This window comes from Hemitrygon akajei, chromosome 24, assembly GCF_048418815.1.
Source record: "Hemitrygon akajei chromosome 24, sHemAka1.3, whole genome shotgun sequence".
NCBI classification, from domain to species: domain Eukaryota; kingdom Metazoa; phylum Chordata; class Chondrichthyes; order Myliobatiformes; family Dasyatidae; genus Hemitrygon; species Hemitrygon akajei.
The window spans coordinates 22,698,436-22,840,432 of NC_133147.1; the positions used below are offsets into that span (position 1 = coordinate 22,698,436).

Consider the following 141,997-nt stretch of genomic DNA (forward strand, 5'->3'; position numbering starts at 1 on the left):
CTTCTTAACCACCTCGTTGACCTTCTGCAGAGATGCCTGGCGTTGTGAACTTCAGTTCTGAACGCTGTTGCTTGCTTTCATTGTTTACACGTCTTGTTTTTTCTCCCCCCTCCAGATCTGCACAGTTTTATTGGGTTCTACTGTGTTTCTTTGTTTCATGGTTACCTGTAAGGAGACAAATCTCAAGGTTGTGTAAACTACACATACTTTGATACTACATGTACTTTGAATTTTGGATCTGGTCCAAGCGTGGGCAAATGGAACTGGCTCAAGGAAGCCTTGGTTGTCACAGACAGATGGGCCGAAGGCGTTTTCGTGCTGCCAGAGTCCACATCACTTAGGATTGTAATGGGGGGGGGCAGTAAAGGGACAAACAGTCCAGGAGGAGACTGTTAGGGAGCAAAACCAATGTGGAAGGCAAACAGAAAAGCAATGGAAGCTCTCGGGAGGTCAGACAGTCTCTGCGGTAAATGACTCGAGTCTGGGACCCTTGGAGAGACCGTGTGTCACATCTCCCCCAGGGTATTCCCAGCCACTTCAGTTTCAACGCCAGGGTTTCTGGGAACGTGAGGGCATCCAGTGCAAAGAGGAAGCAAACGGAATACGAGAGCTGCAGACGTTGAAATTCTGAGGTGAAACCAAAAGTAAAAGTGGGGGAGTGAATAACGGCAGTTGTGTTTCTCGGGCTGCCTTGGAAAGTTAAGAGGAACTGTGTGTGTCGGAAACACTCAGCAAACCAGGCAGCGTCTGTGGTGATGTCCACTGAGATCCTGGCCCCGTAGCAGAACTGGAATAATTATCCTGGTGCAGTGTAGACTGAGCGAAGACCTGATCCAAGTTTATTGTATTCTTATTTACAGATACAGCACGGTCACAGGCCCACAGGGCCCAAGATTATCAGAAGCAAAATCAGGTTTAATATCACTGGTGTGTGTCTTATGGGGTGTCCAGGGAGGGATAGCACCTCTGGCGATGGAGCTTGCCAGGGAAGCTCGATCACCTTTGGTCCCCACCAGACACAGCTCTCTCCTGTGGCTCCAAGTAGCGGTTTAATACTCTCCCTCACAGGTTTGTCGTGTCTATACCGTGAAACCCGTCTTCATATGGCAGCAGTACATTACAATACATAATAAAAACTGTAAATTACAGTAAGAAGCATATAATTAAAATTTATATAAAATACAAAGTCCAAAAAGAGAAAATAATAGTGTTAATGGGCTCAATGTCCATTCAGAAATTGAATGACAGACTAGAAGATGTTGTTTCTGAATTGTTGAGGACCTAGTGGATCCAGTGTGGGTGGTAAAATTGTAGTGGGTGCAGAGTGTGTGGTAGAATTGTAGTGGGTCTGATGGCCTTGTTCTGTCGGTAGGCAGATCATTGAGTGTGTGCCTTTAGGCTCCTGTACCTTCTTCCTGACGGTAGCAATGAAAACGAGGCATATCCAGTGGTTGGGGGTCCGTAATGATGGATCTGCTGTTTTAAGGCATCGCTCCTTGAAGACGTCCTGGATGCTGGGGAGGCTACCCGTGACAGAGGAGACTGAGGGATTTCCTCAGGACCTTGCTTGGTACAGAGCGATTCGGTTACAAGGAGAGACTGGAATGGCTGGCTCTGTTCTCCCTGGCTGAGAGGGGACCTGATGGAGGTGGACAGGGTGCGAGACTAGGAAACACCCCACGCCCATGGGCGTTCTAAACCCAGAGGACATGGGTTCAATGTGAGGAGACGGGAACCATAAATTCTACAAACTCTGACTTCCAGCCACCCGCTCTGCAACTACAGACTAGGAGCAGAATCAGGCTATTTGGCCCATCTGGTTTGATCTGCTATGTCATCATGGCTGATTCATTTCCCTTTCAGCCCCAATTTCCTGCCTTCTCTCTGTAACCCTTCATGCCCTGACTGATTAAGAATCCATCAACCTCTGCCTTAAATATATCCAATGACTTGTCCTCCGCTGCTGCCCGTGGCAATGAGTTCCACAGATTCACATGCTCTTTCTGAAGAAATTCCTCCTCGTCTCCGTTCTAAAGGGACATCCACTCGATCAAGGCACTTCGACATTCGATAGGTTTCAATGAGGTCGCTCTTCGTTCTTCTGAACTTCAGGGCCATCCAAATACTTGTCGTACGACAAGTCATTTTATCAAACCTCCTTTGAACCCTCTCCGATATCTTTCTTCAGATAAGCGGCCCAAAACTGCTCGCAATACTTCGTGAAGCCTCCAAGCACTTTATAAAGCCTCAACATTACATCCTTGCTTTTGTAATAGTAGTAACATTCCAGTCCTCTCAAAATGGATGCTAACATTCCTTGGAACATAGGAGACTGAGAGGGTGCCCTTATAGAAGTGTCTAAAATCGGAGTGATACAGATAGGATGAATGGACAGGGGAGGGCACAGATTTAAGGTGAGAGTGGAAAGGGGAGCTGAGGGGGCGACTTTTCACCCAGAGGGTGGTCTGCATATGGAACGAGCTGAGAGGAAGAGGCTGAGGCAGGTACATGAACAACATTTAAAAGACTCTTGGACAGGTACACAGATAGGAACGGTTTAGAGGATATATGCTAAATGTTGGAAAATGGACGAGATGGGCAACTTGGATGGCATGGATGAGATGGGCTGAAGGGCCTTTTTCTGTGCTGTATGGCTCCGTTCCTTCCGTTCCCTGCTTGTGTCAATGCAATGTTGGCATTCATTTCAAGAGGACCAGAATATGCAAGGATGTAATGCTGAGGCTTTGTAAGGCATTGGTCAGACCACACTTAGAACAGTTTTGGGCCCCTTATTTAAGAAAGGATGTGCTGACATTGGAGAGGGTGCAGAAGAGATTCACGAGAATGATCCTGGGAATGAAAGGGTTAACCTACGAGGAGAATTTGATAGCTCTGGGCTTGTACTCGCTGGAGTTTAGAAGAATGAGAGAGAATCACATTGAAACTTAACCAATGTTGAAAAGCGTAAGTAGAATTGACATGGACAGAGGGCACCGACCCAGAATACAAGGATGTTCCTTTAGAACAGAGATAAGGTGGAATTTCTTTAGCCAGAGAGTGGTGAATCTGTGGAATTCATTGCCACAGGTGGCTTTGGAGGCCGAGTCATTGGGTATACTTGCAGTGCAGGTTTATAGGTTTACAGAGAGAAGGCAGGAGGATGAGGTTGCAAGGGATAATAAATCAGCCATGATGGAATAGGGAGAAGACTTGCTGGACTAAATGGCCTAATTCTGCCCCTATGTCTCATGGTCATGTGGTGTGTATATGTCTAAATGACCCTCTAATTACCTCCAATGTATCTACCTCCACCACCACTCCTAGCAGCACGTTCTGGGCAAAGACCCCCACCACTCTCCATGTGAAAATTAACTTGTCCCTCAGACTTAAGTTAAACTTCCCCTTCTTACCTTAAATGCACACCCTCCGACTCTCTATCCCGGGGCAGGAAAGAGACACCATCTACCTTATCTAAGCCTCCCCAATGATTTGAATCTCGATGCACTGTTGAATTGAAATGTTCTGTGCAGATAGCATGGAGAACAATCGCGGTGCAGTAGATAGTGGTTAGCACCAACACTGCTAAGTGTCTATATATGTACACACACTGCTGAAGTTTCCATCGGTCAGAGTTGCCCAAGGATATTGCATCCTCGCTGTCTAGATACACAAGCCTGGGCAGTACGATATGGAGAGCAAGCTGCTGCCCATGTAGCAAGCTGACCCTCTCCGTGTATCTGATGAACCCAAAGGAATGGCGGAGACCGATACAGTTTGGTACCAGCGGCGTCACAGAAGTTGCCAGTCGAACTCAATGTAGGACTGCCTTAGGGACTACAGCTCCGGATTTTTCCCTCGGGGTTTACTCCCGAAGCCTTGAGTGGGTATAGACGCAAGGCAGTGGAAGATGGACACCAAAGATTTCCTTCTCCTAGATGAGCTGCCAACCATGGCTGATGAGCCCCATCTGCCTGAAGTGACCGCTTTTGACGTGCCAGTAACCCACCTTTGCCCCTTCTCCTCTCAGTAGAAACAGTTCTGCTGGGCTCAGCAGATGAGCCACACGTGAAGGCCAGGAGCTGGACTCGGGTGTCTGAGGCTGTTTGAGGTGCCCACCATTGGGAGCATTAAATAGGTGGTGGAGCTTGTCCCCACTACCAGTTCTGGCTATAACAACCTATAAAAACCTTAAAATCTTTAAATATGTGCTGCAATGACCCACTACTGCAAAACTAGTAATGCTGTACTCTTTCTGCTCCTGTGTTATGTGGCTAGGCACAGCTCAAACACCATCTGTAAATCTGCTGATGACACAACAATTGTTGGCAGAATTCCAGACGATGGCAAGAAGGCGTACAGGAGTGAGATAGATCTGCTGGTTGAGTGGTGTCGCTGAGGCCCTGGGCCCAGCATGTCGATGCAGTTACAGAGAATGCACGATATTTCATTTGGAGTTTGAGGAGATGTGGCATGTCACCGAAGACGCTCGCAATTTTCTCCAGATGTACTGTGGCATTCAGGGCATTCTGACTGTTCGCATCACCATTTGGTATGGGTGGGGGTGGGGGGGGGGGTCATTGCACAGGATCGAAATAAGTTACGGAGAATTGTAAACTTAAGACAGCTCCATCATGGGCACTAGTTCCAGGACATCTTCAAGGAGCGGTGCCTCAACAAGGCAGGATCCATTTTTAAGGTCCCCCATCACCCAGGACATGCACTTCCTTGTTGCTACCATCAGGGAGGAGGTACAAGAGCCTGTCGGCACACTTTCAATGATTCAGGAATAGCTTCGCCCCCTGTGCAGGAGAGTTTTTTAAGTGGAAAAGCCATTTCACTGGGGCAGTTCCACTTTCTTGACCTCAGAAGTCAGGGTCCAGTGGCTTGAACAAACGTCACAAACTGGGGTCTTCCCTGGTTGCAGTGGATGTCCATGACGGCTCCTGTGCCTTGTCAGGCCCTTTGCTCTCCATGCAGCGCTGCAGAACCACCCTCCTGGCCATTGGATCTCACTGTTGATCTCATCCACCCAGTCCGCCGGAGTTGGCTTCGCGGGCCAGGACAGGCGTGTCCCTATCTCACTGGGGTGTGAGGCTGCCGCCTTCCCCCGCCTGTCGAAGTGGTGTACGGGGCTGTGGCCGCTGTCTCAGGCAAACAGCTACCTGGAGCCACAGGTGAGAGTTGCATGTCCAGTGGGGACCAACAGTGAACGAGCTGCCCTGGAATGGACCTGACAAACCCTTCACCAGAGGTGCTGTCCATGCCTGGACACCCTATACACTCCTCAAGACACACACCAGTGATATTAAACTTGATTCTGCTTCTGATAATAGGTTAGTTGGTCACGTGGGTGTACTTGGGCCCTGTGGGCCTGTGACCGTGCTGTATCCGTAAATAAGAATACAATAAACTTGGATCAGGTCTCCGCTCCGCTCAGAGGAAACTATTCCAGTTCTGCTACGGGGCCAGGGTCTCAGTGGACGTCACCAAAGACGCTGCCTGGCTTGCTGAGTGTTTCCTACACCCACAGTTCCTCTTGACTTTCCAAGGCAGCCCGAGAAACACAACTCCCGTTATTCACTCCCCCACTTTTACTTTTGGTTTCACCTCAGAATTTCAACATCTGCGGTTCTCGTATTCTGTTTACTTCCCCTTCACATCGGACACTCTCACATTCCCGGAAATCCTGGTGTTCAAACTGAGATGGCTGGGAATATCCTGGGGGAGATGTGAGAAGCGGTCTCTCCAAGGGGCCCGGACTCGAGCCGTTCACCGCAGAGACTGCCCAACCTCCCGAGAGTTTCCATTGCTTTTCTGTTTGCCTTCCACATTGGTTTTGCTCCCTATCGATGCCTTATTCCTTCACTTTTACATTCCCTCTCCTCCTGGGACTGTTTGTCCCTTTACTAGGAACTAGGAACTAGGTTAAACCAGATGTAATAGTGGCCAAAGGAACTAAAGGATGAACTGAAGGAAATTTGTATTAGGCAAGAAACCGTGTTGGATAGACTGTTGAGTCTGAAGGCTGATAAGTCCCCGGGACCTGATGGTCTGCATCCCAGGGTACTTAAAGAGGTGGCTCTAGAAATCGTGGATGCATTGGTAATCATTTTCCAATGTTCTATAGATTCAGGAACAGTTCCTGCTGATTGGAGGGTGGCTAATGTTGTCCTATTTTTGAAGAAAGGAGGGAGAGAGAAAACAGGAAATTATAGACCGGTTAGCCTGACGTCAGTGGTGGGAAAGATGCTGGAGTCAATTATAAAAGAGGAAATTCCGACACATTTGGATAGCAGTAGAAGGATCAGTCCCAGTCAGCATGGATTTATGAAGGGAAAATCATGCTTGACTAATCTTTTGGAGTTTTTTGAGGATGTAACTATGAAAATGGACAAGGGAGAGCCAGTGGATGTAGTGTACCTGGACTTCCAGAAAGCTTTTGATAAAGTCCCACATAGGAGATTAGTGGGCAAAATTAGGGCACATGGTATTGGGGGCAGAGTACTGACATGGATTGAAAATTGGCTGGCTGACAGGAAACAAAGAGTAGCGATTAACGGGTCCCTTTCGGAATGGCAGGCTGTGACCAGTGGGGTACCACAAGGTTTGGTGCTGGGACCGCAGCTGTTTACAATATACATTAATGATTTAGATGAAGGGATTAAAAGTAACATTAGCAAATTTGCCGATGACACAAAGCTGGGTGGCAGTGTGAAATGTCAGGAGGATGTTATGAGAATGCAGGGTGACTTGGACAGGTTGGGTGAGTGGGCAAATGTATGGCAGATGAAGTTTAATGTGGATAAACGTGAGGTTATCCACTTTGGTGGCAAGAACAGGAAGGCAGATTACTATCTGAATGGAGTCAAGTTAGGAAAAGGGGAAGTACAACGAGATCTAGGTGTTTTTGTACATCAGTCAATGAAAGCAAGCATGCAGGTACAGCAGGCAGTGAAGAAAGCTAATGGCATGCTGGCCTTTATAACAAGAGGAATTGAGTATAGGAGTAAAGAGGTCCTTCTGCAGCCTTGGATAGGCTGGGTGAGTGGGCAGATACTTGGCAGATGACGTTTAATGTGAATAAGTGTAAGTTTATCCACTTTGGGAGTAAGAACAGGAAGGCAGATTATTATCTGAATGGTGTAGAGTTAGGTAAGGGAGAAATACAAAGAGATCTAGGAGTCCTTGTTCATCAGTCACTGAAGGTGAATGAGCAAGTGCAGCAGGCAGTGAAGAGGGCTAATGGAATGTTGGCCTTTATTACAAAGGGAATTGAGTACAAGAGCGAGGAAATCCTCTTGCATTTGTACGGAGCCCTGGTGAGACCACACCTGGAGTATTGTGTACAGTTTTGGTCTCCAGGGTTAAGGAAGGACATCCTGGCTGTAGAGGAAGTGCAGCATAGATTCACAAGGTTAATTCCTGGGATGTCTGGACTGTCTGACGCAGAGAGGTTAGAGAGACTGGGCTTGCACACGCTGGAATTAAGGAGATTGAGAGGGGATCTGATTGAAACTGTTACGCCTGTGGCCCCCTCCTTTTTGAGAATCGCAGGATTGCTATTGATTCGGGTCAGGAGACCCAGGAAATGAGAGAGAGACACGCAGATTCCTCAATGTTTGGAATGTGTCCTGGGCCTCCGAGAGACAAAGCCATGGATAACGGCCATTATCTCTTGGAGACGGAATTGTGTATTGAGTACTGTACGATTCATCGAAGCCCCCAGGCAATGAACAGAGGGGGTTGGTGGAGGGATTGTATGATCCCAACCTGACTGACATCTGAGACCCTGTGAGTCAGGATAAAAGAGGGTCTGGGGAACAACCCCTTTACACGCACCAGGAAAAACGCTAGAAGTTCCGTGACAGCGTTTAATAGCGATAGCCGGTGGAGGGCCCACGTGTGTCCTTTCCCGTTGCCCTGGGATTGAGGCCCTACCACGGAAGGCGGCTTAGCTAAGGGGGAGATCACCACCGACGCCATTTCGAAGGATTGACATCATAAAACAGAAAACCGGGCAAGTTCTAAAAATCCGTCTCTCTCTCCAACCAAAAGCTGCAGCTTGAATGAACTTGAGTGACTTTTATATTTCCATCGGACAATACATTATCCCCTAGACAACGATAGAGCTAATTCTTATTGATTATTATTATACCCGCACTTTTAGATTTAGTATTGATGACGTATATTATCTGTATGTTTGCATTGATATTATTTTTGTGTATTTCATCAATAAATACTGTTAAAAATAGTACCATCAGACTTCAACGGATCTCTCTATCTTTGCTGGTAAGTGACCCAGTTACAGGGTACGTAACAAAACATATAAGATTATTAAGGGATTGGACAAGATAGAGGCAGGAAATATGTTCCAGATGCTGAGAGAGTCCAGTACCAGAGGGCATGGTTTGAGAATAAGGGGTAGGTAATTTAGGACAGAGTTAAGGAAAAACTTCTTCTCCCAGAGAGTTGTGGGGGTCTGGAATGCACTGCCTCGGAAGGTAGTAGAGGCCAATACTCTGGATGCTTTCAAGAAGGAGCTAGATAGGTATCTTATGGATAGGGGAATCAAGGGATATGGGGACAAGGCAGGAACCGGGTATTGATAGTAGTTGATCAGCCATGATCTCAAAATGGCGGTGCAGGCTCGAAGGGCCAAATGGTCTACTTCTGCACCTATTGTCTATTGCAGCTGTACAGGGCCCTGGTGAGACCCCACCTGGAGTATTGTGTGCAGTTTTGGTCTCCAAATTTGAGGAAGGACATTCTTGCTATTGAGGGACTGCAGCGTAGGTTCACAAGGTTAATTCCCAGAATGGCGGGACTGTCATATGTTGAAAGATTGGAGCAACTGGGCTTGTATACACTGGAATTTAGAAGGATGAGAGGGGATCTGATTGAAACATATAAGATTATTAAGGGATTGGATATGCTGGAGGCAGGAAGCATGTTCCCGCTGATGGGTGAGTCTAGAACTAGAGGCCACAGTTTAAGAATAAGGGGTAGGCCATTTAGAACAGAGATGCGGAAAAACTTTTTCACCCAGAGAGTGGTGGATATGTGGAATGCTCTGCCCCAGAAGGCAGTGGAGGCTAAGTCTCTGGATGCATTCAAGAGAGAGTTAGATAGAGCTCTTATAGATAGCGGGGTCAAGGGATATGGGGAGAGGGCAGGAATGGGGTACTGATTGTGTATGATCAGCCATGATCACAGTGAATGGCGGTGCTGGCTAGAAGGGCCGAATGGCCTACTCCTGCACCTACTGTCTATTGTCTATTACTGCCCCCCCACTACAATCCTGAGTGACGTGGACTCTGGCAGCACGAAAACGCCTTTGGTCCATCTGTCTGTGACAACCAAGGTGCCTTCCTTGAGCCAGTTCCATTTGCCCACACTTTGACCAGATCCAAAGTTCAAAGGGCATTTATTATCAAAGTATGTGTACTTTATAGAACCTTGAGATTGATCTTCCACGAAACACAACTGAATCCATTAAAAACAGAATGCGCAGAGAGAAAGAAAACAAATTGTGCAAACAATAAAAGCAAGTATTCAGAACTGAGGTGCACCACGCCAGCCAGGCATCACTGCAGCCCACCCAGAAGATGCGGAAACGCCACGGGGCAGCGAGCCAAACAGGACCGTCCCTCGCCTCCGACCCCGTCACCCTGACCATTTCAACCTGGCCCAGTGCTTACTTCGTCCAGACCTTGGGTCCTTCCTCGGCCTCGGGCTCAGCTACCGGGATTACGCCAGCACCCGACCTTTCCTATTAGGTTCGGCTCTTAAATCGATCAAACCGTATCTTTGCTCCCTTCTAAACCCTTTCCAGCCATGTATTTGTCCAAGTGTCTTTAAACGTGGTTCAGTGACCTGCCTCAACCACTTCTCTGGCACCTCTACCTCTAGGTGAAAAAAGTTGCCCCTTTAAGTCTTTTACTCTCTGACCTGTGCCCTCTAGTTGCAGATTCACCTATTCTGTACTCAGTGCCCCTGCCCAGTGCCTGGGGTCAGGGGAATCAAGAACTGAATGACATAGGGGAGATGGGAGAGGTTTAAAGGGAATCTGAGGGGCAACTTTTTCCAATAGAGATAGGTGCAGGAGTAGGCCATTCAGCCCTTCGAGCCAGCACCGCCATTCAATGTAATCATGGCTGATCATCCACAATCAGTACCCCGTTCCTGCCTTCTCCCCATATCCCTTGACTCCACAACAATGGGTCAGTATACGGAACGAACTGCCAGAGGAAGTGGTTGAGGCAGGTACATGAACGACATTTCAAAGACCCTTGTACAGCTACATGGATCGGAATGGTTTTGTGCAGGGTTTCCAAACTTGGGGTCAATGGGCTCCTGGCCTAATGATATTGGTCCATGGTATAACAAAGGTTGGGAACCCCTGGTTCAGACGGATGTGAGCCAGTAATGGATAAATGGGTGGGAATCTTGGTCAGGTGTTGTTTAACTCTTTGACTCCCCGATCTCTGATCCGAACCATGATTCACCACTCCAGATACCAACCCTAATGCCACCTGGTCTAGAGAGCGTGTCTTCTGAGGAAAGGCTGAGCGAGCTACAGGGCTTTTCTCTTTGGAGTGAAGGAGGTGACTTCATAGAGATGTACAAGACGATAGAGCGGACAGCCAGGGCGGAGGTGGTTTAATAGGAGGGTGCATAATTTTAAGATGATGGGAGGAAAATAAGGGAGGAATGTCAGATGTGTTTTCTGAAACACAGAGGATGGTAGGTGCATGGAACGTCCTAGCTGGGTGGTGGTAGAGGCAAATACATTAGGCGCATTTAAGGGATTGTTAGATAGGCAGATCCATTAACCATCAGGCTCTTGAACCACAGGGGATAACTTCACTTGCCCCATCACTGAAGTGATCCCACAACCTATGGACTCTTCATTTCAAGTTCCCGTTATTTATTCCTTGTTGTTTGTATTGGCACAGTTTGGGCTCTTTTGCACACTGGTTGAATGCCCAATCGATGTCTTTCATTGACTCTATTATGGTTACTATTCTATTATGGACGTGGGTCGAAGGGCATATATTGTGCTGTTTTCTGTTTCTATGGATTTATTGAGTATGCCCACAAGAAAATGAATCCCACTTCTGTAAATGGTGACATATACGTACTTTGATAATAAATTCACTTTGAACTCTGTTAGGGAAATGGATGGTCATGTGGGAGGGAAGGGTTAGATTGATCTTAGAGTAGGTTAAACAATTGGGCCCGGAGTGTGCTGTAATTTTCTGTGTTCTAACTGGTGCCCGACTCTCTGCTTAAACTTACCTATAGACATCCCCTCACCATTTAGCTTTCCAGCCCATCGCGGGCGCTCTGTATTCCCCGTGTGGAGCACCCGCGGGAAACTCTGGGTCACAGGGAGAACACTACCAGCGATGCAGGTTCAGCTCCCGCCGCTGTCTGTAAGGAGTCTGTACGTTCTCCCCGTGAATATGTGGGTTTCTGCCCACGATCCAAAGACACGGCAGTTACTGGGTTAATTGGTCATTGTAAATTGTCCCATGTTTCGGTTAGGGTTAATTTGGGGGATTGCTGGGAGGTGTGGCTGTGTCTATTCTGCGTTGCATCTGTACTCTTCCATAGACGCTGCCTGGCCTGCCGAGTTCCTCCAGCATTTTGCGTGTGTTACTTGAATTTCCAGCATCTGCAGATTTTCTCCCGTTTGTGATTACAGTACAACACTCGACAGGTTATTCGGGCCACAATGTGGTGCTGATCTTGATGAAAATTTGTACTCAACGTCCTCCTCACGACATGGTATGGAGGCTTGTATGCTTCAAGGACTCCATCAGGCGATGGCAACCCAGGGCCACCCACGCTGGAACGGCTGTGGACGAGATGTCAGGCGCAGATCGATACAACCCCGGGACCCGAGCGGACAGACTCGCGTCCGCTCCTCCCAGGCCAAGTTTTTAATCTAGTGCTGGACTAGATGTTCGTACGACTGACTGGAGTGAACCAGTACGTCCTACGAACATCTAGCCTAGCAGCATGTTTCAAAGTCGCCGAATATTGCGCACGCACCAATAAGAGAAGTCCTCACACAATAATCAATACACGGCTCCACACTTCTATAATAATAATCTCAGGAGCTCTAAAATCCACACCTGTCCTTGGCTCCCAATAATGAGCGGAATAACACCTCCAGAGATCTGTAGAACAGCAGCTTCAGCAAAATTCTACAAACGTATCCAAAATATGCCCAACAACATTCCGGTGCGTAAACTCACTGGAAATGCTCCTCCAAGTTCCCGACTCAAATCCCGAAAACCTTTCTACAACTTGACCGACCGGGACTCCTATGATGGACCCACTGAACGGCGCCAACACGCCCCCTGCTGGAGATCTGATCGACGGCCCCACCTCGCTGCTCCTGGGCTTTAATACAGCTACCAGAAAAAAACAAACCGGACAGTTTCAAATAGACTCAGAAGTCGACATGCCAAAACAGCACAAGCACTACACCGATGGGGGTGCCCAACAAACCCCAAGCTTGCCCTTGTGGTGCCCCAACCCAGGACGTCCCCCCCACCTGGTCCAAACATGCCCTCTCACCATGATGCGAGATGGCTTTGCCACGGCCCACAGGTTGGAGGAGTGGCTTGACAAAAACAAATCAGAGCAAAACATCTGCCATACGAAACAAAACTAAATGCCCCCACTGGAGGCTGAAGTGGGACTTGTCCGGGTGCTGTTGTTTTGCCGAGCAATGTGGGCGTGCTCTGCCGGCACCGGAATATGCGGCCACTCTTGTGGGCTGTCCCCCCAGGACATCCTTGGGTGTGTTGGTTGTTAATGCAAATGGTGCATTTCCACGAGACACAGGGACAGAATTCAGGCCATTCAGCCCATTGAGTCTGCTCCACAAATCCCTCTCAATCCCATTCTCCCGTCTTCTCCCCATAACCTTTGATGCCCTTCGAATAGACTAGATTAGAACTTTGTCTTTGCTATGTTTCGATGTACATCTGAATCTTTCATGTGCCTGTTAAACACCTCTATTGTACCTGCCTTCACCACTACCCGTATTCCAGCACCCACCACTCTCTGCCCTGCACACCTTTTGAACTCACTCCCTCTCACATTAAATGTATGTTCTCTGGTGTTGGACATTCTGACCCTGGGGGGGGGAAGCTGTCTGTGAACCTCAATTGGGTCTCCCCTCAATCTCCACTGCTCTGGGGAAAACAACCCAAGTTTGCCCGACCTCTCCTTATCGTTCGTACCCAGCAGCCTCTGTGCATTTTGCTCGGGAAGCACTACGTTGCATTGTGTGAGATTTCTGTTATGCAAGTGCATATAACTTCTCAGACTTAAGTGGCACTGTCGTGCAAATGCATGTATAGTTATCCAGAGCATCGGATACATGGAATAAAGTTGTTTACAACAACTTGCCTTGGAGCATTTTTCGGGGAAGTGTCAAGGTATGCCTTTAGCTCCGATTACACTGGTGCAGCTTATGTGCAATTTGTTATAAAACTGAATGCAACTGCACATGGGAATAACTGGCTCCAAAAACACTGCGTGCCATGAGATGCTGACAATAAAAAGTCACCACTTTGGATTTGTCTGATGGAGTTCATTTGCCAAGACTGCCCCAGGTTTGGCTGCAAACTCTGGAATTTCAATTCTCATAACCATCTCTTCTCTTCCTGTCCAGTTGGCTCCCACACGGACCGAAATTCCCATAGCCGGAGCCAGTGCAGCGCGATGAACAGCACAGGTCGAGGCCCTTCGGCCCATCCTTTCAGTGATGAACACCATGCCGAATTAAACTGAAGACCATATACCCCCAATCCTTGCACACTCGTATGTCTAACATCCTCTGGCAGGGCGTTCTGGACACCTGTCATTCTCTGTGTAAAAAAAAACTTACCCAACACCTCCCGTGATCTATCTCCCTCTCACCTTAAATGAATGCCTCTGGTATTTGACATTGCTACCCGGGGGGAAAGAGTCCATCGACTCAATCTCTGCCTCTCAATCTTATCAGGTCCCCCTTCAGCCTCGGCCAGTCCAGAGAAAACAACCCAAGGCTCAGGCCCTCTAATCCAGGCAGCATCCCGATGAAATGGTGGAGCAGGCTCGACGGGCTGAATTCTGCTCTTCGGTCATAAGCCCCAACGTTTGTTCTGTGGACAGAAACGACCAGAACTGCACACAATATCGGAGTGGGGCCTGACCAGACTGCAGCGCCACCTTCTGGCTCTTGTATTCAGCACCCCGACTGATGGGAGGCCAGTGTGAAGACTGGAGAAGGCTGGGATAGAAACAGATAACTGGGATGGAACAGGTGGTGGCTATGTCTGTAAAGGCACCTCCTCACACTCCCCCATCATAGATGTGGAAACTGGTAATTGCCTGGTTCAAGGGTGGATTCAAGAGAGAGATGCATTGGCACCATGAGACTGCAAGGTCACCTGCATATCTTTAGCAGTGTCAGGTGAGAGAGCTTCACTTTGTCTCTGACTCCTGCGACAGTATGATGGGATGGTGTGGAGGGAGATTCACTCTGTGTCTGACCCCGGGAGTGTGTGATGGGACGGTGTGGAGGGAGATTCACTCTGTGTCTGACCCTGGGAGTGTGTGATGGGACGGTGTGGAGGGAGCTTCACTCTGTATCTGACCCCGGGAGTGTGTGATGGGACAGTGTGGAGGGAGCTTCACTCTGTGTGTGACCCCGGGAGTGTGTGATGGGACGGTGTGGAGAGAGCTTCACTCTGTGTCTGACCCCGGGAGTGTGTGATGGGACGGTGCGGAGGGAGTTTCACTCTGTGTCTGACCATGGGAGTGTGTGATGGGATGGTGTGGAGGGAGATTCACTCTGTGTCTGACCCCGGGAGTGTGTGATGGGGCGGTGCGGACAGAGATTCACACTGTGTCTGACCCCGGGAGTGTGTGATGGGACGGTGTGGAGGGAGCTTCACTCTGTGTCTGACCCCGGGAGTGTGTGATGGGACGGTGTGGAGGGAGATTCACTCTGTGTCTGACCCCGGGAGTGTGTGATGGGACGGTGTGGAGGGAGATTCACTCTGTGTCTGACCCTGGGAGTGTGTGATGGGACGGTGTGGAGGGAGCTTCACTCTGTATCTGACCCCGGGAGTGTGTGATGGGACAGTGTGGAGGGAGCTTCACTCTGTGTGTGACCCCGGGAGTGTGTGATGGGACGGTGCGGAGGGAGTTTCACTCTGTGTCTGACCATGGGAGTGTGTGATGGGATGGTGTGGAGGGAGATTCACTCTGTGTCTGACCCCGGGAGTGTGTGATGGGGCGGTGCGGACAGAGATTCACACTGTGTCTGACCCCGGGAGTGTGTGATGGGACGGTGTGGAGGGAGCTTCACTCTGTGTCTGACCCCGGGAGTGTGTGATGGGACGGTGTGGAGGGAGCCTCACTCTCTGTCTGACCCCGGGAGTGTGTGATGGGACGGTGCGGAGGGAGTTTCACTCTGTGTCTGACCCCGGGAGTGTGTGATGGGATGGTGTGGAGGGAGATTCACTCTGTGTCTGACCCCGGGAGTGTGTGATGGGACGGTGCGGACAGAGATTCACACTGTGTCTGACCCCGGGAGTGTGTGATGGGACGGTGTGGAGGGAGCCTCACTCTCTGTCTGACCCCGGGAGTGTGTGATGGGACGGTGCGGAGGGAGTTTCACTCTGTGTCTGACCCCGGGAGTGTGTGATGGGATGGTGTGGAGGGAGATTCACTCTGTGTCTGACCCCGGGAGTGTGTGATGGGACGGTGCGGACAGAGATTCACAATGTGTCTGACCCCGGGAGTGTGTGATGGGACGGTGTGGAGGGAGCCTCACTCTCTGTCTGACCCCGGGAGTGTGTGATGGGACGGTGCGGAGGGAGATTCACTCTGTGTCTGACCCCGGGAGTGTGTGATGGGACAGTGCGGAGGGAGATTCACTCTGTATCTGACCCAGGGAGTGTGTGATGGGACGGTGTGGAGGGAGCTTTACTGTCTGACCCCGGGAGTGTGTGATGGGACGGTGTGGAGGGAGTTTCACTCTGTGTCTGACCCCGGGAGTGGGTGATGGGGCAGTGCAGAGGAAGTTTCACTCTGTGTCTGACCCCGGGAGTGTGTGATGGGACGGTGTGGAGGGAGCTTCACTCTGTGTCTGACCCCGGGTGTGGGTGATGGGGCAGTGCAGAGGAAGTTTCACTCCGTGTCTGACCCCGGGAGTGTGTGATGGGACAGTGTGGAGGGAGCTTCACTCTGTGTCTGACCCCGGGAGTGTATGATAGGACATTATGCAAGGAGCCTCACTTACAGAGGATAGCTGAGTCACAGACCAGAGTTCAGTGTAAAATTGATTTTAATCCGAGAAGATCAGGAATGTTAAACATTGCATCTGATATTGAGGCACGAGAAGACTGCCTGGGTGGGCCGTGCCAGTGGTCACCGTGAGCCACAGCAGGGCCGCTCCGCTGACCTTGGACAGAGGGTGACCGGGACACCAGCTCCTGGCACACTGGTCCAGGGGTGGTCCCCAGCAATCGGTACAGTGGGACCATCCCGACAGGAGGGGGGAATGGGACAGACTCCGCACTCCACCAGGCAGCTTGAAACTAGTATGTAAGGCCACTGTTGGAGCCCCTTATTAGGGGACAAAGCACCTGAGGATGAGGGCTCCGAGCGGAAGGATCTGGGAGGAGGGCAAGTGGGGCAGAGATTTGAATCTTTGGAAAACGAGGGGTTTGAGAGTCCAGAAGATAAGGAGCCATGGACAAAAGGTTCCAGGAGTTGAGAGGCCAGAGACGAAGGTCTTGGGGAAGTGACGTGAGTCACTATGAAGACCCTAGCAATCACTGCCGCTCTGGACACATATTGGGGGGGGGGGGGGGAACAGGGTGTGGGAGGGGGGAAGAGTCTCCCTCGGGGAGGGCAGGGTCTCCCTCTGGCAGAAATGACCAGGAAGCCAGGGAAGGGCTCTAAGCCGGCACCAGGCGGGAGGTGGTGAGCAGGAAGGGGTTGAAGTCCTCGGCCTGGACCACGCGGTGAAGGGACGGCTCAGAGGTACTGCGCTCGATCTTGGGCAGAGAACGCTGCAACATCTCGATGGAGGCCAGGATCTGCGGGAACGGAGAGGAACATATGCAGGGGTCACATACCACATGCCCACTCCTGTCCTCCCACTCTCTGGTACTGAGAGTTCCTCCCTCCCCAAACCCCTCTGTCATTTCTGTGATACATTCCCTCCCCTACATCCCTCCCTGATACTCACCCCTCTTTCTCATCTCTGTGACCTTTCTCTCCCAGTCTTTGTGACCCTCTCCCTCCCCTACACCCTTCCCCATTCCCATGACCCCCTCCCCCCTTCCTGTCTTTGTGACCCTCTCTCTTCTTTACAACCCTCCCCAGCTCCCTCGTTCCCCTATCTTTTCCCAGTCTTTCTGACCCTGTCAATCTCCTACACCTCCATTTCCATGATCCTCTCTCCCCTGCAACCCTTCCCGTCCCCGTGACGGCTCCCTCCCTATACCCTGGGAGGGAGGACAGTGGGGTGAGATCTCCATACCTGTATGAAGAGGGGCCGCTCCTCACGTTTGAACTTGGTGCAGTCAACGATGAGCCTCCTCATGGCCTTGGGGCAGTTGCTGTGAACCTTGCTGAGGTCGGGACTCAGATACCCACGGCCCACCATGAAGATAATCTGTGACGGGGTGAGCGAGGTGATGGGACAGAGGTCAGCTCCTGCCCTTCCCACATCTCTCCTCGTCTCCTCCACCCTCCCCATACAATCCCCTTCTTCCCCACTCCCTCCGCCGATTCACCCTCCCGTGTCCCACAAACATGCACGTTCTGTGAGTAAATCAAAGACCCCCAACGTGTAGGTGAGGGAGAGGACCTGGGAGGGTGATGGGCGGCATGGTTATGGGGTAGGAGAGTGAAGAGGGAAGGCAAGGGGGCAAGAAAGTGGGGCAGCAAAGGGGAAATGAGACAGATGAGACACTCCAAGAGGCAGCACTGAGTAAGAGGGCTCAGTGGGCATATACCTCAGCCAGTCAGACTCAACAAACTGGGAGAGGGGCTGAGTGGGGGTCCACATTGAGGGAGCATAGCAGGCCCACCATGTTTTGCCTCCCTCGTCCATCCCAGTACCCCCTCCCTCGGTGTGTCCCGACCACATTCCCCCTTTGTAGTCCATCCTCATACATCCTTCCCTGGTGAGTCCCCACCCTGATCCCCATCCCTAGTCTGTCTCAGTACACCCTTCGTCAGTCTGTCCCCACCCTGTTCTGACCCCTAGTCCATCCCAATAAACCCTTCCCCAGTCTGTCCCCACCCTGTTCTGCCCCCTAGTCCGTTCCAATAAACCCTTCCCCAGTCTATCCCCACCCTGTTCTGCCTCCCTAGTCTGTCCCAATATACCCTTCTCCAGCCTGTCCCCACCCTGTTCTGCCTCCCTAGTCCGTCCCAATATACCCTTCTCCAGTCTGTTCCCACCCTGTTCTGCCCACTAGTCCGTCCCAATAAACCCTTCCCCAGTCTGTCCCCACCCTGTTCTGCCTCCCTAGTCCGTCCCAATATACCATTCTCCAGTCTGTTCCCACCCTGTTCTGCTCACTAGTCCGTCCCAATAAACCCTTCCCCAGTCTGTCCCCACCCTGTTCTGCCTCCCCAGTCCGTACCAATACACCCTTCCCCAGTCTGTCCCCACCCTGTTCTGCCCCCTAGTCCGTCCCCACCCTGCTTCCCCCTCCTGAGTCTGCCCCAGTACGCCTGTCTTTGGCCAGTACAGCCTTACCTGGTCTGTCCCAGTGCTGTTCCTCCTCCCTAGACCATCACAGTACACCTTTCCCTAGGGCACTCCCACCCTGTTCCCCCTCCTTAGTTTGTCCCTCCCCTCTCCTGGTACCTGGTCACGGTTGTTGATGTGGGAGTAGGGGAGGGTCCCGCTCATAATCTCGTACAGCACAATCCCGTAGGCATAGACATCCGACTGGAAGCTGTAGGGGTTGTTGTCCTGCATCCGGATCACCTCTGGAGCCTGGAAAGTAATGGAAAATGGAAATGTGGGGGATGAGGGTGGTGATGGGCCGATAGCGTGCGCTCGCAGACTGCACTCAGCAGATGGTGCTGGAGAGACAGAAAACTCCTAAAATCTGCTCTGAGCATCCTGGAATCCCGATGGCTTGGCACCAACTACTCCTGTGAAACACATCACTCCATCCAACCGACAGGAACCCCATTCCCCACTCCCTTTAAACACACCGGGACCCTGCAACCCACTCCCTTTAAACCCACCGGGACCCTGCATCCCACTCCCTTTAAACACACCGGGACCCTGTACCCCGCTCCCTTTAAACCCACCGGGACCCTGTACCCCACTCCCTTCAAACACACCGGGACCCTGTAGCCCACTCCCTTCAAACCCACCGGGACCCTGCACCCCACTCCCTTCAAACCCACCGGGACCCTGTACCCCACTCCCTTTAAACCCACCGGGACCCTGCACCCCACTCCCTTTAAACCCACCGGGACCCCGTCTCCCCCTCCCTTCAAACCCACCGGGACCCTGTACCCCACTCCCTTTAAACCCACCGGGACCCTGTATCCCACTCCCTTTAAACCCACCAGGACCCTGTACCCCACTCCCTTTAAACCCACCGGGACCCTGTATCCCACTCCCTTTAAACCCACCGGGACCCTGTACCCCACTCCCTTTAAACCCACCGGGACCCTGCACCCCACTCCCTTTAAACCCACCGGGACCCCGTCTCCCCCTCCCTTCAAACCCACCGGGACCCTGTACCCCACTCCCTTTAAACCCACCGGGACCCTGTATCCCACTCCCTTTAAACCCACCGGGACCCTGTACCCCACTCCCTTTAAACCCACCGGGACCCTGCATCCCACTCCCTTTAAACACACCGGGACCCTGTACCCCGCTCCCTTTAAACCCACCGGGACCCTGTACCCCACTCCCTTTAAACACACCGGGACCCTGTACCCCGCTCCCTTTAAACCCACCGGGACCCTGTACCCCACTCCCTTTAAACCCACCGGGACCCTGCATCCCACTCCCTTCAAACCCACCGGGACCCTGTACCCCACTCCCTTCAAACCCACCGGGACCCTGTATCCCGCTCCCTTCAAACCCACCGGGACCCTGTATCCCGCTCCCTTTAAACCCACCGGGACCCTGTACACCGCTCCCTTTAAACCCACCGGGACCCTGCACCCCACTCCCTTTAAACACACCGGGACCCTGTACACCGCTCCCTTTAAACACACCGGGACCCTGTACCCCACTCCCTTTAAACCCACCGGGACCCTGCATCCCACTCCCTTTAAACCCACCGGGACCCAGCACCCCACTCCCTTTAAACCCACCGGGACCCTGCACCCCACTCCCTTTAAACCCACTGGGACCCTGTACCCCACTCCCTTTAAACCCACCGGGACCCTGCATCCCGCTCCCTTTAAACCCACCGGGACACTGTACCCCACTCCCTTTAAACCCACCGGGACCCTGCACCCCACTCCCTTTAAACCCACCGGGACCCCGTCTCCCCCTCCCTTCAAACCCACCGGGACCCTGTACCCCACTCCCTTTAAACCCACCGGGACCCTGTATCCCACTCCCTTTAAACCCACCGGGACCCTGTACCCCACTCCCTTTAAACCCACCGGGACCCTGCATCCTGCTCCCTTTAAACCCACCGGGACCCTGCATCCCACTCCCTTTAAACCCACCGGGACCCTGCACCCCACTCCCTTTAAACACAACGGGACCCTGTACCCCACTCCCTTTAAACCCACCGGGACCCTGTACCCCACTCCCTTTAAACCCACCGGGACCCTGTATCCCACTCCCTTTGAACCCACCGGGACCCTGTACCCCACGCCCTTTAAACCCACCGGGACACTGCATCCCGCTCCCTTTAAACCCACCGGGACCCTGTACCCCACTCCCTTTAAACCCACCGGGACCCTGTACCCCCACTCCCTTTAAACCCACCGGGACACTGTACCCCACTCCCTTTAAACCCACCGGGACACTGTACCCCACTCCCTTTAAACCCACCGGGACACTGTACCCCACTCCCTTTAAACCCACCGGGACCCTGCACCCCACTCCCTTTAAACCCACCGGGACCCTGTACCCCACTCCCTTTAAACCCACCGGGACCCTGTACCCCACTCCCTTCAAACCCACCGGGACCCTGTATCCCGCTCCCTTTAAACCCACTGGGACCCTGCACCCCGCTCCCTTTAAACCCACCGGGACCCTGCACCCCGCTCCCTTTAAACACACCGGGACCCTGTACCCCGATCCCTTTAAACACACCGGGACCCTGTACCCCACTCCCTTTAAACCCACCGGGACCCTGCACCCCACTCCCTTTAAACCCACCGGGACCCCGTCTCCCCCTCCCTTCAAACCCACCGGGACCCTGTACCCCACTCCCTTTAAACCCACCGGGACCCTGTATCCCACTCCCTTTAAACCCACCGGGACCCTGTACCCCACTCCCTTTAAACCCACCGGGACCCTGTATCCCACTCCCTTTAAACCCACCGGGACCCTGTATCCCACTCCCTTTAAACCCACCGGGACCCTGTACCCCACTCCCTTTAAACCCACCGGGACCCTGCACCCCACTCCCTTTAAACCCACCGGGACCCCGTCTCCCCCTCCCTTCAAACCCACCGGGACCCTGTACCCCACTCCCATTAAACCCACCGGGACCCTGCACCCCACTCCCTTTAAACCCACCGGGACCCTGTACCCCACTCCCTTTAAACCCACCGGGACCCTGCATCCCGCTCCCTTTAAACCCACCGGGACCCTGTACCCCGCTCCCTTTAAACCCACCGGGACCCTGTACCCCGCTCCCTTTAAACCCACCGGGACCCTGTACCCCGCTCCCTTTAAACCCACCGGGACCCTGTACCCCACTCCCTTTAAACCCACCGGGACCCTGCATCCGACTCCCTTCAAACCCACCGGGACCCTGTACCCCACTCCCTTCAAACCCACCGGGACCCTGTATCCCGCTCCCTTCAAACCCACCGGGACCCTGTATCCCGCTCCCTTCAAACCCACCGGGACCCTGTATCCCGCTCCCTTTAAACACACCGGGACCCTGTACCCCGCTCCCTTTAAACCCACCGGGCCCCTGCACCCCACTCCCTTTAAACACACCGGGACCCTGTACCCCGATCCCTTTAAACCCACCGGGACCCTGCACCCCACTCCCTTTAAACCCACCGGGACCCTGCACCCCACTCCCTTTAAACCCACCGGGACCCTGTACCCCACTCCCTTTAAACCCACCGGGACCCTGCATCCCGCTCCCTTTAAACCCACCGGGACCCTGTACCCCACTCCCTTCAAACACACCGGGACCCTGTACCCCACTCCCTTTAAACCCACCGGGACCCTGCACCCCACTCCCTTTAAACCCACTGGGACCCTGTACCCCACTCCCTTTAAACCCACCGGGACCCTGCACCCCACTCCCTTTAAACCCACCGGGACCCTGTACCCCACTCCCTTTAAACCCACCGGGACCCTGCATCCCGCTCCCTTTAAACCCACCGGGACCCTGTACCCCACTCCCTTCAAACACACCGGGACCCTGTACCCCACTCCCTTTAAACCCACCGGGACCCTGCACCCCACTCCATTTAAACCCACCGGGACCCTGTACCCCACTCCCTTTAAACCCACCGGGACCCTGCCACCCACTCCCTTTAAACCCACCGGGACCCCGTCTCCCCCTCCCTTCAAACCCACCGGGACCCTGCACCCCACTCCCTTTAAACCCACCGGGACCCCGTCTCCCCCTCCCTTCAAACCCACCGGGACCCTGTACCCCACTCCCTTTAAACCCACCGGGACCCTGTATCCCACTCCCTTTAAACCCACCGGGACCCTGTACCCCACTCCCTTTAAACCCACCGGGACCCTGCATCCTGCTCCCTTTAAACCCACCGGGACCCTGCATCCCGCTCCCTTTAAACCCACCGGGACCCTGTACCCCACTCCCTTTAAACCCACCGGGACCCTGCATCCCGCTCCCTTTAAACCCACCGGGACCCTGCATCCCACTCCCTTTAAACCCACCGGGACCCTGCACCACACTCCCTTTAAACACACCGGGACCCTGTACCCCACTCCCTTTAAACCCACCGGGACCCTGCATCCCGCTCCCTTTAAACCCACCGGGACCCTGCACCCCACTCCCTTTAAACCCACCGGGACCCTGTACCCCACTCCCTTTAAACCCACCGGGACCCTGCATCCCGCTCCCTTTAAACCCACCGGGACCCTGTACCCCACTCCCTTCAAACACACCGGGACCCTGTACCCCACTCCCTTTAAACCCACCGGGACCCTGCACCCCACTCCATTTAAACCCACCGGGACCCTGTACCCCACTCCCTTTAAACCCACCGGGACCCTGCAACCCACTCCCTTTAAACCCACCGGGACCCCGTCTCCCCCTCCCTTCAAACCCACCGGGACCCACGTCTCCCCCTCCCTTCAAACCCACCGGGACCCTGCACCCCACTCCCTTTAAACCCACCGGGACCCCATCTCCCCCTCCCTTCAAACCCACCGGGACCCTGTACCCCACTCCCTTTAAACCCACCGGGACCCTGTATCCCACTCCCTTTAAACCCACCGGGACCCTGTACCCCACTCCCTTTAAACCCACCGGGACCCTGCATCCTGCTCCCTTTATACCCACCGGGACCCTGCATCCCGCTCCCTTTAAACCCACCGGGACCCTGTACCCCACTCCCTTTAAACCCACCGGGACCCTGCATCCCGCTCCCTTTAAACCCACCGGGACCCTGCATCCCACTCCCTTTAAACCCACCGGGACCCTGCACCACACTCCCTTTAAACACACCGGGACCCTGTACCCCACTCCCTTTAAACCCACCGGGACACTGTACCCCACTCCCTTAGAACCCACCGGGACCCTGTACCCCACTCCCTTTAAACCCACCGGGACCCTGCATCCCACTCCCTTTAAACCCACCGGGACCCTGCACCCCACTCCCTTTAAACCCACCGGGACCCTGCACCCCACTCCCTTTAAACCCACCGGGACCCTGTACCCCACTCCCTTTAAACCCACCGGGACCCTGCATCCCGCTCCCTTTAAACCCACCGGGACCCTGTACCCCACTCCCTTCAAACACACCGGGACCCTGTACCCCACTCCCTTTAAACCCACCGGGACCCTGCACCCCACTCCATTTAAACCCACCGGGACCCTGTACCCCACTCCCTTTAAACCCACCGGGACCCTGCAACCCACTCCCTTTAAACCCACCGGGACCCTGTCTCCCCCTCCCTTCAAACCCACCGGGACCCTGTACCCCACTCCCTTTAAACCCACCGGGACCCTGTATCCCACTCCCTTTAAACCCACCAGGACCCTGTACCCCACTCCCTTTAAACCCACCGGGACCCTGTATCCCACTCCCTTTAAACCCACCGGGACCCTGTACCCCACTCCCTTTAAACCCACCGGGACCCTGTATCCCACTCCCTTTAAACCCACCGGGACCCTGTACCCCACTCCCTTTAAACCCACCGGGACCCTGCACCCCACTCCCTTTAAACCCACCGGGACCCCGTCTCCCCCTCCCTTTAAACCCACCGGGACCCTGTACCCCACTCCCTTTAAACCCACCGGGACCCTGCACCCCACTCCCTTTAAACCCACCGGGACCCCGTCTCCCCCTCCCTTCAAACCCACCGGGACCCTGTACCCCACTCCCTTTAAACCCACCGGGACCCTGCACCCCACTCCCTTTAAACCCACCGGGACCCTGTACCCCACTCCCTTTAAACCCACCGGGACCCTGCATCCCGCTCCCTTTAAACCCACCGGGACCCTGTACCCCGCTCCCTTTAAACCCACCGGGACCCTGTACCCCGCTCCCTTTAAACCCACCGGGACCCTGTACCCCACTCCCTTTAAACCCACCGGGACCCTGCATCCCACTCCCTTTAAACACACCGGGACCCTGTACCCCGCTCCCTTTAAACCCACCGGGACCCTGTACCCCACTCCCTTTAAAACCCACCGGGACCCTGTACCCCACTCCCTTTAAACCCACCGGGACCCTGCATCCCACTCCCTTCAAACCCACCGGGACCCTGTACCCCACTCCCTTCAAACCCACCGGGACCCTGTATCCCGCTCCCTTCAAACCCACCGGGACCCTGTATCCCGCTCCCTTTAAACACACCGGGACCCTGTACCCCGCTCCCTTTAAACCCACCGGGACCCTGCACCCCACTCCCTTTAAACACACCAGGACCCTGTACCCCGATCCCTTTAAACACACCGGGACCCTGTACCCCACTCCCTTTAAACCCACCGGGACCCTGCATCCCACTCCCTTTAAACCCACCGGGACCCTGCACCCCACTCCCTTTAAACCCACCGGTACCCTGCACCCCACTCCCTTTAAACCCACCGGGACCCTGTACCCCACTCCCTTTAAACCCACCGGGACCCTGCATCCCGCTCCCTTTAAACCCACCGGGACCCTGTACCCCACTCCCTTCAAACACACCGGGACCCTGTACCCCACTCCCTTTAAACCCACCGGGACCCTGCACCCCACTCCCTTTAAACCCACCGGGACCCTGTACCCCACTCCCTTTAAACCCACCGGGACCCTGCACCCCATTCCCTTTAAACCCACCGGGACCCCGTCTCCCCCTCCCTTCAAACCCACCGGGACCCTGTACCCCACTCCCTTTAAACCCACCGGGACCCTGTATCCCACTCCCTTTAAACCCACCGGGACCCTGTACCCCACTCCCTTTAAACCCACCGGGACCCTGCATCCTGCTCCCTTTAAACCCACCGGGACCCTGCATCCCACTCCCTTTAAACCCACCGGGACCCTGTACCCCACTCCCTTTAAACCCACCGGGACCCTGCATCCCGCTCCCTTTAAACCCACCGGGACCCTGCATCCCACTCCCTTTAAACCCACCGGGACCCTGCACCCCACTCCCTTTAAACACACCGGGACCCTGTACCCCACTCCCTTTAAACCCACCGGGACCCTGTACCCCACTCCCTTTAAACCCACCGGGACCCTGTATCCCACTCCCTTTGAACCCACCGGGACCCTGTACCCCACTCCCTTTAAACCCACCGGGACACTGCATCCCGCTCCCTTTAAACCCACCGGGACCCTGTACCCCACTCCCTTTAAACCCACCGGGACCCTGTACCCCACTCCCTTTAAACCCACCGGGACTCTGTACCCCACTCCCTTTAAACCCACCGGGACACTGTACCCCACTCCCTTTAAACCCACCGGGACCCTGCACCCCACTCCCTTTAAACCCACCGGGACCCTGTACCCCACTCCCTTTAAACACACCGGGACCCTGTACCCCACTCCCTTTAAACCCACCGGGACCCTGCATCCCGCTCCCTTTAAACCCACCGGGACCCTGCATCCCAGTCCCTTTAAACCCACCGGGACCCTGCATCCCACTGCCTTTAAACCCACCGGGACCCTGCATCCCACTCCCTTTAAACCCACCGGGACCCCGTTTCCCACTCCCTTTGAACTCACTGGGACCCCCGTTTCCAGCTCCCACTGTGGGCTAGGCACGCATCACAGAGATACACCTGGGCTGTCAGCGTGGAGATGCCGGCTTTGAAACAGTCTGTGATTGGCCTGCAGTGTGATGCGCACACGGGGCAATAAACTGCGATGTAGGCACAAAATTAGGCCATTCAGCCCATTGAATCTACTCCACCATTCCCTCACGGCTGGCTGATTATTCCTCTCAACCCCATTCTCCCTGTAATCCGACCAGTCAAGAACCTATTGACCTCCACTTTAAATATACTTAATGACTTGGCGTCCACAGACTCACCACCCTCCGGCTAAAGCCTCATCTCTGTCCTAAATAGACGCCCTTCTAACCTGGGGCTGTGCCTACCCGATAGGCAACACCCTCTCATCATCCACTCTATCCAGGACTTTCAACGTTTGCTAGGTTTCGATGGGATCCCCTCGTTCTTCTAAACTCTGGCGAGTACAGGCCCAGAGCCATCAAAAGCTTCTCATACATTAACCCTTTCACTCACGATTCCCGGGACCGTTCTTGTGAAGCTCCCAGGACCCTCTCCAATGAGGTCATTACACAGTGCGCTGAGGCTGACCTCCCACTCCCAGGGTCATTCCCGCTTGCATACCCTTTCTGAAAAATAGGGCCCAAAACTGTGCGCAATGGAGTTCATTTTGTTCTTAAGGGATGTCCTCCTAATCTGAGGCTGTGCGCTCAGGTCCCAGACTCTCCCCACTGTTGGAAACACGCTCTTACTTGGGGCGGGCGTGCTGGGACCTTCGCGCTCCCACCGACTCACCATCCAGAGGATCGAGCCACTGGGCTGCTCCACCTGCTGGGAACCGCTCCACCGCGACTTCACCGTCGCCAGGCCGAAATCGCCGATCTTCACCGTCAGACCCTCGTGCAGGAAGATGTCTGAGTGCGGGAGGGAGGGGGCTGTGAAGGAAAATGCACCGGAGAGGGAAGAGCCCAGCCACCTTCCCCCACTCCACCACTGACCTGCTCCCCGCCCCTCCGGCACTCTCTCCCACCCACGGGTGCTCGTCCCTCCTCCTCGGACCTGCCGCTCCTGGCATTCTGGTCACTCCCCACCTCTCTCTCTCTTTCTCAAACTCGGTCATTCAGCCCGTTGAGCCTGTGGCTGTCCTCAGCCACCCATGTACACCGCGGTGGGGGGGTTAATTGTCCCCCCGTGGGTGTAGGTGATAGGCTAAATCTAGAGGGAGCTCCAGCCCGAGTTCCAATCAACCCCTCCCGGACCCTCCCACACACACTGGAGCAACGACTAACCCACCGATCCCGCACGTTCATCGGGACGTGGGAGGGAACTGGATCGGTTGGGGGGGGAGATCACATGGGGTCGCAGGGAGAATGTGCAAACTCTGCAAACTCTAACGCAGACACACACAGTGGCTGGGATCTTGGGGGTTCCTAAAGGAGCGGATCTACCCCGTTCTCTCTCTCGCTCTCCCTCCCCATCGTCTGTACTGCAGGAGAAACCAGTTTAACCACCGAGCGATAGGGAGGGAGGGAGGGGGAGAGGGTGAGGGAGACGGGGGTAGAGAGGAGGAAGGGGGAGGAAGAAAGGGGAGGAGAAGAGGGTGGGTAGTGGGAGGGAAGGAGAGTGGGGAGAGTAGTGAGGGGGAGGTCAAGGGGAAGAAGGAGTGGAGTGAGAGGGAAGAATGGTGAGGAGTGGTGAGGGGAGAGAGGGAGGGGAGGGGAGAGAGGGTGAGAGGGAAAGGGGAGGAGAGGGGGAGAGGGAAAGGGGAGGAGAGAGGAGAGGGGAAGAGGGTGGGGAGGGGTAAAGGGAGGTGAGGGGAGAGGGAAAGGGGAGGAGACGGGGAGAGGGTGGGGAGGGGGAGAGGGAAGGGAGGAGAGGGGAGAGGGAAGGGAGGAAAGGGGAGAGGGAAGGGAGGAAAGGGGAGAGGGAAGAGAGGAAAGGGGAGAGGGAAGGGAGGAAAGGGGAGAGGGAAAGGGGAGGAGGGGGGGAGAGCGAAAGGGGAGGAGAGGGAGGGACAGAGGGAGGGGAGAGATTGGAGGTCGAGGGGGCGAGGGGTGAAGGGGAGGAGGAGAGGAGGAGGGACAGGGGTGTGAGGGGAGTGAGTTTGTGGATGAGAGGCTGGGGTTCCCAGTCGGCAACAGTGTCCCAGTCCAAGGGAAGGGAGGAAGTTGGGGAGACGCGCAGACAGGATACTGTTGGACTTCAGGTCACGGTGGATGATGTTCTTTGCGTGGAGATAACTGGAAGAGATAGAGAGCAGGTTAGAGAGTGGGAACGAGGGGGATGAGGCTGAGCTCAGGGTGAGAGGGTGGGAGACGGGAGACGAGCCTGAAACATCCCATTATCCACTCACCATCACCATGGAAACCGAGGGTAGAGGCGGGAGTGTGAAGCCTCCATCCAAAGCCAAGCCCGAACTCCACTACTGGTCCAATCACACTGCCCGGCCAACTCTCTCACACTCAGAGACACTCAACCCCACCCCTGAATAACCGTTGTTCCTCCCTTCCCCACCCATCCTCCCCTGTTCCACCTCTGCACCCACAGAGTCACCAACCAGCCACATCCCATCCCAGTATTTTCCCCCCTCCCTACGCCATCACACAACCCGCTCAACATGCTGACCAGCCCCTCCCTGCTCCTCCCTCAGTGACCGGTGACCACACAACCTCTCACTGTATTTGGTCTTTCCCCTACCCCGTCAGGCTGACCCCCCTCCCTCCCATGCCCGCGGTGCGTACTCCATGCCCTGTGCGGTCTGCCGGGCGACGTCGATCAGCTGCAACGTGTCGAATCGGGTCTCCAGGACGTGGATGTGTCGATACAGGCTGCTGCCCTCGCACCACTGCGTGACGATCGCCATCCGCGGCTTAGACATGAACCCCATGAAGAGCAGGATGTTCACGTGCCTCGTCTTCCTGTGGGGGCGATGGCAGGAGCAGTCAGTGTGGACACATTCCAATTCCTCAGCATCACCTCTTGGGATCAAACTCCCACAGGAAAAACAGAAACAATAGCCCCCCCCGCCAGAATCAAATCGAACCACCCGCCAGGAACAAAAATCCAACCGAGTCCCAGGTCTGAATCGACTCTCACCGAGTCCCAGGTCTGAATCGACTGTCACCGAGTCCCAGGTCTGAATCGACTGTCACCGAGTCCCAGGTCTGAATCGACTGTCACCGAGTCCCAGGTCTGAATCGACTGTAACCGAGCCCCAGGTCTGAATCGACTCCAACCGAGTCCCGGGTCTGAATCGATTCCAACCGAGTCCCGGGTCTGAATCGATTCCAACCGAGTCCCGGGTCTGAATCGACTCAAAACGAGTCCCGGGTCTGAATCGACTCTCACCGAGTCCCGGGTCTGAATCGACTCTCACCGAGTCCCGGGTCTGAATCGACTCTCACCGAGACCCAGGTCTGAATCGACTCTCACCGAGTCCCGGGTCTGAATCGACTGTAACCGAGTCCCGGGACTGAATCGACTGTCACCGAGTCCCGGGTCTGAATCGACTGTCACCGAGTCCCGGGCCTGAATCGACTCCAACCGAGTCCCGGGTCTGAATCGATTCCAACCGAGTCCCGGGTCTGAATCGATTCCAACCGAGTCCCGGGTCTGAATCGATTCCAACCGAGTCCCGGGTCTGAATCGACTCAAAACGAGTCCCGGGTCTGAATCGACTCTCACCGAGTCCCGGGTCTGAATCGATTCCAACCGAGTCCCGGGTCTGAATCGACAAAAAACGAGTCTCAGGTCTGAATCGACTCTCACCGAGTCCCGGGTCTGAATCGACTCTCACCGAGTCCCAGGTCTGAGTCGACTCTCACCGAGTCTCAGGTCTGAATCGACTCTCACCGAGTCCCGGGTCTGAATCGACTCTCACCGAGTCCCGGGTCTGAATCGACTCTCACCGAGTCCCGGGTCTGAATCGACTCAAAACGAGTCCCGGGTCTGAATCGACTCAAAACGAGTCCCGGGTCTGAATCGACTCTCACCGAGTCCCAGGTCTGAGTCGACTCTCACCGAGTCCCAGGTCTGAGTCGACTCTCACCGAGTCCCAGGTCTGAATCGACTCTCACCGAGTCCCAGGTCTGAATCGACTGTCACCGAGTTCCAGGTCTGAATCTATTGTCACCGATTCCCAGGTCTGAATCGACTCTCACCGAGTCCCAGGTCTGAATCGACTCTCACCGATTCCCAGGTCTGAATCGATTGTCACCGAGTCCCAGGTCTGAATCGACTGTCACCGAGTCCCAGGTCTGAATCGACAGTAACCGAGCCCCAGGTCTGAATTGACTGTCACAGAGTCCCAGGTCTGAATCGACTGTAACCGAGCCCCAGGTCTGAATTGACTGTCACCGAGTCCCAGGTCTGAATCGACTCCAACCGAGTCCCGGGTCTGAATCGACTCTCACCGAGTCCCAGGTCTGAATCGACTGTCACCGAGTACCAGGTCTGAATCGACTCCAAGCAAGTCCCAGGTCTGAATCGACTCGAACCGAGTCCCAGGTCTGAATCGACTCTCACCGAGTCCAAGGTCGGAATCGACTGTCACCGAGTCCCAGGTCTGAATCGACTGTCACCGAGTCCCAGGTCTGAATCGACTGTCACCGAGTCCCAGGTCTGAATCGACTGTCACCGATTCCCAGGTCTGAATCGACTGTCACCGATTCCCAGGTCTGAATCGACTGTCACCGATTCCCAGGTCTGAATCGACTGTCACCGATTCCCAGGTCTGAATCGACTGTCACCGATTCCCAGGGCTGAATCGATTGTCACCGAGTCCCAGGTCTGAATCGATTGTCACCGAGTCCCAGGTCTGAATCGACTGTCACCGAGTCCCAGGTCTGAATCGATTGTCACCGAGTCCCAGGTCTGAATCGACTCTCACCGAGTCCCAGGTCTGAATCGACTCTCACCGAGTCCCAGGTCTGAATCGATTCCAACCGAGTCCCAGGTCTGAATCGACTCCAACCGAGTCCCAGGACTGAATCTACTGTCACCGAGTCCCAGGACTGAATCTACTGTCACCGAGTCCCAGGTCTGAATTGACTCTCACCGAGTCCCAGGTCTGAATCGACTCGAACCGAGTCCCAGGTCTGAATCGACTCGAACCGAGTCCCAGGTCTGAATCGACTCTCACCGAGTCCCAGGTCTGAATCGACTCAAAACGAGTCCCAGGTCTGAATCGACTCAAAACGAGTCCCAGGTCCGAATCGACTCAAAACGAGTCCCAGGTCCGAATCGATTGTCACCGAGTCCCAGGTCCGAATCGATTGTCACCGAGTCCCAGGTCCGAATCGATTGTCACCGAGTCCCAGGTCCGAATCGACTCTCACCGAGTCCCAGGTCTGAATCGACTCTCACCGATTCCCAGGTCTGAATCGATTGTCACCGAGTCCCAGGTCTGAATCGACTGTCACCGAGTCCCAGGTCTGAATCGATTCCAACCGAGTCACGGGTCTGAATCGATTCCAACTGAGTCCCGGGTCTGAATCGACTCAAAACGAGTCCCGGGTCTGAATCGACTCAAAACGAGTCCCGGGTCTGAATCGATTCCCACCGAGTCCCGGGTCTGAATCGATTCCAACCGAGTCCCGGGTCTGAATCGACTCAAAACGAGTCCCGGGTCTGAATCGACTCTCACCGAGTCCCGGGTCTGAATCGACTCTCACCGAGTCCCGGGTCTGAATCGACTCTCACCGAGTCCCGGGTCTGAATCGACTCTCACCGAGTCCCGGGTCTGAATCGACTCTCACCGAGTCCCGGGTCTGAATCGACTCTCACCGAGTCCCGGGTCTGAATCGACTCTCACCGAGTCCCGGGTCTGAATCGACTCTCACCGAGTCCCAGGTCTGAGTCGACTCTCACCGAGTCCCAGGTCTGAGTCGACTCTCACCGAGTCCCAGGTCTGAATCGACTGTCACCGAGTCCCAGGTCTGAATCTAGTGTCACCGATTCCCAGGTCTGAATCGACTCTCACCGAGTCCCAGGTCTGAATCGACTCTCACCGATTCCCAGGTCTGAATCGATTGTCACCGATTCCCAGGTCTGAATCGACTGTCACCGAGTCCCAGGTCTGAATCGACTGTAACCGAGCCCCAGGTCTGAATCGACTGTCACCGAGCCCCAGGTCTGAATCGACTGTCACCGAGTACCAGGTCTGAATCGACTGTCACCGAGTACCAGGTCTGAATCGACTCCAACCGAGTCCCGGGTCTGAATCGACTCTCACCGAGTCCCGGGTCTGAATCGACTGTCACCGAGACCCGGGTCTGAATCGATTGTAACCGAGTCCCGGGTCTGAATCGACTGTCACCGAGTCCCGGGTCTGAATCGACTGTCACCGAGTCCCGGGTCTGAATCGACTCCAACCGAGTCCCGGGTCTGAATCGACTGTCACCGAGTCCCGGGTCTGAATCGACTGTCACCGAGTCCCAGGTCTGAATCGACTGTAACCGAGCCCCAGGTCTGAATCGACTGTCACCGGGTCCCGGGTCTGAATCGACTCCAACCGAGTCCCGGGTCTGAATCGATTCCAACCGAGTCCCGGGTCTGAATCGACGCTCACCGAGTCCCGGGTCTGAGTCGACTCTCACCGAGTCCCGGGTCTGAATCGACTCCAACCGAGTCCCAGGTCTGAATCGACTCTCACCGAGTCCCAGGTCTGAATCGACTCAAACCGAGTCCCAGGTCTGAATCGACTCTCACCGAGTCCCAGGTCTGAATCGACTCAAAACGAGTCCCAGGTCTGAATCGACTGTAACCGAGCCCCAGGTCTGAATCGACTCCAACCGAGTCCCGGGTCTGAATCGATTCCAACCGAGTCCCGGGTCTGAATCGATTCCAACCGAGTCCCGGGTCTGAAACGACTCAAAACGAGTCCCGGGTCTGAATCGACTCTCACCGAGTCCCAGGTCTGAATCGACTCTCACCGAGTCCCGGGTCTGAATCGACTCTCACCGAGACCCAGGTCTGAATCGACTCTCACCGAGCCCCGGGTCTGAATCGACTGTAACCGAGTCCCGGGACTGAATCGACTGTCACCGAGTCCCGGGTCTGAATCGACTGTCACCGAGTCCCGGGCCTGAATCGACTCCAACCGAGTCCCGGGTCTGAATCGATTCCAACCGAGTCCCGGGTCTGAATCGATTCCAACCGAGTCCCGGGTCTGAATCGATTCCAACCGAGTCCCGGGTCTGAATCGACTCAAAACGAGTCCCGGGTCTGAATCGACTCTCACCGAGTCCCGGGTCTGAATCGATTCCAACCGAGTCCCGGGTCTGAATCGACTCAAAACGAGTCTCAGGTCTGAATCGACTCTCACCGAGTCCCGGGTCTGAATCGACTCTCACCGAGTCCCGGGTCTGAATCGACTGTCACCGAGTCCCGGGCCTGAATCGACTCCAACCGAGTCCCGGGTCTGAATCGATTCCAACCGAGTCCCGGGTCTGAATCGATTCCAACCGAGTCCCGGGTCTGAATCGATTCCAACCGAGTCCCGGGTCTGAATCGACTCTCACCGAGTCCCGGGTCTGAATCGATTCCAACCGAGTCCCGGGTCTGAATCGACAAAAAACGAGTCTCAGGTCTGAATCGACTCTCACCGAGTCCCGGGTCTGAATCGACTCTCACCGAGTCCCGGGTCTGAATCGACTCTCACCGAGTCCCGGGTCTGAATCGACTGTCACCGAGTCCCGGGTCTGAATCGACTCCAACCGAGTCCCGGGTCTGAATCGACTCCAACCGAGTCCCAGGTCTGAATGGATTCCAACCGAGTCCCAGGTCCGAATCGACTCTCACCGAGACCCAGGTCCGAATCGACTCTCACCGAGTCCCAGGTCCGAATCGACTCAAAACGAGTCCCAGGTCTGAATCGATTGTCACCGAGTCCGAGGTCTGAATCGATTGTCACCGAGTCACAGGTCTGAACCGACTCCAACCGAGTCACAGGTCCGAATTGACTCTCACCGAGTCCCAGGTCTGAATCGACTCTCACCGAGTCCCAGGTCTGAATCGATTGTCACCGAGTCCCAGGTTTGAATCGATTGTCACCAAGTCACAGGTCTGAATCGACTCCAACCGAGTCACAGGTCTGAATCGACTCCAACCGAGTCCCAGGTCTGAATCGACTCAAAACGAGTCCCAGGTCTGAATCGACTCAAAACGAGCCCCAGGTCTGAATCGACTCTCACCGAGTCCCAGGTCTGAATGGATTCCAACCGAGTCCCAGGTCCGAATCGACTCTCACCGAGACCCAGGTCCGAATCGACTCTCACCGAGTCCCAGGTCCGAATCGACTCTCACCGACTCCCAGGTCTGAATCGATTGTCACCGAGTCCGAGGTCTGAATCGATTGTCACCGAGTCACAGGTCTGAACCGACTCCAACCGAGTCACAGGTCCGAATTGACTCTCACCGAGTCCCAGGTCTGAATCGACTCTCACCGAGTCCCAAGTCTGAATCGATTGTCACCGAGTCCCAGGTTTGAATCGATTGTCACCAAGTCACAGGTCTGAATCGACTCCAACCGAGTCACAGGTCTGAATCGACTCTCACCGTGTCCCAGGTCTGAATCGACTCAAAACGAGTCCCAGGTCTGAATCGACTCAAAACGAGTCCCAGTTCTGAATCGACTCAAAACGAGTCCCAGTTCCGAATCGACTCCAACCGAGTCCCAAGTCCGAATCGACTGTCAACGAGTCCCAGGTCTGAATCGACTCGAACCGAGTCCCAGGTCTGAATCGACTCAAAACGAGTCCCAGGTCTGAATCGACTCTCACCGAGTCCCAGGTCTGCATCGACTCCAACCGAGTCCCAGGTCTGAATCGATTGTCACCGAGTCCCAGGTCTGAATCGATTCCAACCGAGTCCCAGGTCTGAATCGACTCCAACCGAGTCCCAGGTCTGAATCGACTCCAACCGAGTCCCAGGTCTGAATCGACTCCAACCGAGTCCCAGGTCTGAATCGATTGTCACCGAGTCACAGCTCCGAATCGACTCCAACCGAGTCCCAGGTCTGAATCGACTCAAAACGGGTCCCAGGTCTGAATCGACTCAAAACGAGCCCCAGGTCTGAATCGATTGTCACCGAGTCCCAGGTTTGAATCGATTGTCACCAAGTCACAGGTCTGAATCGACTCCAACCGAGTCACAGGTCTGAATCGACTCTCACCGTGTCCCAGGTCTGAATCGACTCAAAACGAGTCCCAGGTCTGAATCGACTCAAAACGAGTCCCAGGTCTGAATCGACTCAAAACGAGTCCCAGGTCTGAATCGACTCAAAACGAGCCCCAGGTCTGAATCGACTCTCACCGAGTCCCAGGTCTGAATGGATTCCAACCGAGTCCCAGGTCCGAATCGACTCTCACCGAGACCCAGGTCCGAATCGACTCTCACCGAGTCCCAGGTCCGAATCGACTCTCACCGACTCCCAGGTCTGAATCGATTGTCACCGAGTCCGAGGTCTGAATCGATTGTCACCGAGTCACAGGTCTGAACCGACTCCAACCGAGTCACAGGTCCGAATTGACTCTCACCGAGTCCCAGGTCTGAATCGACTCTCACCGAGTCCCAGGTCTGAATCGATTGTCACCGAGTCCCAGGTTTGAATCGATTGTCACCAAGTCACAGGTCTGAATCGACTCCAACCGAGTTACAGGTCTGAATCGACTCTCACCGTGTCCCAGGTCTGAATCGACTCAAAACGAGTCCCAGGTCTGAATCGACTCAAAACGAGTCCCAGTTCTGAATCGACTCAAAACGAGTCCCAGTTCCGAATCGACTCCAACCGAGTCCCAAGTCCGAATCGACTGTCAACGAGTCCCAGGTCTGAATCGACTCGAACCGAGTCCCAGGTCTGAATCGACTCAAAACGAGTCCCAGGTCTGAATCGACTCTCACCGAGTCCCAGGTCTGCATCGACTCCAACCGAGTCCCAGGTCTGAATCGACTCTCACCGAGTCCCAGGTCTGAATCGACTCCAACCGAGTCCCAGGTCTGAATCGACTCCAACCGAGTCCCAGGTCTGCATCGACTCCAACCGAGTCCCAGGTCTGAATCGATTGTCACTGAGTCCCAGGTCTGAATCGACTGTCACCGAGTCTCAGGTCTGAATCGATTGTCACCGAGTCACAGCTCCGAATCGACTCCAACCGAGTCCCAGGTCTGAATCGACTCAAAACGGGTCCCAGGTCTGAATCGACTCAAAACGAGCCCCAGGTCTGAATCGATTGTCACCGAGTCCCAGGTTTGAATCGATTGTCACCAAGTCACAGGTCTGAATCGACTCCAACCGAGTCACAGGTCTGAATCGACTCTCACCGTGTCCCAGGTCTGAATCGACTCAAAACGAGTCCCAGGTCTGAATCGACTCAAAACGAGTCCCAGTTCTGAATCGACTCAAAACGAGTCCCAGGTCTGAATCGACTCACACCGAATCCCAGGTCTGAATCGATTCCAACCGAGTCCCAGGTCCGAATCGACCCTCACCGAGTCCCAGGTCCAAATCGACTCTCACCGAGTCCCAGGTCCGAATCGACTCTCACCGAGACCCAGGTCCGAATCGACTCTCACCGAGTCCCAGGTCCGAATCGACTCTCACCGAGTCCCAGGTCTGAATCGACTCAAAACGAGTCCCAGGTCTGAATCGACTCTCACCGAGTCCCAGGTCTGAATCGACTCCAACCGAGTCCCAGGTCTGAATCGACACCAACCGAGTCCCAGGTCTGCATCGACTCCAACCGAGTCCCAGGTCTGAATCGATTGTCACTGAGTCCCAGGTCTGAATCGACTGTCACCGAGTCCCAGGTCTGAATCGACTCAAAACGAGTCCCAGGTCTGAATCGACTCTCACCGAGTCCCAGGTCTGAATCGACTCTCACCGATTCCCAGGTCTGAATCGACTCTCACCGATTCCCAGGTCTGAATCGACTGTCACCGAGTCCCAGGTCTGAATCGATTGTCACCGAGTCCCAGGGCTGAATCGATTGTCACCGAGTCCCAGGTCCGAATCGACTCAAAACGAGTCCCAGGTCCGAATCGACTCTCACCAAGTCCCAAGTCCGAATCGACTCTCAGCGAGCCCCAGGTCCGAATCGACTCTCACCGAGTCCCAGGTCTGAATCGACTCCAACCGAGTCCCAGGTCTGAATCGACTCAAAACGAGTCCCAGGTCTGAATCGACTCAAAACGAGCCCCAGATCTGAATCGACTCAAAACGAGCCCCAGGTCTGAATCGACTCTCACCGAGTCCCAGGTCTGAATCGACTCTCACCGAGCCCCAGGTCTGAATCGACTCTCACCGAGTCCCAGGTCTGAATCGACTCCAACCGAGTCCCAGGTCTGAATCGACTCAAAACGAGTCCCAGGTCTGAATCGACTCAAAACGAGCCCCAGGTCTGAATCGACTCTCACCGATTCCCAGGTCTGAATCGACTCTCACCGATTCCCAGGTCTGAATCGACTCTCACCGATTCCCAGGTCTGAATCGACTCCAACCGAGTCCCAGGTCCGAATCGACTCTCACCGAGTCCCAGGTCCGAATCGACTCTCACCGAGTCCCAGGTCCGAATCGACTCTCACCGAGTCCCAGGTCTGAATCGACTCAAAACGAGTCCCAGGTCTGAATCGACTCAAAACGAGTCCCAGTTCTGAATCAACTCAAAACAAGTCCCAGGTCTGAATCGACTCTCACCGCGTCCCAGGTCCGAATCGACTCTCACCGAGACCCAGGTCCGAATCGACTCTCACCGAGTCCCAGGTCCGAATCGACTCTCACCGAGTCCCAGGTCTGAATCGACTCAAAACGAGTCCCAGGTCTGAATCGACTCACACCGAGCCCCAGGTCTGAATCGACTCCAACCGAGTCCCATGTCTGAATCGACTCCAACCGAGTCCCAGGTCTGAATCGATTGTCACCGAGTCCCAGGTCTGAATCGACTGTCACCGAGTCCCAGGTCTGAATCGACTGTCACCGAGTCCCAGGTCTGAATCGACTGTCACCGAGTCCCAGGTCTGAATCGACTCCAACCGAGTCCCAGGTCTGAATCGACTCAAAACAAGTCCCAGGACTGAATCGACTCAAAACGAGTCCCAGTACTGAATCGACTCAAAACGAGACCCAGGTCTGAATCGACTCTCACCGAGCCCCAGGTCTGAATCGAATCCAACCGAGTCCCAGGTCTGAATCGACTCAAAACGAGTCCCAGGTCTGAATCGACTCAAAACGAGCCCCAGATCTGAATCGACTCAAAACGAGCCCCAGGTCTGAATCGACTCTCACCGAGTCCCAGGTCTGAATCGACTCTCACCGAGCCCCAGGTCTGAATCGACTCTCACCGAGTCCCAGGGCTGAATCGACTGTCACCCAGGTCCGAATCGACTCAAAACGAGTCCCAGGTCCGAATCGACTCTCACCAAGTCCCAAGTCCGAATCGACTCTCAGCGAGCCCCAGGTCCGAATCGACTCTCACCGAGTCCCAGGTCTGAATCGACTCCAACCGAGTCCCAGGTCTGAATCGACTCAAAACGAGTCCCAGGTCTGAATCGACTCAAAACGAGCCCCAGATCTGAATCGACTCAAAACGAGCCCCAGGTCTGAATCGACTCTCACCGAGTCCCAGGTCTGAATCGACTCTCACCGAGCCCCAGGTCTGAATCGACTCTCACCGAGTCCCAGGTCTGAATCGACTCCAACCGAGTCCCAGGTCTGAATCGACTCAAAACGAGTCCCAGGTCTGAATCGACTCAAAACGAGCCCCAGGTCTGAATCGACTCTCACCGATTCCCAGGTCTGAATCGACTCTCACCGATTCCCAGGTCTGAATCGACTCTCACCGATTCCCAGGTCTGAATCGACTCCAACCGAGTCCCAGGTCCGAATCGACTCTCACCGAGTCCCAGGTCCGAATCGACTCTCACCGAGTCCCAGGTCCGAATCGACTCTCACCGAGTCCCAGGTCTGAATCGACTCAAAACGAGTCCCAGGTCTGAATCGACTCAAAACGAGTCCCAGTTCTGAATCGACTCAAAACAAGTCCCAGGTCTGAATCGACTCTCACCGCGTCCCAGGTCCGAATCGACTCTCACCGAGACCCAGGTCCGAATCGACTCTCACCGAGTCCCAGGTCTGAATCGACTCAAAACGAGTCCCAGGTCTGAATCGACTCACACCGAGCCCCAGGTCTGAATCGACTCCAACCGAGTCCCATGTCTGAATCGACTCCAACCGAGTCCCAGGTATGAATCGATTGTCACCGAGTCCCAGGTCTGAATCGACTGTCACCGAGTCCCAGGTCTGAATCGACTGTCACCGAGTCCCAGGTCTGAATCGACTGTCACCGAGTCCCAGGTCTGAATCGACTCCAACCGAGTCCCAGGTCTGAATCGACTCAAAACAAGTCCCAGGACTGAATCGACTCAAAACGAGTCCCAGTACTGAATCGACTCAAAACGAGACCCAGGTCTGAATCGACTCTCACCGAGCCCCAGGTCTGAATCGAATCAAAACGAGTCCCAGGTCTGAATCGACTCAAAACGAGCCCCAGGTCTGAATCGACTCAAAACGAGCCCCAGGTCCGAATGGATTCCAACCGAGTCCCAGGTCCGAATCGACTCTCACCGAGTCCCAGGTCCGAATCGACTCTCACCGAGTCCCAGGTCCGAATCGACTCTCACCGAGTCCCAGGTCTGAATCGATTGTCACCGAGTCCGAGGTCTGAATCGATTGTCACCGAGTTACAGGTCTGAACCGACTCCAACCGAGTCACAGGTCCGAATTGACTCTCACCGAGTCCCAGGTCTGAATCGACTCTCACCGAGTCCCAGGTCTGAATCGATTGTCACCGAGTCCCAGGTTTGAATCGATTGTCACCAAGTCACAGGTCTGAATCGACTCCAACCGAGTCACAGGTCTGAATCGACTCTCACCGTGTCCCAGGTCTGAATCGACTCAAAACGAGTCCCAGGTCTGAATCGACTCAAAACGAGTCCCAGTTCTGAATCGACTCAAAACGAGTCCCAGGTCTGAATCGACTCGCACCGAGTCCCAGGTCTGAATCGATTCCAACCGAGTCCCAGGTCCGAATCGACTCTCACCGAGTCCCAGGTCCGAATCGACTCAAAACGAGTCCCAGGTCCGAATCGACTCTCACCGAGACCCAGGTCCGAATCGACTCTCACCGAGTCCCAGGTCCGAATCGACTCTCACCGAGTCCCAGGTCCGAATCGACTCTCACCGAGTCCCAGGTCTGAATCGACTCAAAACGAGTCCCAGGTCTGAATCGACTCTCACCGAGTCCCAGGTCTGAATCGACTCCAACCGAGTCCCAGGTCTGAATCGACTCTCACCGAGTCCCAGGTCTGAATCGACTCCAACCGAGTCCCAGGTCTGAATCGACTCCAACCGAGTCCCAGGTCTGCATCGACTCCAACCGAGTCCCAGGTCTGAATCGATTGTCACTGAGTCCCAGGTCTGAATCGACTGTCACCGAGTCTCAGGTCTGAATCGATTGTCACCGAGTCACAGCTCCGAATCGACTCCAACCGAGTCCCAGGTCTGAATCGACTCAAAACGGGTCCCAGGTCTGAATCGACTCAAAACGAGCCCCAGGTCTGAATCGATTGTCACCGAGTCCCAGGTTTGAATCGATTGTCACCAAGTCACAGGTCTGAATCGACTCCAACCGAGTCACAGGTCTGAATCGACTCTCACCGTGTCCCAGGTCTGAATCGACTCAAAACGAGTCCCAGGTCTGAATCGACTCAAAACGAGTCCCAGTTCTGAATCGACTCAAAACGAGTCCCAGGTCTGAATCGACTCACACCGAATCCCAGGTCTGAATCGATTCCAACCGAGTCCCAGGTCCGAATCGACCCTCACCGAGTCCCAGGTCCAAATCGACTCTCACCGAGTCCCAGGTCCGAATCGACTCTCACCGAGACCCAGGTCCGAATCGACTCTCACCGAGTCCCAGGTCCGAATCGACTCTCACCGAGTCCCAGGTCTGAATCGACTCAAAACGAGTCCCAGGTCTGAATCGACTCTCACCGAGTCCCAGGTCTGAATCGACTCCAACCGAGTCCCAGGTCTGAATCGACTCCAACCGAGTCCCAGGTCTGCATCGACTCCAACCGAGTCCCAGGTCTGAATCGATTGTCACTGAGTCCCAGGTCTGAATCGACTGTCACCGAGTCCCAGGTCTGAATCGACTCAAAACGAGTCCCAGGTCTGAATCGACTCTCACCGAGTCCCAGGTCTGAATCGACTCTCACCGATTCCCAGGTCTGAATCGACTCTCACCGATTCCCAGGTCTGAATCGACTGTCACCGAGTCCCAGGTCTGAATCGATTGTCACCGAGTCCCAGGGCTGAATCGATTGTCACCGAGTCCCAGGTCCGAATCGACTCAAAACGAGTCCCAGGTCCGAATCGACTCTCACCAAGTCCCAAGTCCGAATCGACTCTCAGCGAGCCCCAGGTCCGAATCGACTCTCACCGAGTCCCAGGTCTGAATCGACTCCAACCGAGTCCCAGGTCTGAATCGACTCAAAACGAGTCCCAGGTCTGAATCGACTCAAAACGAGCCCCAGATCTGAATCGACTCAAAACGAGCCCCAGGTCTGAATCGACTCTCACCGAGTCCCAGGTCTGAATCGACTCTCACCGAGCCCCAGGTCTGAATCGACTCTCACCGAGTCCCAGGTCTGAATCGACTCCAACCGAGTCCCAGGTCTGAATCGACTCAAAACGAGTCCCAGGTCTGAATCGACTCAAAACGAGCCCCAGGTCTGAATCGACTCTCACCGATTCCCAGGTCTGAATCGACTCTCACCGATTCCCAGGTCTGAATCGACTCTCACCGATTCCCAGGTCTGAATCGACTCCAACCGAGTCCCAGGTCCGAATCGACTCTCACCGAGTCCCAGGTCCGAATCGACTCTCACCGAGTCCCAGGTCCGAATCGACTCTCACCGAGTCCCAGGTCTGAATCGACTCAAAACGAGTCCCAGGTCTGAATCGACTCAAAACGAGTCCCAGTTCTGAATCAACTCAAAACAAGTCCCAGGTCTGAATCGACTCTCACCGCGTCCCAGGTCCGAATCGACTCTCACCGAGACCCAGGTCCGAATCGACTCTCACCGAGTCCCAGGTCCGAATCGACTCTCACCGAGTCCCAGGTCTGAATCGACTCAAAACGAGTCCCAGGTCTGAATCGACTCACACCGAGCCCCAGGTCTGAATCGACTCCAACCGAGTCCCATGTCTGAATCGACTCCAACCGAGTCCCAGGTCTGAATCGATTGTCACCGAGTCCCAGGTCTGAATCGACTGTCACCGAGTCCCAGGTCTGAATCGACTGTCACCGAGTCCCAGGTCTGAATCGACTGTCACCGAGTCCCAGGTCTGAATCGACTCCAACCGAGTCCCAGGTCTGAATCGACTCCAACCGAGTCCCAGGTCTGAATCGACTCAAAACAAGTCCCAGGACTGAATCGACTCAAAACGAGTCCCAGTACTGAATCGACTCAAAACGAGACCCAGGTCTGAATCGACTCTCACCGAGCCCCAGGTCTGAATCGAATCCAACCGAGTCCCAGGTCTGAATCGACTCAAAACGAGTCCCAGGTCTGAATCGACTCAAAACGAGCCCCAGATCTGAATCGACTCAAAACGAGCCCCAGGTCTGAATCGACTCTCACCGAGTCCCAGGTCTGAATCGACTCTCACCGAGCCCCAGGTCTGAATCGACTCTCACCGAGTCCCAGGGCTGAATCGACTGTCACCCAGGTCCGAATCGACTCAAAACGAGTCCCAGGTCCGAATCGACTCTCACCAAGTCCCAAGTCCGAATCGACTCTCAGCGAGCCCCAGGTCCGAATCGACTCTCACCGAGTCCCAGGTCTGAATCGACTCCAACCGAGTCCCAGGTCTGAATCGACTCAAAACGAGTCCCAGGTCTGAATCGACTCAAAACGAGCCCCAGATCTGAATCGACTCAAAACGAGCCCCAGGTCTGAATCGACTCTCACCGAGTCCCAGGTCTGAATCGACTCTCACCGAGCCCCAGGTCTGAATCGACTCTCACCGAGTCCCAGGTCTGAATCGACTCCAACCGAGTCCCAGGTCTGAATCGACTCAAAACGAGTCCCAGGTCTGAATCGACTCAAAACGAGCCCCAGGTCTGAATCGACTCTCACCGATTCCCAGGTCTGAATCGACTCTCACCGATTCCCAGGTCTGAATCGACTCTCACCGATTCCCAGGTCTGAATCGACTCCAACCGAGTCCCAGGTCCGAATCGACTCTCACCGAGTCCCAGGTCCGAATCGACTCTCACCGAGTCCCAGGTCCGAATCGACTCTCACCGAGTCCCAGGTCTGAATCGACTCAAAACGAGTCCCAGGTCTGAATCGACTCAAAACGAGTCCCAGTTCTGAATCGACTCAAAACAAGTCCCAGGTCTGAATCGACTCTCACCGCGTCCCAGGTCCGAATCGACTCTCACCGAGACCCAGGTCCGAATCGACTCTCACCGAGTCCCAGGTCTGAATCGACTCAAAACGAGTCCCAGGTCTGAATCGACTCACACCGAGCCCCAGGTCTGAATCGACTCCAACCGAGTCCCATGTCTGAATCGACTCCAACCGAGTCCCAGGTATGAATCGATTGTCACCGAGTCCCAGGTCTGAATCGACTGTCACCGAGTCCCAGGTCTGAATCGACTGTCACCGAGTCCCAGGTCTGAATCGACTGTCACCGAGTCCCAGGTCTGAATCGACTCCAACCGAGTCCCAGGTCTGAATCGACTCAAAACAAGTCCCAGGACTGAATCGACTCAAAACGAGTCCCAGTACTGAATCGACTCAAAACGAGACCCAGGTCTGAATCGACTCTCACCGAGCCCCAGGTCTGAATCGAATCAAAACGAGTCCCAGGTCTGAATCGACTCAAAACGAGCCCCAGGTCTGAATCGACTCAAAACGAGCCCCAGGTCCGAATGGATTCCAACCGAGTCCCAGGTCCGAATCGACTCTCACCGAGTCCCAGGTCCGAATCGACTCTCACCGAGTCCCAGGTCCGAATCGACTCTCACCGAGTCCCAGGTCTGAATCGATTGTCACCGAGTCCGAGGTCTGAATCGATTGTCACCGAGTTACAGGTCTGAACCGACTCCAACCGAGTCACAGGTCCGAATTGACTCTCACCGAGTCCCAGGTCTGAATCGACTCTCACCGAGTCCCAGGTCTGAATCGATTGTCACCGAGTCCCAGGTTTGAATCGATTGTCACCAAGTCACAGGTCTGAATCGACTCCAACCGAGTCACAGGTCTGAATCGACTCTCACCGTGTCCCAGGTCTGAATCGACTCAAAACGAGTCCCAGGTCTGAATCGACTCAAAACGAGTCCCAGTTCTGAATCGACTCAAAACGAGTCCCAGGTCTGAATCGACTCGCACCGAGTCCCAGGTCTGAATCGATTCCAACCGAGTCCCAGGTCCGAATCGACTCTCACCGAGTCCCAGGTCCGAATCGACTCAAAACGAGTCCCAGGTCCGAATCGACTCTCACCGAGACCCAGGTCCGAATCGACTCTCACCGAGTCCCAGGTCTGAATCGACTCAAAACGAGTCCCAGGTCTGAATCGACTCTCACCGAGTCCCAGGTCTGAATCGACTCCAACCGAGTCCCAGGTCTGAATCGACTCCAACCGAGTCCCAGGTCTGCATCGACTCCAACCGAGTCCCAGGTCTGAATCGATTGTCACTGAGTCCCAGGTCTGAATCGACTGTCACCGAGTCTCAGGTCTGAATCGATTGTCACCGAGTCACAGCTCCGAATCGACTCCAACCGAGTCCCAGGTCTGAATCGACTCAAAACGGGTCCCAGGTCTGAATCGACTCAAAACGAGCCCCAGGTCTGAATCGATTGTCACCGAGTCCCAGGTTTGAATCGATTGTCACCAAGTCACAGGTCTGAATCGACTCCAACCGAGTCACAGGTCTGAATCGACTCTCACCGTGTCCCAGGTCTGAATCGACTCAAAACGAGTCCCAGGTCTGAATCGACTCAAAACGAGTCCCAGTTCTGAATCGACTCAAAACGAGTCCCAGGTCTGAATCGACTCGCACCGAATCCCAGGTCTGAATCGATTCCAACCGAGTCCCAGGTCCGAATCGACCCTCACCGAGTCCCAGGTCCAAATCGACTCTCACCGAGTCCCAGGTCCGAATCGACTCTCACCGAGACCCAGGTCCGAATCGACTCTCACCGAGTCCCAGGTCAGAATCGACTCTCACCGAGTCCCAGGTCTGAATCGACTCAAAACGAGTCCCAGGTCTGAATCGACTCTCACCGAGTCCCAGGTCTGAATCGACTCCAACCGAGTCCCAGGTCTGAATCGACTCCAACCGAGTCCCAGGTCTGCATCGACTCCAACCGAGTCCCAGGTCTGAATCGATTGTCACTGAGTCCCAGGTCTGAATCGACTGTCACCGAGTCCCAGGTCTGAATCGACTCAAAACGAGTCCCAGGTCTGAATCGACTCTCACCGAGTCCCAGGTCTGAATCGACTCTCACCGATTCCCAGGTCTGAATCGACTCTCACCGATTCCCAGGTCTGAATCGACTGTCACCGAGTCCCAGGTCTGAATCGATTGTCACCGAGTCCCAGGGCTGAATCGATTGTCACCGAGTCCCAGGTCCGAATCGACTCAAAACGAGTCCCAGGTCCGAATCGACTCTCACCAAGTCCCAAGTCCGAATCGACTCTCAGCGAGCCCCAGGTCCGAATCGACTCTCACCGAGTCCCAGGTCTGAATCGACTCCAACCGAGTCCCAGGTCTGAATCGACTCAAAACGAGTCCCAGGTCTGAATCGACTCAAAACGAGCCCCAGATCTGAATCGACTCAAAACGAGCCCCAGGTCTGAATCGACTCTCACCGAGTCCCAGGTCTGAATCGACTCTCACCGAGCCCCAGGTCTGAATCGACTCTCACCGAGTCCCAGGTCTGAATCGACTCCAACCGAGTCCCAGGTCTGAATCGACTCAAAACGAGTCCCAGGTCTGAATCGACTCAAAACGAGCCCCAGGTCTGAATCGACTCTCACCGATTCCCAGGTCTGAATCGACTCTCACCGATTCCCAGGTCTGAATCGACTCTCACCGATTCCCAGGTCTGAATCGACTCCAACCGAGTCCCAGGTCCGAATCGACTCTCACCGAGTCCCAGGTCCGAATCGACTCTCACCGAGTCCCAGGTCCGAATCGACTCTCACCGAGTCCCAGGTCTGAATCGACTCAAAACGAGTCCCAGGTCTGAATCGACTCAAAACGAGTCCCAGTTCTGAATCGACTCAAAACAAGTCCCAGGTCTGAATCGACTCTCACCGCGTCCCAGGTCCGAATCGACTCTCACCGAGACCCAGGTCCGAATCGACTCTCACCGAGTCCCAGGTCCGAATCGACTCTCACCGAGTCCCAGGTCTGAATCGACTCAAAACGAGTCCCAGGTCTGAATCGACTCACACCGAGCCCCAGGTCTGAATCGACTCCAACCGAGTCCCATGTCTGAATCGACTCCAACCGAGTCCCAGGTCTGAATCGATTGTCACCGAGTCCCAGGTCTGAATCGACTGTCACCGAGTCCCAGGTCTGAATCGACTGTCACCGAGTCCCAGGTCTGAATCGACTGTCACCGAGTCCCAGGTCTGAATCGACTCCAACCGAGTCCCAGGTCTGAATCGACTCAAAACAAGTCCCAGGACTGAATCGACTCAAAACGAGTCCCAGTACTGAATCGACTCAAAACGAGACCCAGGTCTGAATCGACTCTCACCGAGCCCCAGGTCTGAATCGAATCAAAACGAGTCCCAGGTCTGAATCGACTCAAAACGAGCCCCAGGTCTGAATCGACTCAAAACGAGCCCCAGGTCCGAATGGATTCCAACCGAGTCCCAGGTCCGAATCGACTCTCACCGAGTCCCAGGTCCGAATCGACTCTCACCGAGTCCCAGGTCCGAATCGACTCTCACCGAGTCCCAGGTCTGAATCGATTGTCACCGAGTCCGAGGTCTGAATCGATTGTCACCGAGTTACAGGTCTGAACCGACTCCAACCGAGTCACAGGTCCGAATTGACTCTCACCGAGTCCCAGGTCTGAATCGACTCTCACCGAGTCCCAGGTCTGAATCGATTGTCACCGAGTCCCAGGTTTGAATCGATTGTCACCAAGTCACAGGTCTGAATCGACTCCAACCGAGTCACAGGTCTGAATCGACTCTCACCGTGTCCCAGGTCTGAATCGACTCAAAACGAGTCCCAGGTCTGAATCGACTCAAAACGAGTCCCAGTTCTGAATCGACTCAAAACGAGTCCCAGGTCTGAATCGACTCGCACCGAGTCCCAGGTCTGAATCGATTCCAACCGAGTCCCAGGTCCGAATCGACTCTCACCGAGTCCCAGGTCCGAATCGACTCAAAACGAGTCCCAGGTCCGAATCGACTCTCACCGAGACCCAGGTCCGAATCGACTCTCACCGAGTCCCAGGTCCGAATCGACTCTCACCGAGTCCCAGGTCCGAATCGACTCTCACCGAGTCCCAGGTCTGAATCGACTCAAAACGAGTCCCAGGTCTGAATCGACTCTCACCGAGTCCCAGGTCTGAATCGACTCCAACCGAGTCCCAGGTCTGAATCGACTCCAACCGAGTCCCAGGTCTGCATCGACTCCAACCGAGTCCCAGGTCTGAATCGATTGTCACTGAGTCCCAGGTCTGAATCGACTGTCACCGAGTCTCAGGTCTGAATCGACTCAAAACGAGTCCCAGGTCTGAATCGACTCTCACCGAGTCCCAGGTCTGAATCGACTCTCACCGATTCCCAGGTCTGAATCGACTCTCACCGATTCCCAGGTCTGAATCGATTGTCACCGAGTCCCAGGTCTGAATTGATTGTCACCGAGTCCCAGGGCTGAATCGATTGTCACCGATTCCCAGGGCTGAATCGACTGTCACCGAGACCCAGGTCTGAATCGATTGTCACCGAGTCCCAGGTCTGAATCGACTCTCACCGAGTCCCAGCTCTGAATCGATTCCAACCGAGTCCCAGGTCTGAATCGACTCCAACCGAGTCCCAGGACTGAATCTACTGTCACCGAAGTCCCAGGTCTGAATCGACTCCAACCGAGTCCCAGGTCTGAATCGACTCCAACCGAGTCCCAGGTCTGAATCGACTCCAACCGAGTCCCAGGTCTGAATTGACTCCAACCGAGTCCCAGGTCTGAATCGACTCTCACCGAGTCCCAGGTCTGAATCGACTCGAACCGAGTCCCAGGTCTGAATCGACTCTCACCGAGTCCCAGGTCTGAATCGACTCTCACCGAGTCCCAGGTCAGAATCGACTCAAAACGAGTCCCAGGTCTGAATCAACTCAAAACGAGTCCCAGGTCCGAATCGACTCTCACCGAGTCCCGGGTCCGAATCGATTGTCACCGAGTCCCAGGTCCGAATCGATTGTCACCGAGTCCCAGGTCCGAATCGATTGTCACCGAGTCCCAGGTCTGAATCGACTCCAACCGAGTCCCAGGTCTGAATCGACTCTCACCGAGTCCCAGGTCTGAATCGACTCTCACCGAGTCCCAGGTCTGAATCGACTCTCACCGAGTCCCAGGTCTGAATCGACTGTCACCGAGTCCCAGGTCTGAATCGACTCTCACCGAGTCCCAGGTCTGAATCGACTCCAACCGAGTCCCAGGTCTGCATCGACTCCGAGTCCCAGGTCTGTATCGATTGTCACCGAGTCCCAGGTCCGAATCGACTCAAAACGAGTCCCAGGACCGAATCGACTCTCACCGAGTCCCAAGTCCGAATCGACTCTCAGCGAGCCCCAGGTCCGAATCGACTCTCACCGAGTCCCAGGTCCGAATCGACTCTCACCGAGTCCCAGGTCTGAATCGACTCCAACCGAGTCCCAGGTCTGAATCGACTCAAAACGAGTCCCAGGTCTGAATCGATTCAAAACGAACCCCAGGTCTGAATCGACTCTCACCGAGCCCCAGGTCTGAATCGACTCTCACCGAGTCCCAGGTCTGAATCGACTCAAAACGAGTCCCAGGTCTGAATCGACTCAAAACGAGCCCCAGGTCTGAATCGACTCTCACCGAGTCCCAGGTCTGAATTGACTCCAACCGAGTCCCAGGTCCGAATCAACTCTCACCGAGTCCCAGGTCCGAATCGACTCTCACCGAGTCCCAGGTCCGAATCGACTCTCACCGAGTCCCAGGTCTGAATCGATTGTCACAGAATCCCAGGTCTGAATCGACTCAAAACGAGTCCCAGGTCTGAATCGACTCAAAACGAGTCCCACTTCTGGGTCGACTCAAAACGAGTCCCAGGTCTGAATCGACTCTCACCGAGTCCCAGGTCCGAATCGACTCAAAACGAGTCCCAGGTCCGAATCGACTCTCACCGAGACCCAGGTCCGAATCGACTCTCACCGAGTCCCAGGTCCGAATCGACTCTCACCGAGTCCCAGGTCTGAATCGACTCAAAACGAGTCCCAGGTCTGAATCGACTCTCACCGAGACCCAGGTCTGAATCGACTCCAACCGAGTCCCAGGTCTGAATCGACTCCAACCGAGTCCCAGGTCTGAATCGATTGTCACCGAGTCCCAGGTCTGAATCGACTGTCACCGAGTCCCAGGTCTGAATCGACTGTCACCGAGTCCCAGGTCTGAATCGACTGTCACCGAGTCCCAGGTCTGAATTGACTCCAACCGAGTCCCAGGTCTGAATCGACTCAAAACGAGTCCCAGGTCTGAATCGACTCAAAACGAGTCCCAGTACTGAATCGACTCAAAACGAGACCCAGGTCTGAATCGACTCTCACCGAGCCCCAGGTCTGAATCGACTCTCACCGAGTCCCAGGTCTGAATCGACTCCAACCGAGTCCCAGGTCTGAATCGACTCAAAACGAGTCCCAGGTCTGAATCGACTCAAAACGAGCCCCAGGTCTGAATCGATTGTCACCGAGTCCCAGGTTTGAATCGATTGTCACCAAGTCACAGGTCTGAATCGACTCAAAACGAGTCCCAGGTCTGAATCGACTCTCACCGAGTCCCAGGTCTGAATCGACTCTCACCGATTCCCAGGTCTGAATCGACTCTCACCGATTCCCAGGTCTGAATCGATTGTCACCGAGTCCCAGGTCTGAATTGATTGTCACCGAGTCCCAGGGCTGAATCGATTGTCACCGATTCCCAGGGCTGAATCGACTGTCACCGAGACCCAGGTCTGAATCGATTGTCACCGAGTCCCAGGTCTGAATCGACTCTCACCGAGTCCCAGCTCTGAATCGATTCCAACCGAGTCCCAGGTCTGAATCGACTCCAACCGACTCCCAGGACTGAATCTACTGTCACCGAGTCGCAGGTCTGAATCGACTCCAACCGAGTCCCAGGTCTGAATCGACTCCAACCGAGTCCCAGGTCTGAATTGACTCTCACCGAGTCCCAGGTCTGAATCGACTCGAACCGAGTCCCAGGTCTGAATCGACTCGAACCGAGTCCCAGGTCTGAATCGACTCTCACCGAGTCCCAGGTCTGAATCGACTCAAAACGAGTCCCAGGTCTGAATCGACTCAAAACGAGTCCCGGGTCCGAATCGACTCTCACCGAGTCCCGGGTCCGAATCGATTGTCACCGAGTCCCGGGTCCGAATCGATTGTCACCGAGTCCCAGGTCCGAATTGATTGTCACCGAGTCCCAGGTCTGAATCGACTCCAACCGAGTCCCAGGTCTGAATCGACTCTCACCGAGTCCCAGGTCTGAATCGACTCTCACCGAGTCCCAGGTCTGAATCGACTCTCACCGAGTCCCAGGTCTGAATCGACTGTCACCGAGTCCCAGGTCTGAATCGACTCCAACCGAGTCCCAGGTCTGCATCGACTCCGAGTCCCAGGTCTGAATCGATTGTCACCGAGTCCCAGGTCCGAATCGACTCAAAACGAGTCCCAGGTCCGAATCGACTCTCACCGAGTCCCAAGTCCGAATCGACTCTCAGCGAGCCCCAGGTCCGAATCGACTCTCACCGAGTCCCAGGTCTGAATCGACTCCAACCGAGTCCCAGGTCTGAATCGACTCAAAACGAGTCCCAGGTCTGAATCGACTCAAAACGAACCCCAGGTCTGAATCGACTCTCACCGAGCCCCAGGTCTGAATCGACTCTCACCGAGTCCCAGGTCTGAATCGACTCAAAACGAGTCCCAGGTCTGAATCGACTCAAAACGAGCCCCAGGTCTGAATCGACTCTCACCGAGTCCCAGGTCTGAATTGACTCCAACCGAGTCCCAGGTCCGAATCGACTCTCACCGAGTCCCAGGTCCGAATCGACTCTCGCCGAGTCCCAGGTCCGAATCGACTCTCACCGAGTCCCAGGTCTGAATCGATTGTCACCGAGTCCCAGGTCTGAATCGACTCAAAACGAGTCCCAGGTCTGAATCGACTCAAAACGAGTCCCACTTCTGAGTCGACTCAAAACGAGTCCCAGGTCTGAATCGACTCTCACCGAGTCCCAGGTCCGAATCGACTCAAAACGAGTCCCAGGTCCGAATCGACTCTCACCGAGACCCAGGTCCGAATCGACTCTCACCGAGTCCCAGGTCCGAATCGACTCTCACCGAGTCCCAGGTCTGAATCGACACCAACCGAGTCCCAGGTCTGAATCGACTGTCACCGAGTCCCAGGTCTGAATCGACTGTCACCGAGTCCCAGGTCTGAATTGACTCCAACCGAGTCCCAGGTCTGAATCGACTCAAAACGAGTCCCAGGTCTGAATCGACTCAAAACGAGTCCCAGTACTGAATCGACTCAAAACGAGACCCAGGTCTGAATCGACTCTCACCGAGCCCCAGGTCTGAATCGACTCTCACCGAGTCCCAGGTGTGAATCGACTCCAACCGAGTCCCAGGTCTGAATCGACTCAAAACGAGTCCCAGGTCTGAATCGACTCAAAACGAGCCCCAGGTCTGAATCGATTGTCACCGAGTCCCAGGTTTGAATCGATTGTCACCAAGTCACAGGTCTGAATCGACTCCAACCGAGTCACAGGTCTGAATCGACTCTCACCGTGTCCCAGGTCTGAATCGACTCAAAACGAGTCCCAGGTCTGAATCGACTCAAAACGAGTCCCAGTTCTGAATCGACTCAAAACGAGTCCCAGGTCTGAATCGATTTCAACCGAGTCCCAGGTCCGAATCGTCTCTCACCGAGTCCCAGGTCCGAATTGACTCCAACCGAGTCCCAGGTCCGAATCGACTCTCACCGAGTCCCAGGTCTGAATCGACTCAAAACGAGTCCCAGGTCTGAATCGACTCTCACCGAGTCCCAGGTCTGAATCGATTGTCACCGAGTCCCAGGTCTGAATCGACTCAAAACGAGTCCCAGGTCTGAATCGACTCAAAACGAGTCCCACTTCTGAGTCGACTCAAAACGAGTCCCAGGTCTGAATCGACTCTCACCGAGTCCCAGGTCCGAATCGACTCAAAACGAGTCCCAGGTCCGAATCGACTCTCACCGAGACCCAGGTCCGAATCGACTCTCACCGAGTCCCAGGTCTGAATCGACACCAACCGAGTCCCAGGTCTGAATCGATTGTCACCGAGTCCCAGGTCTGAATCGACTGTCACCGAGTCCCAGGTCTGAATCGACTGTCACCGAGTCCCAGGTCTGAATCGACTGTCACCGAGTCCCAGGTCTGAATTGACTCCAACCGAGTCCCAGGTCTGAATCGACTCAAAACGAGTCCCAGGTCTGAATCGACTCAAAACGAGTCCCAGTACTGAATCGACTCAAAACGAGACCCAGGTCTGAATCGACTCTCACCGAGCCCCAGGTCTGAATCGACTCTCACCGAGTCCCAGGTCTGAATCGACTCCAACCGAGTCCCAGGTCTGAATCGACTCAAAACGAGTCCCAGGTCTGAATCGACTCAAAACGAGCCCCAGGTCTGAATCGATTGTCACCGAGTCCCAGGTTTGAATCGATTGTCACCGAGTCACAGGTCTGAATCGACTCCAACCGAGTCACAGGTCTGAATCGACTCTCACCGTGTCCCAGGTCTGAATCGACTCAAAACGAGTCCCAGGTCTGAATCGACTCAAAACGAGTCCCAGTTCTGAATCGACTCAAAACGAGTCCCAGGTCTGAATCGATTTCAACCGAGTCCCAGGTCCGAATCGTCTCTCACCGAGTCCCAGGTCCGAATCGACTCAAAACGAGTCCCAGGTCCGAATCGACTCTCACCGAAACCCAGGTCCGAATCGACTCTCACCGAGTCCCAGTTCCGAATCGACTCTCACCGAGTCCCAGGTCTGAATCGACTCAAAACGAGTCCCAGGTCTGAATCGACTCAAAACGAGTCCCAGGTCTGAATCGACTCTCACCGAGTCCCAGGTCCGAATCGACTCAAAACGAGTCCCAGGTCCGAATCGACTCTCACCGAGACCCAGGTCCGAATCGACTCTCACCGAGTCCCAGGTCTGAATCGACACCAACCGAGTCCCAGGTCTGAATCGATTGTCACCGAGTCCCAGGTCTGAATCGACTGTCACCGAGTCCCAGGTCTGAATCGACTGTCACCGAGTCCCAGGTCTGAATCGACTGTCACCGAGTCCCAGGTCTGAATTGACTCCAACCGAGTCCCAGGTCTGAATCGACTCAAAACGAGTCCCAGGTCTGAATCGACTCAAAACGAGTCCCAGTACTGAATCGACTCAAAACGAGACCCAGGTCTGAATCGACTCTCACCGAGCCCCAGGTCTGAATCGACTCTCACCGAGTCCCAGGTCTGAATCGACTCCAACCGAGTCCCAGGTCTGAATCGACTCAAAACGAGTCCCAGGTCTGAATCGACTCAAAACGAGCCCCAGGTCTGAATCGATTGTCACCGAGTCCCAGGTTTGAATCGATTGTCACCGAGTCACAGGTCTGAATCGACTCCAACCGAGTCACAGGTCTGAATCGACTCTCACCGTGTCCCAGGTCTGAATCGACTCAAAACGAGTCCCAGGTCTGAATCGACTCAAAACGAGTCCCAGTTCTGAATCGACTCAAAACGAGTCCCAGGTCTGAATCGATTTCAACCGAGTCCCAGGTCCGAATCGTCTCTCACCGAGTCCCAGGTCCGAATCGACTCAAAACGAGTCCCAGGTCCGAATCGACTCTCACCGAAACCCAGGTCCGATTCGACTCTCACCGAGTCCCAGTTCCGAATCGACTCTCACCGAGTCCCAGGTCTGAATCGACTCAAAACGAGTCCCAGGTCTGAATCGACTCAAAACGAGTCCCAGGTCTGAATCGACTCTCACCGAGTCCCAGGTCTGAATCGACTCCAACCGAGTCCCAGGTCTGAATCGACTCCAACCGAGTCCCAGGTCTGCATCGACTCCAACCGAGTCCCAGGTCTGAATCGATTGTCACTGAGTCCCAGGTCTGAATCGACTGTCACCGAGTCCCAGGTCTGAATCGACTGACACCGAGTCCCAGGTCTGAATCGACTGACACCGAGTCCCAGGTCTGAATCGACTCAAAACGAGTCCCAGGTCTGAATCGACTCAAAACGAGTCCCAGTTCTGAATCGACTCAAAACGAGTCCCAGGTCTGAATCGATTCCAACCGAGTCCCAGGTCCGAATCGACTCTCACTGAGTCCCAGGTCCGAATCGACTCAAAACGAGTCCCAGGTCCGAATCGACTCTCACCGAGACCCAGGTCTGAATCGACTCAAAACGAGTCCCAGGTCTGAATCGACTGTCACCGAGTCCCAGGTCTGAATCGACTCCAACCGAGTCCCAGGTCTGAATCGACTCAAAACGAGTCCCAGGTCTGAATCGACGCAAAACGAATCCCAGGTCTGAATCGACTCTGACCGAGTCCCAGGTCTGAATGGATTCCAACCGAGTCCCAGGTCCGAGTCGACTCTCACCGAGTCCCAGGTCCGAATCGACTCCAACCGAGTCCCAGGTCTGAATCGACTGTCACCGAGTCCCAGGTCTGAATCGACTCTCACCGTGTCCCAGGTCTGAATCGACTCCAACCGAGTCCCAGGTCTGAATCGACTCTCACCGAGTCCCAGGTCTGAATCGACTCTCACCGAGTCCCAGGTCTGAATCGATTGTCACCGAGTCACAGGAATGAATCGACTCCAACCGAGTCCCAGGTCTGAATCGACTCTCACCGAGTCCCAGGTCTGAATCGACTCTCACCGAGTCCCAGGTCTGAATCGACTGTCACCGAGTCCCAGGTCGGAATCGACTGTCACCGAGTCGCAGGTCGGAATCGACTGTCACCGAGTCCCAGGTCCGAGTCGATTGTCACCGAGTCCCAGGTCGGAATCGACTGTCACCGAGTCCCAGGTCGGAATCGACTGTCACCGAGTCCCAGGTCCGAATCGATTGTCACCGAGTCCCAGGTCCGAATCGATTGTCACCGAGTCCCAGGTCCGAATCGATTGTCACCGAGTCCCAGGTCCGAATCGATTGTCACCGAGTCCCAGGTCCGAATCGACTGTCACCGAGTCTCAGGTCCGAATCGACTGTCACCGAGTCCCAGGTCTGAATCGACTCCAACCGAGTCCCAGGTCTGAATCGATTGTCACCGAGTCCCAGGTCTGAATAGACTCCAATCGAGTCCCAGGTCTGAATCGACTGTCACCGAGTCCCAGGTCTGAATCGAGTGTCACCGAGTCCCAGGTCTGAATCGACTGTCACCGAGTCCCAGGTCTGAATCGACTGTCACCGAGTCCCAGGTCTGAATCAATTGTCACCGAGTCCCAGGTCTGAATCAATTGTCACCGAGTCCCAGGTCTGAATCGACTCTCACCGATTCCCAGGTCTGAGTCGACTCTCACCGAGTCTGAGGTCTGAATCGACTGTAACCGAGCCCCAGGTCTGAATCGACTCTCACCGAGTCCCAGGTCGGAATCGCCTGTCACCGAGTCCCAGGTCGGAATCGCCTGTCACCGAGTCCCAGGTCGGAATCGACTCTCACCGAGTCCCAGGTCTGAATCGATTCCAACTGAGTCCCAGGTCTGAATCGACTGTCACCGAGTCCCAGGTCTGAATCGACTCCAACCGAGTCCCAGGTCTGAATCGACTCTCACCGAGTGCCAGGTCTGAATCGACTCTCACCGAGTCCCAGGTCTGAATCGACTCTCACCGAGTCCCAGGTCCGAATCGACTCCAACCGAGTCCCAGGTCCGAATCGACTGTCACCGAGTCCCAGGTCTGAATCGACTGTCACCGAGTCCCAGGTCTGAATCGACTCTCACCGATTCCCAGGTCTGAATCGACTCTCACCGAGTCCCAGGTCCGAATCGACTCCAACCGAGTCCCAGGTCTGAATCGACTGTCACCGAGTCCCAGGTCTGAATCGATTCTCACCGAGTCCCAGGTCTGAACCGGAATTCTACTTTGTTTCAGAATGAATAAACTCTCTATATGTCCTGGGATCAAATACACTCCAACTGGGAATGAACAAATTCCCAGCGTCCTGGGATCAACAGAATTCTCTCGGTGTCCTGCGCACCTATATTTCCTTACTGGGGAAGCTCCTCACAGTGATGGACATGGGCTACCCCAGGAGAGACTCCATCATGATTGAGTCTCTCCATGTTTAGATGGTACCAACAGACTAAAGCATCAAGTACACTGCAGTTGCTGTGGTCAAATCAAGACGTACAAAAAAGCTGGAAGAACTGATCAGGTCGGGCAGCATTCGCTGAAAGAAGCAGTCAATGTTTCGGGTCGAGACCCTTCGTCAGGAAACCTCCAAGGACTCTGCCTTCTTCTACTACCCATAGTGCTTTCCCCTTAGATTCCTTCTTCACCTCTCCTGCCTATCCCTTCCCTGCCTATCCCCTCGCCCACCCCTTGATTCTTACTCTGATTGGTTTTCCACCCTCCCCCCACCTTCTTTTTACGGCCCCTGCCCCCTCCTTCTTCAGTCATGACAAAGCGTCTCGACCCGAACCATTGACTGCTCATTTCACCGGATGCTGCCCGAACTGCTGAGTTCATCCAGCTGTTTTGTAAGACCTAAAACATGCCCCCTGGACGTACCTCAACACCTGTACCTCATTCTTAAAGGCGTGAAACTGCTCGGGGGTGGCACACGTCACTTTCAGGATCTTGATGGCCACGTCACCTGAGGCAGGGGCACAGAAGCAACATCAGATGGAGGAATGGCAGGGGTCTGGGGGCACGGTGGCTGTTTCGGGGGACAACGGAGGGTTTCATGGGAACGGGGTACAGGAGCATGGTGGGGTGAGGGAAGGGCTTACCGATGGACAGGTGGTTATAGACTGTGAGGGGGTTAGGAGTGGGACAGGTTACAGATGGATAGGGGTTACAGACTGAGAGAGGGTTATGGACAGGGAGGGGCGTTAACGGATGGGGAGAGGGTTACGGTCAGAGAGAGGGTTATGGTTAGAGAGGGGATTACGGATGGGGAGGGATTACTGGTGGGGAGGGGAGGGTGTTACCAGTGGGTGGAAGGAAGTTAAGTTAGGGGGAGAAGGGAATTATGGGTGATGGGGAAGGAGTTACTGATGGGGGGCGTCCATACCGTGCCATTTGGCCTTGAAGACTGTCCCGAAGGAGCCGGAGCCAATTCGTTTTTGGATGTTAATTTCACTGTTGGGAATCTCCCAGTAAAAGCTGGAATCGCGGTGGGCCCGGACCCTCTGTAACCGAGAGAGACACCACGTCAGACCTGGTCACCCCTCATCACAACCCATCAGACACGGTCAGACCTCATTAGCTTGGACCTTCTGAGAGAGTGAGAGTGAGTAAAAGAGAGAGAGAGAGAAAGAGAGAGAGAGAGGGGGGGGGGAGAGTGAGAGAGAGAGTGGGAGAGTGAGAGAGAGAGGGAGGGAGAGAGAGGGAGAGGGGGAGAGAGTGTGAGAGGGTGAGAGAGAGGGAGGGTGAGAGAGGGAGGGGGGAGAGTGAGAGGAAGAGAGGGAGGAGGTGGGAAAGAGGAGGGAAGTGAGGCAGGAGGGGGTATGGGTGGAGGGGGTATGGGGTGGAGGTGAAGGGGAGGCAGAAGGGGAGGAGGGTGGGTGGGGGTAGGAGGGAATGGGAGGAAGGAGTGAATAGACCCTTGTCAACAAGGAGAGGGGTGAGAGAGCCTGCAGCCTGAGCTACCCCACCTTGCACCTGCTGCATGTGTTTACCTGCAGAGGCTGGTACTCTCGGGGTCCGGTTATCCGAGGAGCCGTGGCTGCGCCCAGGCCGCTGACCACTCTCCTCCTTTCCTCCGGGGCAGAGGACTTCCTCTCTCGTCCTGTCGTTGTTGACATCCCCTGGGGGCAGGCTGAGTGCGGAGGGCTGGGCGAGTGTCCTGTGGGGTGGTGAGGAGACTCAGTCAACTCCATGCTGCCCGGTCTGCAGAGATATCTCAAGCAACCCCCTCCCTCCCTCCATAACTCCTGATCGGGCGGTAGGGGTGGTTGGAAGTGAGAAAGAGGTTAAACTCACCCGGACTGGCCTGGGATTTCAATACATCCTGCAAAGGAAGGGGATTAAACTTGTTAGAACAGGAAATAACCCAGATACACGTGGACACTCCCTCCCAGCCCCCTGACCCTCCCTTGACCCCAGTAGTGAACCCCACTCCCACCCTGAACCCCAATACCGACCCAAACCTGCGGTCCCCTCCCTCCGCATCAAACCCCTCCCACCCCCTCCCTATCCTGAAATCCATTCTGGAATAACTGAATCTCTTCCTGCCCTCAGAATGAAGGCATTTCCCCCCCACCTATGTCCCTAATGGTCGATTTGCTCTGCAGACTCCCCAGCTGGAGGGGGGCTTCCCTCCCTCTCAGGAGTCGTTCCAATAAACCTGCCATCCTCTCCCACCGTCCTTCCCGGAGCAGAGGTGCCTGCAATGCTCCAGGTACGCTCTCCCCAGGGATGGGTGATTCGGAGCAAGCCCTCCCAGGGACGGCCGACTCTGTTCCAGCCTTTCTGACATCACCACTGTTCCTCTCCCTCCTCTAAGGCTGCCTGACCCTCTGGGAATTTCATGAACACAAGAGATCTTGCAGATGCAGGAAATCCAGAGCAACACCCACAAAACGCTGGAGGAACTCTGCAGGTCAGACAGCAGGTGACATTTCAGGCTGAGAACCGTCATGAGGACTGGGAAGGAATGGGGCAGAAGCCAGAATAAGGGGGGGGGTGATGGAGTACACACTGACAGGTGATAGGTGAGACCAGGTGAGGGGTAAGGTGGGTCGGTGGTGGTGGCGGGGGGGGGGGGGGTTGAAATGAGAAGCTGGGAGATGATAGGTGGAAGAGGGTGAGAGAGTTTGAGAAATTGATGTGCCTGCAGTCTCGTTGGAGGCTACCCAGATGGTGTATGAGGCGTTGCTCCTCCAGCCTGAGTTTGGCTTCAATGTGGCGGTAGAGGAGGCCGTGGACCAACGTGTCACAATGGGACAGGGGAGTCGAATTGAAATGGTCGGCCAGCCGGAAATCCCGCCTTCTGTGACGGATGGAGCAAAGGTGCTCGAGGAGGCGGTCCCCAAACCCATGTCAGGTCTTGCCGACATAGAGGAGACTGTACTGGCAATGCTGGACACGGTGGACCAGCCTGACAGGCTCGAGGGTGAAGTGTCTCGCCTCACCTGGAAGGACTGTTTGGGGCCCTGAATGGTGGTGAGGGAGGAGGTGCAGCACGTGTTGCACGACCAGGAAAATGCCTCGAGGTATTTTCTGGTTTTATTACAGATGGGTGTCTGCAGCTGTTGTTTTGTGCCCTCACCTGGACCAGTTGTGAACAGCATCAGTCACCTTATTAAAGTGTCGCGGACAGTTCAGAGTTTACTAGACCCATACTTGCCGTCCTATGGAAATACATTCTTGGGGCTCCTTACACCCTGGAGAAATGAATAAACCCAAGAGATTCTCAGATGCTGGAATTCCAGAGCAAGACACAAAATGCTGGAGGAATTCAGCAGGTTCTAGACAGAGATCCTTCTTCAGGAGTGGAAGGGAAGGGGGTAGAAGCCAGAAGTTAATGAGAAATTAATGTCTTCTTCTTTACAGGAAGACGCTGGGAGCGGAATGGAAGTTTACTGAACCGATGGGTGGGTTTCAATAAGGTAGAGGAGCAGAAGCAGGCCATTTGGCCCATTAAGTCTACTCCACCATCCTATCATGGCTGATTTATTATCCCTCTCAAACCCTTTCTCCTGCCTTCTCCCCGTAACCTTTATCCAATGACACTGACTAATCAAGAACATATCAACCTCTGCAATGACTGACTCCACAGCTGTCTTACAATGGATCCCACAGATTCATCAGCCTCAGGCTAAAGAATTCCCTCCTCATCTCTATTCTGAGGGGACATTCCTCTATTCTGTGGCTGTGGTGGGAAGAGAGGGGGGGAGAGGGAATGGGGGAGTGGACCGGTGGAGTGGTGGAGGGAGTGAAGGATGGAAGAGAGAGAGGGAGGGAAGGAGGAAGGGAGAGAAGGAGGAAGGGAGGGAGAGGGGAAGGAGGGAGAGGGAAAGGAGGGAGAGGGAAAGGAGGGAGAGGGGAAAGGCGGGAGGAGAGGGGGAGAGGGAGAAGGGGAGGGGGAGAGGGAGAAGGAGAGGGGGAGAGGAAGGAGAGGGAGAAGGAGAGGGGGCGAGGGAGAGGGGGAGGTAGAAGGGGAGGGAGGGAGGGAGAGGGAGAGAATTAGTGAGGGGGGTGAGAGGTGACCAGGAAGTGACTGAGAATGTGGGAGTGAGATTACAATCAGATTGTATTTCTTTATGAGGCCATTTGCCCTGTTGTAGCCATACTGGCTCACAGAAGTTGACCCATTTCTTGACACTAATTCTATCCCCCCACCCCAACATTTCTCCGCCCCAGAATCTACAGCTCACCCAGACACGGTGGGGGGGGGGGGGTGGATTGGTGGAAGGGTCAACTTAGGTGGCCGCTGAACCTATCATTGGTATGGTGGTGAGAGAGAGAGGGAGAAGAGACTTGCTAGGATGTTGTCTGGAGCGGAGAGCTGTCTTTATAAGGAGAGATTGGATAGGCTGTGTTTATTCTCACTTCATGACACACATGAGTGATGATAAACCTGATTCTGATATGGCTTTCTATTGTGGACTGAGAGTGGGAAGGGGGGCAGGGAGAGGGGGATCGGGGTTGGGATGAGGGGAAGGGAGAGGGGAGGGGAGGGAGCAGGAAGCACCAGAGAGACATTCTGCAATGATCAATAAACCAGTTGTCTGGAATCAAATGACCTTGCCTGGTACCTCAGGGCTGGGTGTGTGTGCACCCGCACCCCTGGCACTCGCTCTCTGCCACCTGTCCCACACCCCTCCCGCGGTGCTCCACCCTCGCCATTCGCAACATCCAGTGCTCCCGCCAGACTTGCAGCCTCGCTCTCTGCTGCAGGTTGACAAGTACAGTACACTACAAAAGCCTCAGGCACCCTAGCTATCTATATCCATCTATATATATCTATCTATATATATATATATATATATTGCACAGTACTGTACAGTGCTGAGATTAATTTTCTCGCAGGTATTCACAGTCAATACAGAAAACCACAACAGAAGCACTGAAAGACCACATCCAACAGGATGGACAAACAACCAATGTGCAAAAGGCAGCAATCTGCGAAATATAAAAATAAACAAATAAATAAACACGAAGTCTCAAGGAAATTAGATAAAAGAATCCATAAGGCTATGAGAACAGTTATGGGGTGAGCGTAGTTATCCCCTCTGGTTCAAGAGCCCGATGGTTGAGGGTTAATAATGTGCAGGAGAGTCTCTTCTATTCTCTCTCCATCACTGGCACATTGGACAGTACAAATGTTTAAGGATAGACAGTCAAGAGTCGTTTCCCCCAGGGCAGAGGGGTCTAAAACTAGAGGGCACAGGTTTCAGGTGAGAGGGGAGAGAATTAAATGTCTTCACACAGAGGGTGGTGGGATGAGCTGCCAGAGGAAGTGGAAGCGGTGGGTACAATGACGACGTTTAAGTGGAAGGGTATTTGCATAGGAAAGGTTTGAGGGATGTGGGCCAAACGGGACAAGCTCAGGCAGGCACGGACGGGTTGGGCCGTGTCCGCACTGTATGACTGTAAGATTTGGTGAACGCTCGTCTGCCCGTGTTTCTCAGGGTCGCTCTGCCCATTTGCCGACATCGTCGTCCACAGTTCCCGTTGGGGAATGTTCACACCCAGCTCTGCTTGCCTCTGCCGCTGCCTATCGGACCCTTATACCCTCAACCAGGAGACACGGTAGCGAAGCAATCACTGTGACACTGCTACAGTGCGGGGAGTCAGAGTTTGGAGCTCAGTTCCAGCGTCCTCTGTAAAAAGTTTGCATGCTCACCCCCGTGATTGCGTGGGCTTCCTCCGGGTGCTCTGGTTTCCTCCCGCAGTCCAGAGAAGTAGCAGTTAGTAAGTTAATTGATCATTGTAAATTGACCCGTGATTAGGCTAAACTGGGTTGCCGAGTGGCGTGACTCGTTGGACCAGAAGGGCCTGTTCTGCATTACATCTTGAAGTAAAATATAAACCTTCAGCACACCACTGAATACAGAACAGCGGAAAGATGTAATGGGAACAGGAGGAGCAACTTTGTTACTCAAAGGGTGGCCCATATGCAGAATGAGCTGCCAGAGGAAGCAGTTGAGGTAGGTACATGAACCACTTTTAAAAGACACTTGGACAGGTACACAGATAGGAAAGGTTCAGTGGGATATATAAAAAACACAAAATGCTGGCAGAACTCAGCAGGCCAGACAGCATCTATGGGAGGAGGTAATAACGACGTTTCGGGCCAAAACCCTTCATCAGGAGTGAAGTAACATGGGATGGTCGAGGGGGGATAAGAAGTGGGGGGAGGGATGAAGTAGAGAGCTGGGGAGTGATAGGCTGGAGGGAAATGGGCTAGGGGGAAGGTGGAGAATTATGGGAAATAAAAGAGAAAGAAAGGTAGGGCTGGGGGGAGAGATTATAGTGAAGGGGGAAAAACAGAGAGAAAGAGAACCAGACTAAAATAATAGATAGGGATGGGGGTAAGGGTGGGGGGGGCAGGGGTATCAATGGAGGTCAGTGAGTTGGATGATCATGCCGGTAGGTAGGAGGCTACCTAGACGGGAGATAAGGTATTGCTCCATCGACCTGCGTGTGGCCTCATCTTGACGGTAGAGGAGGCCATGGACAGTCATGTCGGAGTGGGAGTGGTCTGTGGAATTGAAGTGTGTGGCCACAGGGAGATCCCGCCACTGCTGGAGGACCGAGCGCCGGTGTTCAGCGAAACGGTCTCCCAGTCTGCGGTGGGTCTCAGTGGGATATAGGTCAAATGTGGTCAAAAGGAAAAGTTTGTAAAGCTTTGGAAGTTACGATCAAACGAAGCACCTGAGGAGCATAAAGAAACCAAGAAAGAACTAAAGAAGCTAATTAGGAAAACCAGGAGGGCCATGGAAAGCCCTTGTCAAGCTGGATGAAGGCGAGTCCCAAGGCATTCTATACATCAAGAGGATTATTAGGGAGAAGTGGGACCACTCAAGAATAAAGGGGGGAGGCACCTGCTTTGACGGGGAGAATGTGAGTGAGGTACTTAATGAGTACTTTGCTTCAGTATTTATCAAGGAACAGGGTATGACCAGGAGATCAGTGCTGGATCCATAAATATGTTAGGATGTTTAGGGGTCAAGGAGGAGGAAATGTTATGAGTATTAAGGTGGGTAAGTCCCCAAGGCCTGATAAGATTTACCTCAGATTATTGACGGAGGCAAGAGATGAGACTCCAGACCCTTGACCAGTATTTTCATCTTCTCTCTAGCCACAGGCGAGGTCCCAGAGGGTTGGCGAGTAGCTAATGTTGTACTGCTATTTAAGAAGGGGACAAGGGAACTGTAGATAGCTGAGTTTCCGTCATTTGTAGGGGAATTGCTGGAGAAACGTCTTAGGGATGGGATATATGAGCATCTGAAAACCCATGGCCAAATTACGGAGAGCCAGCATGGGTTTGTGCGGGGCAGGTTGCGTCTTAACAACGATTGAGTGTTTTGATAAGGTGACGAGACAGATTGATAAGGGTGGGCAGTGGATGCTGCATACATGGATTTCAGTGAGGTGACACTTGGAATCCACAATAGAATTGGCCGGTTGGATTCAGAACTGGTCTGCATAGAAGACAGAGGATAGTGGTTGAAGGGTCTTACTCAAGCTGGAGGTTTGTAATCAGTGGTGTTCTGCAGGGATCTATGCTGGGACCTCTGCTGTTTGTGATATATATAAATGACATGGATGTAAATGCAGACGGGTGGGCCGGTAAGTTTATGGATGATACCAAGACTGGTGGAGTTGTGGCTGGCGTAGAAGACAAAGAATACAACACAATGTAGATCAGTTGCAGATATGAGCAGAGAAATAGCAGATGGAGTGTAATGCAGATAAATGTGAGGTGTTACACCTCAGTAGGGCAAAAGCATGCAGACTGTTAACAGCAAGATCCTTAACAGTGTTGCTGAGCAGAGAGATCTAGGCAGCAAAGTTCATACCTCCCTCTAAGTGACTAACAAGTCGACAAGGTGGTTAAGAAGGCTCGAGTTCAAGTTCAGTCGAACCCTTGAGTTCAAGAGTTTATGTTGCAACTTAATAAAACTCCGGTTGGGCCACCACTGGAGTACTACATACAGTTCTGGTCACCCCACTATAGGAAAAAGACTATAGTTGAGGCTTTGGAGAGGGTGCAGAAGAGGTTTACCAGGATGCTGCCTAGTTTAGAAGAAATGTTAGACACTGGATAAACTTGGGTTGCTCACTCTGGAGCGCTGGAGGCTGAGGGGAGATCCGATAGTTTACAAGATTCTGAGAGGCATAGATAGAGTGTACTGAGAGAACCTGTTTCCCAGGGTTGAAATGAGGGCATGCATTTATGAGGAGGTAGGTTCAAAGGGGGATGTGAGGGGTAAGCTCTTTACTCAGAAAATCATGGACGCCAGGAATGTGCTGCCTGGTTTGGTGGTAGGGGCAAATACATTCGAGGCTTTTAAGAGAAGCTTGGATAGGCACTTGGAGATAAGGAAGATGGAGGGATATGGACATGGTGCAGGTAGGAGGAATTAGCGCTTGGGTGTTTTTCATTTGCTTTTTAGCTGTTTTGGCACAACATCGTGGACCAAATGGCCTGTTCCTGTGCTATGTTCTAAATGGGATTAGCACAGACAATCGCCATGATTAGTTTGGGTGAATTGTGCCCAAGAGCCCACCTGCTGTGACCCAATGATTTGGCCCATCTATTTTCTGCTAGCTCATGCCCCACACTAATTTTCCTGTCACTCTACTCTCAGCACAGTCCCACCTACTGCCCCCAGGTACTCCCGCTCACCCCTACATGCACTCAGTGTAGGGCTGATTAATCCGTAACCATGCATGTTTGTCAGAAAAACGCAGAGAGTTTGCAGACTCCACAAACACAGGCAGACACAGAATGGAATCCGTCACCCCGAGAGGGCGGCTGCTTGGCGTACCCCTCACCTCTATGAGTGCTGCGTTGACCGGTGCGACTGTGCTCGACATATGGACGTTGGGCGTGGAGGTGGAGCGCTGTCGCTGCAGCTGTCCGTCCGCGGGCTGGCAGGGTTGCGGGAAGGTGAAGGTGGGCGCGGCCAGCCTGCTGTTGATTTGCAAACAAAAAGTGGGGGGGGTGGGTCAGTGCCCAGTGCTGCTGAACGCCCCACTCATCCCCTCAAACCCACCCTTCTCTCACCTCAACCACAGCCCAATATCACACACATACACACAAAGAACACAGACCATCCTCAGGATACACAATCCCGAGAGAGACTCAGTGATCTCCATCAAAGGCACAACACTCCCAACTGTCGAGGACATCTTCAAAAGTTGGTGCCCCAAGAAGGCAGCACCTACCATTTAGGACCGTCCCCACCAGGACATGTCCTCTAATCTTTGCTACCATCGAGGAGGAGGTACAGGAGTGCGAAGACACACACTCAAAGTTCTTCCCCTTTTCCATCAGAGTCCTGAATGGACAATGAACACTACCGCGTTATTCATTTTTTCTGCATTATACATTTTTGTAACTTTTAGTAATTTACGTCTTTGCCAAGTACTGCTGCTGCAAAAGAGCATATCTCATGTCGTTAAACCAGTGATTATAAATCTGATCCCATTCCTGCACAAAGGGGTTCCTGAAACATTCGGATGTCTGATGGACGTGCACACTAATGGTGGATCTGCTTCCCGACCAACCCCCGTCCTTTTCTGTCTCTGCTTTAAGGGACCATTTCCCCCTAGACAATGTTTGTTACCACACTGTGAGGTACAGTGTGGGTCTGGTGTATTTTGTGGATACGGGATGACAGGATGTCTGCAAACAGGTATATGGAGGAATTTAAGGTGGAGGGTTATATGAGAGGCAGGGTTTAAGGGTCGGCACAACATTGTGGGCCGAATGGCCTGTACTGCGCGGTATTGTTCTTTGTTCAAACGCATAATCCATTTGTTGCCTGGGACGGTCTGTGCACTGACCCCCGATCACTGATTTAGGCGTCCATCTGAATTCATCCCTTTAATCTGCACCCTTTAGCTGCCTCCCACACAACCTGTGCCCTGTAAATACGACACCCCACAAACCACAGTGAACCACAGTGCAAGGGAATGAGATGGTTGAGGCATGGCAAGAGGGACGGGACAGAGACTTGGGAGGGAGGCAGGGAGGGGCCGTGCGGAGACGGAGCGGGCGGGAGGGGCTGGGCGGAGACGGAGCGGGCGGGAGGGGCCGGACAGGGACGGAGCGGGCGGGAGGGGCCGGACAGGGACGGAGCGGGCGGGAGGGGCCGGACAGGGACGGAGCGGGCGGGAGGGGCCGGACAGGGACGGAGCGGGCGGGAGGGGCTGGGCGGAGATGTAGCAGTCGGGAGGGGCTGGGCGGAGACGGAGCGGGCGGGGAGGGGTCAGGCGGAGACGGAGCGGGCGGGGAGGGGCCGGGTGGAGACGGAGCGGGCGGGAGGGGCCAGGCGGAGACGGAGCGGGCGGGCGGAGATGTAGCAGTCGGGAGGGGCCAGATGGAAACGATGGGCCCCACAGGCATTCCTCACCTGGGCTGAGGGGTGAGGGCTCCGTGGATCGCATCAGCGGGCAGCGGAGATAGAGACGGCTCATCACACAGTTCCGGCGAGGCAGGGCTGAATCCGGAGCAGGAGGAGACAGTCCAATGATGGTGTGGATTGATCCTGTAAGTGCCTGTACCCACACGTGCCCCCAACACTGTTCATCAGACCCTACCCCACTGCCCCTTTTTGCATGAACCACTCCTTCCAGCCCAAACTGACACCACATCCTGAAATCACCTTCCCAGGTCCGACCTGGCGCTCTGACCTCGCCAATCCTCATCTCGTCTTACTCCCCTCTTGCGTCTCCCCCTCCCCTCTCCCCACTTCCCCATCATTTTCCATTCCTATTCCCTCCCCTCCCTCACACTCCCACTTTTGTCTTCCCTTCCTTTCATCTACCCCCCCTCCACCCTCCCCATCCCTACCTCTACCCTTTCACTTCCACCTCCATGCCCTCTCTATTCACTCATACCCCTCAACGTCCTCTCCTCCATTCCTCACTTACTCTCCTGCTTCCCCAGACCCACTCACTCTTTCCCCTTCTCCGCACCCCATCCGCCCCGCCCGTGACTCACTATTTGCCGAGGTCGAGGCAGACGGTGGGCACCTTGCTGCTGCAGTGCTCGTGGAACTTGTGCCCACACGTCTGGCACCGGAAACCCTGGAACAGGAACTTCAGGCAGAAGTCACAGAAGGCCAGGTTAAAGAAGGTCTTCCGAACCTGTGAGAGAGGGAGAGGGAGAGAGAGTGTGAGTGAGGGAGAGAGTGTGAGAGAGGGAGAGAGAGAGTGTGAGTGAGGGAGAGAGAGAGAGTGAGAGAGGGAGAGAGAGAGTGTGAGTGAGGGAGAGAGAGAGTGAGAGAGGGAGAGACAGAGTGAGTGAGGGAGAGAGAGAGTGTGTGAGGGAGAGAGAGAGTGTGAGTGAGGGAGAGAGAGAGTGAGTGAGGGAGAGAGAGAGAGTGAGAGAGGGAGTGAGTGAGTGTGAGTGAGGGAGAGAGAGAGTGTGAGTGAGGGAGAGAGAGAGTGTGAGTGAGGGAGAGAGAGAGTGTGAGTGAGGGAGAGAGAGAGTGAGAGAGGGAGTGAGTGAGTGTGAGTGAGGGAGAGAGAGAGTGTGAGTGAGGGAGAGACAGAGTGTGAGTGAGGGAGAGAGAGAGTGTGAGTGAGGGAGAGAGAGAGTGAGAGAGGGAGAGAGAGAGTGAGAGAGGGAGAGAGAGAGTGAGTGAGGGAGAGAGAGAGTGTGAGTGAGGGAGAGAGAGAGTGTGAGTGAGGGAGAGAGAGAGTGTGAGTGAGGGAGAGACAGTGTGAGTGAGGGAGAGACAGAGTGAGTGAGGGAGAGAGAGAGAGTGTGAGTGAGGGAGAGACAGAGTGTGAGTGAGGGAGAGACAGAGTGTGAGTGAGGGAGAGAGAGAGTGTGAGTGAGGGAGAGAGTGTGAGTGAGGGAGAGACAGAGTGTGAGTGAGGGAGAGAGAGAGTGTGAGTGAGGGAGAGAGAGAGTGTGAGTGAGGGAGAGAGAGAGTGTGAGTGAGGGAGAGAGTGTGTGAGTGAGGGAGAGAGTGTGTGAGTGAGGGAGAGAGAGAGAGTGAGTGAGGGAGAGAGAGAGTGTGAGTGAGGGAGAGAGAGAGTGTGAGTGAGGGAGAGACAGAGTGTGAGTGAGGGAGAGACAGAGTGTGAGTGAGGGAGAGAGAGAGTGTGAGTGAGGGAGAGAGAGTGTGAGTGAGGGAGAGAGAGAGTGTGAGTGAGGGAGAGAGAGAGTGTGAGTGAGGGAGAGAGAGAGTGAGAGAGAGAGTGAGAGAGTGAGAGAGAGAGTGAGTGTGGGAGAGAGAGAGTGTGTGGGAGAGAGAGAGTGAGAGAGAGAGTGAGTGAGGGAGAGAGAGAGAGTGTGAGGGAGAGAGAGAGAGTGAGTGAGGGAGAGAGAGTGAGTGAGAGTGAGAGAGAGTGAGTGAGGAAGAGAGAGAGTGAGTGAGGAAGAGAGAGAGTGAGTGAGGGTGAGGGAGAGAGAGAGTGAGTGAGGGAGAGATAGTGAGAGTGAGGGAGAGATAGTGAGTGTGAGAGTGAGAGAGTGAGTGAGTGAGAGAGAGAGTGAGAGAGAGATTGATTTAGCACCACTGTCACCTGTCAGGGAGAGAGAGGGAGGGAGGGAGGGAGAGTGAGAGAGGATGAGGGGGAGAGGGTGAGGGGACAGAGAAGGGGTGAGTGAAGAGGAGAGGGGAAGGGGTGAGTGGAGAGGGGAGGGGTGAGTGGAGAGGAGAGGAGAGGGGAGGAGGAGAGGGGGAGAGAGGGAGAGGAGAGGGGGAGAGAGGGAGAGGAGAGGGGGAGGAGAGGGAGGGAGGGGAGAGGGAGGAGAATGGAGGAGGTGAGGGGGAAGGGGAGAGACAGTGGGGGTAAGGGGGAGGGGGTGGGGGTAGGTAGGAGGAGGGTATTAAGGGTAGGGAGAGTGGGACAGTGATAAGGTATTGCATTTTGGTATGACAAGCCAGGTAGGTCTTACACAGTGAACGTAGGGCACTGAGGAGTGCAGTAGAACAAGAGACTCTGGAAATACAGGTCCATAATTGGCATTACAGTTAGATAGGGTTAAATAGCTAGATAGCTTTTGGCACATTGGCAATTATAAATCAACGTACTGAGTACAGGAGATGGGATGTTATGTTGAAATTGTTTCAGACGTTGGTGAGGTCTAATTTGAAGTATTGTGCCGGCTTTGGAGACCTACATACAGGAAAGATGTAAACAAGGTTGAAAGAGTGAAGAGAAAATTTATAAGAATGTTGCTCGGTCTGGAGGACCTGAGTTATAAGGAAAGATTAAATAGGTTAGAACTTTATTCCTTGGAATGTAGAAGATTGAAAGATTTGATAGGAATATACAAAATATGAAGGTTCTAGATAGAGTAAATGTAAGCAGGCTTTTTCCAGAGTTTGGGTGGGACTACAACCAGAGGTCATGGGTTAAGGGTGAAAGGTGAAAAATTTAAGGAGAACGAGGGAAAAATTCTTCACAGAAGGTCACGAGAGTGTGGACTGAGCTGACAGCACAAGGGATGCATGCGAGCTCGATTTCAACGTTTAAGAAAAGCTTGGATATGTACATGAATGGTAGGGATATGGAAGGCTGTAGTCCCAGGGCAGGTCGATGGGAGCAGGGAGTATAAATGGTTTGGCACAGACTGGATGGGCCGAGTGACCTGCTTCTGTGCTGTACTTTTCTACGACTCTATGTCTGTGCATGTTTGAATCCCTTTCTTACAGGATCAATCACCATTCACAATACAGGTGTTAAAAGTCCACAGAAACTACAGTTTGACGACCGACGATACTCTGAAATTCATAAAACAATTGTCCCTCAGTTGTTGGGTGCATTTCACATCCTTCCATTATTCCTATCTCATCTGTCTCCAGCACCCCCAGTATGTTCGTCAAGAGTAACACACACACACACACACAAAATGCTGGAAGAACTCAGCAGGTCAGGCAGCAACTATGGAAATGAATAAACAGCCAACATTCTGGGCTGAGACCCTTCTTCAGCACTGGAAGAGGGTCTAGAATAAAAAGGTGCAGCCAGCTGCAAGGTGATTGGTTGAAACTAGGTGGCTGGGAACGGTAAAGGACTGCGAATGGAGGAATCTGATAGGAGAGGAGAGTAGACCATAGAAGAAAAGGAAGGGGGGGGGGGTATCAAGGGAAGGTGATAGGCAGGCGAGAAGAGGTAAGAGGCCAGAGTGGAGAATAGAAAAAGAGGGAAGAGGGAAGGATTTTTTTTAAACCAGGAGAAATCAATGTTCATGCCATCAGGTTGGAGACTACTCTGACAGAATATGAGGAGTTCACTTCTCCACCCTGACAGTGGGCTCATTGTGTCAAAAGACGACGTCAGAATGGGAAAGGGGCTAGGAATATAAAATGGTTGGTCAGTGGGAAGTTCCGCTCTCGGCGAAGGTGCTTGACAAGCAGTCCCCCAATTTACTGCGGGTTTCACCAATGTAGAGGAGGCCACATCGGGAGCTCCAGATACTGTAGAGAACTCTATATTCTTCAAAAAGCTTTTAGAGGAAGTTCTCACTTCAGACACCCGACTCGTCTGGGGTGATTACACACTGCCCACACTTATCCTTGCCTGTTCATTGTCTTTAACCCTTGCCTTACTGAAACCCCCACAGGACAAGTCTCAGGTCGGGACTTACGAAGTTGTGCATCGACAGTGGCACCTCGTCCAGCACCTCTACCATCAGCTCTTCACCCACCAGGGGCGTGATGTCCGTTGCCCAGTCCGTCAGCTTCTTGTGGCTGGGATAGGGGTGAGAGAGCAGAGAGACAGAGGTCAGTGACCAGACAGCACAGCCTGCGTGTCACACATCCACCACTTCCACTGGCAGCTTGTTCCACACTCGCACTGCCCTCTGAGTGCAGAAGATCCCCCTCAGCTTCTCCTGAAATACTTCACCTTTTACCCTTAACCCATGACCTCTGGTTGTAGTCCCACCGAACCTCAGTGGAAAAAGCCTGCTTGCATTTACCCCTCAGAATTCTTTATATACCTCGATCAAATCTCCCCTCATTCTCCTACGCTCCAGGGAGTAAAGTCCTAATCTATTCAACCTTTCCCTATAACTCAGGTCCTCGAGTCCTGGCAACATCCTTGTAAATTTCCTCTGTACTCTTTCAACCTTATTCACATCTTTCCTGAAAGTAGGCGACCAAATCTGCGCACAATACTCCAAATTAGGCCTTATCAACTTATACAACTTCAACATAATATCCCAACTTCTGTACTCAGTACTTTGATCTATGAAGCCCAATGTGCCAACAGCTCTCTTTACAACCTTATCTCCCTGTGACACCACTTTCAAGGAATAGTGGATCTGTATTCCTAGAATCCTCTGTCCTGCTGTACTCTTCACTGCCCTATTGCTCAACCTATTAAGTTTGTCCCTGGTTTGTCCTCCCAATGTGCAACACCTCACATTTGTCTGCACTAAATTTCATCTGCCATTTTTCAGGCCGATTTTCCAGCTGCAAGCTCTGATAGTCTTCCTTGCTCTCCAGTACGCCAATCTTGGTGCCGTCTGCAAATTTACTGATCCAGCTTACCACGTTATCACCCAGATCATTGATACAGACGACAAACAACAACCGATCCAGCAATGATCCCTGCGGCACACCACAGGTCACAGGCCTCCAGACCCACCACTGCCTGGGTGAAGCAATTGGCCTCTGGGTTCCCTTAAATCTTCCCCCTCTCACTGTAAGCCTATCGGCTGCAGTTATGGATTCTCCTACCTCAGGGAAAAGACTGTTACCATCCCCTTTCCAAAGCCTCTTAACATTTTTAAATATCTCTCTAAATGCGCTGATCATAAGACTGTAAGATATAGGAGCAGAATTAGGCCATTTGGCCCATCGAGTCTGCTCCGCCATTTCGTCATGGCTGATCCAATTTTCCTCTCAGCCCCAATCTCCTGCCTTCTCCCCGTACCCCTTCATGCCCTGACTAATCAGGAATCTGTCAATCTCTGCCTTAATATACCCAATAACTTGGCCTCCACAGCTGCCTGTGGCAATGAATTCCACAGATTCACCACTCTCTGGCTTAAGAAATTCCTCCCACTCTCCGTTCCGAAAGGACACCCCACTATTATGAGGTTGCGTCCTCTGGTCTTAGACTCTCCCTCCATAGGAAACACCCTCTCCACATCCATTCTACTGAGGCCTTCAACATTCGATAGGTTTCAATTAAGTTACCCCATTTTTCTGAATTCCAGCGAGTGGAGGCCCAGAGCCATCAAACACACTTCATATGATAAGCCTTTCAATCTTAGCAATCATTCTCCTATATTCCAAGGAATGAAGATCTCCCGTGGCGAATCTCTCCTGAACAGTGAGCGACTGAACCTCCATGACCAGCTGCCATGTGGAACCTTGTCAAAGGCCTTGCTAAAGTCCATGTAGACAACATCCACCGCTTTTCCTTCATCAACCTTTATCGTTTTGACAACCTTCCTAATTAGCTACAAATCCTACAGTCCAATAGATCAGCAGTAAATTTGTGTATTTAAGCACAAAACACACGGTGCTGTGTGTGTCCCTCCCTCCCTCCCCCCACCCCACACACACCCACAGCCATTCGTTCACCACACTGTGCACAACACAAATTTCCAATCCCTCGAGGGGGAAGGGGAACTCATGACTGACTTACCCATCAATAAATCTGTAGACTGCGCAACACTTCTGTGACAGTCCGCGCACTTTGAGTGCCTTGTCCAGGCTGTCGTACACTGTCATCCCCGCACGCACGTTTACCTGTCAAAACGTAACATGAGCAAAGCTTGACAAATACTTCTACATGGCAGGGCAGGCAGGGCACTACCCCGGGAGTGTGTGATGGGACGGTGTGGGGGGAGCTTCACTCTGTGTCTGACCCCGGGAGTGTGTGATGGGATAGTGTGGAGGGAGCTTCACTCTGTGTCTGACCCCGGGAGTGTGTGATGGGACGGTGTGAAGGGAACTTCACTCTGTGTCTGACCACGAGTGTGTGTGATGGGACGGTGTGGAGGGAGCTTCACTCTGTGTCTGACCCCGGGAGTGTGTGATGGGACGGTGTGGAGGGAGCTTCACTCTGTGTCTGACCCCGGGAGTGTGTGATGGGACGGTGTGGGGGGAGCTTCACTCTGTGTCTGACCCCGGGAGTGTGTGATGGGATAGTGTGGAGGGAGCTTCACTCTGTGTCTGACCCCGGGAGTGTGTGATGGGACGGTGTGGAGGGAGCTTCATTCTGTGTCTGACCCCGGGAGTGTGTGATGGGATAGTGTGGAGGGAGCTTCACTCTGTGTCTGACCCCAGGAGTGTGTGATGGGATGGTGTGGTGGGAGCTTCACTCTGTGTCTGACCCCGGGAGTGTGTAATGGGACGGTGTGGAGGGAGTTTCACTCTGTGTCTGACCCCGGGAGTGTGTGATGGGACGGTGTGGAGGGAGTTTCACTCTGTGTCTGACCCCAGGAGTGTGTGATGGGACGGTGTGGTGGGAGTTTCACTCTGTGTCTGACCCCAGGAGTGTGTGATGGGACGGTGTGGAGGGAGTTTCACTCTGTGTCTGACCCCGGGAGTGTGTGATGGGACAGTGTGGAGGGAGTTTCACTCTGTGTCTGACCCCGGGAGTGTGTGATGGGATGGTGTGGAGGGGACTTCACCCCCTGTCTGAGTCTGGGAGCATGATGTGATACAGGCGGCCACCACACACATGCTTGGAGTGAACGTCTGTCTCTACAGTGGCCCAAGGTTGAAACTGTTTTTCCTCCTTCTCTCCCGTGGTTCCCAGTAACCCCCAGAACCCAAACCACCATTCCCTGGGGACGACTCACCACAGTGCGCTGCTTGTTGGGCAGGTAGACGCGGACGGTGGCGGATGCCCTGTGCATCTCGCGCGGGGAGCCCTGATGGCAGTGGTCGTGGGTCTGCTCGGCCCCAGGGCTGGGCCCGCCCCCCGGTGTCAGGCCAAAGCCATTGCTGAGTGAGGGCGAGGAGGCCGAGACCCGCTTCATCCCGGGGCGGTGTAAACGGTCCGCTCACCCGAGAGGCACCTGCTGTGGGTGGGAGGGAGATGTCCACTGTCAGAGAGATGTACAACGTGTAAGTAGTCTCTTCAGCCCATCAAGTCATCACGGACCCAAACGTTTGCCCACATTCCAGAGAATTATAGCATAGACACAGGCAGCTTGGTCCATCCTGTTCAAAATGACCCACACTCATCCCATTTGACCCGTCACAGAGCAATACGGCAAAGAAACAGACCGCTTAACCAGTCTAGTCCATGTTGACCCGCAGCAATCCCATTTCTATTATACAGCATAGAAACAGGCCCTTTGGTCCATCTAGTCCATGCTAACCCACACCCATCCTATTTCCATTAAGTCATAGAGCAATATAGCACAGAAGCAAACCCTTCCATCTAGTCCATACTGACCCATTTCTGTCCCGTTTCCTTTATAATCATCGAGAATTACAGTACAGAAGCAGGCGTTTGGTCCATCTTTTCAATACTGACCCATACTCTCCATTTCCCCTCAAGAAGGGAAGGGCAAGGGGAAGGAGAGGGGTGGGGGAGGGTGGGGTGAGGAGAGGGGTGGTAGGGCAGTGGGAGGGGACATGCGGGGGAGGGAGAGGAGACGAGTGGGGAAGGGCGTGGGGGATGACCACAGAGGTTTGGGCCAGGATCGAAGGGAAGGGTGAGGGAGTGTGGAGTGTTCTGGAGGCATTGCAGAGGGTCACCAGGATGCTGCCTGGATCAATAAGGAGGGGTTGCTCAAACTTGAGCTGCTTTTTCTGGAGCGGCAGAGACTGAGGGGAGTCCTGATAGAGGATCACAATACTACATGAGATGTAGATAAAGCAGACTGTGTTTTCTTTCCCCTGTATGGTCATGTCAAATACCAGATAATATGGGTTTAAAGTGAGAGGATGTAGTTCAAAGGAAATGCGTGGGGGGAGAATTTATTTTTTGTTTTACACAGAGCCGGGTGTCCTGCTAGAGATGGTGATGGTTGCAGATACAATAAAGGTGTTTAAGGGGTCACTAGACAGATTCATGAATGTCCAGGGAATGGAGAGAGATGGAACAGGTGCAAGGAGAAGAGGTTTCACATTGTGAACAGCATAGGTAAAGTAGGCCCTATTCCACGTTCCCTGTTCTCAGGGTCCGGGGAGCTAAGGTCAGAACAGGCTGAGCAAACACAGGCGATCACCCTCCCAGCCGATCCACCCACAGGAAATGTCTGCGTGTGAACTTGCTCAATGCAGGAAGTGCTGGACAGTGCTGAGGACACTGGCTGGGGCTGTAACGGCTCCATGGGGCAGGCCAGGCGCTCAGAGCACCTGAGAACTGCAGGCAGAGGGAGGTCAGGGGATGATCGCCGTCGGTGATTCCAAGCATGTTGGGGAAGGTGAGACCTCTTGACCTTTACGATACCTGGCTTACTGAACAATGACGCTGGCCAGCAGAACACAGAGCTGTGCATGAGGGCCGCTGTCGCAACACACGTCTCCGCAGCGGCTAACCTAGCCCTTTTCTTTACAAAAATACATTTATTGCAACTTTACAATACTACAAAAACCAGACCCAATAACAGTGACTAAAACGAGACAAAATTAAAATGTTCCCATCGTGATCTTGGATGATTATGCCCTATGTTGCCCAAAGGTTCCGGAAAACCTCCATGATACGTATGGAGACCGCATGTTCCCTCTCCTGGCATGGACGTAACACCAGAACATAGCCAGGCAGTCGGCCCGGATAGAGCTCTGTACTACCTGCCTCCAGGACACAGACAGGTATCTAGGTCAGCCTCAAGTGCAGGCGTACAGGCTAAGTTAACAAATTTCATGTCACATGCCGGTGATAATAAATCTGATTCTGATATCATCCTGTCTCCTTGCATCATCCCTCTGTACTGGGTAACCAAATATGAACTGGTGGGCGAATGAACTGTGTTTACACAGAGCATGGCATGGTGTAGGATATACTGATCTCTGTCTGCATACAACACAGTGACCCCGGTCTGTACACACAGTGTCATTACAGTGAACCCTGTCTGTACACAGTGTCGTTACAGTGAACCCTGTCTGTACACAGTACAGTTACAGTGAACCCTGTCTGTACACAGTGCAGTTACAGTGACCCCTGTCTGTACACACAATGTCATTACAGTGACCCGTCTGTACACACAGTGTCATTACAGTGAACCTGTTTGCACACAACACAATGCAGTTAGTCACCCCTGCCTGTACACACAGTGCAGTTACAGTGACTCCTGTCTGTACACAGTGTCGTTACAGCGACCCCTGTCTGTACACACAATGTCATTACAGTGATCCCTGTCTGCACACGGTGCAGTTATAGTGAACCCTGTCTGTACACAGTACAGTTACAGTGACCCCTGTCTGCACACGGTGCAGTTACAGCGACCTCTGTCTGTACACAGTGTCATTACAGCAACCCGTCTGCACACAGTGCAGTTACAGTGACCCGTCTGTACACACAATGTCATTACAGTGACCCCTGTCTGTACACACAGTGTCGTTACAGTGAACCTGTTTGCATACAACACAATGCAGTTAGTCACCCCTGCTTGTACACACAGTAGTTACAGTGAACCCGTCTGTACATACAGTGTCATTACACCTATCTGCGCACACAGTGTGGTTACAGCGACCACTGTCAGCACACACAATGTCATTAGTGACTTGTTTGCGTGCACAGTGTAGTTACAGTGACCCGTCTGTACACACGGTGCAGTTACAGTGATCCATCTGCAAATGCAGTACAGTTACAGTGAGCCCTGTCTGTACACACACAACGCACAGTTATGCCTGTGGTCTGTATGCAGCACAGTGCAGCGTACAGCGATCCCATCATACGTCGGAGCATGGATTCAGGAGTCCGTATAGCAGATATATAAAACTTCAGTGGCTCCACACTTGGAATATTGAAGATTAGCTTTATTTGTTGGACGTACATCAAAGTATACAGCCCAATGTGTGGTTTGCATTGAATCAAATCATCAAGGATTGGGCTGGGCAGTCTGCAAGTGTCATCCTGCTTCCAGTGCCAACATGGTATCCCACAACCCTCTCACCCTAACCACATGTCCGTGGAATGTGGGAGGAAACCAGGGCACCCGGAGGAAACCTATGTAAGGAGAATGTACAAACCTGTGGGGAGAGAATAAGGTTCTAGATGACAGATAGTGAGGAACGTGAGCTAGCAGATACTCAACAGGGCAAATGGACTCCCACAACTTACTGGACACAGCAGTCTCATCTGCTGGAAACGCTGCCCCCATCCACGATCCGGGATAGACTGGCAGCTGGCAATCCCTCCTGACTGTCACTGGCTTTCAAACACATGTCACCTGCCACCGTCAGAAGTTTCAGGGAGAAGGCAGGTGAATGGAGTTGAGGGAGATAATAAACCAGCCATGAAGGAACGGCAGAAGAGAACCAATGGGCCGAAAAGCCTAATTCTGCTCCTATGTCTTATGGAGCGAAAGACCACACGCAGGGAGGTCTTTAATGCAGCATTGCGTTCAGCACAGACAGGATGGGCCGAAAGGCCTGTTCCCGTGCTGTAGAACATACACAGAGTACCTACACTGCAGCATTATCTCACAGTGGGGAAAGAGTAAGGTTATGGATGAAAATTAATGAGGGGTGTGAGTTACCAGAAACTCGATAAGCTGAATGGCCTCTCATGATTTGCTGGACGAGACCGTCTGAACCACAGGAAGTGATGCCCCCATCCCCCGTCCAGGGGTAGATTTGCAGCTGAGAACGCCCTCTCCCACCCCTGAGTGTCACTAACTACCACACACTGCAGTTGCAACACGTCATCTGCCCCATCTTTCCCTCTCAGCTCTAACACAGGGCAGTACGGCACTGGAGTGGATCCTGTTTTTAACTGCCTGTTACGCCGCTGGTGTTTTAGAGCAGCAATACAGGTTCTCCATCTCTGTCCGGTGGTCTTCAGGGCTTCTCTCATCGTACTGGCTCCCTCTCAGTTTTCACTACGCAAGTCCCACATGGAGACTCAGGAATACCATTGTATTCAGACTCCTCATTGCTGTTTCTGTGACACTTCCATTTGACCAGTCTGGGTTGTTAGCCCTCAGTTGATCTCCCAAACCCAGAGGACAGGTGGACCACTCTTAGTCTGTCCTCCACGCTTTGACCTGTTTGGCATGGGTGACCCTACCAAGACACAAAGCATAAAGCCCTGACTCCAGCCAGCACAGCACGCAAGCCTCCAAACCAAGGCAAGGTTGTGGTCCCCTTCCTGACATCGACAACATATTCAAAAGACAGTGTGTCAATGCTATATCCTTTATGAGGGATCCTCACCTGCAGGACATGCCCCCTCTTTATAACTACTACCTGGGAGGAAGTACAGAAGCCCGAGGACCCATACAATGTATTAGGAACAGCTTCTGGCCCTCCTCCATCAGATTTCTGAATGGTCCATGAACTCATGAACTTACTTATTGCACTTGGACAACAAAGATTTTGCTTCCTGAATACTTTTGGGTATACCTTATGGATTTTGGGCTGTTGATCATGAAAGTCACCATGAAATTTCCTCATCATGCATCATTGTTTAAAAATCACCTGTATTTGTTACTCCAATTGATAACTCAAGTCTGAATAACTGATGCCAATATTAAGGAAGGCATTTTTGTTGGTCTACAAATCAAGCGGTTCATCAATGACAGGCAATTCGAAGAATTACTAGTAGGGCCGAAGAAAATAGCGTGGAAGACATTTAAGGATGCTGTTGAAAGTTTTCTTGGCAACTACAGAGCACCAAACTACGTGCAGCTGGTTGACAACAGGCTTCAAGCATACAAAACCATGAAGTGCAACGTGTCACTAAAGATTCATTTCCTGCATTCCCACTTAGACTTCTTCCCTGCAAATCTTGGTGCTGTCGGTGACGAGCAGGGTGAAAGGTTTCACCAGGCCATTGCGGATCAGGGCAACTGGAACCCACCAATGTTGCCTGATTATTGTTCAACACGTAAGAGGGCTCAGACACCGAGTCCAAACAAAAATCACCAACAGAACATTTTAAACTTAGTTGAACTATTGCAAAGGGTTAGCACCTTTGTGCAATTAAACGCATATTAATAAAAGTTAATTTCTTGTTTCTTCAATTCCTACATGACGTAAGTAGTCTGAAATTATATTTGTGTTCAGCTTCAAGTGGTCTCACATAAATAAAAAATTCTGAGGAAGCAACACTTCTGAAAAAAGTTGTTATCCAGTGATATTTATTGTGACTTCTAGTAATTTGCTGATCCTGCACTGTACTGCTGCCACACAATGAAAGAAGCGAATCACAGCTTATGTCCGTGACCATAAATCTGATTCTGATAAAGCCCGGAGATAGTGGTTCTGCAGGGTATATACTGTATCAGTTTTTTTGCGGGGGTGCCAAGGTAGCGTAGTGGTTAGCATGACGCTATTATAGCTCAGGGTAACATAGAAACATAGAAAACCTACAGCACAATACAGGCCCTTCGCCACGAAGTTGTGCCGAATACGTCCCTACCCTAGAAATTACTAGGCTTACCCATAGCCCTCTATTTTTCTAAGCTCCATGTACCTATCCAAAAGTCTCTTAAAAGACCCTATCGTATCCGCCCCCACCACGGTTGACGGCAGCCCATTCCACGCACTCACCACTGTCTGCGTAAAAAACTTACCCCTGACATCTCCTCTGTACCTACTCCCCAGCACCTTAAACCTGTGTCCTCTTGTGGCAACCATTTCAGCCCTGGGAAAAAGCCTCTGATTATCGATTAATGCCTCTCATCATCTTATACAGCTCTATCAGGTCATCTCTCATCTTCCGTTGCTCGAAGGAGAAAAGGCTGAGTTCACTCAACCTGTTTTCATAAGGCATGCTCCCCAATCCAGGCAACATCCTTGTAAATCTCCTCTGCACCCTTTCTATGGTTTCCACATCCTTCTTGTAGTGAGGCAACCAGAACTGAGCACAGTACTCCAAGTGGGGTCTGACCAGGGTCCTACATAGCTGCAACATTACCTCTCGGCTCCTGAATTCAATTCCACAATTGATGAAGGCCAATGCACCGTATGCCTTCTTAACCACAGGGTCAATCTGCACAGCTGTTTTGAGTGTCCTATGGACTCAGACCCCAAGATCCCTCTGATCCTCCACACTACCAAGAGTCTTACCATTAATACTACATTCTGGTATCATATTTGACCTACCAAAATGAACCACTTCACACTTATCTGGGTTGAACTCCATCTGCCACTTCTCAGCCCAGTTTTGCAACCTATCAATGTCCCGCTGTAACCCCTGACAGCCCTCCACACTATCCACAACACCTCCAACCTTTGTGTCATCAGCAAACTTACAAACCCATCCCTCCACTTCCTCATTCAGGTCATTTATAAAAATCAAGAAGAGTAAGGGTCTCAGAAGAGATCCCTGAGGCACCCCACTGGTCACCAACCTCTATGCAGAATATGACCCATCTACAACCACTCTTTGCCTTCTGTGGGCAAGCCAGTTCTGGATCCACAAAGCAATGTCCCCTTGGATCCCATGCCTCCTTACTTTCTCAATAAGCCTTGCATGGGGTACCTTATGAAAAGCCTTGCTGAAATCCATATACACTACATCTACTGCTCTTCCTTCATCAATGTGTTTAGTCACATCCTCAAAAAAATTGAATCAGTCTCGTCAGGCATGACCTGCCCTTGACAAAGCCATGCTGACTATTCCTTATCATATTATACCTCTCAAAACGTTCACAAATCCTGCCTCTCAGGATCTCCTCCATCAACTTACCAACCACTGAGGTAAGACTCACTGGTCTATAATTTCCTGGGCTTTCCCTACTCCCTTTCTTGAATAAAGGAACAACATCCGCAACCCTCCAATCCTCCGTAACCTCTCCCGTCCCCATTGATGATGCAGAGATCATTGCCAGAGGCTCATCAATCTCCTCTCTTGCCTCCCACAGTAGCCTGGGGTACATCACATTCGGTCCCGGCGACTTATCCAACTTGATGCTTCCCAAAAGCTCCAGTGCATCCTCTTTCTTAATATCTACATGCTCAAGCTTTCAGTCTGCTGAAAGTCATCACTGCAATCACCAAGATCCTTTTCCATAGTGAATACTGAAGTAAAGTATTCATTAAGTACTTCTGCTATTTCCTCCGGTTCCATGCACACTTTCCCACTGTCACACTTGATAGGTCCTATTCTTTCACATCTTTTCCTCTCGCTCCACAAACTTGTAGAATACCTTGGGGTTTTCTTAATCCTGCCCGCCAAAGCCTTCTCATGGCCCCTTCTGGCTCTCCTACTTTCCTTCTTAAGCTCCTTCCTGTTAGCCTTATAATCTTCCAGATTTCTAACATTACCTAACTCTCTGAACCTTTTGTAAGCTTTTCTTTTCTTCTTGACTAGATTTACAACAACCTTTGTACACCATGGTTCCTGTACCCTACCGCAATTTCCGTCTCATTGGAACGTACCTATGCAGAAGTTCACACAAATATCCCCTGAACATTTGTCACATTTCTTCCATACTTTTCCCTGAGAACATCTGTTCCCAATTTAAGCTTCCAATTTCCTGCCTGATAGTCTCATAATTCCCCTTATTCCAATTAAATGCTTTTCTAACTTGTCCTATCTCTCTCCAATGCTATTGTAAAGGAGATAGAAATATCACTTCTCCAAAATGCTCTTCCACTGCGAAATCTGACACTTGACCAGGTTCATTTTCCAAACCCAAATCAAGTAAGAGTTTCTCCTCTTGTAGGCTTATATACATATTGTGTCAAAAAACCTTCCTGAACACACCTAACAAACTCCACCCCATCTAAACCCCTTGCTCTAGGGAGATGCCAATCAATATTTGGGAAATTAAAATATCCCATCATGACAACTCTGTTATTATTACACCTTTCCAGGATCTGTTTCCCTATCTGCTCCTTGATATCCCTGTTACTATTGGGCGGTCTATAAAAAACGCCCAGTAAATTTACTGACCCCTTCCTTTTCCTAACCTCCACCCACAGAGACTCCGTAGACAATCCCTCCATGGCGTCCACCTTTTCTGCAGCCGTGACACTATCTCTAATCAACTGTGCCACGCCTCCATCTCTTTTGCCTCCCTCCATGTCCTTTCTGAAACATCTAAAACCCGGCACTTGAAGTAACCATTCTTGTCCCTGAGCCATCCAAGTCTCTGTAATGGCCACCACATCATAGCTCCAAGTACTGATCCACATGTTGGAGTCTGGACTTTGATTCTGATGCCGTCTGTCTGTTTTTCCTGTGAATGCTCAGGTTTCCTCCAGGTGCTCCAGTTTCCTCCCACAGTCAAAAACCGTACTGGTTAGTAGGTTAATTAATAAAGGTAGATAAATTCCCCGGGCCTGATATATTTCCTCGGACCTTGAGAGAGACTCGTGTAGAAATTGCAGGGGCCCTGGCAGAAATATTTAAAATGGGCACCACGGGTGGGGTGCCGGAGGTTTGGAGGGTAGCTCATGTTGTTCCGTTGTTTAAAAAGGCTCCAAATATAAACCAGGTTATTACAGTAACCTGGTTATTACAGAGCCTGACATTAGTAGCAGATAAATTATTGGAAGGTGTACTGAAAGATCGGATATACAAGTACTTGGACAGCCAAGGGCCGATTAAGGATAGTCAGCATGGCTTTGTGCGTGGTAGATCGTGTTTAATGAATCTTGTAGAGTTTTTCGAGGAGGTTACCAAAAAAGTAGATGAAGGAAAGGCTGTGGATGTTGTCTACATGGACTTCATTAAGGCCTTTAACAAGGTCCCAAATGGGAGGTTAGTTCAGAACGTAAAGAGACTAGATATCCATGAAGAGGTTGTAAACTGGATTCAAAATTGGCTGTGTGGGAGAAGACAGAGAGCAGTAGTGGACGATTGCTTCTCAGACTGGAGGCCTGTGACTAGTGGTGTGCCTCAAGGATCTGTGCTGGGACCATTATTGTTTGTTGTCTATATCAATGATCTAGATGATAATGTGGTAAATTGGATCAGCAAGTTTGCTGATGACACTGATTGGAGGCGTTGTGGACAGCGAGGAAGGCTTTCAAAGCTTGCAGAGGGATCTGGACCAACTGGAAAAATGGACAAGAAAATGGCAGATGGATTTTAATGCAGACAAGTGTGAGGTGTTTCATTTTGGAAGGACAAATCAAGGTAGGACATACACAGTAAATGGTAGGGCACTGAGGAGTGCGGAGGAACAAAGGGATCTGGGAGTTCAGGTACATAATTCCCTGAAAGTGGTGTCACAGGTAGACAGGGTTGGAAAGAAGTCTTTTGGTATCCTGGCATTCATAAATCAAAGTACTGAGTATAGGAGTTGGGATGTTATGGTGAGGTTGTATAAGATATTGGTGAGGCCAAATTTGGAGTATTGTGAGCAATTCTGGTCACCTAACTATAGGAAGGATATCAGTAAGATTGAAAGAGTGCAGAGAAGATTTACTAGGATGTTGCCGGGTCTTCAGGAGTTGAGTTATGGGGAAAGATTGACCAGGTTAGGACTTTATTCCTTGCAGAGTAGAAGAATGAGGGGAGATTTGATAGAGGTTTACATAATTATGAGGGGTAAAGACAGAGTAAATGTGAATAGGCTCTTTCCACTTAGATTAGGAGAGATAAATACCAGAGGACATGGCTTTAGGGTGAAAGGAGAAAGGTTTAGGTGGAACATTAAGGGGAGCTTCTTCACTCAGAGAGAGATGGGAGTGTGGAACGTGGTAAATGCGGGCTCACTCTTAAGTTTTAAGAATAAATTGGATAGATGCATGGATGGGAGAGGTCTGGAGGGTTATGGACTGGGTGCAGGTCAATGGGACTAGCGGAATAAAGTTTCTGCACAGACCAGAAGGGCCGAATGGCTGTTTTCTGCGCTGTAGTGTTCTATGGTTCTACTTACTTACTGCCTGTCACACCGCTGGAGTTTAGGGCAGCAATGAAGATCCTCCATATCTTGTCTGTCCTTCACCATACAGATGTAGAAGGATTATTCACTGCTGTTTCTGTAACAATTTTGTTTTGATCGGTCCAGGTTGTCAGCCCTGAGCTGAACTCCCGAACCCAGTGGACCAGTGGAGTGCTCCCATTCTGACTTCCACCCTTTGACCTATTTAGAATGGGCGTTCCTACCAAGAGCCAAAGCATAAAGCTCTGACTCCAGCCGACATAGGCCTCCGATCATTGAGACACATGAGCCTCCAAACCACGACAAGACTGAGGCCCTCTTGGAGGACTGCCGTGTATGGCATTGTGTCAATCCTGGCGACAATGTCGACTAAATGTCTTCCTCCTGTGCACCATAGCTTCATAATCATGAGTCTATCTGAAAGCCTGTTCAAATGCCCGTGTCCACCCTTGGTCACAGGCTGAAGTACAAGGAGGGGAAGCAGGGAGTGGGGGGGGAAGAAGATGGAGGGAGGGAGGGAGAGAGGGACACACACACGTAACTGTTTAGATTAGGACCAATTCAGGATTTCAAGGCCATCATGACTTACCTCAGAGGCTTATAATTGTTGACTCCAGAAACCTGGGCATTTTGACATGTTCAGGACAACCACATCAGAGGCAGATGTGTCGACTAGAAGGGCAAATAGAAAAACGATTAAATCAGTTATCGGCTCTCCCACCATTTTACCTGTAGTAAAATGCAGGTGGTTTCCTGCACTGCTCCATGAAAGGGGTCAAAGCAGGAGGTGAAATGTTCCACTGATGTGCTTTGGGACAGTTTATAGTAGAGGGAAAGACAAAGCCTTCAAGGCTTAGAAACCAGCGCAACAGAACACTCCACGATCTACAGAGACTCAGGGACACCAAAACTGCAATAGATGAGGTCCCAACATAGAAGAGGGTGCTGGGGAGGGAGGTGTGTGGATGCTGAGTAACTTTGGTACTATTAAACGTCATCTGTAACAAATAAATCAGGTTGGGTTGAAAAGAGACTTAGGGTCTCTCTGCACCGTCCCATCAAAGTTTAAAGTAAATTCAGTATAAACATGTCGCCATATGCAACTGTAAGATTCATTCTCTTGTGGGTTTACTCAATGAATCCAATAACCATAATAGAATCAATGAAACAGTGTGCAAAAGGCAACAAACTCTGCAAATACAAAAATAAATAATAAATAAATAAGTAATAAATATTAACAATGTGAGATGAAGAGTCCTTGAAAGTGAGTCCATAGTTTGTGGAAACAGTTCAGTGATGGGGCGAGTGAAGTTACCCCTCTGGTTCAAGAGCCTGATGGTTGAGGAGTAATAGCTGTTCCTGAACCTGGTGGTGTCACACACACCCAAGGTCGGAGTCAAACTGAAGCTCCTTCCACACTGCCCCATCACAGACACCTGGAATCAGATACAGAGTGAAGCTCCCTCCACACCGTCCCATCACACACTCCCGGGGTCAGACACAGTGAATCTCCATCCACACCGTCCCATCACATACTCCCAGGGTCAGACACAGAGTGAATCTCCATCCACACCGTCCCATCACACACTCCCGGGGTCAGACACAGAGTGAATCTCTGTCCACACCGTCTCATCACACACTCCTGGGGTCAGACACAGAGTGAAGCTCCCTCCACACCGTCCCATCACACTCTCCCGGGGTCAGACACAGAGTGAAGCTCCCTCCACACCGTCCCATCACACACTCCCGGGGTCAGACACAGAGTGAAGCTCCCTCCACACTGTCCCATCACACAGTCCCGGGGTCAGACACAGAGTGAAGCTCTCTCCACACCGTCCCATCACACACTCCCAGGGTCAGACACAGAGTGAAGCTCCCTCCACACCGTCCCATCACACACTCCCGGGGTCAGACACAGAGTGAAGCTCCCTCCACACCGTCCCATCACACACTCCCGGGGTCAGACACAGAGTGAAGCTCCCTCCACACCGTCCCATCACACACTCCCAGGGTCAGACACAGAGTGAAGCTCCCTCCACACCGTCCCATCACACACTCCTGGGGTCAGACACAGAGTGAAGCTCCCTCCACACCGTCCCATCGTACTCCTGGGGTCAGACAAAGGTTGAAGGCCTCTTCACACCGTTCCATCAGACATTGCCAGGGTCAGACACACAATGAAGCTCACTCCACACCGTCCCATCGCAAACTCCCGGGATCAGACACAGAGTGAAGCTCCCTTCATACCATCCCATAATACTCCTGAGGTCAGATGTAGAGTGGAGATGTCACAATATTGTCCCATCACACACTTCTAGAGGTGGGTTATTTATAAAGACACACACTCTCTCTTTCTTTCTCTTTCTGTCAACTCTCCCAGAACAAACACAGCTCTTTAAATTAAGGATTTTTAATGTTTAAATGACACAACTCTTAAGCAAAGGACAAAAAAAGGGGAATCCTGAATCTAAAATAAAACAAAAAGTAAAAACAAGTCTAAGGTACTGAATTAATATCCCTAAAGGATGTGTGAATTATGCGACTGAACACTCACCCAAGGCACAGAGGTGTGAACAGTTTCTCGTCACCTCTGTAACACTGAGTAACTACAGGAGCTCAGACTTGATTTAAGACACGTCAGTCACACTCTGCCTTGGAAAGCACCAATGAAATATAGCTGCACATTATTCCTGAACGCAGCCGGGTAAATGTAACCGAGAGCCAAGGTGAGATCACGGGCAGGTCAACCTCCGGAGAAGCTAGACAGGATGGGATTGGTTGGACGGCATTCCTCCATGGTAATGGAGTGCAGACGGTGTTTACAAAACTCCCTCAGCAGGAGTCCAGGGCAGGAGAAGGTGACTGCTCAGTTGTAATAGCCAAACATGATTGAGAACCAGAGATCCCTAGGCCAATGTCATTCCCCAGAGTAAACAAAACAGATCTCTCTAAAGATAACACGCTTATAAGAAGCGATGGGTTAACAATATCAAAACAACAGCAGAGCAGACCAGTCTCCACTGTACTTGTAGCCCGGTGTGAAACAGTGACAGACTGGCCCTTAACAGTACTGTACCCTGGTGTTACAGAATGATAACAGAACTGCACTCCGGTGTTACACAGAGCAACAGTCCCCAGTGGTACTGAAGCCCAGAGTTATGTAGTGACAGACCTGTCCCCACTGGTACCATACCCTGGTGTTACACAGTGACAGACCTGTCCCCATATCGTCCCCACCGGTACAGTACCCCGGTGTTACACAGTGACAGACCCATCCCCACTGGTACCGTACCCCGGTGTTACACAGTGACAGACCCGTCCCCACCGGTACCGTACCCCGGTGTTACACAGTGACAGACCCATCCCCATCTGTAACATACCCCAGTTGAATACAGTAACAGATCTGTGTGTACCCCAGTGTTACACACCGACAAACCCATCCCCTCAGGTGCTGTGACACTCCCATCTGCACTGCTACTGCACCCCAGTGTTATACAGTCATAGACCCGTCCCCACCAGTGGTAACATTGTGGTACAGTTCTGGTGGGAATGGGTACGTCACTGTATAATGCTGGGTTATGCTACCTGGAGGGACTAGTCTGTCACAGGACAATACTGAGGTGTGGTCCTGGTGAGGATTTGTCTGTCGTTGTAAAACACCAGGGTATTCCGGTATTCTACAATGACAGACCCCTCCCCACTGGTAGTGTACCCCGATGTTATACAGTGACAGGCCAGTCTCCACTGGTACTGTAGCCTGGTGTTATACAGTGACAGACCTGGCCACCGAACTGTAACCTGGTGTTATACAGTGACATACCCGTCCCCACTGGTACAGTACTCTGGTGTTATATACTGACAGACCCATCCCGACTGTTGTACCCCAGTATTAAACAGTGATAGACCATCCTTACTGGTACTGTACCCCAGTGCTGTACAGTGACAGGCCTGTCTGTACTTGTACTGTACCCCGGTGTTATACGGTGACAGTCTCACCCCACTTCTTCGGTACCCCAGTGTTATATAGTGACAGGCACGTCCCCACCGATGCCGTAACCCCGGTGTTCTTCAATGATAGACCCGTCCATACCAGTACTGTACTACAAAGCTACACAGTGACAGCTACATACTGCACCTTGGTGTTATAGTGACAGACCTGTCCCCACCAGTATGTACGCCAACGTTATACAGTTAGAGACCCGTCACTCCTGGGATTGTACGCCAGTTTTATGAGGTTACAGACCTGTTCCCACCTGCACCATGCTTCAAGTGCAACTTCAAGTTTATTGTCAAGGGTGTATATACCCCTAGGTTATAAATAGCATGAAAATTTGCTTTTACAGCTACAATACAAATATGACAGATACAAATAAACATTAACTGTACGTAATGTAGACAACATGAACATAACTTCAGTTCAACTTGAGGAAAATGTAGTCCGAGCTAGTGTTAAGGTGCTTCCGTTGGAATAAAAAACCCCAGGCTGGTGAGGAAGAATGCTGAGGTGTGGGCCTTTAGGCTCCTGTACAGTACAAATTGCTGGAGGAACTCAGCATCCATGGAAACAGTTGACGATTTACGCCGAGACCCTTCTTCAGGACTGGAAAGGGAGTGGTGAAGATACCAGGATAAAAAAAAGGTGAGGGAGAGGAGAAGGAGGATAGCTCGAAGGTGCCAGATCGGTAGAAAAGGTGAAGGGCTGGAGAGGAAGGAATTGGATTGGAGAAGAGAGTGGACCTTAGGAGAAGGAGGAGTGGATCCAGGGGAGGTGAAAGGCAGGTGCTTAGAGGTAAGAGGCCAGAGTGTGGAATAGAAGAAGGGAAGGGAAGGGAAGGGAAAATATACTTTAAATGGAAGCAGAGATTGATATTCGTGCTATCAGGTTGGAGGCTACGCAGAAGAATATAAGGTTTGCTCCTCCACATGAGCGTGACCTCCTCTTGGCACAAGAGGAGCCTGAATTGTTGGAACAGGTGTCGGAATTGAAATTAAAATGTTTGGCCATCGGGAAAGTCCCACTCTTGCGAAGCAGCCCCCCAATTTACGACGGATCTCACCAATGTAGAGGAGCCCGCATTGGAAGCACTGGACACAATAGACCAGGAGCTCCCAACCTAAGGCCCACAAACACCATGGTCCATGGCATAAAGGAGGTTGGGAATCCCAGCAACAGATAACCCCAGCAGATTTGCACCCTTCCTGCCTTCCAGTCCTACGGCAGCAACGAGAGTAGAGTTGCTGGGGGAGTCCCTGACGATGGATGTTGTCTTCCAGAGAAATAGCCTCCAGTAGATGTCTCTGGAAGGTGGGGAGAACTGGCTGAGCCCCACCATTGTTTTATAGCCTCTTTTGATCCTTTGCTTTGGAGTTCCCAGACCAAGCTGTGACATAACTAGACAGAATGCCCTCCGCTGAACATCTGTTGAAGTTTGTCAGATTCCTCGATGATACGCTGAATCTTCGTCTGAGGAAGCAGAGTGCTGATGCTGACTTCTTAATGGTCACGTTTGTGTGCGTCAGGCAAGAGAGCTCTGGACCAGAATGAGGTTTATTAGCACTGAATGATGACCTGAAAATTGTTGGCTTGCAGCAGCAGCACATTGCAAAGACAAGACATTTTACGCATTATAAAAATTAATGACCAGCGCAAAGAGAAACAAGGTGTTAACGCCCATGGAATCACTGAGCGTGGATCTCCAGGCTCCTGTATCTCCTCCCTGATGGTGGGAACGTGAAGATAGTGTGCTCTGGGTCCAGGGTGATGGATGTCACTTTCTCGAGGCACCATCTGCTGAAGATGCCCTTGATGGTGGGAAGGCTTGTGCCCATGATAGGACTGGTTGAGTCTACAACCCTCTGCAGCCTCTTGTGATCCAGTGTATTGGAGTCTCTGCAGCAGGCGGGAATGCAACCAGTCAGAATGAGCTCCACTGGACACCGAGTCTACTCAAACTCCGATTGAAGCTGGTGGGTTTTCTTTGTGACTGCATTAATACACTGACTTCAGGATAGATTTTCTGAGGTGTCCATAACTTGAAGCTGCTCAACTTTTCCACCGCTGACCACTCGATGAGGACTGGTTTGTGTTCTCCTGACTTTCACAAGAAGCTCCTTGGCAAGATTTTTGCTGTGACATTTGCAACCAGCCAACTACCTTGGTCGGCAAAGGCAATGACACCAAGGAACATGAAGCCATCCACATACAGAACACTGTGTTGTACAGTAACAGTTCCATCCACAACTGCATTGTATCTCAAGCTTCACTCCACTGGTAACGTACCCCAGTGTTATAGTGACAGACCCGTCCCCACCGGTAACGTACCCCAGTGTTACACAGTGACAGGCCAGTCCCCACCGGTACCGTGCCCCAGTGTTATATAGTGACAGACCCGTCCCCACCGGTACCGTGCCCCAGTGTTATACAGTGACAGACCCGTCCCCCAGTTTTACTCAGTGACAGGCCAGTCCCCACTGGTACCATACCCCAGTGTTAATACAGTAACAGAGCCATCCCCACCGGTACCATACCCCGGCATTATACAGTGACAAACCCGTCCCCACTGATACTGCACCCTGGTATTACACAGTGACAAACACGTCTCCACCAGTACTGTACCCCGGTGTTATACAGTGAGATCCGTCCCCACTGGTACCATACCCCAGTGTAATACAGTGACAGACCCGTCCCCACCGGTACCGTACCCCAGTGTTATATAGTGACAGGCCAGTCCCCACCGGTACCGTGCCCCAGTGTTATACAGTGACAGACCCGTCCCCACCGGTACCGTGCCCCAGTGTTATACAGTGACAGACCCGTCCCCACCGGTACCGTACCCCAGTGTTATATAGTGACAGGCCAGTCCCCACCGGTACCGTGCCCCAGTGTTATACAGTGACAGACCCGTCCCCACCGGTACCGTGCCCCAGTGTTATACAGTGACAGGCCAGTCCCCACGGGTACCGTGCCCCAGTGTTATATAGTGACAGACCCGTCCCCACCGGTAACGTACCCCAGTGTTACACAGTGACAGACCCGTCCCCACCGGTACCGTACCCCAGTGTTATACAACAATAGATCCATCCACACAAATAAGATATGATCATATTAGATGAGAGACCTATCCCGACATGCACTGTACCCAAGTGTTATACAGTGGCAGACCCAGTGGCTGACTGACCATCCTGCTCCTCTCCCATCAGTTACCTACCTCCGCCCTCCTTCCTCAAATTCTCTTCCATTCCTCTGATCTTCCCTCCCCTCTGGACCCTGTTTCTCAGCCGTTAACCGTCCATTGTCCCAGGGTCCTGTCTTTCTCTCCCACCCATCCACCCCCACACCACCCTCCCCAGACCCTGTCCCCGATCATCTCCCACTCCTCAGGGCTTGTCCTCTCCACCCCATCTCCCTCTCCAGGATCCTATCCCGTCTTCTCCCAACCCCAACACCGAGCCTCGTCCCTTGTCTTCTCCACTCTCCCTGGGACCTGTTCCCCCGTTGTTTCCTATCTCCCTGGGCCCTTTCTCCTCCACCCCCCGTCATCATCTGCCCGGGCCCTGTCCACAGTCTTCTCCCTGCTCCACCCCCCCTTCAGGGCCTTGTGTCCTGACCACACCTCCCCCTTTTTTTTTAACTTTCCAGGCCTTGTTCCATCCACCCGCACCCATCTCCTAGTCTTCTCTTTTCCCCGGACCCTGTTCACCTCCTTTACCTCAGCCCAGATCCCACTCACTCCCTTTACCCTGGCCTGGACCCTGTTCACACCCTTTGACTGCACAAGGTTGACTCCACGGGGTTCACGCTGCCCTGGACCCATTCACCACAGCCCATATCCCGTTCACCTCCTTCACCTGGACGGACCCTGTTCACCCCCATCACCCCTCATCCAGACCCCTGTTCACCCCCACAAAGGACCCTATACACCCCCAGCAACCTGGCCCGGATACTGTCAGCCTCCTTCATCCTGGCCCAGATGCTGCTCTCCCCTTTCAATCCCACAAGGACCCTGTTCACCCCCTTCACCCTAGCCTAGTCCCAGTTCATCTCTTTCACCCCAGCCCGGACCCTGTTCACCCCTTTCAACATGGCCCGAAGACTGTTCACCACCTTCACCTCAGTCCGGACCCTGTTCATCTCCTACAACCCGACCCAGATCTTCTTCACCCCGGCCCGAACCCTATTTGCCTCCCTTCAACACGGCCCATACATTGTTCACCTCCTTCACCCCGCCCCGGACCCTGTTCAGCCCCATCAACCCCTCCCCGGCCTGGAACTCCTCTTCTCCCCCTCCCTCTTCGCTCACCTACTCGTCTGGCGCCATCTTGCTCTCCTGTCGGCTGCCTGAGACTCCCGCCCCCGCGCCCGCCCATTGGCTGTCGGCCAACGCGCCCCCTCGACCCCGCCTCCTCCGTTTGGTCTTCGCCATCGCCATTGGTCATTACCGCCGTCACTCCGGGAGGGCGGTGACGTTCGCCCTTCCGCCCCGATATGTCGGAGCAGCTGTGTCGCTTCAGCCAATACGCCTGCGCACTTCCAGGGAAAGTCGTGGTGGTGGGGGGTGGGGTTGAACGAGCCTGTCAATCACACGGGTGGAACCACCCTCGCTTTGCAAGGCATCCGGATGTGCCCCAGGTTGAGGGCAAGTGCCCGGACTTGAATGGGAACCTCAGGCTGACCGCATTTGCAGCGCCGTGCACGCAACTTTCAGCGGAGAGGCCGCTGCCTCCGCTCCAAGTGCTTGAGGTCAACTTCTGCGCAGCGCTGAGAGAGTGCGGCGCTGTCACACCGTCCGGAGAGGACCGTGGGGAGACCACGGGAGGCATTCCTCCTGCAGCTCGCGGGTTCAAACCGGCCCCAAAATACCCCTGCAAAGAAAGACGGCTGTGGCCAATATATGTCAGAATCTGGTTTGTAGTTACCGAGCAACACACACACACACAAAATGAGCTGACCTGGTGAGATCCTCCAGCATTTTATGTGTGTTGCTGTGGATTTCCAGCGTCTGCAGAACCTATGGCATGTGTCGTGAAATTTGTTGCTTTGTGTCAGCGGTGCAGACAGAGCAAGACTTAAAAAATTACTGCAAGTCACAACGATTAATTATATAAGTAAATATGTCCGCCCTGGACCCCATTCACGCCTTCACCACAGCCCCAGACCCCGTTCACCCCTATCATCCTGGCACATGTAAGTAAACTGAATTATAAACACCAAAGAAATCTGCAGATGCTGAAAATCCAGAGCAACACATACACAAAGTTGGGAGAACTCAGCAGGTCAGGCAGCATCCAGGGAAATGAATAAACAGTCGACGTTTTGGCCGCGACCCTTCTTCAGGACTGGATAAGAAGATGCCAGAATAGAAAGGGAGTGGGGATGGTGGAGTGAGGGGAAGGACGACAACTAGAAGGTGACAGGTGAAGCCAGGTGGGTGGGAAAGGTAAAGGGCTGCAGAGGTAGGAATCTGATCGGAGAGGAGAGTGAACCATGGGAGAAAGGGAAAGGGACCCAGGGAGAGGAGATAGGCAGGTGAGAAGAGGCATGCACCCAGAGTTGGAAATAGAAGAACAGGGAAGTGGGGGGGGGGGAAGAGTTTTGTTTTACCTGAAGGAGAAATCGATATTCATGCCGTGAGGTTGGGAGGGTACCCAGACGGAACATGAGGTGTTGCTCCTCCACCCTGGGGACTGACGTGACGGAATGGGAATGAGAATTAAAACGTATGGCCAACCGGAGGTTCCGCTTGTGGCAGACGGAGCAAAGGTGCTGGGGAAATCTATGATGGGCCTCACCAGCTTAGCGGAGGCCGCATTGGGAGCACCGTAACGGACGGCCCCAGCGGATTCGCAGGTGAAGTGCCGCAGCCCCTGGAAGGACTTTGAGGGCCTCGCTTGCAGGCGAGGGAGGAGGTGAATGGGCAGGTGCTTTGCAGGGATAAGTACCGGGAGGGAGGAAGCACAGAGTGAAATGTGCCATATGTGAGAATAAAATCAGGCCTATGAGGTGTTATGTAGTGAAACCATTTTCCCAGTATGAATCAAATTGTTCCAACTTATGATTAACAGATGCTGTTATCTTCTCCATTTTGTAAATGTCCATTGTAATTTACTTTACTTTTACTTTATTTTATTGTCACCAAACAATTGATACTAGAGTGTACAATCATCACAGTGATTTGTTTCTGTGCTTCGCGCTCCCTGAAGTACAAATTGAATTAAATATAATAAAAATTTAAATTATAAATCATAATTAGAAAATAGAAAAGGGAAAGTAAGGTAGTGCAAGTCAGGTCCAGATATTTGGAAGGTACGGCCCAGATCCGGGTCAGGATCTGTTCAGCAGTCTTATCACAGTTGGAAAGAAGCTGTTCCCAAATCTGGCCGTACGAATCTTCATGCTCCTGAACCTTCTCCCGGAGGGAAGAGGGACAAAAAGTGTGTTGGCTGGGTGGGACTTATCCTTGATTATTCTGGCAGCACTGCTCCGACAGCGTGTGCTGTAAAGTGAGTCCAAGGATGGAAGATTGGTTTGTGTGATGTGCTGGGCTATGTTCACGATCTTCTGCAGCTTCTTCCGGTCTTGGAGAGGACAACTTCCATACCAGGTTGTGATGCACCCTAGAAGAATGTTTTCTACAGTGCACCTACAAAAATCAGTGAGGGTTTTAGGGGACAGGCCAAATTTCTTCAAATTTCTATCCATACATTTAAAGTTGGGTTCTCCTGTGATAACTATTTCCTGGTCAGGGCCTTTTTACCAGCCACCAGCAGTATACTTATTAAATATTTATCTCTTTTCAACCATTCTTGAGGTATATATCCAAAATATATGGCCTTACTTTCTAAGGGTATTTCATATGTCAATGAAAATGTAAAAAAAAGATCACTCCCTACTTTGTACATAGTTTTCTTATTTCGATTGTTCTCTCTCTCCTCTCCTTTCTATAAATGTATACCTCAGATAATTATTATGTGGAGATTTGTGACCAATATGATATATATGTACAGTATCTGAAATACATCTTATGGAAATGTTTGATAATAAACTTCAGTAAAAAATAAATTGTAAAAAAAAGAAATGAGCCGTATGCTTCACCAACGGTACAATTTGAGGATATGACGTGTTGGGGGGGCAGCCCGCAAGAGTCACCCTGCTTCTGGGGCACGCTTACAACTCACTAAAACCCAACCGGTGCGTCTTTGGAATGTGGGAGGAAACCGGAGCACCCGGAGGAAAACCCACGCAGTCCCGGGGAGAGCGTGCAAACTCCTCTCAGACAGCGGCTGGAAAGGGCCCCCTATCGCTGGCGCTGAGAAGCGTTAAGCCAGCCGCCACGTTAAAAGGGGACTGGGTGTCCTTGCACTCTGGAGCAGGTCAGCAAACAAACATACACTCAGTGGCCACTGAGTTCAAGGTATATTCGGTGTACCCTGTGGCCACCAAGTCTTCTGATGCTGTAGCCCACCCACTACAAGCCTGGACGTGCTGTACGTTCAGAGACGCTCTCTGCACGCTACCGTTATGACGCGTGGTTGTTTGAGTTACCGTTGCCCTCCAGTTGGCTTGTCCGGTCTGGCCATTCTCCTCTGACCTCCCTCACTAACAAGGCGTTTTCACCCACGGAACTGCCGCTCGCTGGAGATCTTTTTTCATACCATTCTCTGTAAACTCCAGAACAGGGGTTTCCAACCTGGGGTCCATGGGCCTCTCAGTTAACAATAATAATTTATTGATCTCAAGTGGGAAGGGCATTCCTTAAGGGTGTTATAGTCGGGGAGTGGTAATGGGGACATTCTCCCACTACCAGTTAATGCTCTGACACCATGTCCAGCTCCTGGTTTGGCTTGCCTACTAAGCCCGGTGGAACCGACAGGAGAAAGGGCAAAGGCAGGCTACTAGTACCTTAAAGCCAGTCGCTCGGTGCAGATGAAGCTCATCAGCCGTGATTGGCAGCTCATCTAGGAGAAGGAAAACTCTGATCTCAAACCTCCGCTGCCTTGAGGCTGTGTCCTCTCATGGGAAAGGCTTTGGGAGTAAACCCTGAGGGAAAAGGCAGTCCCACATTAGGCTCGATGCTGACTGGCAACTCCAGTGACACTCTGGCACCAAACTGTATCAGTCTCTGCCGTTCCCTTGGGTTCATCAGATGCACGGAGAAGGGGAGCCTGCTCGCTCTCCATATCGTACTGCCCTGGCTTGTGTATCTAGACAGCGAGGACGCAATATCCATGGCCAACGCTGATCAACAGAGGCCTGAACCCTTAAAGTTGCAAACCCTAGTCTAGAGACAGTGCTGTGTGAAAATCTCATGGCAGAAGACGTGCTGACATTAGGGAGTAGGTACAGGAGCCTCAGGACCCACACCACTAGGTTCAGGAAGTTATTGTCCCTAAACCATCAAGCTCTTGAACCAGAGGGGATAACTTCACTCAACTTCACTTGCCCCCTCACTGAACTGTTCTCACAACCTATGGACTTCTTTCAGGGAGTCTTCATCTCATGTTGTCAATATTTATTGCTTGCTTATCTATCTACCTATCCATCTATTTACTTATTATTTCTATATTTGCACAGTTTGTTGCCTTTTGCAAAGTGGTCGATTGCCTATGTTGGCATGGTCTTTCACTGATTCTGTAAAGGTTATTATTCAATTGTGGATTTATTAAGTATTCCCGCATGAAAATAAATCTCAGAGTTGTATACGGTGACATATATGTACTTTGATAATAAATTTATTTTGAGTTTCTGAGGCCCAAGCTACTTCATCGGGCACCACCTATCATTCCAGGGTCAGAGTCACTTCAATCACATCGCTTCCCCCATTCTGATGTTTGGTCTGAACAACAGCTGAACCTCTTGACCGTGTCTGCATGCTCTTATACGAGGAGTTGCTGCCACATGATTGGCTGATTAGATATGAGCAGGTGTACCTAATTGTAGGGGCCATTTCGAACCAAACCGAATTGTCGCTGCTAGCAACCCCCCCCCCCACAGATTTTTTGTACCCGTATGACGCACTCTCAGTCCAGTAATGATTGTTCCAAAGTCGAGGATATGTATTCGGTCATTAGCAATTAGCAAACATACAACCCTGAAGCGATGAAACTTAAACATACCCAAGTTAAGCATAATTGGATGTTCAACAAAACTGTGACATCTGTTGGCCCCCAGCTGCAAACTTCCAGGAACAAACCTTGAAGACCCCGACCTGGAGTTAGGCGCTGACTTTGGCTCTTTGTGGAAATGGGACCCGCTTTCAGTCGGCCTCTTTTCGACATGCCAAGGACATGGCCTGGGAGCCTAGCGGGCCTTCAGGGTGCCGGATTTTGGCGGCTGATTCGAGGCCAGTGCTGTGTCGTGGGAGTACGCGGAAGATCGAAAGCAGCGAGCTGGTTGTGGTTTGGGCACGGAGCTGGGTAAAAGTGACGCAACAGACTTTCAATGCCATAAATCAGCGAGTCGTTTTGTTACGTCTCCCTTCTCGCTGTGAGATGGGGACACCTCTTTTTCCCTTATTAGGGAGAGAGAGAGAGAGAGAGCCTGTGGTATGTTGAATTACCAGATGAACAGGCAGTCTTGGGGGTACTGCAAGTCTGTGTCCTTATTGATGCTTTGCTGCACGCTTGAGTGCTCGGAGTTGGGTGCTGTTGCTTGTTTGCTGCTAGGGAGGGAGGTCGTTTTTCTTTCTTTCTTTTTCGATCTTTTTATTATTGTTATTAATATCAACAAAACAAAATTGATACATAGATAATGGGATTACAAACATACACATTTCAACTGAACATGAAAGAATACATAAGCAATGATTACAGTATAAATGAGTATTCCCAAATCATAAACAATACAATATACAAATAAACAAGGCAAACCTAAGTATATCATAATATATATTAAAAAAAACAGAAAAAATTTTTAAAAAATTATGCAAAAAAACCTAATCTAATAATCTAATAACTAATAAGGGAAAAAAAGAGAAAAAGAAAAAAAGAAAAAAAAGGGCTGTTTATAATACCTCACAAAAATACAAAATCATCAGTGTCGTCAACTCCGATCCTCTCAACATATATAAAATCGAAACTGGAAAAACAAATAGGCTTGGAACAGGGTCATATTACATCATATGAAAATATTGAATAAATGGTCTCCATATCTTTTCAAATTTACTAGAAGTATCAAATACAACACTTCTAATTTTTTCTAAATTTAGACATAACGTAGTTTGAGAAAACCAAAGGGAGGTCGTTTTTGCTGCTGCTTATGCATGGGAGGGGGCTTTGGGGTTCTAACATTTAACTGTCGTCCATTCTTTGGGGAACTCCTCTGCTTTCGTGGATGTTTGCGAAGAAAAGGAATTTCGGGATGTATATTGCATGCATTTCTCTGATATTAAATATATCTTTGAAACCTATTGAAGACGTAACTTATATCTTTCTCTTTTGCCACAGCCCCCACTCATGTGATTAGTTACCACAGTGCACGTAGCAGAAAAGACATTGCAGATGGGGACCAGATGTGAGGCTCCTACACTAATAAAATGGACACTGAGCGCACATTGTCACTCACATCGATGCAGACACAAAGAAGGCACGACAGCGGCGATATTGCATGCGGAGTTTGAGGAAACTTGGTTTGTCACCGAAAACGCTCGCAAATTTCTGCAGTTGTGCTGTGGAAAGCGTTCGAACTGGCTGCATCACTGTCTGGTCTGGGAGAAGTGGGGGGTGGGGGGGGCTACTGCACGGGATCGAAGCAAGCTGCAGAGAGTTGTAAACTCAGTCTGCTCCATCATGGGCCCTAATCACCAGTACCCAGGACACCTTCAAGGAGCGATGCCTCAAAAAGGTGGCATCCATCATTAAGGACCCCCATCACCCAGGACGTGCCCTCTTTTCATCTGGAAGGAGTACAGAAGCCTGAAGGCACACACTCAATGATTCAGGAACAGCTTCTTCCCCTCTGCCATCAGGTTTCTGAATGGACATTGAACCCATGAACACTACCGATCTACTTTTTCACTTTTGCACTAGTTATATATATATATATATATACACAATACTTACTGTAATTCACATTTTCCCCCTGATATTATGTTTACATTGTACTGCTGTGGGAAGTTGACAAATTTCACAACATATGGTGGTGATATTAAACCTGATGCTGATCGAAAGGGGATTTGAGAACAGGGAGTCTCCAACACTAACGCAAGGTCCCTGATGGCTCCACACCCAGAGGTACCAGGAAGTCAGCTACACTTGCTGTACTGGTTCTGGCGTTGGCAGTTCAGTCACTTGAGGAAAGATCTCGGAGGACGGGCTTCTATTTTTAGATGGAGGAGAGGTGACGTCATTGAGCTATGTAAAATACTTGGCAGGCGTCTTGAGGTCAAGGTGAGTGCTAACCACTAGCATAGTCCTCTACCTTGGGCTAGTTCCATAGAAACATAGAAAACTTACAGCGCAATACAGGCCCTTCAGCCCACAAAGCTGTACCGAACATGTACTTATTAGAAATTACCTAGGGTTACCCATAGCCCTCTATATTTCTAAGCTCCATGTACCTATCTGGGAGTCTCTTAAAAGACCCTATTGTATCCGCCTCCAACACCGCCACCAGTTGCCCATTCCACGCACTCACCACTCTCTAGGTAAAAGACTTACCCCTTGACATCTCCTCTGTACCTGCTTCCAAGCACCTTAAAACTGTGCCCTCTCATGTTAGCCATTTCAGCCCTGGGAAAAAGCCTCTGACTATCCACACGATCAATGCCTCTCATCATCTCGTTCACCTCTATCAGGTCACCGCTAATCCTCTGCTACTTCAAGGAGAAAAGGCCGAGTTCACTCAACCTATTCTCATAAGGCATGCTCCCCAATCCAGGCAACGTCCTTGTGAATCTCCTCTGCACTCTTTCTATGGCTTCCACATCCTTCCTGTAGTGAGGTGACCAGAACTGAACATAGCACTCCAACAGTCTTATATAAGACCAGGCTCTTATATAGCTATAATATTACCTCTCGGCTCTTAAACTCATTCCCACGACTGATGACGGCCAATACATCAAATGACTTCTTAACCACAGAGTCAACCTGCGCAGCAGCTTCAAGTGTCCTATGGTCTCGGACCCCAAGATCCCTCTGATCCTCCACACTGCCAAGAGTCTTACCATTAATACTATATCCTGCCATTACATTTGACCTACCAAAATGAGCCACCTCACACTTATCTGGGTTGAACTCCATCTGCCACTTCTCAGCCCAGTTTTGCATCCTGTCGATGTCCCATTGTAACCTCTGACAGCCCTCCAGACTATCCACAACACCCCCAACCTTTGTGCCATCAGCAAATTTACTAACCCCTTTTACTGACTACTTAATAAGCAGTTAGTTACTGCCTGTGATGCTGCTGACGTTTAGGGCAGCAACGTAGGTCCTCCATCTCTTTCTCTCTCTGTTGCGCGTCCTCTTGGCTTTTAGTAATGCAAACCCCAGGTGGAGACGTGGGAATACCATTGCACACAGATATGAAATTGCTGCTTCCATAACAATTTTGTTTCGACCAGTCAGGGTTGTTGGCCCTGAGCTGATCCCTGAACCTGGAGGACTGGTGGACCACTCTTAGTCTGGCCTTCTAGCCCTTTGACCTGTTTGGCATGGGTGACCCTACCAAGAGTAAAAAGCTCAAGGCCCTTACTCCAGCCAACATAGCTCTCTGGGTCATTGAAGCACACAAGCCTCCACACCCAATGACGAGGATGTGGTCCTCCTGGAGTTTCCAGCTTGGGGAGTCTGAAACTAAAGGGCCCAGGGGAGAGATTTAAAAGGGAAAGTTTTATTTTAGGAGAGGGTGGAATGAGTTGCCAGAGGAAGTGGTAGAGGTGGTTAAATAACAATATTTAAACGACAGTTGGAGAAAGTAGAGTCATTGGGTCATATTGAACTGCAGCACACAAACAGACCATGTAGTCCAGGCCAAATTATTATCTTACCTAGTCCCTTCAACCTGACCCCAGACCACGGTCCTCTATACCCCTACCATCCATGTGCCCATCCAAAAATTAAAATCAGACCAGAATCCACCACTTTTGCTAGCAGTTCGATTCACATTCTCACCACCCTCTGAGTGAAGAAGTTCCCTTTCATGCCCCTTTTGATCAGAATCACTGACATACGTTGTGAAATTTGTTGTCTTTGTGACAGCAGTACAATGTAATACATAAAAATAAAGGAAAATGTGATTTACAGTAAGTGTATATTTATATTTTAAAGAGTTGAATTAATTTAGTGCAAAACCAGAAATAAAAAATTGGTGAGATAGTGTTGATGGGTTCAAAGTCCATTCAGGAATCGGATGGCAGAGGGGAAGGAGCTGTTCCTGAATTGCTGAGTGTGTGCCTACAGGCTTCTGATGGTAGCAATGAGAACAGGGCATGGCCTGGGTGATGGGGGTCCTTAACGATGAATGAGCCACGTGCCCGTGGAGGCATCGCTCCTTGAAGATGTCCTCGATACTACAGAGGCTGGTGCCCATGATGGACATTAAACATTGGAGGGAGGGAGGTTGTCTCCTTGTTCAAAAAAGGTAGTAGGGATAGTCCAGGTAATTATAGACCAGTGAGCCTTATGTCTGTGGTGGGAAAGCTGTTGCAAAAGATTCTTGGCGATAGGATCTATGGGCATTTCGAGAATGATGGTCTGATCAGGGACAGTCAGCATGGCATTGTGAAGGGCAGATCATGTCTAACAAGCCTGGTAGAGTTCTTTGAGGAGGTGACCAGGCATATAGATGAGGGTCGTGCAGTGTATGTGATCTACATGGATTTTAGTAAGGCATTTGATAAGGTTCAACATGGTAGGCTTATTCAAAAAGTCAGAAGGCATGGGATCCAGGGAAGCTTGGCCAGGTGGATTCAGAATTGGCTTGCCTGCAGAAAGCAGAGGGTCGTGGTGAAGGGAGTACATTCAGATTGGAGAGTTGTGGCTAGTGGTGTCCCACAAGGATCTGTTCTGGGACCTTTTACTTTTCGTGATTTTTATAAACGACCTGGATGTGGGGGTAGAAGAGTGGGTTGGCAAGTTTGCAGACGACACAAAGGTTGGTGGTGTTGTAGATAGTGTAGAGATTGTCGAAGATTGCAGGGAGACATTGCTAGGATGCAGAAGTGGGCTGAGAAGTGGCAGATGGAGTTCAACCCGGAGAAGTGTGAGGTGGTACACTATGGAAGGACAAACTCCAAGGCAGAGTACAAAGTAAATGGCAGGATACTTGGTAGTGTGGAGGAGCAGAGGGATCTGGGGGTACATGTCCACAGATCCCTGAAAGTTGCCTCACAGGTAGATAGGGTAGTTAAGAAAGCTTATGGGATATTAGCTTTCATAAATTGAGGGATAGAGTTTAAGAGTCACGAGGTAATGATGCAGCTCTATAAAACTCTGGTTAGGCCACACTTGGAGTACTGTGTCCAGTTCTGGTTGCTTTGCTATAGGAAGGACGTGGAAGCATTGGAAAGGGTACAGAGGAGATTTACCAGGATGCTGCCTGGTTTAGAGAGTGTGCATTATGATCAGAGAGTAAGGGAGCTAAGGCTTTACTCTTTGGAGAGAAGGAGGATGAGAGGAGACATGATAGAGATGTACAAGATATTAAGAGGATTAGATGGAGTGGACAGCCAGTGCCTCTTCCCCAGGGCACCACTGCTCAGTACAAGAGGACATGGCTTTAAGGTAAGGGGTGGGAAGTTCAAGGGGGATATTAGAGGAAGGTTTTTTACTCAGAGAGTGGTTGCTGCGTGGAATGCACTGCCTGAGTCAGTGGTGGAGGGAGATACACTAGTGAAAATTAAGAGACTACTAGACAGGTATATGGAGGTATTTAAGATAGAGGGGTTATATGGGAGGCAGGGGTTAAGGGTCGGCACAACGTTGTGGGCTGAAGGGCCTGTATTGTGCTGTACTATTCTATGTTCTATGTTGAAAGATGGAGAATATGGGCCATCCATGGAGAATGATGTGTTGGATGTGGAGGCTAGTGGGGTAGTGGGAACTCTATCCCTGTTAAGGTGGCAGGAAGGTTGGATATCCGGGAAATGCCAGAGTTGTGGGTTGAGGGAGCATCCGAGGTAGAGGAAGGGAAACCACATCTTGGGAACAGATGCGGTGGAGACAAAGGAACTGAGGAAAGGGAATAGCATTTTTACAGGAGACAGGGTGGGAAGAGATATCGTCAAGACAGTAACAAACACAAAAAAGCTGGTGGTACACAGCCGGCCAGGCAGCATCTATAGGAAGATGTACAGTCGACGTTTTGGGCCGAGACTTCCTCCTGACGAAGGGTCTCGGCCCGAAATGTCGACCGTACTTCTCCTTATAGATGCTGCCTGGCCTGCTGCGTTCCACCAGCATTTTGCGTGTGTTGCTTGAATTTCCAGCATCTGCAGACTTCCTCGTGTTTGCGTCGTCAAGACAGCCATTGGAATCGGTAGGTTTATAAAAGGTGTCAGTAGACAGGTTTTCTCCAGGGATGGAGACAGAGAGATCGAGAAAGGGGAGAGAGGTTATCAGAAGCAGCCCAATGAATTGAAGGGCAGTGTTAGTTGTAGGCAAAGTCGATAAAATTGACGAGCTCAGCATGGGTGCAGGAGGCAGCGCCAACGCAGTCATTAATGCAGCACAGGAAGAGTTGGGGAGCATTAGCAGGGAAGGCCTGGGAGAGGGACCGTTCTACACAGTCACGGAAAAGGCAGGCATTGCTGGGGCCCATGCGGGCGCCCAAGGCTCCCCCTCGAGTCTGGAAAAAGTGGTAGGAGATGAAGGAAAACTTGTGGAGGGTGGGGACTAGTCTGCCAGATGGAGAACCGTGGTGGTGGAAGGGAGCTGGCTATAGCTTCTGTTGAGAAACAAGCACAGAGCTTTAAGGCCTTCTTGATGGTGGTGATAGGGACCAGACATGCTCGGTGAAAATGTGGCGATCGGGTCCAGCGAATTGAAAGTTGTCAAGGAGATCGGGAGCACGTGAAGTGCTGTGGATGCAGGTCGGAAGGGACTGAACCAAGGAGGACAGAATGTCACCATATACGACCGTAAGATTCATTTTCTTGTGGGCATACACAGTAAATGCAAGATATACAATAGAATCAATGAAAGACCGCACACAACAGGACAAACAACCAGTGTGAGAGACAGGAAACTGTGTAAATACAAAAAAACCCAGTAAATATCGAGAACATGAGATGAAGAATCCTTGGAAGTGAGTCAATAGTCTGTGGGAACATTTCCATGGAGGGACAAGTGTAGTTGAGTGAAGTTATCCCCTCTGGTTCAAGAGCCTGATGGTTGAGGGGTAATAACTGTTCCTGAACCTGGTGGTAGTCGCAGTAACCTTGCACATTCTTCGGGACGTCGAAGGGCAGACACACCACCCACCACACACACACACACACACACACACACACACACACACACACACACACACACACACACACACACACACACACACACACACACACACACACACACACACACACACACACACACACAGTGGCGGAGGAGGCCGGTGGGATCGAACCTGGCTCTTCTGCGCAGAGAGCTCACAGCACTCCTTGCTGTGCCAACCCTGACACGTGAAGACAGAATTCACTGCGCACAGCGATTATAAAGCCCGTGATCACAGAATGAGTGAAGGATGCTTGTGTGTGTTTTAACATGTTTCTCTCCGCTCTGAGCCACTGGGAACTCTCGGTAATGCAGATCCCCCAGGCTGCTCTTCTGCACACACCCTCACTTCACCATTTGACGGCAATTATTAAACAGACTAGGAGCAACTAAAGGAGTCACTGCCCCAGGATTCCCGAGACCCCGGTTCCATCCCAACTACAGTGTGTGTGTGTGTGTGACTGTGTCTGTAATTGTGTGTGTGTGTGAGACACGTGTGTGTGTGACTGTGTTTGTAATTGTGTGAGTGTGACGACTGTATTTGTGTGACAGTGTGTGTGACCGTACGTGTCTGTGTTGTGTGACGTGTATGTGTAACTGTGTCTGTAATTGTGCGTGTGTGTGTCTGTGTTTATGTGACTGTGTGTGTGAGAGAGACTGTATGTGTCTATTTGTGTGTGTGACTGTGTGTGTGTCAGTGTTTATGTGACTGTGTGTGTGCGTGAGACTATGTGTGTGTGTGTGACTGTATATGTCTATTTGTGTGTGTGTGACTGTGTTTATGTGACTGTGTGTGAGAGAGACTGTATGTGTCTATTTGTGTGTGTGTCAGTGTTTATGTGACTGTGTGTGAGAGAGACTGTATGTGTCTATTTGTGTGTGTGTCAGTGTTTATGTGACTGTGTGTGAGAGAGACTGTATGTGTCTATTTGTGTGTGTGTCAGTGTTTATGTGACTGTGTGTGAGAGAGACTGTATGTGTCTATTTGTGTGTGTGTCAGTGTTTATGTGACTGTGTGTGAGAGAGACTGTATGTGTCTATTTGTGTGTGTGTCAGTGTTTATGTGACTGTGTGTGTGCGTGTGAGAGACTGTGTGTGTCTACTTGTGTGTGTGTGTGACTGTATGTGTCTGTATTGTGTGACTTTGTATGTGGAATTTGCACGTTCTCCCTGTGTCCCCATGGGTTTCCCTGCGTGCTCCGGATTCCTCCCATAATTAACCATTCCCCGGCCACCCCTGTATGTGGGTGAGGGGAGAGGGGGAGAATCTGATGGGGGGTTGACTGCGATGTGGGGAGAATTTCTACAATAACTGGAGCGAAGTCAGTAGGCCAAGGGCCACGTTTCCTTTCTCTGGGGCAAGGGTTGAGTCTGCCCTGTGGTGAGGGTGGTTTGCCAGCTTGTCATATCCCTCTGATTTACATACTGCTCTCTTGCATCACTGACAATGCTTGCAAAGTGCAAAGCCTCCAGCCCATTTTCCGTCCAGCACACCACGAGTTGGTGATGTCCGCTGTGTCTAACGATGACAGGAAACCTGTGCGGGAGAGTTTTTAAAGTTGAAAAGCCGTGGTACTGGGGCTTTCCTCGCTTCGGGAGTCCGGGTCCAGTGGGTCGAACAAGCGTCACAAGCTGGGGTCTTCCCTGGTTGCAGTGGGTGACCGTGATGTCTCCTGTGCCTTGTCAGGCCCTTTGCTCTCCGGGGAGCAATCCTAGCCTTCCTGACCATTGGATCTCACTGTAGATCTCGTCTGCCAGTCTGCTGGTGCTGACTTTGCGTGCTAGGACAGGCGTGCCCCTATCCCACTGGGGTTTGAAGGCGTCGGCTACCCTCACCTGTTTTCACCCGCCTGTCGAAGCGGTGTGCCGGAGTGCGGCCGCTGTCACGTGCAACCAGATACCTGGAGTGACAGGTGAGAGCCGAGTGTCCGGCGAGGACCGACGGTGAGCGAGCTGCCCCGGAATGGACACGACAAGCCCCATCACGGCTGCTATCTTTCCATGACACCCCATACACTCCACCCCACAAATTAATCAAAACGTTATAGAGCTGTGACGTCCCCTTCCCCTTTTCCCAGCCATGATTCCCCTCTCCTGGCCCCCTTCCCACTCTCAGACCACAATAGAGACCCAGATCAGAATCAGGTTTATCATCACTCACAAAGGTCATGAAATCAGGATTTTTTTGCGGCAGCAATACAGTGAATACATAAAATTACTCCAGTACTCTGCAAAAGTCCCAGGCACACCAGCAATATATAGAGTGTGTTGCAGTTCCGTGTGGCACATTGGGCAGCATTTTTGCTGTTTCCTTAACATTTGCCTGTTTTTTTTTTCTCGAGGCCAAGTTGCTAGCTCGACCCAGTATAGTGTACAAAGGGGCCGGCTGGATTTGAACCCAGGACCTTTCACCTCAAAGCCCATTGTTGATGCCACTACACCACTGGCCAACAAGCAAGCTATATTTATGTGCCCAAGACTTTTTCTTAAACTGTATCTTTTTTTTGAGGGGGGGCAAGGTAGCATAGCGGTTAGCATAATGCTATTACAGCTCGGGGTGTTGGAGTTCGGAACTCTACTCTGATGGTGTCTGTGAGAAGTTTGTACGTACTTCCCGTGAGCGCGTGGGTTTCCTCCTGGTGCTGCAGTCCAACGATGCACATTTAGTAATAATAATTACTTACTTATCCATCTATTACGCCACTGGCGTTTAGGGCAGCAATGAATATTCTCCATCTTTGTCTGTCCTCGGCCACTCAGATCTTTTCTTTCTTAAACTTTTTATTGATTTAAAAGAAGCATAAATACAAACAAGCGGAGAATTATCTTAAATACATATATCAATAACAATGCAAACAGGGAAGTGAAATAGACATTATCAAAATCATACAAAGTGTTAAGCTGGAATATAGAATATGATCAAAAAGAAGACAGCTAATTCTCCTCTTATCAATTTATGGAAAGAAAAAAAAAACTTTAAATATTTAAATGAAGAAAAGGTTAAAAAAAACCACTACACTATCGAAAAAAAGAGGGCAGTCCTTTCTGAGGAAACGACCAAAAACAAAGAAAGAAATTCTGATCAAATCTAAAACTTTGCAAAAAAATTGGCAGAGTAATAAATCGAATCAAATGAAAATGTTGAATAAATAGTCACCAGATCTGCTCAAATTTAAAGGATGTAACAAATGTCCGACTTCTTATTTTCTCCAAACTTAAACAAGGCATAACGGAGGAAAGCCAATAAAAGACAGTAGGTGGATTAGAATCCTTCCACTTCAGTAAAATGGCTCTCCTAGCCAATAAAGTTGAAAAGGTATCATACGTTGAGCGGAAACAGGAATATTTCCTGGTTCTGATGGGATAATCCCAAATATTGCTGTAAGATCCAAGACTTTTGATAAGGATTCTTTATTGCTTCTTCTGTAACATGGAAATCTACAGCACATTACAGACCCTTTGGCCCACAATGTTTTGTTTTACCTGAACTGAAATCCCTCACCCCCCCAACCCCCCAAATCTGGAGGACCAGTGGAACGCTGTTAGTTTGGCCTCTGCCCTTTGACCTGTTTGGCATGGGTCAAGGAGCCAAGAGCCAAAGCATAATGCCCTGACTCCAGCCAGTGTAGCTCTCTGGGTCATTGAGACACACACGCCTCCAAACCACAAAGTTGTGGCCCTCCTGGAGAAGTGGGTCAATTAGTTATTGTAAATTGTCTTGTGATTAGGCTGGTGAGTTGCTGGGTGGTGTGTCTCATTGGGCTGGAAAGCATCGAATCTGTTAGCAGAGTTAGCCAATGAGCCAAGTTTGTATACTAGCCACTGGTCAGTGAGTTACATTTATGGGGGCTCATCCGGGAATCGGATGCTGTGTGAATGCTGTTTAAGGATTGATTAAGCAGTTTAAACCAATGTTTAAGCTAGTGTTTGTGGAAAAGGAGGTGTGTCACTATCTGAGGTATTCTATTACGGGTGAAGCGGGGATTAAAGTTTGGTGCACCATTCTCAGTAAGCTAAAGCGCATTGAGTGCAAAACCCCAGGAGATCAGCAGCTTCTGAGATACTCAAACCACCCTGTCTGGAACCAACAATCATTCCACGGTCAAAGTCACTTAGATCACATTTCTTCTCCATGCTAGTGTTTGGTCTGAACAACAACTGAACCTCTTATCCATGCCTACATGCGCTATATTGCTGCCATGTGATTGGTTGATTAGGTATCGGCACTTACGAGCAAGTGACACTGGGTGTATCCATGCCTCTCGTAACTTTATAAGTGTCCATCAGTTCTCCCTTCAGCTTCCGCCACTCCAGAGAAAACAACCCAAATTTGTCCAACCTGTTCTTGTAGCTCATGCCCTCTAATCCAGGAAGCATCTTGGTGAACACCTTCTGCTCTGAGCGGCCATTTTAGATATCTCCGGGGTGCAGCCTCGGACCCAATTTCTCGCCGGTGTCCCCAACTGAAGCGTCGCGGGAGGTCGGAACATTTAGCACTCAACTGATCACTTTCTCTCTTTTCCTCTCAATGGCCGGGGGGGGGGCAGTTTGCTGCTGATTAACGATTCTTGGGGGACTCGAAATAAAAGCTGCAGACTGTAACATCCAAACAGGAATACATGACAACAGTTGGTCTCCCCTCCCGCTGTGGCAGGAGCAATATCTCTCTTTCTGCCTTGTTAGTGAGAGGGAGAGAGCCAGTGGCACGTTGGACTATCATGTGAGCCTGGACTGACACCAACTTACTGCCCTTTACTGTGCCTATTGTCTTGTTTATTATTTATTGTAATGCCTGCATTGTTTTGTGCACTTTATGCAGCCCTGGGTAGGTCTGTAGTCCTGTGTAGTTTTTTTCTGTGTTGTTTTTTACGTAGTTCAGTGTAGTTTTTGTATTGTTTCATGGAGCACCATGGTCCTGAAAAACATTATCTCATTTTTACGCTGTACTGTACCAGCAGTATGGTTAAAATGACAATAAAAATTGACTTGACTTGACTTGAACACCTGCTCTGCCCCTTGCTCCCTTGTGGGCTCAACCTTGATCCTTAGTTTCTTCTGCTCAAATCAAGTACTGTAATGACAAAGTTCAAAGTTGAAAGTAAATTTATTATCGAAGTACGCATATATCAATATACTTACTTACTGCCCGATATGTTGTTGGTATCTAGGGCAGCAATGAAGACCCTCCATCTCAGACTGTCCTTGGTCCTGTTACGAACCCTGTAACTGGGTCACTTACCAGCAAAGATGGAGACGTCCGTTGAAGTCTGATGATGCTATTTTTAACAGTATTTATTAGTAAAAATACACAAAAATAATATCAATGCAAATATACAGATAATATAAGTCGTCAATACTAAATCTAAAAGTGCGGGTATAATAATAATCAATAAGAAATAAGCTCTATCGTTGTCTAGGGGATAATGAATTGTCCGATGGAAATATACAGTTCACTGCAGTTCCACCAGCTGCCGTCTTTTGGTTGTCGCTGTGTTGCACTTTGTTGGAGAGAGAGAGAAATAGGAATAGAATGGGAACAGTTACCACTATGGGTTTTTCCAACCTTTATGATTTCAATCTGTCAGGTGTCTCTTTGTCGTGGCCGTTCAATTGTGACCTCTCCTTTAGCTAAACCGTTCTTCCGTGGTGAGCCCGCCACCCTGGCAAGGGAGGACAAACACGAGCCCCCACCGGCTTTTGCTATAAAATGCTGTCACTGGATTTCCAGCATTTCTCCTGGTGCGTCTAAAGTGGCTGTTCCCCAGACCCCTCTTTTATCCTTACTCACGGGGTCTCAGATGTCAATCAGGTTGGGATGATGCAATCCCTCAACCAGACCACTCTGGTTGTCCCCTGAGGGTTTTCAATGAATAGTACAGTGCTCAATACACAATTCCGTCTCCAAGAGACAATGGCCGTTATCAGTGGTTCTGTTTCGCTGAGGTCAGGGCACATTCCAAACCTTGTGTATTCTGGACGTCTCTCTCTCTCATTTCCTGGGTCTCAGACCCGAAATAATAGCGATCTTGCGATTCTCAAAAAGGAGGGGGCGACTTTGTACCCTTCGGCCCCTCAGAGTTGCTTCACATTCATAACAGTCCCCACACAATGCAGAAGGAATTCTTCATTGCTGTTTCCATAACAGTTTCCTTTGACCAGTCGGGGTTGTCACCCCTGAACTGAACCCCCGAACTTGGAGGACGGGTAGACCACCCTTGGCCTCTAACCCTTTGACCTGTTTGTCATGGGCGACCCTACCAAGAGCGAAAGCGTAAAGCCCTGACTGCAGCCAACGTTGCTCTCCCGGACATTGACAGCTTCAGACCCTATGACAAGGTTGTGGTCCTCTTGGAGGATGTTACCATATACTGGCTTGAAATGCACTTTCTTCCAGGCATTTACAGGAATATAAAGGAATACAATTGAAAAGAATCATGAAAATCTATACATAACCAAGAATGACAAATAACCAAAGTGTAAATTGTGCAAATAGTTAAGAAAGTAAATAAATATTATTGAGAACAGGAATTGCAGAGCAATTGAAAAGTGAGTCTGTAGGTTGTGGAATCGCTCAGAACGGGGGTGAGTGAAATTATCAGGAGCCTGATGGTTGAAGTTAATAATTGTTCCTGAACCTGGTGGGACCTGAGGCTCCTGTACTTACTGCCCAGTGGCAGCAGAGGGAAAAGGGGCATAGCCTGGACGGTGGGGGTGCCTGCTGATGGATGTTGCTTTCTTGTGCCTGCGCTCCTTGTAGATGTGCTCAGTGGTGGGGAGGGTTTCTCCTGTGATGGGCTGGGCCGTAGTATCCATCACTTTTCGAAGCAGCAGGAATAGCTCAATGATGTGCTGGCAGGGTCTTGTACCCCTCACACTGTGTATCCGGCACGACAGAGACTGTGCAGGGGCTTAAGCTAACTAACCAGGGGACCGTCAGATTACTGCAGTTTGGAAAGAAACGTCAACAGGGCCGACCTGGGGCGGGACGTCTTGAACCCTGCCAAACCATTGCAGCGTTCAGATGTGGTGAGACAGCGCCACCTAGTGTGTTATCGACACGCGAGATGCTGGAAATCAAGAGCAACACACACAAAACGCCGGAGGAACTCAGCAAGTCAGGCAACATCTGTGCAGGTGATAATGGACAGCCGATCATAATTATGGGGCTCCATTCAGTTCATTTGGAATCACGGTCATAGAGTACTGGTAACAGTGCAATCACTTGAGTTGATTATTATGTTCTCTTCAGGCAGGAGTTCCCAACCTGGGACCACAGGCCCCTCGGTTACTGGTAGGGGTCCATTGCATAAAAAGGATTGGGAACTCCTGTCCTAAGGGGTTGCCTATTGAAGGGTCTGCCACCCACATATTCTGGTGCAGTGGGTAGTGGCTGTGGTTAGTGTTTGGGTCGTTTGTTCGTTCAGTCCCTCGTTTCATAGCCGCCGCTTATAACCATATAATCATATAACAATTACAGCATGGAAACAGGCCATATCGGCCCTTCTAGTCCATGCTGAACGCTTACTCTCACCTAGTCCCACCTACCTGCACTCAGCCCATAACCCTCTATTCCTTTCCTGTCCATATACCTATCCAATTTTTTTAAAATGACAAAATCGAACTTGCCTCTACCACTACTACTGGAAGCTTGTTCCACACAGCTACCACTCTCTGAGTAAAGAAGTTCCCCCTCGTGTTACCCGTAAACTTCTGTCCCTTAACTCTCAACTCATGTCTTCTTGTTTGAATCTCCCCTACTCTCAATGGAAAAAGCCTATCCATGTCAACTGTATCTTTCCCCCTCATAATTTTACAAATGTTTGTAAATACCTCTATCAAGTCCCCCCTCAACCTTCTACGCTCCAAAGAATAAAGACCTAACTTGTTCAACCTTTCTCTGTAACTTAGGTGCTGAAACCCAGGTAACGTTCTAGTAAATCTCCTCTGTACTCTTTCTATTTTGTTGACATCTTTCCTATAATTCAGTGACCAGAACTGTACGCAATACTCCAAATTTGGCCTTACCAATGTCTTGTTCTCTGCGGCACAGCGGAGATCACTCTCGTGTTGCACAGCTTGTAAAGATTTCCTCCAGGCATTCCCAGATTTCATATGTAATGTTGGGATTTCTTCAGGCTGATTCTGCTGTTGCCTTTGAAGCATTTCCTTTGCCTACCGGGGCATCGCTGCATCCGGGAGTAAAGTAAATGTTTGGAGAGGACATTCAGCCCATCTCGTACATGCCAGACTGGTCTTTTGAGTAAGCAGTTGCCCAAGCTGCAAGTCTCCCCTCTCCACGCCACCGATGTTGTCCAAGGGAAGGGCAATAGGCCCCGTACAGCTTGGCACCGGTGTCATCGCAGAGCAATGTGTGGTTAAATGCCTTGCTCAAGGACACACACGCAAGCCTCAGCCAAGGCTCGAACTAGCGACCTTCAGATCACTAGACGAACACCTTAACCACGTGCCAACACAGCTGTAATACGTCTTAGTCCATCCACTTTGGGGAATGACTGAAACCATTCCGCAACAAACTGTGGTCCATTGACACTCACTGTGAACGCTAGTCTTCGGGAAGAGGCTTCTCAACACAACCACAGCCTGCAAGGCTGTAGCGGAGGCTATCGGGATAATTTCTGGCCACGTTATAGCTGCGTCCACTCCTACCAAGAAATTTGTGCCCATGAATGGCCCTGCAAAGTTGGCTTGAACCTTCTGCCGGAGCAATGCAGGCCATTCCCAGGGATGGAGAGGTGCTGCTCTTGGCATCTGCTAGACACGTTGGCATCAGAACAGTGCATGGCAAGCTGCTCGATCTGCTGACCTATCCTGGGTCACCAGGCAAAACAATGCCTTCATTTTGACCACACCTAGACGACCAGCATGCAGCTCCTCCAAAACTTTAGCTCTCAGCTTGGGTGGTACAACAGCTCTCAATCCCCACATAAGGGCAAGTTCATCTTAATGCAGGTAAAAGTGGGGGAACCGGAGTTTCTGCTGTACATCCAGCCATTTTCGGTGGCCATGTAGACAGTGTGGGGTCTTTTCTGGGTTCTCTTTGGATCATCTCTGCTGGAGCAGGGAGACTTTCGACTTGCATTGGGGAGAATACATCAGGGAGTGTACTCTTTTGTAAATTTTTCAGTTATTTCCTTTTCCAAGAGTAAACGGGACAATTCAAAGTTCAAAGTGAATTTATTATCTAAGTATATATATATATAATCACAATATACAACACTGAGATTTATTTTCTTGCGGGAATACTCAATAAATCTTTAACAGAATAATAATCATAATAGAATCAATGAAAGACTGCACCAATTGGGGCTTTAATTTAATGTGCATAAGGCAACAAACTGTGCAAATACAAAAAGAAATAAATAATAATAATAATAAATAAGTAAGCAATAAGTTGATGACATGAGATGAAGAGTCCTTGAAAGTGAGACCAGAAGTTGTGGGAACATTTCAATGATGGGACAAGTGAAGTTGAGTGAAGTTATCCCCTCTGGTTCAAGAGCCTGATGGTTGAGGAGTAACAACAGTTGCTGGATCTGGTGGTGTGGGTCCTGGTGTTTGTGTACTTTCTTTCTGATGGCAGCAGTGAGAAGAGAGCATGGCCAGGAGTGGTGGGGTCCTTGATGATGGATGCTACCTTCCTGCGACAGCACTCCATGTAGATGTGCTCAATTGTAGGGAGGAGCTTAGTCACGATGGCGTTAAATGGCGACTCCTTTGCTTGCATTTTCGGAAAAGGCTCTACTTCCTCTATTTCCATCTGTGATACTTCTATTTTTCCCTTTCCGGGTTCTTTTGAAGGCCCTGACCTGGAGTTACACGCTGACTTCGGTTCTTTGCGGGAATGGGACCCGCTCTCGGGGTTTCATGACTGGTCGTTGTTCGACACGCCAAGGACGCGGACTAAGAGCTTCGCTCGCCCTCAGAGGTCTGAGATCTCGTGGCCCTGGAGACAGGTGGATTGAAGGTCGGTGTCCTGGCGGGAGATTGGTGCGTCGTGGGAGTCGGAAGATCTACGGCCGTGTGCCCAGAGACCTGAGACCTCTGGGCACACAGCTCAGAAAAACCGAATAATGGATTTTTAACATCGTAAGCTAGCCAGTTGTTTGTTATGTCTCCCCTCTGGCTCTGAAGATGGAGACACCTACCAAGAAAGATGGAGACTACCATTATCCCTGCTGCTGTCCCCTTCAAATCAACTTTGGCCAGCTCCTCTCTCAAGCCTCTGTAATTCATTTTACTCCACTGTAACACTGATACATCCGACTTTGTCTCCTACCTCACAAACTGCAGGGAGAATTCTGTCATATTATGATCACCGTCTCCTAAGGGTTCCTTTACCTTAATTTTCCTAATCAAATCTGGTTCATTGCACTATACCCAATCTTGAAGTGCCTTTCCCCTGGTAGGCAGGACCACAAACTGCTCTAGGCAGCCATCTCATAGGCATTCTACAAATTCCCTCTCTTGGGATCCAGCACCAACCAGATTTTCCCAAACTACCTGCATAGTGAAATCCCCCGTGACTATCATAACATTGTCCTTTTTAAATGCCTTTTCTATTTCCCATTGAAATTTATATCCCACATCCCGACTACTGTTAGGGAGACCTGTATACAACTCCCATCCGTGTCCTTTTACCCTTGAAGTTTCTTAGCTCCACCTACAAGGATTCTCCATCTTCTGATCCTATGTTACCTTTTCCTTATTTGATTTCATTTTTTTAACCAAAAAGAACTACCCCAGCTCCCTTCCTACACACCTGTCTTTTCAATACAATGGATTGAATGATTCTGTGATGCCTACGACACCATACCTGTCAATTTCTAATAGTGTTACATCATCTATCTTTTTCTGTGTACTGTGTGCATTCAAATATAACATCTTCAGTTCTGTATTCATCATCAATTTTGTCCCCCGTTACAGTTCAGCTCATCAGATGATGATCTGCCTCACAGTCTCACTCCACACTGCATCTATTTGAACAACGGCTGCCCCATCCTCAGCCCTATCACTCCATTTCACACTCCCCTGCCAAGTTAGTTAACAAAGACAACACCCAAGGTCAAATGCTGGGTCAAGAGTCCATCTTATTGTACTGAGGGACCGGTCAGTAATCTTATAACGGTGGGGTGGAACCTGATTATTTTTTATTTAGAGATACAGTGTAGAACAAGTCCTCGCCACTCAATTATCTCTCAATTTAATCCTAGCAACTCACAGGGCACTTTACAAGGATCAATTAGCCTACCAACTGGTAAGTCTTTGGACTGTTGGAGGAAACCGAAGAACCTGGACGAAATCCACACGGTCGCGGGGAGAACGTACAAACTTCTTACAGAAGAGACAGGAATCGAACCCTGGTCACCTGTACTGAACCCATGAGCAGACGGTCAGAATCTTTCCCTCAGGGTGGAAATGTCAGGGCTTGATTTTAAGGTTGGATGGTGGGAGCACGAGAGGGAAGGTTCGTCTTTTTTTGTATAGAGAGTGGTAGATGTAGTGGGAGGTTTTCAGACAGACATAAGAATATGAAAGCAATACAGGGATTTGGATGGTGCACACAAAAAGATCATTTTTTTGTGTTTGTAATTTATTTTTTTTATTGAAGTTCATCATCAAACAAACATTTCCATAAGATGTATTTCAGACATTGTACATACATATATCATATATATCACAAATCTCCACAAAGCATTTATCTGAGGTACAGAAAAGAGTGGAAAGAAAAAACAAGCAAGATCATGTTCAAAACGTGGAACGGATACTAATTAAGACGATAAAAATATTAAATCACCAAGAAGGTAAACTGCTTGACCTGGAGGGAAGATCACGGCGGAAAAATATCAGAATCTACAACGTTCCCGAAGGAACGGAGGGATTGTCTATGACGGAGTTTGTCGGAAAGTTGCTGCCGGACGCGCTGGAGCTTCTCCCCGACTATGGAGCTGGAAATCGAGAGAACGCTTCGCGTGCTAGTCCCGAAACCTACCTGGGATAAGCCACGTTCAATAATAATTAAATTCCTTCAGTACAATACCAAGGCGGAGATTCTACGAAGGGCCTGGAGTAAGAAGAGGGTGTCTTTAGACAATAAATTAAAATATTTCGACCAAGATTACCCCTCCCCCCCCGCGGTCCTTCAGAAATGTAAAGAATACTCTGAAGTAAAGCTAGTACTAAAGCAAAAAAGGATTAGATTTCAAACTCTGTACTCTGCTAAACTTCACGTGTTTATGAAGACGGGACGCGGTTGTACCAGACAGTGGAAGAGGCGACTACAAACATAAAGGCCAGAGGGTTGCCCATCAGCGTGATCAAACAGAGGGAAAGCCTGGCAGAGGAATTATCCCGCTCTGCATGGGAAATAGTGCGAGAATCGAGAAGGCAGCAGACGGGAGCAGGCCGAGAGAAGTAGTATATCAGAAAGAGGCCAGGAGTTTTCCAAAGACAGTCCTCCAAAATGTTGAGAAGCTAAACGGAAGTGAAAGTACACGGTGATATACCTATCTGGAGAAATACTTAGTATAATGTGGATTTTATATTACTTAGTTGTTATTCTTTATTCGCTCACTTACTCCTTTTTCCCCACCAAAATGAGAATATATATATGTGTGCATATATGTGTATGTATGTAATATATATGTATATATATGTGTGTGTGTGGGTGTGTGTATATATCTATATCTATCTATCTATCTATCTATATGTGTGTGTATATATATATATATATATATATATATATATGTATGTATGTATGTATATACACACACATACATATAGGAGGAGTACACAGGGAAATCTTTTCTGTGTAATGGATTTGTTCACTGACTTTTATGAATACTGCAATGGGGGCCCTCAACTCGCAAGTAGGAGGGGTTATCCCCTACAGCTGGACATCTCCTCTAGCTCAACGCAGGGTAATCTACCAGAGACCTCAGCCTTGGAATTACACATTCGTTGCCATTTTTGTTATTATTTGTGTTTCTTGGTTCTTATTTGTTCAGGGAGTAGATCGATTAAGTTTTATTCAGCTAATTTCAATGATACATTGACAGATAAATACAGATTGCTAAGGAAAAAGTAAAATTCATTTCTTTTAGTATCTATGGGCTATTAAATCCAATCAAAAGTAATAGAATTTTATCCAAAATGAAAAAAGAACAAGCCCATGTAGCATATTTACAGGAAACTCATTTAAGTGATAATGAGCATAGAAAACTAAAGAGAATGGGCTTCACTAATTTGTTTTGGTCTTCATATAAATCAGGACATAGGCAAGGAGTTGCTATTCTTATCTAAAGTAAGCTAAATTTTTAAAAAGTATTCAAAATGGGAGATAAAGAGGGCAGATATATTCTGGTTAGGGGGAATCTAGACGGAAATTCAGTTGCTCTATTGAATATATACGCACCGCCGGGAAGTGATATTGGTTTCTTTCAGAAAATTGCTGATATTATTGTAACGGAAACAGAAGGTCTACTGATATGTGGGGGAGACTTAAATTTACAATTACAACCAAACTTAGTCTCTGCACACATAAAGATTAAAATACCATAAGACATAGGAACTGAATTAGGCACTTCGACCCATTGAATCTGCTCTGCCATGTGATCATGGCTGATTTATTATCCCTCTCAACTCCGGTCTCCTACCTTCTCCCTGTAACCTTTGACACCTTGACTAATCAAGAAACTACAAACCTCCACTTTAAATATACCCAAAGACTTGGCCTGCACAGCTGCCTATGGCACTGAATTACACAGAATTGGCAGCCTTTGGCTAAATAAATTTCTCCCTATTTCTGTTCTAAAGTGACGTCCTTCTACTCTGAGCCCTCTGGTCCTAGACTCTCCCACAATAGGAAACATTCTCCCCACGTTCACTGTTACTCGACCTTTCAATATTCGCTTGGTTTCAATGAAATCTAGCTTCATTCTTCTAAACTCTGGTGAGTACAGGCCCAGAGCTATCAGACACTCCCCATATCCTCTCATTCCCAGGATTATTCTTGTGAATCTCCTCTGGATCTCTCCAATGTCAGTACATCTGTTCTCAGATAAGGGGCTCAAAACTGCTCACCATACTCCAGGTGCAATCTGACCAGCACCTTATAAAGCCCGAGCACTACATCCTTGCTTGTATATTCTGGTCCCCTTGAAATGAATGGTCACATTGCAATTGCCCTCGTTACAAGTGACTCAACCTGCAGGTTAACCTTTAGGGAATCCTACACACGGACTCCCAAGTCCCTCTGATTTCTGAATTTTCTCCCCGTGGAGAAAACAGTCTTTGTCCTTATTCCTCCAACCCAAATGCATTACCATACTCTACCCAGCACTGTATTCCATCTGCCACTTCTTTGCCAATTCTCTTAATCTATCCAAGTCCTTCTGCAGACTCTCTGCTTCCTCAACAACAATCTGCCTCTACCCCTCCACCTATCTCTGTATCACTGCATTGCCACAAACAGGAAGATTCTACAACGGGTAGCTAAAGCCATCCAATGCTCCACAGGGACCAGCCTAGCCACCATCAAGGACATACCATATGGAAAGCTGCTGGAAAAAAGACTAGTAACACCGTTATGGGTCCCACCCACCCTGTGTTTGTCCCACTTCCATCCGGGAATCATCCACGCCAAGACCCCCAGACTCATAAACGGTTGCATCCTCCAAGCCATGAGGCTGATCAACACCTCCACCCACTAACACACCAACCACAACTCCCCATCATGACTACGTTATCTCACACACACACACACACACACGCACACACACGCACACACACACACACACACACACACACACACACTGTAGTTGGGATGGAACCGGGGTCTCTGGAATCCTGGGGCAGTGACTCCTTTAGTTGCTCCTAGTCTGTTTAATAATTGCCGTCAAATGGTGAAGTGAGGGTGTGTGCAGAAGAGCAGCCTGGGGGATCTGCATTACCGAGAGTTCCCAGTGGCCCAGAGCGGAGAGAAACATGTTAAAACACACACAAGCATCCTTCACTCATTCCGTGATCACGGGCTTTATACTCGCTGTGCGCAGCGAATTCTGTCTTCACGTGTCAGGGTTGGCACAGCAAGGAGTTCAGCGAGCTCTCTGCGCAGAAGAGCCAGGTTCGATCCCACCGGCCTCCTCCGCCACTGTGTGTGTGTGTGTGTGTGTGTGTGTGTGTGTGTGTGTGTGTGTGTGTGTGTGTGTGTGTGTGTGTGTGTGTGTGTGTGTGTGTGTGTGTGGGGTGGGTGTGGTGTCTGCCCTTCCACATCCCAAAGAATGTGCAAGGTTACTGCGACTACCACCAGGTTCAGGAACAGTTATTACCCCTCAACCATCAGGCTCTTGAACCAGAGGGGATAACTTCACTCAACTACACTTGTCCCTCCATGGAAATGTTCCCACAGACTATCGACTCACTTCCAAGGATTCTTCATCTCATGTTCTCGATATTTACTGGGTTTTTTTTGTATTTACACAGTTTCCTGTCTCTCACACTGGTTGTTTGTCCTGTTGTGTGTGGTCTTTCATTGATTCTATTGTATATCTTGCATTTACTGTGTATGCCCACAAGAAAATGAATCTTACGGTCGTATATGGTGACATTCTGTGCTCCTTGGTTCAGTCCCTTCCGACCTGCATCCACAGCACTTCACGTGCTCCCGATCTCCTCGCCAACTTTCAATTCGCTGGACCCGATCGCCACATTTTCACCGAGCATGTCTGGTCCCTATCACCACCATCAAGAAGGCCTTAAAGCTCTGTGCTTGTTTCTCAACAGAAGCTATAGCCAGCTCCCTTCCACCACCACGGTTCTCCATCTGGCAGACTAGTCCCCACCCTCCACAAGTTTTCCTTCATCTCCTACCACTTTTTCCAGACTCGTGGGGGAGCCTTGGGCGCCCGCATGGGCCCCAGCAATGCCTGCCTTTTCCGTGACTGTGTAGAACGGTCCCTCTCCCAGGCCTTCCCTGCTAATGCTCCCCAACTCTTCCTGTGCTGCATTAATGACTGCGTTGGCGCTGCCTCCTGCACCCATGCTGAGCTCGTCAATTTCATCGACTTTGCCTACAACTAACACTGCCCTTCGATTCATTGGGCTGCTTCTGATAACCTCTCTCCCCTTTCTCGATCTCTCTGTCTCCATCCCTGGAGAAAACCTGTCTACTGACACCTTTGATAAACCTACCGATTCCAATGGCTGTCTTGACGACGCAAACACGAGGAAGTCTGCAGATGCTGGAAATTCAAGCAATACACGCAAAATGCTGGTGGAACGCAGCAGGACAGGCAGCATCTATAAGGAGAAGTACGGTCGACATTTCGGGCCGAGACCCTACGTCAGGAGGAAGTCTCGGCCCAAAACGTCGACTGTACTTCTCCCTATAGATGCTGCCTGGCCTGCTACGTTCCACCAGCTTTTTTGTGTGTGTTACTGTCTTGACGATATCTCTTCCCACCCTGTCTCCTGTAAAAATGCTATTCCCTTTCCTCAGTTTCTTTGTCTCCACCGCGTCTGTTCCCAAGATGTGGTTTCCCTTCCTCTACCTCTGATGCTCCCTCAACCCACAACTCTGGCATTTCCCGGATATCCAACCTTCCTGCCACCTTAACAGGGATAGAGTTCCCACTACCCCACTAGCCTCCACATCCAACACATCATTCTCCATGGATGGCCCATATTCTCCATCTTTCAACATAGAACATAGAATAGTACAGCACAATACAGGCCCTTCAGCCCACAATGTTGTGCCGACCCTTAACCCCTGCCTCCCATATAACCCCTCTATCTTAAATACCTCCATATACCTGTCTAGTAGACTCTTAATTTTCACTAGTGTATCTCCCTCCACCACTGACTCAGGCAGTGCATTCCACGCACCAACCACTCTCTGAGTAAAAAACCTTCCTCTAATATCCCCCTTGAACTTCCCACCCCTTACCTTAAAGCCATGTCCTCTTGTACTGAGCAGTGGTGGCCTGGGGAAGAAGCGCTGGCTGTCCACTCTATCTATTCCTCTTAATATCTTGTACATCTCTATCATGTCTCCTCTCATCCTTCTTCTCTCCAGAGAGTAAATCCTTAGCTCCCTTACTCTCTGATAATAACGCATAGTCTCTAAACCAGGCAGCATCCTGGTAAATCTCCTCTGTACCTTTTCCAATGCCTCCACATCCTTCCTATAGCAAAGCAACCAGAACTGGACACAGTACTCCAAGTGCGGCCTAAGCAGAGTTTTATAGAGCTGCATCATTACCTCGTGACTCTTAAACTCTACCCCTCGACATATGAAAGCTAATACCTCATAAGCTTTCTTCACTACCCTATCTACCTGTGAGGCAATTTTCAGGGATCTGTGCACATGTACGCCCAGATACCTCTGCTCCTCCATACTACAATCGTGCCATTTACTTTGTACTCTGCCTTGGAGTTTGTCTTTCCATAGTGTACTATCTCACACTTCTTCGGGTTGATCTCCATCTGCCGCTTCTCAGCCCACTTCTGCATCCTAGCAATGTCTCTCTGCAACCTTCGACAATCCTCTACACTATCTACAACACCACCAACCTTTGTGTTGTCTGAAAACTTGCCAACCCACCCTTTTACCCCCACATCCAGGTCGTTTATAAAAATCACGAAAAGTAGAGGTCCCAGAACCGATCCTTGTGGGACACCACTAGCCACAACTCTCCAATCCGAATGTACTACCTCCACCACGAACCTCTGCTTTCTGCAGGCAAGCCAAATCTGAATCCACCTGGCCAAACTTGCCTTGATCCCATGCCTTCTGACTTTTTGAATAAGCCTACCATGTTGAACCTTATCAAATGCCTTACTAAAATCAATGTAGATCACATCCACTGCACTAACGTCATCTATATGCCTGGTCACCTCCTCAAAGAACTCTAACTGGCTTGTTAGACACGATCAGTCCTTCACAATGCCATGCTGACTGTCCCTGATCAGGCCATCATTCTCGAAATGCCCATAGACCCTATTGCCAAGAATCTTTTGCAACAGCTTTCCCACCACAGACGTAAGGCTCACTGGTCTATAATTACCCAGACTATCCCTACTACCTTTTTTGAACAAGGAGACAACATTCATCTCCCTCCAATCTTCCGGTACCATTCCCGTGGGCAACGAGGACATAAAGAACCTAACCAGAGGCTCAGCAATCTCTTCCCTCGCTTCGTGGAGCAGCCTGGGGAATATTCCATCAGGCCCCGGGGACTTATCCGTCCTAATGTATTTTAACAAATCCAACACCTCCTCTCCCTGAACATCAACCTCACTCATATTGTCCTCACCGTCATCAAGTTCCCTCTCATTGGTGAATACCGAAGTTATTTCCCATGGTAGGGGAGTCCAGGACAAGAGAGCACAGCTTCAGGATTGAAGGTCGTCCATTTGGAACTGAGATGCGGAGAAATTATTTCAGTCAGAGAGTGGTAAATCTGTGGAATTTGTTGCCACGTGTGGCTCTGGAGGCCAAGTCATTGGGTGCAATTAAGGCAGAGACAAATAGGTTCTTGATTAGCCAGGGCATCAAAGGGTATGGGGAGAAGGCAACGGAGTGGGGATGATTGGAAGAATTGGATAAGCCAATGCTTGAACGGCGGAGCAGACTCGATAGGCCGAATGGCTGACTTCTGCTCCTATATCTTATGGTCGTATCCCTGCAAGTGACAGAAAAGCTTTACCTGCCCTTTCACCTCCTCCCTCGGTTCCACTCCAAGCCCCAAACAGTCCTTCCAGGTGAGGCAACACTTCACCTGCAAATTTGCTGGAGTCGTCTATTGCGCCTGGTGCTCCCAATGTGACCTCCTCCACGTCGGCGAGACCCGTCGTGAAATGGGGGAAAGCTTGCTCAAGCACCTTGGTTCCGTCTGCCAAGAGCAGAATTTCCCACTGGCCAGCCATTTTAATTTCTATCCCCATTCCCATTCCGACATGTCCGTCCATAGCCTCCTGCTTTGCTGCAATGAGCCCACTTTCAGGGTGGAGGAGCAACACTTTCTATTCCGTCTGGGTAGCCTCCAAACTGGTGGCATGAACATAGATTTCTTTGTACTTTCTCTCTTCTTCTATTCCCCTCTTTGACATCTTACCAATTCTCCTCACCCCTAGTGCCCCTCCTCCTTCCCTTTCTCCTATGGTCCACTTTCCTCTCCTGTCAGTTTCCTTCCTCTCCAGTCCTTTACTTTGTCCACCCACCTGGCTTCACCTATCACCTTCTAGCTGTCCTCCTTCCCTTACCCACACCTTTTTATTCTGGCATCTTCCCCTTTCCTCTCCAGTCCTGGTGAAGGAGCTTGTCCTGAAATGTCAACTGTCACTGACTCCATTAAATCCTGTGTGAATGAGTGTGTGCCTACAAAGACTTGGCTGTACATTCCCAAACCAAAAGTCGTGGAAGAACCAGGAAGTACGTCATCTGCAGAGGGCTAGGTCTGTGGCATCCAAGTCGGGCTACCCAGGCCTGTACCAGAAAACTTGCGGATGGCTATTTTAAGAGCAAAGAGTCAATTCTGAGTGAGGTTGGAGGCAAAATCGGATGCACGACAACTCTGGCAGGGTTTGCAAAACATTACTTCCTGCAAAGCAAAACCCAATAGCATGAATGGCAGCGATGCTTCACTAACCAGATGTACTCAACGCCTTCTATGCCCGCTTTGAAAGGGAGAACACAACTACAGCTGTGAAGATCCCTGCTGCACCTGCTGACCCTGTGATCTCCGTCTCAGAGGCCGATGTTATGCTGTCTTTAAAAAAGGTGAACCTTTGCAAGGCAGAAGGCCCCTATGGAGTACCTGTTAAGGCTCTTAAAACTAGTGCCAGCCAACTGGCAGGAGATTTCAAAGGCATTTTCAACCTCTCAGTGCTATGGTTGGAAGTTCCCACTTGATTCAAAGAGGCATCAATTATACAAGTGCCTAAGAAAAATAATGTGAGCTGCCTTAATGACTATCGCCCGGCAGCACTCACATCTGCAGCAATGAAATGCTTTGAGAGGCTGGTCATGATTTAACTGAACTCCTGCCTCAGAAAGGACCTGGAGCCTCTTCAATTTGCCTATCACCACAATAGCTCATTAGCAGAAGCAATCTCAGTGGCTCTTCACGCAGCTTTAGACCGCCTAGACAATACAAACACCTACATCAGGATGCTGTTCATCGACTATAGTTCGGCATTTAAAACTATCATTCCTACAATCCTGATTGAGAAGTTGCAGAAACTGGGCCTCTCTACCCCCCTCTGCAATTGGACCCTCGACTTCCTAACCAGAAGACCACAATCTGTGTGGATTGGTGATAATATCTCCTCCTCGCTGACAATCAGCACTGCTGCACCTCAGAGGTGTGTGCTTAACCCACTGCTCTACTCTCTCTGGAACCATGACTGTGGCTATATATACAAAAGCTCAAATACCATCTATAAATTTGCTGATGATACAACAATTGTTGGTAGAATCTCAGATGCAGACGAGAGGGCGTACAGGAGCAATATATACCAATTAGTGGAGTGATGTCGACACTCAACATCAGTAAGTCGAAAGAGATGATTGTGGACTTCAGGAAGAGTAAGATGAAGGAACACATACTAAACCTCATAGAGAGATCAGAAATGGGGAGAGTGAGAAGTTTCAAGTTCTTGGGTGTCGAGATCTCTGAGGATCTAACCTGGTCTCAACATATTGATGCAGTTATAAAGAAGGCAAGAGAGCAACTGTACTTCATTAGAAGTTTGGAGAGGTTTGGTATGTCAACAAAAGAACTCAAAAACTTCTATAGATGTACCATGGAGAGCATTCTGACAGGCTTCATCACTGTCTGGTATGGGGGCGGGGGAGGCTGCTGCACAGGACCTAAAGAAGCTGCAGAAGGTTGTAACTGTAGTCGGTTCCATCTTGGGTACTAGCCTACAAAGTGCCCAGGATAACTTCAAGGAGCGGTGTCTCAAAACGACCCCAGCACCCAGGGCACTTCACTGTTACCTTGAGGCACCAGGTACAGAAGCCTGAAGACACACTCTCAACAATTCAAGAAGAAGCTTCTTCCCCTCTGCCATCCTATTCCTAAATGGACATTGAACCATGAACACTACCTCACTTTTTAAAATATAGAATAATTCTGTTTTGCACAATTTTGATCTATTCAAAATACTGTCATTGATCTATTTACTTATTTATTAATTTTTCTATATTATGTATTGCATTGAACTGCTGCTGCAAAGTTAACATAAGAACATAAGAAATCGGAGCAGGAGTAGGCCATCCGGCCCATCGAGCCTGCCCCGCCATTCAGTAAGATTATGGCTGACCTGTCCGTAAACTCAGCTACATCTACCTGCCTTTTCCCCATAACCCTGAATTCCCCTACTATGTAAAAACCTATCTAACTGTTTCTTAAATATATTTAGTGAGGAAGCCTCATCTGCTTCCCCGGGCAGAGAATTCCACTCTCTGGGAAAAACAGTTTCTCCTCACCTCCGTCTTAAATCTTTTCCCCTGAATCTTGAGGCAATGTCCCCTAGTTCTGGTCTCACCTACCAATGGAAACAACTTTCCTTCTATCTTATCTATCCCTTTCAAAATGTTGTATGTTTCTATAAGATCCCCTTTCATTCTTCTGAACTCCAGAGAGTGTAGTCCCAGGCAACTCAATCTCTCCTCGTATGTTAACACCTTCATCCCTAGAATCAACCTGGTGAACCTCCTCTGCACTGGCTCCAACGCCAGTATATCCTTCCTCAAGTATGGAGACCGGCAGGGGGCGCTAGCGAGATGAGTACAGTATAGATGTGTTTTTTCGAGCTCCTGATGGCACACTAAACTTTACAGTTAAAACTGCCTTTTGAACGCTAGACTCTCAGTTTTTGTAGCAAGATCTCCGTTGTTTATTTCTTTTTCAGGTCACCAAAAAGTGTAACATGTACATGTCCAATAAAACAGCACCGAGGCGGGAAGGGAACCGCTCGCCCACGAGCCCATACTGCAGCTAATGTTAGCCGGGACCAAGCTGGGAAGGGTCTCGCCCCGAAACTTTGGCTACTCTTTTCTCACGGATGCTGCCTGACCTGCTGAGTTCTTCCAGCGTTGTTTACGAACTCTCTGGAAATGTCGCCAGCCGAAGAGGAAGACGAGCTTCCTCTTACTTGGCAGAAAATGTTAAACAAGCTCTTGCATTCTCTTCAATGAGCGCTTTGACAAGTTTGCGAGCGATTTCCAGAGTCTGTTGTCCGCCCAGCAAGCGTTTACTGAGAGACTGTTGAACACCGAAAGTCAGACCGCCGACCACGAGCAGCGAATGCACCTCGTGGAAACTTCAGTCGCCGAGCTGCAGCAAGAAAATAAAAGCTGCGGGTCAAGCTTTCAGATCTGGAAGGGAGATCCAGACGTAATAACATAAAGATTGTTGGCGTCCTAGAAGGTGAGGGGAAAGGGAGGCCGACAGAATTTGTCGCTAACCTGATCCCCAGGCTGCTAGGGGGGTGATATCGATCACCAAGCCGGTCGTTATCGATAGAGCCCACCGCTTACAACAGCCCAAACCACCGGAAGGCTCAAGGACCCGCACAATAATTGCACGGGTGCATTTCGCGCAGGAGACAGAAAAGATTCTGCGACTCGGGAGGTAACACTTGATGGATTACGGAGGTCATCGAATCTTAATTTACCGCGACTACACCGCGGAGGTTATGGAGCAAAGGCGAAGTTTCCGTGAGGTGCTGCAACTGCTGAGGGAGAAGGAGGTCCGGCATTTGCTTCGTTTCCCTGCCAAGCTCCATGTTCATCACCAAGGGCAAGTAAAAGTATTCAGCAACCCGGCTGAAGCTAAGACTTTTGTAGACCAAAAACTTTGAAAGCTGTTCTTCACAACATAAATGAAGAGAGTCTGAACGTGCTCCGAGCGGACTTTAATTATGGCAGTTCTTTTTTCCTATCCTCAATTTGTTCTTTACTATGTGTGCTAATGAGGGGCTGTTAGTTGGAGGTGTTTATCTCCACTTTTGACCGGCGGTCTCAGATTAGGATGAAGGCAACTCTACTTCGTTCAGGGAAGCAATGGGTGGGGGTTTTGTTCACATATTTGTCACCGTTCATGTTATTTTTGTCGGTTTTTGCTGGCTGCCAGACTGACTGTTAAGTTTGTGTTTCATTATAATGCAAAAGGTACCACAAATGAATAATACTCTTGACTCCATTACCATGGTGCGCGGTTTAGGTCACCCAAAAAAGCAAGGTAAAGTTTTCGCACATTTGAAGTCACTGAAATCTGACATTATATTCTTACAAGGCACTCACGTTAAAGCCACTCAGCATAGGAAACTCGGGGCTAATTGGATTTCACAGGTCTATCAGGCTCCTTTCACTTCCAAAGATAGAGGCGTTGCCATTCTCTTCCGTAAGACTGCGCCTTTTCGTTTTCACTCATCCACAATTGACCCAAATGGCAGGTTTATCATTTTAACTGGGCATATCAATTCACTTCTCATTACACTGGTAAGCACTCGGATGATCCAGGTTTTTTCCATAAGGTGTTTGACTTGATCCCAGATAACGATTCAAGCCACATATTGATTGGGGGTGATTTTAACTGCTACCTGGACCCGTATTTAGATAGGCTCTCCTCTGCCCCCTCCCCCACCACCCAATATTCTTGCTGTGCAAACTCTGAACAATTTGATGAAGACGAAGATGGTGGTGGATATTTGGAGATTTCAACACTCATCTGACTGTGATTGTTCTTTTTATTCTCATGTACACTGATCATATACACGGATCGATTATATTTTTAGTTGGCTCTAGATTAATCTCTAATATTGAACACACCAAATTTCACAGCATAATAATATCTGACCATAGCCCTTTCAATCTCAATCTTCAATCATCCCTCCCTAAGCAAGCCTATAACTGGCGCTTTAATCCTTTTTTGCTCAAGGATCAGGCATTTAAAGAATATATTACGAAGCACAGCTTGCAGTTCCTTGAGACCAACGACAATGGCGAGACGAATGACTCAACACTCTGGGAAACACTTAAAGTGTATATCAGAGGACAAATTATTTCTTATGAAGCAACACCGAAAAGGACTAAGCGAGGTAGATTGGAAGTGATTGAGAAAGATTCACTAGAGGCTGGACAGGCATACAAAAGCACATTGCTCCAATCAGTTTATAATAACATTCTCAAATTACAATACATATACAACTCCATTCTAGGGGAACAAATTAGCAACATACTACTTAAACTTAAACAGCGACATTTTGAGTTTGGCGACAAACCACTGAAGTTATTGGCAAGGCAGTTAAAAGGAGAACAAGCAAAACGAGACATTTACAAAATGAAATTCAAATCTGTCCTGATGCTTACGGACTTAAAGGATATTAACAAACGATTTAGTGAGTTCTATTCAGAAACTTACACCTCCAAATCATTAGCTACACAGAAAGATTTTGATAAGTTTTTTGATCCGCTTTACTTCCCACAATTAGATACAGCTTTCAGCGAGAATTTGGATTTGGAATTTTCGCTATCTGAGTTACAGGATGCCATTAAAGCATTTCCCACCGGTAAGGCAGCTGGACCTGACGGGATCGGGCCAGAGTTCTACAAAGGATTCCGAGATGTCCTTAAACCGACTTTGCTGAGAATGGTCCGGGATACCTTTAAAAACAATAGGCTCCCACCCTCACTCAATGAAGCAAATATCTGTGTTTTATTTAAGAAAGATAAAGAAGAAATGGACCCTGGAAGCTACAGACCCATTGCACTACTAAATTGTGATCTGAAGATAATTACAAAAGTGTTAGCGAATCGGCTCGGTAAGCATATAGAAAATATCATTCACCCGGACCAAACGGGATTTATCCCGGGCAGGTACTCCTTTTGTAATGTCCGCAAAATTCTCAATATTTTGTATGCCGATTATGGGAATGATGATAGAGCTGCTATACTGTCCCTAGATGCCCACAAGGCATTCGATATGATAAAGTGGCCCTATCTGACTGCAACACTCAAGAGTTTGGATTCGGCGACACTTTTATAGACCGGGTTAAAATATTATATACTAATCCAAAATCCTCCATTTTCACAAATGGGGATAAATCCAATTCGTTCTCCCTGCACTGTGGTGTTCGCCAAGGGGACCCATTGTCCCCCCCCCCCTGCTGTTTAACATAGCGCTGGAGCCCCTGGCAATTGGCATTAGTGGAAACCCACACATTAAAGGTATTGTTGGGCAATATTGAGACCCGTGTGACCCTGTACCTCCTTATTTGTCTAGCCGACCCAGCGTTCTCTATTCCCATCCTACTAGAATATATAAATTCCTTTGGGAGCATTTCTGGCTATACCATTAACTGGGGAAAGAGCTAATTCATGCCCTTAGTGGATCAATTTCCTGAAGACTGGATTGGAGAGCATGCCTTAACTGAATAGGTTGAGTGAACTCGGCCTTTTCTCCTTGGAGCGACTGAGGATGAGAGGTGACCTGATAGAGGTGTATAAGATGATCAGAGGCATTGATTGTGTGGATAGTCAGGGGCTTTGTCCCAGGACTGCAATGACTAACACGAGAGGCACAGTTTTAAGATGCTTGGAAGCAGGTACAGAAAGACATCAGGGATACTTTTTTCGCGCAGAGAGTAGTGAGTGCGTGGAATAGGCCACCAGCGATGGTGGTGGAGCCGGATACTTTTAAGAGACTCCTGGATAGGTACATGGAGTTTAAGGAAATAGAGGTATATGGGTAACCCTAGGTCATATCTAAGGTAAGGACATGCTCGGGACAGCATTGTGGACCGAATAGATTGTATTGTGCTGTAGGTTTTCTATGTTTCTCTGAGATCAGCAGTTTTGTAGATAACCAAAACAACCCGTTTTTCCACCAACAATCATTCCACGGTCAACGTTACTTAACGTACCACCATATAACAATCACAGCACGGAAACAGGCCATCGCGGCCCTTTTAGTCTTTGCCGAACTCTGACTCTCGCCAAGTCCCACCGACTTGCATTCAGCCCATAACCCTCCATTCTTTTCCTGTCCATTTACCTATCCATTTTTAAAAATGACAATATCGAACTTGCCTCTAGCACTTCTACTGGAAGCTCGTGCCACACAGCTATTACTCTCTGAGTAAACAAGTTTCCCTCGTATTACCCCTAAACTTTTGCCCCCTAACTCTCAACTAATGTCCTCTTGTATGAATCGCCCCTTCTTTCAATGGAAAAAGCCAATCCACGTCAATTCTATCTATCCCCCTCATAACTTTGAATAGCTCTATCAAGTCACCCCTCAACCTTCTACGCTCCAAAGAATAAAAACCTAATTTGTTCAAACTTTCTCTGTAACTTAGGTGCTGAAACACAGGTAATATTCTAGTAAATTTCCTCTGTACTCTTTCTATTTTGTTGACATCTTTCCTATAATTCGGTGACCAGAACTGTACACAATTCTCCCAATTTGGCCTCACCAATGCCTTGTACAATTTTAACATTACATCCAACTCCTATACTCAATGTTCTGATTTATAAAGGCCAGCATACCAAAAGCTTTCTTCACCACCCTATCCACATGAAATTCCACCTTCAGGGAACTATGCACCATTATTCCTAGATCACTCTGTTCTACAGCATTCCTCAATGCCCTACCATTTACCATGTATGTCCTATTTTGAATAGTCCAACCAAAATCTAGCACCTCACGTGTATCAGCATTAAACTCCATCTGCCGTCTTTCAGCCCACTCTTCTAACTACCCTAAGTCTCTCTGTAAGCTTTGAAAGCCTGCTTCATTATCCACAAAGCAACCCATCTTAGTATCACTGGACCCGAAGTGCTCCCCAGCACATACCTCCGTCACCTGACCTATCTCATTTCCTAACAGGAGATCCAACACTGCCCCTTCTCTAGTTGGTACCTCTATGTATTGCTGAAAAAAATGATCCAACACACATTTTACAAACTCCAAACCATCCAGCCCTTTTACAGAATGGGCTTCCCGGTCTAAGTGTGGAAAATTAAAATCTCCCACAATCACAACCTTGTGCTTACTACAAATATCTGCTATCTCCTTAAAAATCAGCTCCTCCAATTCTCGCTCCCCATTATGTGGTCTATATTACACACCTATAAGTGTTACTACACCTTTCCCAGTGCTCAATACCTCACAAATAGCCTCCCTAGACGAGTCCTCTAATCTATCCTGCCAAAGCACTGCTGTAATATTTTCTCTGACAAGCAATGCAACACCTCCGCCTCTTGTCCCTCCGATTTTATCACACTTGAAGCAACGAAATCCAGAAATAATTAGTTGCCAATCGCACCCCACCTGCAGCTATGTTTCACTAATAGCTACAACATCATATTTCCAGCTATCAATCAATGCTCTAAGCTCACCACCTTTCTTACAGTGTTCCCTGCATTAAAATAAATGCATTTAAGAAATTCTCAACCTCTTACTCTCTGTTTGTCCCTAACGGTTCAAAAAACTTTACTATCTTCTTTTTCTTCCTTCTCCCCTACATCTTCGGTCTGACTGCTCCCCTTCTCTATCACCTGCCTATCCTCCCTCAGACACTATCTACAAGCTTTCTCTATTTGTGAACTAACCTCCTCTCTCCTAGACCTTTCAATTTGATTCCCACCCCCAGCCATTCTAGTTTAAAGTCTCCCCAGTAGCCTTAGAAAATCTCCCCCCCAGGACATTGGTCCTCCTGGGATTCAAGTGCAACCCGTCTTTTTTGTACAGGTCACACCTGCCCCAAAAGAGGTCCCAATGATCCAGAAACTTGAATCCCTGCCCCTTGCTCCAATCCCTCAGCCACGCATTTATCCTCCACGTCACTCCATTCCTACTCTCACTTTCACGTGGCACAGGCAGTAAACCCGAGATCACTACCTTTGCCGTCCTTCTTCTCAACGCCTTATATTCCCCTTTCAGGACCTCTTCCCTTTTCCTACCTATGTCATTGGTACCTGTATGTACCACGACCTCTGGCTCCTCACCCTCCCTCTTCAGGATATCTTGGACGCGATCAGAAACAATCCGGACCCTGGCACCAGGGAGGCAAACTACCATCCGGGTCTCCTGACTGCGTCCACAGAATCGCCTGTCTGATCCCCTAACTATCGAGGCCCCTATTCCTACTGCCTTCCTCTTCCTTTCCCTAATATTGAAACTTCTCTGGACCCTCTCCGATGCCCAGCACATCCTTTCTTAGATAAGGGGCCCACAGTCTGCTCACAATACTCTATGCGGTCTAACCAATCACTTATAAAATACCTTGAAGGGGAGATATGTTCAGAATGCTACTAAGCTCAAAGTACCTTCTTCTGCGCTTCGGTGAGATGGACTAGCGGTGATAACTTGTTTTATTTTTAATTTTTCGTACACAAGGCGGGTTACGTAGTTATGGTGCAGAACGGATGAGCTAAGTAGTTATGGCGCCCAAAAGCGACTTCTTTGCTTGCATCTTCGAAAGCGGTTCTATTTCCATCTTTAATATCTCTATTTTCCCTTTCAGGGTTCTTTTGAAGACCCTGACCTGGAGTTGCACGCTGACGACGGTTCTTTGCGGGAATGGGACTCGCTCTCAGAGTTCCACAATCGGCCGTTATTCGGCACGCCAAAAGCTTGGCCTAAGATTTCAACTCAGATTCGGAAGCCTGGGATCTTGAAGAACTGGAGACAGGCGGATCAAGTGTTGCTGTCGCCAGAGGGGATCTGTGTGCCGTCGGGGGAGTCGGAACATCTGCTGTGTGCCGGGGGACCCGGGATCCTTGCGATCTTCAGGCACAGAGCTCGGAAAACAAACAAGTAACGGACTTTTAAACCAGTGAGTTGCTTGTTATGTCTCCCCGCTCGTTGGAAAATGGAGTCACCTCTGTCTCTCTTAATAGGAGAGAGAGTCTGCAGCACTTTCTTTCTTTCTCTCTACCCATTTATCTCTTACTCTCCCTCGCTCTATTCCTCTCTCTTCTCCACCCCTACTCTCTGTTGATATTTCTTGTCTCTAACTCCAACTCTTAGCAAGGCCAAGCACAAGTTTCGCCTTTCACAAAGAATTTCCTTTTGTTTATACACTTCAAGATCCCTTTATAAACAAGTTACTCCAACACTTTTCCACAGAAATATCTTCTTCAGCATTATCTACTCTCGGAACTGTAGACTATTGCTCAACACGTTGCAATGGACTGGTTCTCAAAATATTGCTGTTGACTGTTTCCCTTCCACATTCTCGCATCCCAGAGTAACACAATGTTGTCTTACAAACTTCCATTTTGAGTTACACATTTTCCCGTAGAGCAGGTACAAATCAAACTTAACTCCTTCCTTACACTCCACTCCTCCAAGAGGACCACAGCTTTGTAGTGCTTTGGAGGCTTGCGTGTCTCAGTGACCCGGAGAACGATGCTAGCTGAAGTCGGGGCTTTATGCTTTGGCTCTTGGTACTGTCACGCATACTAAGTAGGTCAAGGGTAGAGGCCAGACTAAGAGCAGTCCACCGGTCCTCCGGGTTTGGGGATTCACCTCAAGGCTAACAGCCCTGACTGATCAAATAAATTGTTACGGAAACAACAATGAAGAACCCTTGTAATCAGAATGAGATGGTCTTCCTGCGGACTTGTATGGCTGACGGTAGTGAAAACCGAGAGGAAGCTACTGGCACCATGGAGGAAGCCTTGAACGCCACCAGAGATGGAGGAACTACATTGCTGAACTGAACGCCGAAGTCATAACAGGCAGTAATCACGTACGTTATTCTCCACCCTTCTGATTTCCCTTTGACTCATTGTAATGTGCAGATGGGGCTCGTCTAGAAGGGAAGACCTGATCTAAACGTCCGTTACCTTGCGGCTATATCCACTCTTGGAGAGGTCTTCAGAAGTAAACTCCAAGAGAACACACTAAATCTGGAGACCTTAATGCAATCCAATGTTGAGTTCAAAGCTGATTGGCAACGTCTGGTGCCAAACCATCCTCTGCCATTCCTACGGAGGCATCAGTAACGTGGAGAGGGAGAACCTGTTACATGGGCCACACCTTGCTCTCCAGAATCGTCCTGTCCTGGCTTGCGTATCAACGTAGACCTCGAGTTCTTAACATCGATTGTCGACCTGACCAACGGAAGGCCTAGTAGTAGTATCTGTCATCACTTTCATGATTACGACAATCCTTCTGCACATTCACGCACGTGGGGTTAACTACATACCTCTGAGTCCGATTTGCCAGCTATCCATCCACCTATGCATCTATCCATCTATGTCTCAATCTGTACATCTATCCGTCAATTCATCAGCCATCCATCTTCTTATCCATCTATCCATCCATCTGTGCATTTACCCAATTGATCTAATAGTCCACCACAGAGTACGCCCTTCATGCCCCAGCAACCCTGCAAACCCGGTTAACCCCAGCCTAATCACGGGAGAATTGATAAAACCCAGTTCATCTTTGGACAGCGGGAGGACACCGGAGTATCTGGGGGAAACCTAAGCATTCCACAGGGAGGACATATAGGACTCCGCACAGAATGGCACCAGAATGGATGATTGAACTCTGGACCACCCCGAGCTGGAATACCATCATGTTGGCTGCTACGTTACTGTGGCACCAATGCTGCTTCAAGTTAATGCTCAGTCACAAGATCCATGTTTGTCCTATCTGTAACTAACTTAAAACTGAAGAAATCCTGTTAAACTTTGGTAAAGGAAGGCGGGATGATGCTGGTGAATTCCAGTTTTCCACTGAACATATTGTCATTATAGTGAGCATCATCAGATCAGCCAGTGCTGTCTGGTTTAGTGCGGCATCCTCGCAGAATTTACAAAAGCTACAGAGAACTGTCAAGACAGCAGAAAGGTGTCAATCATCGCAGCTGGAGATGCATGAGTTCAAGACAGAGAAGTGACAGGAGCAATCACTGAGGACACTACCCGCCCAGCAAACTGTTTTGGTTTTCAAAAACTCCCTTCTGGAAGATGCTTTAGGGCTCTAAAACAAAACACTTTACGTCGACTTACAAGTTTCGTCCCACAGGCCATGAATTTCATCATCCATTCTAGTTACCTCCCCTACTCTCTCTCTCTCTCTCTCTCTCTCTCCATTATCCACGTCACTGCACTGCACTGAAAATACTTGAACACAAGGAAATCTGTAGATGCTGGAAATTCAAGCAACACTCACAAAATGCTGATGGAACGCAGCAGGCCAGGCAGACTCTATAGGAAGACGTACAGTCGACGTTTCGGGCCGAGACCCTTCATCAGGCCTAACTAAAAGAAAAGATAGTAAGAAATCAAGATAGTTTCGGCCTGAAACGTCGACTGTACTTCTTCCTATAGATGCTGTCTGGCCTGCTGCTTTCCACCGGCATTTTCTGTAAATACTTGACACCACTTTCTTTTCTTTGTAATTTTTTATTGAAGTTTATCATCAAACAAATATTTCCTTAAGATGTATTTCAGATACTGTACATATATATCATATAATCATATTTGTCACAAATCTCCACATAATAATTATTTGAGGTATACACTCATAGAAAGGAGAAGAGAGAAAGAACAATCGAAATAAGTAAACTATGTACAAGGTAGGGAGTGATCTTTTTTTACAACATATTCATTGACTTGTGAGAATAAAATCAGGCCTATGAGGTGTTATGTAGTTAAACCATTTTTCCCAGTATGAATAAAATTGTACCAACTTATGATTGGTAATTTCCATTGTAATTTCCATCCATACATTTATAGTTGGGCTCTCCTGTGATAACCATTTCCTGGTAAGGGCCTTTTTACCAACCACCAGCAGTATATTCATTAAATATTTATCTCTTTTCAACCATTCTTGAGGTATATACCAAAAATATATGGTCTTACTCCCTAAGGGTATTTCACATTTAAAGATGTCTCGTAGGGCATTATGACTCCCACTCCAATAGTCTTTGATAACGGGACATTCCCAGAAAATATGATAATGGTTTGCATTTTGATTTCCACTACTCCTCCAGCAAACAGAGATGTTACTATCATAACGGGATTTCTGAGAGGGTGTAATAAAATATCTTATCAAGTTTTTCCACCCGAACTCCCTCCATTTTTGTGAATTGTTACACTTCCATTGATATCTCCATATTATTGTCCGTTCTTCCTCAGATATAATTATCCCTCCTTCCTTCTCCCATTCTGTTTTAATGTATGAAGTCGAATGTGTTTCAAGATTTGACAAACCCTTATACACGTTTGAAATGATTCTACTACCATTATCTGAATTGTATGCTTTTCTTAATAGCTCTATCAAACATGTACTTGCCTTGGTTACATTTTAACCATCCTATTAACATACCGTCGTATCTGTAAATACCGATAACAAGTGTCTAACAAGTGTCTGTAAATACCGATAACAAGTGTCTAACAAGTGTCTCTCTTTGAGCATTTCAAAACTGAACAGTGTTACTTCTTTCATTAAGTTGCAAATAGCTGTTATTCCTTTAGCTCGACAGTCCTTAAATTTAGGATCCAGTTCATTCGGCGTAAAATCGGAGTCATATGCACACCATTTAAGAATTGCAATGTCTCTCTCTAGGTTATATTCTTTTATAAAAGTTTCCATATTGTAAGAGTCCATTTCACGCACGGGTTATCAATAGTATTTATGTACGTTGGTATTGTTAATAGCCAAAATCGCCTGTGTGGGGATGGAAAGTGACCTCTCCTCAATGTTTTTTCCATTGAGCTCTCAACTGTGCTGCAAAATAATAATCTCTAAGAGAAGGTAGGCCTGATCCCCCCTTTTCCTTGGCTAATTGCAAAGTTTTGAGACGAACTCTAGGCCTTTTAGCTTGCCGTATATATCTTGATAGCATCTTGTTCCATTCATTAAATTGATTTTGGTTAATCTCTGTTGATTAGGTCTGAAAGAGATATGGTAGTCTGGGCAGCATAGTCATTTTGATAGATTCAATCCTTGAACTGAGACCAAGAAAAAGAATTAGGGTTCCATCTTGTTATATCTTCCTTAATTGTTTATATATAGGCTGATAATTGCATTCTGATAATTTCTCCAAACCTTTTGGCATAATGATGCCCAAATATTTAACAGACTCTGTTTGCCATGCCCAAGGATATCTACTTTCAATTTCTCTGCATGGGCTATAGTTATATGAAAGTACTTGGGTTTTTACACCACTTTCTATAATATATTTATTTATATTTGCCCGTTATTTATTCATTATTTAAAAGTAAACATTGTTTATTTACTTGACTTATTTGAATATATTTTGAATCTATTTTAATTCAATATTTAGTTTCAGGATAATTATGGAGAAGAATAGGTCTGATTCTTGGTTTGAGATTCAAAACTGGGGAAGCACAGTTTTTATTCACCAGAATACTCAACCTATTCTCATAAGGTACAGAGGAGATGGAAGTAAGTACAGAGATGTCAGAGGGTAAGCTTTTTACGCAGAGAGTGGTGCGTGCATGGAATGGGCTGCTGGTCGTGGTGGTGGTTGCGAAATCGATAGGGTCTTTTAAGAAACTCCTGGATGGATACACGAAGCTTAGAAAAATAGAGGGCTATGGGTTAGCCGAGGTAGTTCTAAGGTAAGGACATGTTCGGCACAACTTTGTGGGCCGAGGGGCCTGTATTGTGCTTTAGGTTTTCTGTGTTTCTGTGTTTCTTCACATTCATGTGCCTACCTAAACGTCTCTTAATAGCCTCTCATGTATTTGCCTCTACCACCACAACACGCAGTGCATTCCAGGTATCCACCATTCACTAAGTATAAAACTTACCACTCACTTCCCCTTTAAACCTATCCCTTCTCGTCTTCAATGCATGGCCTCTGTTATCGGTCATTTCAACACTGGGAATCAGATGCTCCCCGTCTACTCTACCCATTCATCTCATAATCTTAGAAACCTCTATCAGATATCCCCGCAGTCTCCACCGCTCCAAAGAAAACAACCCAATTTTGTCCAGCCTGTCATGTTAGCACATCCCCCCTCGACCAGGCAGCATCCGGGTAAATAACTTCTGTGCCCTCTCCAAAGCCTCAACATCCTTCCTATCGTCGGTGGCCAGAGCCATATGCAAAACTCCAGGTGTGGCCACGCCAGAGTTCTATGAAGTTGCAACATAAACTCTTGACTTTTAAATGCAATGCCTCGACGAAAAGAAGCAAGCATTCCATAAACCTTCTTAACCACCCTGTTGACCTGTGTAGCTACTTTGAAGGAGCAATGAACTTGGACTCCAAGATCTCTCTGGTCAGTAACACTGTTAAGGGTCTCGCCTTAACAATGTATTGTCTCCTTGCATTTACCCTTAGTACTGACTAGGAGACCTAACACTTCCTCCTCCTTGAGGAGGAATACCTGTGCCATAACATATTTATACACTCTGCACTCACCTGCTGCTCCTCCCTGTCCTTTTCCTTGGTAAATACTAAGATAACATACTCATGAAGTACCTCACTTACATTCTCTGCATCCAAGCGAATGTCTCATCTTTAGCCTTGAGTGATCCTTCACACTCTCTCCTTATCATCTGACTCTTGATGTGTATATAGAATGCATTGAGATTCACCTTAATCCTATTGACAGGGACATTTCATGGCCCGTCCTGACTTCCCCAATTCCCTTCTTGGGTTCTTTTCTGACCTGTTTATTATCCTTTTGTGCTCCGTTTGGTCATAACTTCCGAAACTTTCCTAACCCATCCATCTACATTTTCATCTCGGTCATTTATATACTTCACAAACAGTAGAGGTCCCTGCACAGATTCGTGAGAAACTTACTTTTCCCCTTTTCTTCTTGACTGAATTCATCACCGCTCTGGACAACCAAAGTTCTCTTATCTTTCCATCCCCGTCCTTCCTTCTGACAGGAGCATACCTTTCTAGCCGACAATACTCTGCCATGGTCCCGACCGTTAATTCCCCATTTTCTCCTAATTTCCTTTGATGGCGCAAGAGCTGGTTTTCATCAAGACCTGCAGCGGAAGATCCTCGGCTTTGCAATCACTAGTTGCCAGCTCGTTGCTTTTGCCTGTGTGGTAATTGTATCCCGGCCGATTAGGACTGTGTGTTCTAAAATTAACTTCAGTACCGACAATTACCTGTGAAACGCAGTCTCTTCGTTTCAAGATAATTTTTCTAAGCTCTACTCCAGTTCTGAGGTTTGCCCGTGAAACTCAGTTGCTTGGGTTCGCCTCATTCGTTGCATTCTTCGTGACACAGGGAGTTGCTGGAGCTAAACGGCAAACAGGAGACAGGCGGCAGGCAAAACTTACCTTGAGATGGAGCGTAGAAAGGCAAGCGGCAGAGAATACTTTTCTGAACACGGAGAGACGGCGTTACACAGGTAAACCTCGGTACTGAAGTGAACATAGAATATTTACCTTGACACGGGGAAACAGAGTTTCACAGGTAAACCTCAGTTCTGAAGTATAACTTAGAATAGACCATTCTAAGCGGATGGGGACGTGAATTACCACACAACCTGAAGCAACGATCTGGCAATGAGTTGATGCAAAGCCGGGGTTTTTTATGCAGCTGGCTTAGATGAGAATCAGGTGCCGCAATCAAGGAGCCCAGGAGAACACGGGGCAAAGGGAATCAGGATAATAAGAGGAATTAACGTTCGGACCGTGACAGCTGGTGCATATCACAAGTCCTAGTTATGCAACGACGGACGCCAGGCACACAATCCCCGAAGAGTTTTGATAAAGGCTGGGGGTGTCACGCGTCTTCTAAAGACGCTTCCCGGAACAAGTCAACGGCAAACTACTTCCACAGAAAAATTTGCAAAGACCAATCATGGTCGTGGAAAGACCATGATCGCCCATGACATACGACATGTCCGGGTACACTTTATGTCTTGCATTTACACTGCCACAGAACAACAAATTTCACGACAATGCCAGTGATAATAGACCTGATTCTCATTCTGACGATGTCTATGGGACGGTGATAAAAATTGTTGTGGCTCAAACACGTGTCAAATGTGTTTTGTCTCTGCAGGAATTAAAAGCGCTGATGATATTTCCTGTCTATAGTGTCTACGTAGTTAAACCAGGGCAGTCTGTTGGTGAGGTTCAAAACCGTCAACCCTCTGGATCCTAAGGAAACATGAGTAACCGTCAAGAGGAATCTAATAGAAATCATCCTGCACTTTGAGGGGGAGAAGCTAAAGTCAAATGTGAGCCGTTATGGTAGTGTCATGGTTAGCACACCGCTTTACAGTACCGGTGA

The 141,997-nt window shown here is 50.4% G+C and overlaps 1 protein-coding gene across 5 annotated transcripts; it reads right to left on the reverse strand.

Moving 5' to 3' along the window:
* Nucleotides 1-16,339: 16,339 nt before the first annotated feature.
* Nucleotides 16,340-93,688, reverse strand: LOC140715961 (serine/threonine-protein kinase A-Raf-like). Of its 5 annotated transcripts, none has more exons than XM_073028569.1 (18): nucleotides 93,589-93,688; nucleotides 85,878-85,960; nucleotides 75,131-75,349; nucleotides 73,969-74,072; nucleotides 71,957-72,059; nucleotides 68,351-68,496; nucleotides 67,761-67,847; nucleotides 66,178-66,316; nucleotides 59,152-59,179; nucleotides 58,848-59,014; nucleotides 58,241-58,358; nucleotides 57,736-57,820; nucleotides 29,366-29,542; nucleotides 28,818-28,864; nucleotides 27,420-27,538; nucleotides 18,902-19,033; nucleotides 17,561-17,695; nucleotides 16,340-17,114 (listed from the first exon to the last, which is right to left on the reverse strand). In XM_073028569.1, the coding sequence occupies exons 3-18, from the start codon at nucleotides 75,308-75,310 to the stop codon at nucleotides 16,974-16,976; spliced, it is 1,908 nt and encodes a 635-aa protein (XP_072884670.1). In that variant the 5' UTR covers nucleotides 75,311-75,349; nucleotides 85,878-85,960; nucleotides 93,589-93,688; the 3' UTR covers nucleotides 16,340-16,973. The 5 variants fall into 5 exon arrangements, with proteins under 5 accessions (XP_072884670.1, XP_072884668.1, XP_072884671.1 ...); XM_073028567.1 differs by having other exon boundaries at nucleotides 75,131-75,352; XM_073028570.1 differs by having other exon boundaries at nucleotides 75,131-75,376.
* Between the last annotated feature and the right edge of the window lie 48,309 nt (nucleotides 93,689-141,997).

What these genes read in the sequence shown, in the direction of transcription:
- LOC140715961 (XM_073028569.1), bottom strand. Translation starts at nt 75,310, where the DNA reads ATGAAGCGGGTCTCGGCCTCCTCGCCCTCACTCAGCAATGGCTTTGGC. An exon ending in CCAACAAGCAGCGCACTGTG is followed by an intron (nt 74,073 to 75,130) that starts GTGAGTCGTCCC and finishes ACGTTTTGACAG; the next exon opens with GTAAACGTGCGTGCGGGGAT. An exon ending in GTGGCTCGATCCTCTGGATG is followed by an intron (nt 19,034 to 27,419) that starts GTGAGTCGGTGG and finishes ATTACTTTCCAG; the next exon opens with GCTCCAGAGGTGATCCGGAT.